Below are 144,179 nucleotides of genomic sequence, written 5' to 3'. Positions count from 1 at the left end.
GTTTGCTTTGGCACCTTTCAACACCCCTCATTATCACATTTATGCACGCAACCACTCACGTACACTACTGATTACTGACTACACACACCATTGTTAATTGTATTTACGTTACTTCAGTTAATAAATATATTTTTGTTATTCCTAATCTCCACTTTGTCTCCCTTTTTGTTACGGACTTCGAGCCAGTTCGTGACAAGGAGATAACCATTGATAAATACCAATTGTTCTCAATCTTAGGGCTCGTGCACGACATTGGCTGTTTGCTTTTCAAAATGCCTCTAATTAACCATACATGGTCAAAATCATCCCTTCAAAGCCCGCAAGTAATATACAACGCCGAACCATAAAATACAAGTCTCAGCCAAAAAAGATATGAAAAATAATGTGTAGTTTCAGAGGTTGAGTACAACCGTAAGTTTTGATTTGGCTCACTCAGTTGTGGCTTGACCAGTAAAAATAAAAAGATGGTTACAAAGAGAGGACCGTTAGTTGCTTTAGCAATGACAAATATTCTTCAAATGAGTAGGCAGCACTCCCCAATAAGCTATCCATCCTCAACAGCTCCCTCCTGTAGGCCAACATTGCTGTTCTGCAGAATGAACGAGTGTGCATTCTACCTGGCCACCTTGCCACCACATTTAGCAGCATCTTTTGCGCGTCACATAACCGATCACCTGCACATAAAGAATGGAAGCCTTTTCCGTTCCCATACTGTAGTTGAACTCGTTTTGGGATGGTACGTTTACGGCGATGTGGGTGCCATCTATTGCTCCGTTCGTATTTCGGAACCCATTGATGGCAAAGGTACCCCTCTTGACTTCAACCTGTTGTGCAATGGTGTATGGAAATTGTATGCAACTGTTCGTTTTGCTGGTGATTGCAACAACAAAAAAATAGTCTCATCGAGGGTGGATACACAAAGACTTTTCTTTAATTTCAACAGTAACCGTGTTTGTTCTCAACCCCTACATTGCCCCATTCTTCTAAGAGCTCACTGAGTTTGAATGAAAACCTCTGGTGAGTTAAGTACACACACACACGACACCAGCTTGACTTGTCCCTTGTCTCCTGTCTTTTTACCCAGCCCTGGTGCTCTATCATTCTATGTCTTTCTTTTTTTATGCTTGTCCAAGAAGTGAGAAGAGCTGGCAAATCAGAACTGGTGAGGATTGTTACGAAGACCCATGAGGAGCACTTTTTGCCGTGTTGACTTCGCTCTCCTGGATGCTCTCCTGCCCAAAATGTCCCGTTGTGTTTCACCGCCTCTGAACCCCCCCGAATAGAGTTGCCCCTGATCATAGATCTAGGATTGTACCCAATCCCAATTTGAACTCTGACTCTCTCTCACCCACACCCCACACACACGGGCAGACAACTTCGTTTTTACATTAGTGTTGTCATAATGCTCTTATTTGGTTACATGTGGAGATGGTCATACCATAGATCATTTAACAATTTGATTTAGAATTTTAGGACCCCTTTAGGCATCCATGTTGTGACTTAGATGAAGATCAGATCAAATTTTATGACCAATTTATGCAGAAATCCAGGTAATTCCAAAGGGTTCACATACTTTTTCTTGCCACTGTAGCTTAACAGTAAGGAAAATAGTACTGTAAAATATAAATTACAGAATTTATGCTGTAAAGGAAAACTACAGTATTAGCCTGGCAACTCTGGTGCCAGTATAAGGCTGTACATTTACAGGGAAAAGTTCAGCGTAGCACTTGGATGTGCGCCGGAATGACATGCGTTTGCCTTTCTAAAGTATGTCTTAAATCCTCGCAAGAATCCTAGAAGATTGGCTCGTCAGATATCGTTTCCCAAAACCAATCTGTACGTTCTACAAAAAGAAACACCTGCCTCTAAAAATGTACTCTCTGCGGAATGCAATGTGTGCCAAATCTTCGAACAGAGCAAAATCAGCCAATGTAGTAGTATTTCAACAATTGTCTCACTTTCACCTCTGCTTCTAATTTAAGAAATGACTGTACTTTTATATGGATTATTATCGTAACATATGCGGTCACATTTATATGATATAGCCTGTCAAGATATGTTGTACGAATTCACAATGGAAATATAATGAGTTCGAAAAAGGATTTATATAAAATGTATCACTCTCACCATTTCACACATTCTACATTGTGCCCATTCACTAGGCTACGCTTGACAATAAATTCCCTTATTCCACCACTTGGCACTGTGCATACTCATTGTCATGGCTGTGCATACATTTACTCACAATCTCAAGCATTTCCACGCATGGTTTATGCACAGATTTATGCCTATGCATGATTGAGAAATGAGGCCCCGGGCCTACCTTGGGTTTATTAAAAGCAATATGCTACGCCTGTATCTATCAATATCTTCAACTATTTTGGCAAAAGCATAGATGTTATTTAGCATTGCTGTTTGGTTTAGTGGTCTAGAACTAGTGCCTGGAAGTACAGTATAAATGGGGTCTGTGTTATGTTGTGTCAATCAAAGACTAAATAAGATCAATCTTCATTTGCATCCCATTTGCATCATATTTTCGGTTCTCCTGATTGCCCATTTTATGTGGTTCCAGATGCTCATATTATAGCCATGCCAGCGTGTCAACTGTCACTGTCCCACGCAGGCTGCATCCCAAATATCACCCTATTTATTTGATAGCGCACTATTTTTGACCAGGGCCAAATCTCCATCACCCATCGATTGGTGGCCGTTGCAAGGGAGGAGGACACTGCCTGGCCATGCGGTGTCCTTCATTAGCACTGGTAACCAGGCCACTGTGGTCTCGACCCGCCATTAGGGTTCTGTTATTTAATTCTCTCCCTCTGTGTGGGTGGGTCTGAAGAAAGCCAGAGCAGGTGCTGCTTTTGTAAGATCAAGGTCAGCATCACACAGGACAGAGCTGGTTTAGTGCTGAGGTGAAACAGAAGCCAGGCCGATGACTGCATCTGCTTCCCAAATGGCACCCTATTACCTATTTTGTGCACTAGTTTTGACCAGAGCCTTATGGACCCTGCTGGTCAAAAGTAGTGCAATTGATAGGGAATAGGGTGCCATTTGGGACACAGCCTGGGACTCTGGGGGATGGGGGTAGGAGGGCCATCCGTCTCCACGATGAGGCTGAATGCTCTCAGTCCCATCCCTGGCCCCACTCCCTTGCCCCTCTCCCTGGGCCATTAGGGCTGGCGGGATCAATGTGACCAGGCAGGGCCAGCCAGGGAGGTATCCATCTATCATGTCAGCCACCACACACCCATGATGTCCCCTCTGGAGCTGGCCCCATGAACCTTCCCTGACCCCACACCACACATGTAATTACACTCAGTCTCTCTCTGACTCATCTCACACTGCATTCGTTAAGGACATTCATATTTTGAAGACAACAGAGGTCATTGTTGTTGTCATCTGGTAAACAAAGGAAACGTAACTGATCTAAAGTGAACTGTCTATTTTATTAGAGGGAATTAGAATCATATGTTTCCCTGTCATACTGTAGTTGTGTTCTGCCACATGCAGCACAGCTCATACTATATCTGTGTTGACTGACTTTGATCCTCTGATAGGTAACATGGAATGGCATACATTTACAATGATTAGAGTGCTTGGTTTCCTCTCAACTCCCTATAGGCCCTTGTGAAAATCAGTGGCGTTCAGGTTTAGAATCATGCCTGACTTCATCAAATCAGGCATACCTGCAGGACTACATCAGATTAGATATCGACCACATTCACCTGCAGAGTACATCGAGATCAGAGGAGTGATATGATTGTGAAACATGATTGGTTGATAAGCCCCCTCCCCCACAACAGCACCTCTACACTCTTAAAAAAATGGTTCCAAAAGGGTTCTTTCTAAGGTAAAGGGTTCTACATAGAACCTTTAACATCCTAAGAACAATTTTTGGAAGAAAGGGTTCTTTTGATTCTTTGGAAGGAAATAAGGATTCCTTGGAAGGTAAGAAGGGTTCTACATAGAACCATATATAATATTTCCCAGCATGCTCTATTGCATGGAGATTTTCTGAATTGTTTTACTGTAATATCTATGTTTTTGCATTGCTTGGTTGATTCATGCTACACAAAGATAAATAACATACCATTTTTAAACTAATCCAATCTGTTTAGTAATTTGATTTATTGTATCCGTTACTGAGATGGTTGTTCTAGTTTAGATGATTGAGGTCGGTAGCCTCAGTATTCAATCTTCCCTACCCTGGCAGTCATTCTAAATGCAGGTTGCAGGTGATTTAACAATTTCACTTGTTGGATATCCTAACTCCGGCTGGATTCCAGTAGGAATTACACATCACTTTACAAACCAGCATATGTGACTTAAAGGCATGATGTGGTCTGTAAACCAGGATATTCCTAACACCACTGTGTTAGGATATAATTAGGCCCTCAAATAAAGGCATTATGGTATATGTAATTTATTGTCATAAATTATTACATTTGAAAAGCTAATAAGGCTGGTAGAACTGTTCATCGAGGGTTCTAGGAGGAACACTCCAAAGATAAAAGGGTTCTCGGTAGAACCCTTTACAGAAGGTTCTGGGAAGAACCTTTTTAGATTATAAAATGGTCCTTAGCACTCTAAAAATTAGGGGTTCAACAAGGGTTCTTCGAAGAACCTTAGGGTTCTTGGCACTGAAGATTGCACTCAAAAGGTTATTTCAAGAACCCCTTAGGAGGTGGGTTCATTGAGGAGCCTCCTTAGTTTAAATAATTGGATTTGAAAGGACAGCAGGTGCATGTACTTAATTGAAAAATGTAAAGATCTCAATTTAAGGTAACTTAAATTGTATGATCTAAATTGACATCGTTTTATCTTTTCATATTTGTGCAAATATTTCTAAAAAACAGAAAATTGATAATGGATATCTTTAATAATGGATATCAAATCAACAGAGGCAAGCATATGTAGGCTCTAAGAATATGTTCAAGGCTAGCTGTATTGGGTGCAGATGACTGAACAGCTCACTTCTGTGTCAGTAGGTACAGTGCCTTGCAAAAGTATTCATCCCCTTGGTGTTTTTCCTATTTAGCTGCATTACAACCTATAATTTAAATTTATTTTTATTTGGATTTCATGTAATGGACATACACAAAATAGTCCAAATTGGTGAAGTGAAATCAAAAAAATTACTTGTTTCAAAAAAATCTAAAACGGAAACGTGGTGCGTGCATAAGTATTCACTCCCTTTGCTATGAAGCCCCTAAATAAGATCTGGTGCAACCAATTACCTTCAGAAGTAACATAATTAGTTAGATTGCACACAGGTGGACCTTATTTAAGTGTCACATGGTCTATCACATGATCTCAGTGTATGTATGTGTGTGTGTGTGTATGTATACATACATACATACATACATACATACATACACACACACACACATGTTCTGAAAGGCGCCAGAGTCTGCAACACCACTAAGCAAGGGGCACCACCAAGCAAGTGGCACCATGAAGACCAAGGAGCTCTCCAAACAGGTCAGGGACAAAGTTTGGGAGAAGAACAGTTCAGGGTTGGGTTATAAAAAAATATCAGAAACTTTGAACATCCCAAGGAGTACCATTTAAATCCATTATTAAAAATGGAAAGAATATGGCACCACAACAAACCTGCCAAGAGAGGGCCGCCCACCTAAACTAATGGATCAGGCAAGCAGGGCATTAATCAGAGGCAACAAAAAGCCCAAAGAAAACCCTGAAGGAGCTGCAAAGCTCCACAGCGGAGATTGGAGTATCTGTCCCTAGGATCACTTTAATTTTGTCAATAGGGGGGCGCTGTTTCACTTTGTAAAAAATCGTGCCCAAATTAAACTGCCTCGTACTCTATTCGAGCTCGTACAATATTATTCGTATTATTATTACTATTGGATAGAAAACACTCTCAAGTTTCTAAAACCGTTTGAATTATATCTGTGAGTAAAACAGAACTCATTTTGCAGCAAACTTCCTGACAGGAAGTGAAAAATCTGAAATCGAGGCTCTGTTCCAGGGCCTTCCTATTAATTTGCCTGAAATCTATGGATATACATGCACTTCATACGCCTTCCAATAGATGTCAACAGGCAGTGGGAGGTGGAATGGGGTGTCTAGCTTGATCTGAGGCCGAACAAGAGCTTTTGGAATGACGTGTCTGGAAATATCATTGTCTTCGAAGGCGCGAGAAGGAACCCCAGATTGCCTTCTGAAAAGCTTTCGGTATACACGTTAGATATCTCCGGCTCTGATTTTATTTGATAGATGTGATAAAAACATCATAAAGTAGTTTTTTTCAACCGAATTGTATCAGTTTATTGAACGTTTATTGCGAGTTTTGGAATTTTATTTTCTTTGCGTCAGGTGAAGTTGGGCACGTTTGCGCCACATGGCTAGCTATGGTTGCTAATTCGACAGGAGAAGAGGACATTCTAAAACCAAACAACGATTATTCTGGACCAAGGACTCCTTGTACAAGATTCTGATGGAAGCTCAGCAAAAGTAGGAACCATTTATGATGTTATTTCGTATTTCTGTGGAAAATGTTTAGTCCTATTTTTCGCCCTTATTGCGGGCGCTGTCTCGCTATAACGTAAGCTGTATGTCGTACTAAAGTTATTTTTAAAAATCTAACACAGCGGTTGCATTAACTCTCTGGGATAGCGGGACGCTTGCGTCCCAACAGCCTGGCAAAATGTAGAGCGCCAGATTCAAAAAAATTATATAAAATCAAACTTTATTAAATCACACATATAAGATACCAAATTAAAGCTACACTCGTTGTGAATCCAACCAACATGTCAGATTTCAAAAAGGCTTTTCGGCGAAAGCATAAGATGCTATTATCTGATGATAGCAAAATGTCAACAAGAGAGTGTAGCCTATTTCAACCATGCCGGGCGCTACTCAAAACGCAGATATAAAATATAAAACATGCATTACCTTTGACGAGATTCTTTTGTTGGCACTCCAATATGTCCCATAAACATCACAAATGGTCCTTTTGTTCGATTAATTCCGTCCATATATATCCCAATTGTCCATTTATTTGGCGCCGTTGTACCAGAAAAAAACAGCGTCCAATTTGCGCAAAGTCACAACAAAATATCTAAAAAATTACCTCTAAACTTTGCCAAAACATTTCAAAGTACTTTTGTAATACAACTTAAGGTATTTGTAAACGTTAATAATCGATCAAATTGAAGACGGGTCAATCTGTTTTCAATACAGGAGATAGACAAACTCACGCTACTTTTCAAGTCTTGCGTAACTATCAAACAAAATCACAAGACGTTACTCTACTTCCTGGTGTTTTTCTTTCTCATTGTTCAAATGAATAACCTCAACCTTTTTCCATACACTGGCGACATCCAGTGGAAGCAGTAGGAACTGCGACTTTAGTGATTAGAATTCTGGCCTGCCCATAATAACTCATTGAACAGACAGTGACTTAAAAAAAAAAAAGGTTAGTCCTCAGGGTTTTGACTGCTATATAAGTTCTGTTATACTTACAGATATGATTCAAACAGTTTTAGAAACTTCAGAGTGTTTTCTATCCAAATCTACTCATAATATGCATATCTTATATTCTGGGGATGAGTAGAACGAAGTTGAAATTGGGCACGCTATTTTTCCCTAAGTGAAAACTCTGCACCCTATCCGAAAGAAAAGAACTAGTGTATCTTTCATTTGCTGTACAACATGTATTTTTTAGTAAAGTTTATGATGAGTTATTTGATTAGATTAGGTGACTGTCCAAAATATCTCCGGAGAATTTTGTGCATTTTGGCTACGTATTCACATTGTAAAACCACGATTTGTACCGCTAAATATGCACATTTTCGAACAAAACATATATGTATTGTGTAACATGATGTTATAGGACTGTCATCTGATGAAGTTTGTCAAGGTTAGTGAATAATTTTATATCTTTTGCTGGTTTTTGCGATCGCTACCTTTTGCTGCTGATAAATGCGTTTGTGTGTTTGGCTATTGTGGTAAGCTAATATAATGCCATATTGTGTTTTCGTTGTAAAACACTTAAAAAAATCGGAAATATTGGCTGGATTCACAAGATGTTTATCTTTCATTTGCTGTACACCATGTATTTTTCATAAATGTTTTATGATGAGTATTTAGGTATTTCACGTTGCTCTCTGTAATTATTCCGGCTGCTTTGGTGATATTTTTTATGGTAGCTGCAATGTAAAACTATGATTTATACCTCAAATATGCACATTTTCGAACAAAACATAGATTTATTGTATAACATGTTATAAGACTGTCATCTGATGAAGTTGTTTCTTGGTTAGTGACTAATTATATCTCTATTTGGTCGGTTTTGTGATAGCTACCTATGCGGTAAAAAAATGGTGAAAATATGCGGTTGAGTCTTTTGCTATTGTGGTTAGCTAATAGAAATACATATTGTGTTTTCGCTGTAAAACATTTAAAAAAATCGGAAATGATGGCTGGATTCACAAGATGTGTATCTTTCATTTGGTGTCTTGGACCTGTGATTTCATGATATTTATATGCTAGTATTTACTTGTGGCGCTATTCTAGGCTATGTTAGTCAGCTTTTTTACTGATGAGGATGCTCCCGGATCCGGGATGAAGTAGAGGTTAAGCCGCAACACTCGAGTGGTTTAAGGGGAAACATTTAAATGTCTTGGAATGGTCTTGTCAAAGCCCAGACCTCAATCCAATTGAGAATATGTGGTATGACTTAAATATTGCTGTACACCAGCGGAACCCATCCAACTTGAAGCAGCTGGAGCAGGTTTGCCTTAAAGAATGGGCAAAAATCTCAGTGGCTAGATGTGCCAAGCTTATAGAAACATACCCCAAGAGAGGTGGATCTACAAAGTATTGACTTTGGAGCGGTTCAAGTTTCCTGTTTTTTTGTCTTATTTCTTGTTTGTTTTACAATAAAAAAAAACATTTTGCATCTTCAAAGTGGTAGGCATGTTGTGTAAATCAAATGATACAAACCCTCCAAAAATCTATTTTAATTCCAGGTTTAAGGCAACACAATAGGAAAAATGCCAAGGGGAGTGAATACTTCCGCAAGCCACTGTATACAGAGGAGGAGGAATACAAAGGTATGTTATGCTAATCACATTTACCATCCTCCTCCCTTGCCTCTTCAATGAATATCCCATAGGCCTCTACATTTTGGACAATGTATGTGTATGAAAACCATTATCAAAACCTTTTTTTTCATTCACATTTACCACAAAAACCAAGGTATGAATACTGTTGTGCGCGTGTTTTGTTAATCATCTGTATAATTACTTTTTTCCCCACAGACTTCACCCTCCCTTCACCTCTGAATATAACAGGAAACCTGTTCGATCACCATGCACTGCACAATCATTCTGGCTGTGCATACGGAGAACATTAACACATTTTAAAGGGTTCTTCGAAGATCTTATAGGGGTTCCCTCAGTTTCAATTTGAAGAACCCCGCCTAAAGGATACTCCAGGAACCTTTTATTTTTAGAGTGTAGAACCCTTCATATAGGGTTCTAGTCAGAACCATATACATGGGGTTCTTTGAAGAACCCTACATAGAAGGTTATAGATAGAAACCTCTGCAAAGAAGGGTTCACCTATGGGGACAAACCGAAGAACACTGTATGGTTGTAGTTAGCATTTTTTTTCTAAGCGTGTAATGTCACCAGCACCTCTGATCTCATCTAGATTGCTACCTGGGATTGGTAAAGATTTTGTGTATCAACGTTGCAAGATGGACATTCATGTCCGAATCCAATTTCAATACGACACAACCTTGACCATTGCAAGCTCATTTTATCAGCAGTGTTCTTTTTTTCAAACATCCCTTTTACCAGGGCAGTAGTAGAATACAACCAAAAAGCAATACTTCCTGTAGACTACCTGCTTATTATTTACAAAACACTTGTCAATTTCTATCATGAAACACTCCTGGAAATACCTAAAGATTTTGCTCCTTCAATTTGGCCGGGACATTAGGGGCTCTGAGAAATAGCCTTCCTGTGCCATTTTTCCTCTCTTTTTTCTTCTTCAGGAAATGCCACCATTTGGATGGTGACAGTGAGAGTCTGATTGTCTCTCCTCCCTGGGCACTTGCCTCAGACGCACGGTGACATTTGCAGATAAGACTTTAAGTGATTGATTGATCTGCCGAAAAATGGGCAGAATGTGATTTCTGAGAATTAATCAGGGAGTTAACTACTTGGAGCAGACAAATAAACCATCTGCCAGACAAGCTTTGGCTCTTGATGCTGAGGAGGTAGCTGTTGATTCCTCCTGGGGGTTACACTGCATCTTTTCAATATGCTAATTCAAAGAGTTTCATTTTCGAACTGGCAGAAATACTTAAAAAATTAGAGGATCAAAATAGTTTATTTTCCAAAGCTAAACCTATTTAAATTCTATGAGCAAGCATCGCAACTCTGGCTTAATTTTAATTCCAATGTTTTATATTCATGTTCTTTTTAAAAGCGAACAATAAACAACAGATTTCGATGACCATCATTTCAATCTTTACACCATGAAAGGGGATTTTCACTTCAATACTGTTTTATTGTCTCTCGCATAGATTTTGTTGTTATGGAGGCTTCATAATGCTGATGCAAGACATGTAAGTCATAGAGCTGAATTAGACTGTATTGAACAGAGTTCCAAATGCCTTCTGTTTCACTCCTCTATACTGTATTTCTGTCACAGTCAATCATAGACCCCTGCAGACATAGGAGAGGAGATGCACACGGAGAGTAACTCCGAGCTTATTTCTATGAATAAGTGCATTACCACCATACACATAGTGCCTTCAGAAAGTATTCATACCTCTTGACTTTTTCCACATAATAATAAATAAATAAATAAATAATTTATTGACATATTCAGAACCTTTGCTATGAGACTCGAAATTGAGCTCAGGTACATCCTGTTTCCACTGATCATTATTGGGATGTTTCTACAACTTCATTGGAGTCCACCTGTGGTAAATTCAATTGATTGGACATGATTTGGAAAGGCACACACCTGTCTATATAAGGTCCCACAGTTGACAGTGCATGTCAGAACAAAAACCAAGCCACGAGGTCGAAGGAATTGTCCGTAGAGCAACAGATCTGGGGGGAAAAAAACATTTCTGCAGCATTGAAGGTCCCCAAGAACACAGTGGCCTCCATCATTCTTAAAATGGAAGAAGTTTATAACCACCAAGACTCTTCCTAAAGCTGGCCGCCCGGCCAAACTGAGCAATCGGGGGAGAAGGGCCTTGGTCAGGTAGGTGACCAAGAACCCGATGGTCACTCTGACAGAGTTCCAGCGTTCCTCTGTGGAGATGGGAGAACCTTCCAGAAGGACAATCATCTCTGCATCACTCCACAAATAACGCCTTTATGGTAGAGTGGCCAGACAGAAGCCACTCCTCAGTAAAAGGCGCATGACAGCCCGCTTGGAGTTTGCAGAAAAGGCACTTAAAGGACTGACCATCAGAAACGAAATTCTCTGGTCTGATGAAACCAAGATTGAACTGGCATGGATCAACAACATCGTAGTTACTCCATAATACTAACATATATGACAGAGTGAAAAGAAGGAAGCCTGTACAGAATAAAAATATTCCATAACATGCATCCTGTTTGCAATAAGGCACTAAAGTAAAACTGTTGCTAAGAAATGTACTTTATGTCCTCAATACAAAGCGTTATGTTTGGGATAAATCCAACACAACACACTACTGAGTACCCCTCTTCATATTTTCAAGCATGGGGGTGGCTGCATTATGTTATGGGTATGCTTGTCATTGACAAGCACTAGGCAGTTTTTTAGGATAAAAGTAATCAGAGTATAGCACAGGCAAAATCATAGAGGAAAACCTGGTTCAGTCTGCTTTCCAACAGACACGGGGAGACAAATTCACCTTCCAGCAGGACCTAAAAATACTGGAGGCCAAATATGCACTGGAGTTGCTTACCAAGACGACATTAAATGTTCATGGTTACAGTTTTAACTTAAATTGGCTTGAAAATCTATGGCAAGACTCGACAATGGCTGTCTAGCAATGATCAACAACCAACTTGAGAGAGCTTGAAGAATTATAAAAAGATAAATGTGCAAATATTGTACAATCCAGGTGTGCAAAGCCCTTACCCAGAAAGACTCACATCTGTTATTGCTGCCGAAGGTTATTCTAACATGTATTGACTCAGGGGTGTGAACACTTATGTAAATGAGATATTTCTGTATTTCATGTTCAATAAATCTGCAAAAAAATCTAAAAACACATTTTTACTTTGCCATTATGGGGTACTGTGTATAGATCGGTGAACTCCGGCTATAACACAACAAAATGTGGAATAAGTCAAGAGGTATTGTAGAAAAGGCTCACATTTGTCTGACACTGAAATTAGATATTTCTGTATTTCATTTTCAATAAATCTGCAAAGATTCACTTTCTCACAGCCAAGTGCAGCAAGTGCACATCCAGCAGGAGCTAAAGAAGGGTGGAAAAATCCAGAGGGGGAAACAGCCCCCAGCCCATTTGAGAGACAATTAGGTTTTCTCCCACATAATCCGATCTCAGAAGAGATGATCCACACAACCACAGCAGCTATCTGTGGCAGCCTACCTGGCTCAATATTCTCCATCCAAGCCCTTTTCCTCAGAGCCTATGGAGGCCCTAACACAAGAAGGCCTGCCATTTCACCAGTCTCTGGACACCTCAAGGAGGATGTACACGAGGGGATCAGAGTGACATTCTGTTGAATCTCTCAGATCCACAAAATCATCTTATTCAATGAGAACAGAGGGCTGCTCTTCATCCCAGAGCCGTGGGAGCTAGGGTTAAGTATTTTACAAATGTCCCATCCCAAGAATAAATCACTTTTCTCCTAGGACACCCGGTGTTTCCCGCCAAAACCGGAAGTGTCATTCAAAAGCATTATAAAGCATAGAAATATGTCTAGATTTGATTAGAGCTTTGATCAGAATGAAAATCCTAACCTGACGCTACCTGAGCCTGATGAGCCGTATATTAAATACATTTTATGAGCCCTACATTAATAACATTTTAATGAGCCCAGCTGCAAAACGCCCAAATGATTGCGCCCTATTCCAATACATATAGACTATACGATATAGGCTACTGCACACTACTGTGAAGGAAAATGTTATGTTTGTGCTTTTCTAATAACCAATTCGACTGGGTTCATGCAAGTGACTGATTGATCGTGCTTGGGAGGAATCTTCAGTATACAGTGGTTTCTCCTTTAAAAGTCGCGAGCTTACGCCGCGGGACTTATAGGTAATTTGTGGTTTAGTACGGTACCCTGCATCACCACTTCATTTCTCCCTCTAAAAACAGAAATAAGTAATTCAATATAACAACCTGGCTTTATTTACAAATTAGCAACTGTCTCAACCCATGTTCAAGAATGGCCTTTTTCTCGCTCATTTTACGTTATTTGAAAATGAAATCATCTCCAAAATATTTAAGGGGCATTGCACTAATAATGGCGCTGACTAGGGAAACGTTCCCGCAGTTCTGTTCTTAGTGCCAGTCTGCACGTTCAAACTAAAACAATGTAACTAATAATGGAATCTTTATGCTTTCATTAATAAAATAATGATACAAATATTCTTTCAAAATGCCTGTTTATTTAGTTATGGATTCATAACGAATTACTATGGGAATAAATATCACTGAATTACAGAAATATTGGAACAAAATTGTCTAATGAAGGCAAACAAATTGTTGCTTACTGGAAAATACTCTTTCAAACACACATGGTCACGTTGTACAGGGTCATTATGGCTATTAGCAGGGCTATATTTTGGCTTTTATTGTCACGCCCTGACCTTAGAGATCCTTTTAATTCTCTATTTGGTTAGGTCAGGGTGTGACTAGGGTGGGCGATCTATGTTTTCTATTTCTTTGTTGGCCTGGTATGGTTCCCAATCAGAGGCAGCTGTCTATCGTTGTCTCTGATTGGGGATCATATTTAGGCAGCCTTTTCCCACCTGTTGTTTGTGGGATCTTGTTTTTGTGTAGCTGCCTGTGAGCAGCCCAGAACGTCACGTTTCGTTTTCTTCTGTATTGTTTTTGGTGAGTTTCATATTTATTAAACATGTGGAACTCTAAGTACGCTGCACCTTGGTCCATTCATTCAGACAAACATGACATTTATAAATATTATTTTGGCCTTTATAAATATTATTTTGGCCTTTATTCAGATTACAAATCGCTCAGTGGTTCTTTAAAAAACGTAATACTCTCCAAAATATTGTTATATAGCCTTCCCGCTGTGGACATCTATTTCAGCACCGTTTTGCGCTGCTCTGAGACAAGCATGCAGAAACAAAAATGTTAAATTATATTCCATGATATTGTTAAGATATGTGTTGACTGAATATAAGCAAGTCATGTCTGCTAAATAATCAAGTTAGCTTTCTCCAGAAATAAATAATTCCAAATAACAAACTGGCTGTATTTACAAATAGGTGAGAATGTCTCACCCCATGTTCAAGAATTGCGTTCTTGAAATGAAAATAAATTGTTACTTTTTAAACAAAGCGATTATTATTAATTAATTTTGAATTATATAAAAGCCCATTAGATATCACAGATCCTAATGGAAAATGCCATTTAGAATCCTCCAATCCTCTAAATGTAATTATTGGCGGAGTCACTTCATTGACATTTTTTTATTTTATATACTGTAGGCCTACCATAGGCGAAATGAGAATTGGATACACTACAATTAGGGTGTGGAAATGTTATGCCCCTTAGATATTATTTTAGAATCCTCCAATCCTCTTATGCTGTAACCTACTTCTGACCGTCATGTTGTACAGTGCAATATTTTCCATTCCATCCTAACGGAAACCCTGAAGGTTTAGTTTTTAGTTTTTCTCAGAATAGAAACACCATAATATTAATCTAATTAATTAAGCCAAATTTCTTAAAATCAATCCCATGTACTATGTTATTACAAAAAAGGTTTTAAATTCTCTAGTAATGCCAATATGGGAGACTATCAAATGCTTCTCAAAGTTGTCCTCTGGTGGTCAAACTAGCACTAACTTGCAATAAATGTAAAAAATGTCTGACAATGAAATATCGTGCCATAGAATGCTGCAGCAGCCCGCAAGGTGTTCTGCAGTATGACGCAACTTTTAAAGGAGGAACCACTGCAAGCAATTTGGCAGTACGCCCAGAACATTGTTATGAGAACCGAAAGGGGTGTCTCAGTTTCAAGGTCTCAGCTTGGAGAGAAGCCTCATGAGGTATTGGTTGGTCACATGCATGAACCAAACGTTAATGAATTAATTATGAGTAATGAATAAGCTAAATCATGCATATATAACTTGTCTGTGTAAGCAGAATATAAGAGAACTAACGGGACTGCCCCGGCGGAGCTCCTGACAGACGCGTACTACTTGGTACATTAAGTTTGTTGGAACCTCTCCAGCTTGCTGATAATAAAGAATGATTCATTTAAGATTGACTTCAGGTGTCCCTGGTGGTAATTTCCACGACATTGCACATGACAGAAAAACAGAAATACCTTTGATAATATTTTCCCTAATGCTATTAGCCTACATCCTCTTTCTCTCTCTAGTGTTGCTTCATTCCTTCCTCACTTTCAACAGTTAAATTAAATAAGTTTTGCTGTCCTTATCTTCATCATTCTAATGACATCCTTGAATAACATAGGACTAGAATTAGATCCAAAAGACTTTCACTTCTCTTCACAAAGATTGAATGGTTATGGGTCTGAATAAATAACTGCTATAGCCTACTGCCATCGCTCATTCGCTCTTCTTTCAAACTACCCGTGAGTTCTGCATTTAATATTCTGTAAAAAAGAGCTTGCGTCCCTCTTTGAATATTCTATTGGTAAAAACTATTCTAAAAACAGAATGTCTAGCAAGCAATTCTAGTCTAGCTTTTCCTGCATGCAAGATCTAAGGAGCTTTTAATACGGCGAGGCCAGCGGGAGAGCATACAGTTGAAGTCGGAAGTTTACATACACCTTAGCCAAATACATTTAAATTCAGTTAACAATTCTTGACATTTAATCCTAGTTAAAATGTCCTGTCTTAGGTCAGTTAGGATCACCACTTTATTTTAAGAATGTGAAATGTCAGAATAATAGTAGAGAGAATGATTTATTTCAGCTTTTATTTCTTTCATCACATTCCCAGTGGGTCATAAGTTCACATACACTCAATTAGTATTTGGTAGCATTGCCTTTAAATTGTTTAACTTGCGTCAAACGTTTCGGGTAGCCTTCCATAAGCTTCCCACAATAAGTTGGGTGAATTTTGGCCCATTCCTCCTGACAGAACTGGTGTAACTGAGTTAGGTTTGTAGGCCTCCTTGCTCGAACACACTTTTTCAGTCCTGTCCACAAATATTTTATGGGATTGAGGTCAGGGCTTTGTGATGGCCACTCCAATACCTTGACTTTGTTGTCCTTAAGCCATTCTGCCACACCTTTGGAAGTATGCTTGGGGTCATTGTCCACTTGGAAGACCCATTTGCGACCAAGCTTTAACTTCCTGACTGATGTCTTGAGATGTTGCTTCAATATATCCACATAATTGTCCTGCCTCATGATGCCATCTATTTTGTGAAGTGCACCAGTCCCTCCTGCAGCAAAGCACCCCCACAACATGATGCTGCCACCCCCGTGTTTCACGGTTGGGATGATGTTCTTCGGCTTGCAAGCCTCCCCCTTTTTCCTCCAAACATGACGATGGTCATTATGGCCAAACAGTTCTTTTTTTGCTTCATCAGACCAGAGGACATTTCTCCAAAAAGTACGATCTTTGTCCCCATGTGCAGTTGCAAACCGTAGTCTGGCTTTTTTATTGCGGTTTTGGAGCAGTGGCATCTTCCTTGCTGAGCGGCCTTTCATGTTATGTCGATATAGAACTAGTTTTACTGTGGATATAGATACTTTTGTACCTGTTTCCTCCAGAATCTTCACAAGGTCCTTTGCTGTTGTTCTGGGATTGATTTGTACTTTTCACACCAAAGTACGTTCATCCCTAGGAGACAGAAAGCGTCTCCTCCTGAGCAGTATGATGGCTGCGTGGTCCCATGGTGTTTAAACTTGCGCACTATTGTTTGTACAGATGAATGTGGTACCTTCAGGCATTTGGAAATTGCTCCCAAGGATGAACCAGACTTGTGGAGGTCTACCATTCTTTTCTGAGGTCTTGGCTGATTTCTTTTGATTTTTCCATGATGTCAAGCAAAGAGGCAGTGAGTTTGAAGGTAGGCCTTGAAATACATCCACAGGTACACCTCCAATTGACTCAAATTATGTAAATTAGCCTATCAGAAGCTTCTAAAGCCATGACATCATTTTCTGGAATTTTCCAAGCTGTTTAAAGGCACAGTCAACTTAGTGTATGTAAACTTCTGACCCACTGGAATTGTGATACAGTGAATTATAAGTGAAATAATCTGTCTATAAACACTTGTTGGAAAAATGACTTGTGTCATGCACAAAGTAGATGTCCTAACTGACTTGCCAAAACTATAGTTTGTTAACAAGAAATGTATGGAGTGGTTGAAAAACGAGTTTTAATGACACCAACCTAAGTGTATGTAAACTTCTGACTTCAACTGTAGGTGCTTGCATATTGCGCAAGAGACAGAGGCTATAAATTAGAAGCTTATTATCCATAACCAATCATTAATTAGCTAAATATAAGGCTAATACTGCATTGAATGTATTACCAGAAAAAGGTAGGCTAGAACATCTAAATATTGGGCTATATATCAATCTAGAACAGGATTATCTATTTTGGATGCAATTTCAATAGAGTTGATGGAGAGAGAGAAAGATTGCGAGAGAGTGCTCGCACGTGTACTGATTTAAAACAATGATATTAGAGTGACAGGCGGTTTTAAAAATCTGCAACTGCAATAACAAAAAAATACATCTTTACAATAAAAAAACAAGGTGACCCCCGAAAGACAGATTATCACGACTTCCGCCGAAGTCGGCTCCTCTCCTTGTTCGGGTGGCATTCGGAGGTCTACGTCACCGGCTTTCTAGCCTTCGCCGCTCCATTATTCATTTATCCATTTGTTTTGTGTTGTTCCCTAATCACACTGCATGTATTTATTCCTCTGTTCCCCCTCATGTCTTTGTGTAGAATTGTTTGTGTTACGTGTCAATTTTGACTCGCCAGACTGGTGTTCGTATTATTCCGTGTTTTGTCACGAGGTATGTTTATTTTGTTTGAACATAATTAGTGACTGTTTGCGCTTTTTGCACTTGTGCCAATTGGCTGGAGGTTTTGACGCAGTGGCGTCCGTCTGTTGGTTTCTCCTGCCTCAAAGTGTGCGCCTGTTCACAACTCTCTGCTCTCCTGCACCTGACTCCGCTACCAGTACGCACACCCTTGACACAGATGGGTAAATTAGACGTGCATTCTGTCTTTATATTACTGTAGCATAGGCTATGCTGCAGCAAATGTAGGCCTACCTATCACAAGAAAAAATGTGATCATAATGAGGTGAAAGGTCTACATGCATTGTGAGATGGGCTGTCTGTCCCCACCCTGAGCATTGATTCATCATGGAGAGGCCATAGAGAAGCAAGATTTAGACATTGCATATAATTGAACAGTTCCATTTCACACCATGCTGTTCATATAAACAATTTATTATAATTTACCGGTTTCTCGCAGTTATTCATCCCGGGAAAAGTGTGGTTTTGGGTGGTAAATCCCGTTAAATCTCAGTAACCGGAATCTCGCCATTTAACCCTAGTGGGAGTGGATGGAGTGGAGGCCCTGAGTGACTCACAAGCTGCTGCTCTCCACGTATGAAGCGCCTTAAACTAGAAGACATCAAACACATAGAGGACACTCAAGCTGACGAGGAGTATAGGCGCTTGGACACCCAAACACGACAAGCCTTAGAAGCATGTGAAACCATCGTCAAACAGCTAGAAAGACAGCGATGTCTACAGCAAGCTGAAAGGGATCTGGAGGAGGCACGGATGATAGCAGCCTTCTTAGAAAGGAACCAACAGTGAAGTGGTGAATCTGACCCAGAGTGGCAACAACAAATGGTTGAGCCTTACACCCACCATGGAGCTCATGGCCCTCTTCAACAGCAGGAGGAGGGGCCTACAGAGCAGGCATAGCACCACAGCCTGTCATGTTGTCACTCTGCTCTGCCAGTGAAGAGTCAGAATGTGGGTCACAGGTTCAAGATCCAGGTCCGGATCAGGAGGAGTTACAGGTTCAAGATTGAGATCAGGATCAGGATGAATTGGAGGTTAAAGATCCAGATGGATCACAGGATCAGTCGTCACCATCACAATCTTCTTCACCATCACCTTATAGGCCTCTTCCTACACCTGGCCCGAAACCACCTCCTCATCCACAGACGAGTGGGGTCAAACCCAAACCCCATCTTCTCCTACGCCACGTCCGGCTCCAAAACCTCCTCAGCCTTCGCAGACCATTGGTGTCCAAACTCAAACCCCACCTTAGCCGGTGCTTCCAAGCAGGGTTCTGGACTACCAGTGGGGTCCAAATTGGTGACCTACCCCAGCCTTCCCTGCTTAGCTGGGTTCAAAACCCACATCAACCTTCTGGGCCACGCCCACCAGAAGAAGGCCAGGGGGCCCAGTCTGGCCCTGGCTCTGATCCACTAGCACAGCTATCCTCCCGGCCTTCCACTCAGCAACTGACAGGGGTGGAGCACCTTGACCCCTTTCTCTCTATATCGCTGCCACAGCCAGACAAGGGGGCCAACATGATGGAGCTCCTTGTTGCCTCTGCTTATGGTATACTAGGACCTACTGTAAGCTGCCTTAATTCGAAAGTGGGAAAGAGAGCGATTTCATCCACTTGAAAATGGTCCTAGACAGCCTCCTAGGTAACCATGGTCACCTCTCAGAGCAGTACAAGGTTCAAGTGCTCCTGGATCGTCTGAAACTGCCAGGTGCACAGAAACTGGCGACATTATACATGTACGACACCAGGCCATACACCTCAGCTCTCAATGCCCTGAATGCCAAGTATGGACAGCCCCATCAGCTCATGCAGAGTGAAATTGGCAACATCCTCAATGTGTTACATGTGAGGGTAGGAGATGACACAGCCGTCCAAGAATTCACTGTCTCCATCCAATCCTTGATAGGCATGCTTTGAACATTGGAAGGTGACCAGGGCAGTGAGCTCAACTGTGGTTCACATGTGGACAGGTTGCTGGGTAAACAGCCACCTGCATACCGTGAGCGGTTCATTGAGAACTGCTTGACTCGTGGTATCTTAGGAGATGGAGTAGGCCAACCCTATAACCTCCAGAACCTGTCTGACTAGTTCCAGGTGAAAGCAAGGGCCAAAAGACTGCAAGGAGTTACACCTCACCGTCCTACATGAGATTATAACGCAGGCACATAAGCACAGGAGCGCCCTTATGGTAAGCACCAACAAAGCCAAGACGGGGGTCATCTACCCTGACCGCCCAAACGGCTCACCATGAGTGACGTTAAAAGTGGTCAGAGTCATACTACATCATGGTGAGGAGGTGATGGAGACATAGGCCATTCTTGATAAGGGTATTCTCCCTGCTGTTGCCTACTGCCTTGGGTTAGAGGGTGAACCAGAAGAACTGAGCTTTCAAAATATACGTCAAGATGTACTGAAAGTAAGTAGAGCTTCTGTGTCATTCACCATATCTCCTGAAGAAGACAGTGGCAACTGGTATCAAGTCCACAATGCTTTCACAACAGATAGTCTCAGCTTAGCCGAGCACATCTCCCCCTCCTGATATGCTTCAAATCAAATCAAATGTTATTTGTCACATGCACCGAATACAACAGGTGTAGACCTTACCGTGAAATGCTTACTTACAAGCCCTTAACCAACAATGCAGTTTTAAGAAAAAAAACTAAAAAGAAAGTAAGAGATAAGAATAACTGAAGAGCAGCAGTAAAATAACAATAGCAGGGCTATATACAGGGGGTATCGGTGCATGTGACGGAGTCAATGTGCGGGGGCACCGGTGTCGAGGTAATTGAGGTAATATGTACATGTAGGTAGAGTTATTGAAGTGACTAAGCATAAATAATAGAGAGTAGCAGCAGCGTAGAGAGGGGGGGGGGGGGGGGGGGGGAAATGCAAATAGTCTGGGTAGCCAATTGATTAGATGTTAAGGAGTCTAATGGCTTGGGAGTAGAAGCTGTTTAGAAGCCTCTTGGATCTAGACTTGGCATTCCGGTACCACTTGCCGTGCTGTAGCAGAGAGAACAATCTATGACTAGGGTGGCTGGAGTCTTTGACAATTTCTAGGGCCTTCCTCTGACACCACCTGTTATAGAGGTCCTGGATGGCAGGAAGCTTGGCCCTGGTGATGTACTGGGCCGTACGCAGTACCCTCTGTAGTGCCTTGCAGTCAGAGGCCGAGCAGTTGCCATACCAGGCAGTGATAGAACCCATCAGGATGCTCTCGATGGTGCAGCTGTAGAACTTTTTGAGGATCTGAGGACTCATGCCAAATCTTTTCAGTCTCCTGAGGGGGAATAGGTTTTGTCGTGCCCTCTACCCACACCTGAAGGACTTGCTGCTGCCACATATCCACAGGGCACGGCCTCTATTGCTCATAGGGTCTGACCATCCACAGCTGCTGGTCCCCATCGAGCCAGTCCCTACTGGCCCTCTGGGAGGCCCTGTCGCTGTTCAAACCTTGCTTGGTTGGGCTGTGCAGGGCCTGGAAAGCTTGATGCCGCACACAGTTGTTCATAAATGCCTATTCACTACCATTGCTTCCCCGGCCACTGAACTCCTGAAGAATGTAGAGAAGCTATGGCAGGTGGATATCAGAACGGAGAGAAATTCACACGTTCCAAACAAGATCAGTGTGCCTTGAACCTCCTGGAGGAAAATACAACAAGAACCTTGGTGGATGGGGTCCAGAGATATGCAACACCTCTACTCCGGCTCCCTAAGAGCCCACAGCTTCATGCTACAAAACAAGCAGTGATGCCTTCCCTTCGTGGCACTAAGGGTCAGCTGCTAAAGAACCCAAGGCTGACCAAAAAATCCACCATCAAGAGACCCAGAAGCTTGTAACCTCAGGCCGTGTCACCAAATTCCCTCCTGTTGCTGAGGAAGGATCCCTGGAATCCTGGATTCTGCTACACCACCTTGTTGAGCAACACAGAGGCAAATGTAGACTAGTGTTCAACTGTTCCTATCAGCACAACGGTCCGATTCTGAATGAATTCCTACTACCAGGACCAACCCTTGGGCCTTCCCTGCTCTGAGTGCTCCTCAGGTTTAGGCAACACACGGTGGCTATAAGCGGCGATATCAAATCACATGTTTCACCATGTGCACCTTCACCCCTCCGACAGGTCACTCCTCAGGTTAATTTGGAGGGATTTCGACCGAGAAGCAGAGCCCAGCACCTATGAATAAAAGATCCTACCCTTCAAAACGATGTATAGTCCCTGCTGTGCCATCTATGCCCTCCAGAGACATGCTCGGGACCACTACGATGGCAACACGGATGTTCAGGAGTTGGTCAAGCACACCTTCTACATTGACAACTGTCTTCAAGGCCTACCCAAGAAGACAGAAGAGAGGACATTGGTGGTTAGGCTGCGCTGGTGCCTCTTAGATGGGTGTTTCGAAGTCAGGCAATGGGCTAGTAACATACCCTCTGTTGTGGAACTCCTTCTTCCAGAAGCGAGGTCAGACAGCAGTGAGCTATGGCTCTACCAGACCACCATTGATCCACAATAACCAACTCTGGGCTTGCGCTGAAGCTGTCAGTCAGACACCCTCGGCTACAAACATGGACCTGTCCGGAGAGAAGAACTGACCCTGAGGGTCATTTACAGAGTGCTGGCCGGCCAGCACAACCCGGGTGAAGGTTCTTTCACAACCCGGGTGAAGGTTCTTGTACAGGACCTCTGGCACAGCCAGAGGGGCTGAGATGACCCCATACTGCCTGACTGCCTGATGGACAGATGGAAGACATGGGAAAGTGAACTCTCAGATCACTCCCAACTTCTTCCTCATGGGGCGGCGTGACAGCTCTCTGCTCCAAGCAATCTATACTGACAGTGATCTTGTTGGTCGAAGGCACTGGTGCCATAGCCAATCATGGCTGACAACTTCTGGGCCAACTTCAAAACTTACCTCAGACCAGGGGACTGTCTGATTCCCTTGCCTGAGGTCAAGGATGACCCAAATTATGTATAGAGAGCACAACATATCAGTCCACAGCGGTGCTGGCCATGTTATACATCTATACATCTCTATGCTCTGAGTGCACCTGCCACCCATTCACTTGTTAAATACCTGAGTTTCTTTTGTCTTTCAGGTCAGTGCCAAACAATCAGGCAGTTGTAAATAACCTCTCTGAAGTGTCCTGTTAGTGCGTTACTTACAAATGTAAGTAACGCACAATATGGTCTACATTGTACTTTCTTTTTCATTTTTTCATTTCTGTGCATTTAGATGCCCTGTTTATTAGTGGTAGAATGTTTTGATGTTGCTGTGTATGGGTAGTAAAGTTGGATATGTCTTAATATATTTTGTAAATGCTTCGGAGAGAATTATGGTTTGGCTACTGGCTCTCTGAGATTGTTTATTTTTTTATTTAACCAGGCAAGTCAGTCTTAACAAATTATTATTTGCCATCTACTCCGGCCAAACCCTATCCCGGACGACGCTGGGCCAATTGTGTGCCGACCTATGGTACTCCCAATCACGGCCGGTTGTGATGCAGCCCGGGATCGAACCAGGGTCTGTAGTGACGCCTCTAGCATTGAGATACAGTGCGTTAGACCGCTGCGCCACTCTGGAGCCCGAAAGGAACACATACACACGTATTGTTTTACTGTGTATGACAAGGAATATTATTATGTTGTAAAATATCCTAATGTATTTGTTTCTGTGTATTTTTAGCACATAAGACAAGGAATATTATTATGTTGTAAAATATCATAATGTATTTGTTTGTTTATTTTTAGCACATAATTCCATTGATTTATGATGAATCATGTTTGACTGGATAAAATAAATGGGAGCTCAAGTCTCTCTCTTCCTATCCTTGTCCTTTAACCGGGACACCTGTATCATCTCCTACCTTCACCCAGTGCATTTAATATAGGCAACCTGCATTAACAGGTATGAATAGAATCTGAAGATACTGTAAATATGTTGGGGGGGGATTACATATCCCATTCTATGGAGCCCACATTTTTACAATATTCTTTCTCCATGCAAGCAAGAGCAATTCATTTGAATAACTCTCCCTAAACCTGTCTCATCCACTTGTTCTCCCTTTGAGGAGCAATCACCCCTTGTCTGCTTGTAATTTATGACTGCAGTCAAATCCACAATGGTTCTACAGGGATGCCTAGGAAGACCTATACTCTGTGTTATTGTGAAGTGTTATGGTAAATGAGGAAAAATATAATTTTTAATGGGAACAGACAGGTAGTTTCCATGCTGGATTTCCATCCCTATGCCTTTTTTTGAGACACTAAAAAGATTGATTGTTGTGCGTTGCTCACTTGTGCATCCTCGATAAATCAGATCCAAAATATGCAAATAGTTTATCAAATCTGAACAGTTTTAAGACTGTGCATATCTACAATTATGTTTTGTCTGGATTTCAGATGACACATTCAGCCTACACTTAACTATGGACAGGCTGTCTTCATTTACAGTATCACTCCTGTACATTAAAGTGCATTGTCTCATCTGCACCTATAACCAAGTGGAAACAAAGTTTTAAAATACTTCTGGGCATATTTCTCCATTAGTAATAAGCCATAACTATTGTATATGCATCAGTGCACCTGTAGTTTTAGAACTGTTGTCTGGAAAGACGAAGGTGAAACGTTGTGTACCATCACAAGGAAGCCTTATGCAAGGTGCCGTATGATGAACACATGAGTGTTGCCCCACAAAGTAGGAGATTTGAAGATAACTTTTCTCCTCTCACAGCCTTGTCCTGTCAGACTAGGATACCCAACACCCTGTACGGAGAATGCCTAATTTTCCAAATTCTCCATGTAGAGAGTTGGACCGAGACTGCATTGGAACCATGACGGTATTAAGGACAGGGACATTGTCTCACGTCAGATGGCGTCACTACTTTGCGATGCTTGTCCCTCAACCGATATAAAGACAGTACCACAGAACAATGATCCAGATATTTCCCCGGTTGTAGAAGTGTGAAGCATCCAGTTGGCGTTTCCACTCACTACCAAATATGGTGATGAGAGGAAGCCCTGTGACCGGCAGTGGGAGGAGATGGCTGTTTGTACACTGAACAAAAATATAAAACGCAATATGTAAAGTGTTGGTCCCATGTCTCATGAGCTGAAATAAAAGATCCCAGAAGAGTTTGATATGCACAGAAAGCTTATCTCAAAGATTGTGGAGAAATTTGTTTACATCCCTGTTAGTGAGCATTTCTCCATTGCCAAGATATTCCATCCACCTGAGAGGTGTGGCAGAAGAAGCTGATTAAACAGCATGATCATTACAGGTGCACCTTGTGCTGGGGACAAAAAAAAGCCACTCTAAAATGTACAGTTGTCACACAACACAATTCCACAGATGTCTCAAGTTTTGAGGGAGCGTGCAATTGGCATGCTGACTGCAGAAATGTCCACTAGAGCTTTTGCCAGAGAATTGAATGTTCATTTTGCGACCATAAGCCACCTCCAACTTTGTTTTAGAGAACTTGGCAGTACGTCCAACCGGCCTCACAACCGCAGACCATGTGAATGGCGTTGTGTGGGCAAGCGGTTTGCTGTTGTCAACGTTGTGAACAGAGTGCCCCATGGTGGCGGTGGGATTATGGTATGGGCATAAGCTACGGATTTGTCGTGCCATTCATCCGCCGCTATCATCTCATAAACTAGATTTTAAAATGTGCATTTAGGAGTGCATGGGCGAATTTAGTTATTGCACATGCCCACTTCAGAGTAGGCGTTCCCTAACGGAAATATGCAAATACATGCTAGAATGCGCCAATAGGATCTCATTAGCTCGTGCTTGGCTCTGCCCACCTCCTTGCTTGTTCTGCCCACTGCTTCTCCAATACAAAACCCAGATCACACTTGTAGGCGATGTCATGGCGACATCGGCTAGCTAAGCTCATGCGTAGAAATACTTCATCGGGTCTAGCAATCTTCTTGCACCGAACTGCGCATGTGCAAATCATAAAATCAAAGGTACTCCTTTGATATAAAGTAGTGAAAACCTGTCAGTTTGTCACTTTCATGAGGTTCAAGTAATAACTTGTTCAACTAAAGACATTCGCTTAAATCCACATTGTGCCTTTAGATTAAGAGAAAATTAACAACTAAGGAATAATTGTTCACTTCTCTCATTGACTCCTCAAACCCCAAACCCTGGACTGGTCTGCTTGGTCTGTTGCGCAAGCGTTGCCTCTGGGTTTAGAAACTCTGTGACCAATCTGTCTTCTTGGATGTGGAACTTGTATTCAAATTTGATATTGAGCATCCACCATTCAAAAATGAAACACAGCTCCCAATTTTTTTATACTACTGCGCTCTCTTATGACTCTTCATGAAATAGGTCGAATAACTATATACAGTTGAAGTCTGAAGTTTACATACACCGTAGCCAAATACATGTAAACTTAGTTTTCACAATTCCTGACATTTAATCCTAGTAAAAATGTCCTGTTTTAGGTCAGTTAGGATCACCACTATATTTTATGAATGTGAAATGTCAGAATAATAGTAGAGAGAATGATTCATTAAAGCTTTTATTTCATTCATCACATTCCCAGTGGGTCAGAAGTTTACATACACTCAATTCGTATTTGGTAGCATTGCCTTTAAATTGTTAAACTTGGGTCAAATGTTTTGTGTAGCCTTCCACAAGCTTCCCACAATAAGTTGGGTGAATGTTGGCCCATTCCTCCTGACAGAGCTGGTGTAACTGAGTCAGGTTTGTAGGCCTCCTTGCTCACACACGCTTTTCAGTTCTGCCCACAACTTTTCTATGAGATTGAGGTCAGGGCTTTGTGATGGCCACTCCAATACCTTGACTTTGTTGACCTTAAGCCATTTTGCCACAACTTTGGAAGTATGCTTGGGTTCATTGTCCATTTGGAAGACCCATTTGCGACCAAGCTTTAACTTCCTGACTGATGTCTTGAGATGTTGCTTCAATATATCCACACAATTTTCTTTCCTCATGATGCCATCTATTTTGTGAAGTGCACCAGACCCTCCTGCAGCAAAGCACCCCCACAACATGATGCTGCCACCCCAGTGCTTCACGATTGGATGGTGTTTTTCAGCTTGTAAGCCTCCCCCTTTTTCCAACAAACATGACAATGGTCATTATGGCCAAACAGTTCTATTCAGTTCTACATCAGACCAGAGGACATTTCTCCAAAAAGTACCATCTTTGTCCCCATGTGCAGTTGCAAACCGTAGTCTGGCTTTTTTATGGCGGTTGTGGAGCAGGGGCTTCTTCCTTGCTGAGCAGCCTTTCAGGTTATGTTGATATAGGACTTGTTTTTCTGTGGATATAGATACTTTTGTACCTGTTTCCTCCAGCATCTTCACAAGGTCCTTTACTGTTGTTCTGGGATTGATTTGTACTTTTCACACCAAAGTACATTCATCTCTAGGAGACAGAACGTGACTCCTTCTTGAGCGGTATGACGGCTGTGTGGTCCCATGGTGTTTATACTTGCGTACTATTGTTTGTACAGATGAACGTGGTACCTTCAGGCGTTTGGAAATTGCTCCCAAGGATGAACCAGACTTGTGGAGGTCTACAATTATTTTTCTGAGGTCTTGGCTGATTTCCCCATGAGGTTAAGCAAAGATGCACTGAGCTTGAAGCTAGGCCTTGAAATACATCCACAGGTACACCTCCAATTGACTCAACTGATGTCAGTTAGCCTATCAGAAACTTCTAAAGCCATGACATCATTTTCTGGAATTTTCCAAGCTGTTTAAAGGTACAGTCAACTTAGTGTATGTAAACTTCTGACCCACTGGAATTGTGATACAGTGAATTATAAGTGAAATAATCTGTAAACAATTGTTGGAAAAATTACTTGTGTCATGCACAAAGTAGATGACCTAACCGACTTGCCAAAACTATAGTTTGTTAACAAGAAATTTGTGGAGTGGTTGAAAAACAAGTTTTAATGACACCAACCTAAGTGTATGTAAACTTCCGACATCAACTGTAGCTAGCTAAATATTACAAACGTTGTGACAGTGATTTTATTGTTTGCAATTGTGAGGAAATAAAAACAAGCCATCTCCTGAACATATTCTGTGCAAGGACGCTGATCACCTGTGTAGCTAACTAGTTAGCTAGCTCTTCCGTCAATGACCTAAAAAGCTTGCTTAGCCTGTTTAAATGACCCTGAGTTGTAGACATGCAGCACTTGGGTTAGCTACTTTCGAGCTATCCCATGACCCTTTGCGAGATACAAGACAGATCAGGGCAGGCAGAATCAATGCGCTATCTGACGTAAGACAATGGGACAGGGACTCTGCTCCCCTACCTCAGGAGCGGGACTGTATTCCAATATGCAACCTTATAACACCTGCTGTAAATATAGGACACTATAACATAGTATTCATTTTAAAAGCCATATGAATTCTTAGTTTCACAAACTGCAATCTATGGAACGGGATTTTCACAAGGAGTGACATCGAGGTCACAGGGGTCACTGTGGCAATGACAGCGTCTGCGTCCCAACAAATAGCAATTTAAACTTCTATAGCACTTTCCATAATAGAAATCTCAAAGCACTTCACAATCACAAACAAACAAGCAATATATCCAATAGAGGCCAGTTCATGGCTTGAGCAGAGGCAGCTTGAAGAGGGCAAGTCTGGGAACCAGCCTGAGTCGTATAGCCACTGGACTTCTCCTCTTCCACTCTGTGCAGCATCCACTTGGGTGATGCCTCAGCAGCTCTGGGCACCAGATAGCTCACCACACAAAGTTCAGAATAGTAGCCAGTGGTCCTCTTTACGAGCCCTCTGCCTCAGCACTGCCGGATTCCTCTGTCTCCCATTCCTTCCACGCTTCAAGCAACTCCTCACATGATGTTTTCAAAAGATCAGGAACTGGCAGACAGGTGAAATACAAAAGCGGGTACTGTTTCCAGATGCATTTTTTAAAATCATTTATTACATTTGTAATGCACTTTTCATTATACAGAATAATCTGAAAGTGCATTATTAGCATTTCATTTATGCATTCTTTCAAACAAAAACATTAGCCAGTTACCTAGCTAACTAACCAAGCCAAGAGTTGACCTATCAGTCAATCTGCAAATCTGTGGCTCAAAACCAGCAGATACACGCAATAAAACGTATTGTTTTTGATAACAATCATAACCAAATGGCACCATATTCCTTATATAGTACACAGTGGTGGAAAAAGCACAACATTTACATACTTGAGTAAAAGTAGAGTCCCCCAGTAAAATATTACTTGAGTAAAATTCTAAAAGTATTTGGTTTTAAATGTACTTAGGTATCAAAAGCAAAAGTATAAACCATTTAAAATTCCATATTACGCACACCAGACTGCAATGTTCTTGTTTTTTTTAATTTACAGAATGCCAGGGGCACACTACAACATTCAGACATAATTTACAAATGAAGCTTTTTTAGTGAGTCCGCCAGATCATAGGCAGTAGGGATGACCAGGGATGTTCTCTTGATAAGTGTGTGAATTAGACAATTTTCCTGTCCTGCTAAGCATTCAAAATGTAACAAGTACATTTGAGTGTCAGGGAAATTGTAAGGAGTAAAAAGTACATAATTTTCCTTAGGAATGTAGTGGAGTAAAAGTAGTCAAATATAATTAGTAAAGTAAAGTAGACCCCAAAAAAACTACTTAAGTAGTACTTTCAAGTATTTTTACTTAAGTAGTTTACACCACATCACTACTCTTGATCAGAGCTTGTACACTATATAGGGAATAAGTTGTCATTTGGAACTCAAAAAGCTTGTTTGAGGCTCTCAGGCAGCCCTCATTTTTATGCAGGGCACATACCGCGGTGACATCATTGATTAACTGAATACACACAAGCTGGGATTTCAGCAGAAACGCTGGGGAAACTATTCAACAGTTAGGACTACCTGAAACATGTTATAATGGAAAGGTATTTAGTATTATGTAATGTCTAGGTTCAGTTATAGCTAGGTCACACACTCACCAGATATGGCATCGTTAAAGCTGGAATCCTTATTGGTGAAACAGACATGTTCGTTTGCGATATTACGACAACAAACATTTTGTTTCCCACTCGGACATCAGTGCACGTGCGATAGTAGAGCACTGTGTACTGCAAAAAATGTTTTACCATGCTGCGCAACGCTCCTCAGATCTGTCCGCAACAAAAACAATAACAACATTGGTATCGCTGTTCCCCCCTACGGCTAATTCCGTGTTTTAGTGCAACAATAACAAAGCATCCGCCCGCCCACCTCTGTTTTAGTAAAAAGCTGAAGAATGGGCCTCGAGAAATGTAACCACTCTCAATTAATAGACAGGGCTATAGATGCAAGGACTGGCCATCCATGTTGAGGCTATACAGTGTTTGTTTCCAAACATTTGGAGTAAAACAAGCTTATATTTTGGGTTATGATGGGGGTACGACAGTTGAACCAAGCTCATGAGGCATTTACAGGTTTTATTGTAATGGGTATATACAACTAATTTAATTCCAAAAATGGATGTAGCAACTAAGGATTCTAGCTTTAAACTGGTTTCATGTCATAGCAAGGCAATGTTATGAACAGTTCTAAGTACAAGGAGAATGTTAGCACCATCATGTGGTAAGAATGGTACATTACACTTTGGAAGAATGAGGTTGAAATGACTTATTGCTTTGTAATATTATAACTTTAAAGAGCGACTGCCTTCAAAAAGTAACGAAGTCCTTTGAAAACGGCCTACGTGGCATTGATACGAGTCATTCTAGTGTCAAAAATTGACGTGTACATAGGATAACTTTGGTCATAACGTCAGTCTTGTATAAAACGGAGTTTGGAACATCCGTGCGTCACAACAGGTAAATGAAGGTTGGGTTTTGATTAGATGATGTACATTTGCCCACTGACATGAGATGAAAAGCTGTGTTGATTGCTCTCTATCCAATAGCATAGTGAGACAGACCTGCCCAGCAGTCCGAGTTTGCGTACGTAAGACAGACAACACATCACACTTGTTTTAACTTGAGAAACACTGCACCAAACACCTTATTTTGATGTAAAATTGCGCAACTAAAAGATCCGTTGCAAAAATGTCAACACTAATTAGACTTTGTGGATAAGGTCGAGAGCCATGCGTCCTCCGAAACACGACCCTGCCAAGCCGCACTATTTCTTGACACACTGAACGCGATGAAACAAGACATCCCGGCAGGCCAAACCCTTCCCTAACCCGGATCTATAGTGACGCCTCTACACCACTGCAGTGCCTTAAACCGCCGTGCCCGTTGAAATCGCGTTTTTCTAATGTGCAACAGAAAAACACGTGCCAATCGGAGTGTGGCACTTTAAAACAATATATTACAAAACAGAATATATCAGCGGATTTAGTGTCCCTTGACCGAAACTGTTGGCAACATGTTATCAAATAATTCAAAATTATAATTAAAATTAGCTATTCAGACCAAGGGATGGCACACAATGTTACTGTATATTCATATGTATACTGAGCAAAAATATAAACACAACATGCAACAATTTCAATGATTTTACTGAGTTACAGTTCATATAAGAAAATCAGTCAACTGAAGTTAATTAGGCCCTAATCTATGGATTTCACATGACTGGGCAGGGGCGCAGCCTTGGCCCACCCACTTGGGAGCCAGGCCCAGCCAATCGGAATTAGTTTCCCCCCACAAAAAGCCTTTAATACAGACAGAAATACTCCTCAATTTCATCTGTCCAGGTGGCAGGTCTCAGGAGATCCCACGGGTAAAGAAGCCGGATGTGGAGGTCCTGGGCTGGCGCGGTTACACGTGGTCTGTGGTTGTGAGGCCGGTTGGACGTACACACAATTTTTTTTAAATGACGGAGGCGGATTATGGTAGAGAAATAAATATTAAATTATCTGGCAACAGCTCTGGTGGACATTATTGAAGTCAGCATGCCAATTGCATGCTTCCTCAAAACTTGTGCAGTGTTGTCACAACACGATGTCTCGTGACAAAACTGCACATTTGAGTGGACTTTTGTCACCAGCACAAGTTGCACCTGTGTAATGATCATGCTGTTTAATCAGCTTCTTAAAATGCCACACCTGTCAGGCAGATGAATTATCTTGGCAAAGGAGAAATGCTCACCAACAGGGATGTAAACAAATTTGTGCATACAATTTGAGAGAAGCTGTGTGTGTATGGAACCTTTCAGGGGTCTTTTATTTCAGCTCATGAAACATGGGACCAACACTTTACACGTTGCATTTATATTTTCTGTTCAGTGTAGATTCTCACCACAGATTAATTAAAACAAATTTATACAAAAAAAAGTATTATTCTTATGTATCAAACATGACATTCAATTCATCTTTCAATAAACACATTAAGGAAATAATCTTATTTTTCTGATCAAGTGTACACTTTCATACAGGTTATGATCTACAAGTACAATCAGACATTTAAAAAACGTACAATATTTTACAAAGTGATTGGTAATTATCAACAAGCACTTGTACAATTCCGGTCTCCAAATAAGTCCAGTGTCAAAACCTTTCAGTCATTGATCCATAAAAGAGGCATGCTACAGAGTGAGAAAGGAGGGGGCACATGCCAACACCTCCCATCCATCATTCAATCAACATAAGGCCACTGCAGTGTGGAGAGCAAGCAGTCTGCCCGGTTATTCAATTCCAGTTCCTATTGCACAATAACAGCATCCCCACTATGACATACATAGACATTAGGTGAATGTACAATCAGATTTACTCTCCAAATCCTTCCCCCAAATCCAATTCTGTCCAGTTGAATCATATCTACTCTTTCTGTGAAAATATTCTATCAACATTACTCAGTCATTCCTATGTATTCATGAGTGTTCAGTGACATAGTGCCCTCTCTCACCATGCTTCAGAGTGGATAAAGCAAAACAAACAAAATACGCCTTATGAATACTTGGCAGCCCAGCAGTGGAAGAATGCGGAGTGAATACAGAACTATTTCGCCAATCTAGATAGCTCCATCAGTCTTACCGGAGAACAGCTGTCGCTATGAAAGCCCAACCGGGCCATGGACAGAGTTTGTGACTTCATCAAAGAGCATCTAGTGAGTTTAGCAGTCTCAGTATCACCCATTTAAAAGTGCATTAAGTTTGGCGAACAAAATCTTAATTAGTGGGAGTGTCACAAACGACAGTTACAATAGAGGATTATCCGTCATAGTCATGTCGGACTTTCTTTAATGACAATACATGAGCAGCCAAATAAAACCTCCACAAACAATATTTTCTGATCAAACATTTTATGGTCCCACGTGTTCGACCGCAAAATATAATCCTAAAAAATAGATATTCAACCATAATGTTATCAGGGAGAGGGCAGTTCAACTATGCTAAATACAATGCTACCTGCATGCTAGATACAAACTGTTGGGAGTATGAAATGCCTTTGATATTTTACTATATTACTTGTGGCACAGTGGACATACCCTACTTTCCTCTGCTGACCCATGAGCAGAACATCAATGATCCCTGTATACAGTACAGTACTAGTAATGGTTGGCGTCATCGTAGGAGGTCACATCCAGGTCAAAGAAGTCCTCTAGCTTCCACTGTAGGGTCTCAAAGGTGGGTCTGTCGTTCTCATTCTCCTTCCAGCAGTCAGACATGATCTCATACATCACCTTGGGACAGCGTGATGGGATCGGCATCCTGTAGCCTGTGGGCAGCTGCTGGACCACCTCGTAGTTGGTCATGGCTGGAACAATAACAGGGGACTATAGTTCTGATCTCACACAGTAACACAATCTAACCTTATGCTGTGCATTTAGTGTGGATAAACTATGAACGCTCCCTTGAAATTGCAAGTGGTGTACAAATAGACAGGGTGTCAGGTGTTTTTTTAAACTGTTGACTGTAGTGCATGCTACTCATACAATATTCCTACCCCGCCCACTTACATTATTGTACACTCAAAAATTCCACGGTAGTAAATAACAGGATTAACACTGACTGATTACACCAGCTTTATTTTCTATAGAGTAATACATTAAACATGCATGTAAAAGTCTTACTTGGATAGGGCATCCCGCCGAAGGTCATGATCTCATATAGCAGAATGCCGAAGGACCACACGTCAGACTTGATGGTGAACTTGCCGCTGTGGATGGCTTCTGGGGCGGTCCATTTCACAGGGAACTTAGTGCCCTCTTTAGCTTCGTAAACGTTGTCACTCTCCATCTAAAACAACAGGAATAAAATCTGAATCCTCAATACTTTAAAAGAGCAGAATAAATAAATACTTTTAGTGGGCCTCCAACAGTTTGATTTCATATCTTAGAAAGAGAAATGGAGACTGGTCTTGAGAAAAGCCTTAGCGTCAAATTTTTGACAAACAGCCCCAACTAATAACAAAATATCCCCTTTTCTTGTTTTTCTTACAGAAAGATAGAGATACCCACCATGAAGACTCTGGCGAGGCCAAAGTCAGCCACCTTGCAAATGTTGTTCTCTCCCACCAGAACGTTGCGGGCCGCCAGGTCTCTGTGGATGTAGTTCTGCAGCTCCAGGTAAGCCATCCCAGCAGCCACCTGGGCCGCCATCTCTAGCTGGTCTGAGATTACCAGCTGCGTACCCTTGTCCTCTGTGGAGGAGGAGAGAAGGTAAGTACCATGGTCAGTGAACTGATATTGCATTCTAATGAGTGCTTAAGTCAAATGTTATAGTACAATTTTCAGAATAACAGTGTGCATGCAAAAGTATGACTATGCAATTCTTTGTAAAAAGTTTCTGAAGTTTAGAGTCCCCCCAAAACAATTGCTAGTAATGGCCGAATGTCTGAATTTGTGCCAGTGTGTAAGGGCATCTAGTAAAATATAGGGGATGTAATGCAGACAGTCTCGGGGCCACCAACATCAATTTCACATGGCGGCTCCAAGAGGTGACTATCACTCTGACAGGCAATGACACTGCATATTTCACGTTATGGCACAGCATCTCACATTGGGAGAAAAACTCAAGGAGTGCTGGCAGTCACCAGGGAGTCCATAACATCAAATCATCTTAAATATACAGTGCATTCGGAAAGTATTCAGACCCCTTGACTTTTTCACATTTTGTTACATTACAGCCTTATTCTAAAATGGATTAAATAGTTATTTCCCCCTCAATCTACACACAATACCCCATAATGACAAAGTGAACAGGTTTTTCGAAAGAAAAATATATATTTTTACATTTACATAAATATTCAGACCCTTCACTCAGCACTTTGTTGAAGCACCTTAGGCAGCAATTACAACCTCGAGTCTTCTTGGGTATGATGCTACAAGCTTGGCACACCTGTACTTGGGGAGTTTCTCCCATTCTTCTCTGCAGATCCACTCAAGCTCTGTCAGGTTGGATGGGGAGTGTCGCGGCACAGCTATTTTCAGGTCTCTCCAGAGATTTTTGATCAGGTTCAAGTCCAGGCTCTGGCTGGGCCACTCAAGGACATTCAGAGACTTGTCCCAAAGCCACTCCTGCAATGTCTTGGCTGTGTGCTTAGGGTCTTTGTCCTGTTGGAAGGTGAACCTTCGCCCCAGTCTGAAGTCCTAAGCAGGTTTTCATCAACTATCTCTGTACTTTGCTCCGTTCATATTTCCCTCTATCCTGACTGGTCTCCCAGTTCCTGCTGCTGAAAAACATCCCCACAGCATGATGCTGCCTCCACCATGCTTCACCGTAGGGATGGTGCCAGGTTTCCTCCAGATGTGACACTTGGCATTCAGGCCAAAGAGTTTAATCTTGGTTTCATTAGACCAGAGAATCTTGTTTCTCATGATCCGAGTCTTTGGGTGCCTTTTGGTAAATGCTAAGCAGGCTGTCATGTGCCTTTAACTAAGGAATGGCTTCAGTCTGGCAACTCTACCATAAAGGCCTGATTGGTGGAGTGATGCAGAGATGGTTGTCCTTCTGGAAAGTTCTCCCATCTCCACAGAGGAACTCTGGAGCTCTGTCAGAGTGACCATTGGGTTCTTGGTCATCTCCCTGACCAAGGCCCTTCTCCCCCGATTGCTCTGTTTGGCTGGGCGACCAGCTCTAGGAAGAGTTGGTGGTTCCACTTGGTGGTTCCAAACTCCTTCCATGTAAGAATGATGGTGGCCACTGTGTTATTGAGGACCTTCAATGCTGCAGAAATGTTTTGGCACCCTTCCCCATGCCTTGACACAATCCTCCCTCGGAGCTCTACGGACAGTTCCTTCAACCTCATGTCTTGGTTTTTGCTCTGACATGCACTGTCAACTGTGGGACCCTATATAGACAGGTATGTGCCTTTCCAAATCATGTACAATCAATTTAATTTATTACAGGTGGACTCCAATCAAGTTGTAGAAACATCTCAAGGATGATCAATGAAAACAGGATGCACCTGAGCTCAATTTCGAGTCTCGTAGCAAAGGGTCTGAATACTTATGTAAATAATATTTTTTATACATTTGCAAAAAAAATACACTCATTATGGGGTATTGTGTGAAGACTGATGAGGACATAAAAAAAATGATATATTTTAGAATAAGGCTGTAACATAACAAATTGAGGAAAAAGGGAAGTGGTCTGAACACTTTCTGAATGCACTGTCTGTAACTTTCAAAATATAGAAGCATGGCCCGTATGATGCATTTAGCATATTCTTTACAGGCAACTGTATCACACAAAGTGAAGAGGGAGCAAAACTGTAGCTTTTTTTGGTTGTTGCCAAATTTACACTTCATCCAAAACGTTCCCTATACACATCACTCAGTTACATAAATTAAAGAAACGTCTGTACTGTATTTCAACTCTTTCCACAGTTGGCACATTGTTGAGGTGGTGTTCTAATCTAAACGTCCAATACCAATCAGGGTCTGGTCCATGGAGGAAAGTGCAGTGGTCTTGTATGTAGGTAGGTTACAATGCAATACACTAGTGTGTTCTTACTTTGGAGATAATCCAGCAGACTGCCATTCTTCATGAGCTCTGTGATGATGTAGATGGGTTCCTCCACAGTACACACAGCGTAGAGCTGGATCAGTTTGGGGTGCCGCAGTGTCTTCATGATATGGGCCTCCTGTAGGAAGTCCTTAGCGTCCATGGTGCCTAGGATAACAAGAACATGTATACATTGTATTGCACTCTAACACTAGCTGGAATTCTATCCAACCTGCACTGTGACGAGAATTTTTTTAAATGTCAAGTGCATTCAAAAACGGGATTTTCCTGTGTTTCATATAATGAACAAAAATATAAACACAATTTCAACGTTTTTACCGAGTTACAGTTCATATAAGGAAATAAGTCAATTTAAATAAATTCATTAGGATTTCACGAGTGAGAATACAGGTATGCATCTGTTGGTCACAGATACCTTTTAAAAAAGGTAGGGGGCCGACCGAGTGGCACAACGGTCTAAGGCACTGCATCGCAGTTCTTGAGGCGTCACTACAGACCTGGGTTTGATCCCAGGCTGTGTCACAACTGGCCATGACACCGCAATATTGGCCCAGCATCGTCCGGGTTAGGGGGGGCTTTACATGGCTCATCGCGCTCTAGCGACTCCTTGTGGCGGGCCGGGTGCCTGCAGGCTGACTTCGGTCGTCAGTTGAACAGTGTTTCCTCCGTCACACATCCGGGTTAAGCGGGCGTGTATTAAGAAGCGCGGTTTGACGGATCATGTTTCGGAGGACGCCTGACTAGACCTTCGCCTCTGCCAAGCCCATTGGGGAGTTGCAGCGATGAAACAAGATCGTATATATATACACATACACACACACAGTTGAAGTCGGAAGTTTACATACACCTTAGCCAAATACATTTAAACTCAGTTTTCACAATTCCTGACATTTAATCTGAGTAAAGATTCCATGTCTTAGGTCAGTTAGGATCACCACTTTATTTTAAGAATGTGAAATGTCAGAATAATAGTAGAGAGAATGATTTATTTCAGCTTTTATTTCTTTCATCACATTCCCAGTGGGTCAGAAGTTCACATACACTCAATTAGTATTTGGTAGCATTGCCTTTAAATTGTTTAACAAGGGTCAAACGTTTCAGGTAGCCTTCCATAAGCTTCCCACAATAAGTTGGGTGAATTTTGGCCCATTCCCCTGACAGAGCTGGTGTATCTGAGTCAGGTTTGTAGGCCTCCTTTCTCGGCAAAAACTCTTTTTTAGTTCTGCCCACAAATGTTCTTTGAGATTGAGGTCAGGGCTTTGTGATGGCCACTCCAATACCTTGACTTTGTTGTCACAACTTTGCCATTTTGCCACAACTTTGGAAGTATGCTTGGGGTCATTGTCCATTTGGAAGTTAAAGCTTGGTTGCAAATGGCCAAGCTTTAACTTCCTGACTGATGTCTTGAGACCTCCTGCAGCAAAGCACCCCCACAACATGATGCTGCCACCCCCGTGCTTCACGGGTGTTCTTCGGCTTGCAAGCATCCCCCTTTCTCCTCCAAACATAACGATGGTCATTATGGAAAAACATTTCTATTTCTATTTCATCAGACCAGAGGACATTTCTCCAAAAAGTATGATCTTCGTCCCCATGTGCAGTTGCAAACCATAGTCTGGCTTTTTTATGGCACTTTTGGAGCAGTGGCTTCTTCCTTGCTGAGCGGCCTTTCAGGTTATGTCGATATAGGACTCGTTTTACTGTGGATATAGATACTTTTCTACCCGTTTCCTCCAGCATCTTCACAAGGTCCTTTGCTGTTGTTCTGGGATTGATAGGCACTTTTCGCACCAAAGTACGTTCATCTCCAGGAGACAGACTGCGTCTCCTTCATGAGTAATATGACGGCTGCGTGGTCCCATAGTGTTTATACTTGTGTACTATTGTTTGTACAGATGAATGTGGTACCTTCAGGCATTTGGAAATTGCTCCCAAGGATGAACCAGACTTGTGGAGGTCTACAATTTGTTTTCTGAGGTCTTGGCTGGTTTCTTTTGATTTTCCCATGATGTCAAGCAAAGTGGCACTGAGTTTGAAGGTAGGCCTTGAAATACATCCAAGTGGTATACCTCCAATTGACTCAAATGTCAATTAGCCTATCAGAAGTTTCTAAAGCCATGACATCATTTTCTGGAATTTTCCAAGCTGTTTAAAGGCACAGTCAACTTAGCGTATGTACACTTCTGACCCACTGGAATTGTGATACAGTGAATTATAAGTGAAATAATCTGTCTGTAAACAATTGTTGGAAAAATTACTTGTGTCATGCACAAAGTAGATGTCCTAACCGACTTGCCAAAACTATAGTTTGTTCACAAGAAATTTGTGGAGTGGTTGAAAAACGAGTTTTAAATGACTCCAACTTAATTGTATGTAAACTTCAACTGTATGTATGTATGAATGTATGTATATAAATAAATAAAATAAAAAATAAGGTAGGGTGTGGATAGGAAAATCAGTCAGTATCTGGTGTGACCACCATTTGCCTCATGCAGTACATCTCCTTCGCAGAGAGTTGATCATGCTGACTGTGGAATGTTGTTCCACTCCTCTGCAATGGCTGTGCGAAGTTGCTGGATATCAACGGGAACATGCTATTGTACACGTCGATCCAAAGCATCCCAAACATGCTCAACGGGTGACATGTCTGGTGAGTATGCAGGCCATGGGAAAACTGGAAAATTGTCAGCTTCCAGGAATTGTGTACAGATCCTTGAGACATGGGGCCGTGCATTATCATGCTGAAACATGAGGTGATGGCAGCGGATGAATGGCACAGCAATGGGCCTCAGGATCTGATCACAGTATCTCTGCATTCAAATTTCCATCGATAAAATGCCTGCCCATTCCACTCTTTTCACAGCGTTGACATCAGCAAACAGTTCCTCCACACAACTCCATACACGTGGGCTGCGGTTGTGAGGACGGTTGGACGTACTGACAAATTCTCTAAAACGACATTGGAGGCGGCTTATGGTCGAGAAATGAACATTTAATTTTCTGGCAACAGTTTAGGTGGACATTCCTGCAGTCAGCGTGCCAATTGCACACTCCTGCAAAACTTGAGACATCTGTGGCATTGTGTTGAGTGACAAAACTGCAAATTTTAGAGTGGTCTTTTATTGTCCCCAGCACAAGGTGCACCTATGTAATGATGATCCTGTTTAATCAGCTTCTTGATATGCCACACTTGTCAGGTGGATGGATTATCTTGGCAAAGGAGAAATGCTCACTAACAGGGATGTAAACTAATTTGTGAAAAAAATTGAGAAATAAGCTTTTTGTGCGTATGGCACATATCTGGGCTTTTTAATTTTAGCTCATGAAACATGGGACCAACACATTACATGTTGCGTATATTTTTTGGTTCAGTGTATATACAGTACTTAATTGTTACCCAGAAATGTTTTTATATTGAGATAAAAACAGCTGCATTGGAACTTTAACGAGATACAAAATTAAGCATTTGAAATAACGTGATTTTATGGGTTTGAGTCCTGTGTTTGTGTTGTACAGGCTATTTACCAGGTTTGAGGGTCTTCACTGCTACTGCAGTGGTGTCATTCCAGAGACCTTCATGAACCTCTCCAAATTGCCCAGCGCCCAGTTTATTCAGCAGTTTGACAGACGTCCGGTCTATCTCCCAGTGGTCGGCGGTGTTGTAGGACAGACCATGGGTCTGAGGCGCCTCCATCTGACACGAGAGAGATACAACAAATCAGCAGAGACAGAGGAACTGTCCCAAAGTAGAACCTGACACCCTGTCCTCTTTACTGTTCAGGACAACCACATGACTGTTGTTCTATTGTCCTTTGTGAACGGTTAGTGGTGCTATACATGGTTGACACGGAACAGCTTCAGGCTATTGTATTAGGCTCAATATTTGAAGAGGGTTTCTGTGATCTGGATATCTTTAGCAAATTTGCCAGGCACATTAGTTCCTTAAAGTGTGTGTACGTCAATTCAGATCAAGAGGGCCACTAAACAAATCCGATTTATCGCAATCACATGATACAGTAGTTAACAAAGAAAGTAAACGGAACACCGTACCTTTTTACATGGTTCAAGCAGCCGTACACAGAGACCATCCTCCTGTTTTGAGTAGTGTTCCACCAACTCCCTCAGAGTTAGGAAGTTCTTGGACGGCGACACGTAGTAGCCTCCAGAGTCCATCTTCCTTACTTTGTAATGCTTCACTTTACACTGGTCCAGTACTGAAAGATGCATACAAAAGCATAAGGGCAGAACACTAACAAGTGTGAATGAAGACAGTAAAATCAACCACGGCCATGAAAATGTGTGCCGAAGAGTAAATAAAGTGGGGAAAGTACCATGTTAAAATCTGTTTATATGGCCATTATGGAATAATGGGCTGCCTACATGAAAACATTATTTTTGGTGATTTGGCTCATTGTACTGAAGACGCTCAGAAATTACAAGTCCACGGTAACAGAAAGATGCCGAGACTCAATGCCAAACCAAAAAATATTGATTGCAAAGTTAAACAAACCATACGACTATGCAGAAGGACTACTTTGAACAATTTCCACTGAAAAGTTAAAAACATATTTACTTGAAGAACAGTGGAAATGTAAAGTTTGGTTTAACAGAATAACAGGAAAATCTCCCTGAGTTTTTTCGGTGACCACGTTTTCCAAAAACTCTTAAATATCTGCTCTGGATTAAGATCCAAAGATGTCTGCAGAAAGAATGGGGTGTCAGTTATGACAGAGTTTGAAAAAAAATAATAATAATAATAAAATAAAATGCAGTTTTATTTTGGGTTATTGAACTACAGTAAGTGAAGTGGGAAGAGAGGGGGCTCGTGGGTAAGTGTCAGTAAGAACAGGCAGAGTTGACTAACTGGAGAGAGAGGGAGAGCGAGAGCGACAGGGAGAGAGAAAGAGCGACATGGAGAAAGAAAGAGAGAAGAGCGACAAAGACAGAAGGAGGTGTTGTCCAGACTGTTTTCACACTTTTGCTTTGACCACCACACCACAGAAAGAGAAAGAAAACAGTGGAAGGGAGGACAGTAGCAGGCGACCCAACTTTGGTTTGACAACTATGAATTCCCGTTGTAGCCAATTCAGTTGCAGACATTCTATTACCGATTTGGTAAAAGAATGATATGTTTTAAGCACTTAAATCAAACCACATTGTTATTAGTAAAAACATCAACTAATTGGTAGGTCTACCCCTTGTTACTTATGTAAACTTTCATTATCCTCCCTCCTCATGAGGGAGAGGATTAGAAAATATCTTAAAGATATGTGGAGTTTTGGTAACAGAATTACAAGACAATGACAAGACTCAATACTTTTTTAAAAAACTTACAGGAGGCAAATTATTTCTACAAAACCAGAGCTCCCGAGTGACACAGCGGTCTAAGGCACTGCATGAGGTGTCACTACAGTCCCTGGTTTGAATCCAGGCTGTATCACATTCGGCCGTGATTGGGAGTCCCATAAGGCGGCGCACAATTGGCCCAGCGTTGTCCGGGTTTGGCTGGGGTAGGCCGTTATTGTAAATAAGAATTTGGTTCTTAACCGACTTGCCTAGTTAAATAAAAGGTTAAATGAATAATATAAATCTTGATATTAGTTGGCAGGGGTCTTTACTTCAACAATGTGTTTTTATGTATTTCTAATACTTTAAAGACTTTTTCTGGAAGATGTTTAAGACCCCTTTTCCATTTGTTTGACCAGAAATCAAAGTCTTTTCTTATTCCTAATTTTTAGGATAGAAAAAGGTTGAAGAAGGTATATATATGCATTAATAACATAAAAATAAACTCTTAGCTTTCATTTGACACCAAATTTCATGTGCTCCAACTACTTTATATATTAGTTAGTGCTCATGGGGTTTTTTACATTCAAACGCAAATGACTTATTATATGACTATTATATGACTATTATTATATTATATGACTATTATTAACATGAACAATGCATAGGCAGATAGCAACACCACTGAACTTTCCTGTAATCAGGTTACTATGAGATTATTGCATTTGTCGTGACTAAGTTTACACACCACTGTAAATGTATAAGCAAGGGACTTTTTCCTTCCGACCGAAAAGGCCAGCCAGACTCATGTGGCCCTAAGTGATGTTATCATAGTCTCTTTTTGAGAATTAGAGGTCTCCCTATTTGTTTAACTTTATGACCTTGAACAATCAAACACTTCAGTGCACTATGGGAGACTGTGATTTACCCAGAGTAAAGTGGGGATTGTTCCGGAATGAAGAAACAACTTGAGTTATTTGTGCATTGAGTTCCCTCTTCATGCCGGGATCACACGGAAATAGACTGATGGAAAAATAAAACCACAAAATACAATCCTGAACAATAGAGCGAAGACACAAAATGTGTCAAACTTCACAAAGTCATTCAAAACGTGTTCCAAGAGCATATTGTGAGAGTACATATTTGGTGGGTGACAGATCTGAGCTTTAGTCTCTTGCAGACGCGACAAGTACAAGACGACGACGCTGAGATTTACCTGAGAGTGAGAGCTCTCCTTTCTGACTCTCACAGTTTCTGATGAGAAAGGCTCCATGCTGGTTCCCCTCAGACAGAAGCAGCTTCTCAGCATCCAGTCTCTTGGTGTCCGCAAAGTACCACCTGTATAGCAGAACAGGAGGAAACAACGGTCAACCCCAGCATCATAGATATTCACTGGCACTGCACAGTGATATTTACTTGGTGGGTAGGTACATTAAGGCGTTCGCCTAGCTTAGGGTTTTTACCAATACATCAAACAGATCTATATGATTGATACTATAGGCATCCACTGATCAAGTTAATCAGTGTATGTACACTACGAGACCGTGATACTTCGGTAAAACAAGTCCTGATTACCAAGACAAAACCCTCTCAAGCTTTCACAGGATGTATCACAACCGGCCGTGATTGGGAGTCCCATCGGGCGGCGCACAATTGGCCCAGCGTCGTCCGGGTTTGGCCGGTGTAGGCAGTCATCGTAAATAATAATGTGTTCTTAACTGACTTGCCAAGTTAAATAAAGGCTCAATTTAAAACAAATAAACATTCCCGCAGACAGTGTGTTGAGAAAGGCAAAAACTAGACTGCAGCTTAACTAAAACCAGTTTCAAGGGGATGATCACCAGGACAATACTTGAGCCACACCCAAGATAAGATTACTGACTTTGTTCAGAAGATGGACCCCTCATTAGTTAAATATATATATATATTTACATATGAAACACTTTACTTTGAATTGTACGTCTCACTGGCATTGATAAATTGAATAAAAGGCGTGGTTAGTTGTTTTTAAATAGGGTATGATAAGATTAATTATTTCCATAATTCTTGAACAGCCCATTTATGAATGGTACCTGTTCCATTATTTCAAAGCATTACCCAAACATTACTTTTGACCAAGATACCCAGGCCTGTTCGGTTTGGTCAAAGTTAAGTTTTACTCTACGCCATGTCATGCCAAGTGCAATTTCCTTGCTTAACCGGTTTCTTTCTATATTTAAACAGTGCACTTGTATGTGTGTTGACCCTACAAACGGTTGTCAAAATGTAAATACAGCTACATGTACATTGAATCTCTTTAGAGTTTAATCACTTTTACGTTTGTATTTTAATCTGATCTGGATAATTATTAACTTATTCATTGTACTTCCTTATCATTGACAATCATTAACTTGTTTGACCAATCACTTAGGTCTAGATACATGGAACAGCACCAATAGTGTGGCATTTGCCTATTGACTTAATCTGTTCGCAATATGGAAAGTTGGCATGCATTAAACCAAACACTAGTGCTTAGTAATTTTCAAAAAAATGACATTACTGTAGCCTGTCAACTGTTTCGTTAGTTGTGTGTCAGGTGTTTGTTTGAGAACAGTCACTCAAATCTGAGGCCTCATCTAGGACTAGGTTATGAGGAAGTGCTGGGAATCCATAAAGCACTTACAGTATTGTGACTCATCATATTCCACAACACCGAGTCAATGTGCAACTCTGAATTTAGCTAATATTTTAATTGGGCTAATAAACATTCAACACCAGATTGCACCAAGGCCATATAGAACATGCTCATTCTCATAAACTGTGAATGTATACAAATATTTGCCAGATCCTCCTTGGTATCCCTACACCACTGGACCATTCCAACAGGTCAGTTATTATGGTTAATCAAATAAGCACAACAAAAGAGTCAGATAGCTAGTGTCCCCTCCTAAAACGATGGTTAGGTGAATAGTGGGATCAGGGGTAAAGCAGCTCTGGAACATGCCTCAAGTGTAATGAGAATCTTTTCTGCTTTACTCTGGCCTCAAGTTGCCCAAGAATAAGTAAAGGTTATAAGGGATGTAGAATGAATTTTAATAGGCTACTCTATTTTCTGTAGCCCATTTTGTTCTTCACCTCTTTGAATGAAGCCACCATTCTTCAAACCTGACCTGGTGCTGTTCTAGTCTAGTCTATACATTAGCATATATCAACTATTTCAATAGAATCATTCATCCAGCGCATCATTTTAAATGTATATTGGTAGGCTACTTACGGCTCCGCATCCAGGCTCTCTACAGGTGCCACATAATTGGCTGGAATGTAACCCTTCTTGGCAGCTGAAATTCCAGTGAGTGCTTTTGCATACCACCAATCACCAGCACCTTTGTCTAGAGCGTCTAACTTGTCCCCAGCATTGAAACTCAAGTCATCCACGGTTCGGGCGGTATAATCATAGAGGGCGATATAAACGTAGCCCGGTCTCCCAATGGGTATTGGTGGCAAAGCCCTGTTGGTGGGATGCTCCGCATTAATGTTTTTGATCACCACCATTTCGCTGTTGTCCTTCCTCGGCTCTGAATCTGACGGCGGTTTATTAAAACACGGGAAAACAGTCTGACAACACCACAAGAGCTTACCTCGAATTTCCATTGTGAATACTCACTGGTTTATCATACTAAACCATGTTGTGATCAAATAAAATGTTAGCCGTCCCTTTCGGCGTTTATATTCCACTTCGGTTAGAACGAATTTCACATCATGGATTGGATCCTAAAAAGTTTCACTCATTCCAGAAACGTCTTGTCAACCCTGGTCTTTGGACTGGAATAGCACAAAAACACCCTGACCAACAGTAAAATAAAGCGATTTATTGCACGAGGCCACCAGTCACCATGTTTCCTGGTTAGCCTACTTTAATTTCTCAGTCTTCTCCTGATGAGACCTGTGTGCACTTTGAGCGCTACCCGCAGGGGTGTTAACTTCAATTGCACCGCCTGCAGTGCAATAATAGCGTACCTGTATCATTCCTACCCCATTCGTAGACGAAAACTACCTTTAAGGTCTATTGACGAAGGTATCATCTTCCCACGAACACGCGCTTGCGTTACAGTTTTGGAAACATAAGTAATGTCACTGTATTAGACTTTAATATCACCGAGAAATACTTTCAAAAAAAATGTAAACTACTACACGCCGTTATAGGGTTAGTGTTCCCACATGTCCATACCTCTGTTACAGTCAGTGCTGTGTACTGAAAAAAATACAATAACATAAAATCCTCTCTCATTTTCCTTCAATTTGCAAGAGGCTGAATGTACATCACAGGAGAACGCATCCGAACGATCGAAATAGCGCCCCTCTGTCTCTCTAACATGCTGACCAGAACCGGACAGGTAGCGTGCGCGAGCGTCGCAAAATAAATTTAGAAATCCATGTTATTCAATTATTGCGAGCGCCAACGAGCGTCTGCGACGCCATGGGCTAAAATAGAAGTCGTTCCTATTTCTGACGCAGATTGCGCTGAAAGTCATCTCCGCATTGGTTTTTAGAAGCAGGTACCCACTGCCATTTCCTCATTGGTTATACCCACATGGGTGATTGAAAGACGAACTTTGTTGCCGGTTGTCGTGGTAATACAATGAACGTTTAGATGTGATCACCATATGAGTTCAAAGATGAAAAAGCCTGGAAGGGGGAGAGATGACTAGAAACGATTCGGTTGGCCGTTATGTGTGGATTAATTGTCGGAGTAGAGGTCCTTGTGCATTTCAGGTAAAATAACAACTCAATGTTTATATCCCAGGACAAATTAGCTAGCAACAGCAAGCTAGCTAAATAGGACAAATTAACGTTAGCTAGCAAGTGCAAGCTAGCTAGCTAGCTAAATTGCCGTACATGTTTAATGCTTTTCGACCTGTCCCCAAATTAATGTCATTGGTTCAGAGTTTGTTTTGATATTTTAACCTGCGTGTCGTGATCGCGTTTGGTGTGGGGGGGGAAAAATACATTTATGCACGATAGCGCACGATGGCAGCCGGTTTGGGTTCTGTGTAACAGTTACGTGTAGGCCATTTATGTGACGCTGTCTGGTCCAAACGAGTATGACATTGTTGCTGCCAGTAGCATTGAACGCAAGGAAAGCCACGTGCATGGCCTCTCTTGACAAAAAAAAAAGTATAATAATTTGCCAATTAGCATTGAGCTAAACTGAGCGAGTTAAACTGTGAATGGTCCTGGCGCACCAGCTTGGATTTGGCATCACTCCTATCAAATCTCATTAAGAGCATAAATCATTGACTGAAAAACTTGAATTATTGCATTTTGATGTGTCGTTTTCCTCCGGTGGCTAATTTAGTTGTCACTGTATTAGACTAAGCATATTTGATTATGTCGAAATGGTGCTGGAATAGAGGAGGCAGCTGATGTTTTCTTTGCGACTTGCGGTAACTATCTGTGGTTCTAAATTAATAGTTGTTTAGTGGTCCGAAAATGTCGTTAACATTAACTTTTTATGGCTGCAGCCCGGCGTCGGTACACTTATGACAACAGCCACTTAAAGTGCAGGGCGCGAAATTCAAAATATATATTTTTTTAAATATTTAACTTTCACACATTAACAAGTCCAATACAGCAAATGAAAGGTACACATCTTGTGAATCCAGCCAACATGTCCGATTTTTAAAATGTTTTACAGCGAAAACAGCACGTATATTTATGTTAGCTCACCACCAAATACAAAAAAGGACAGACATTTTTCACAGCACAGGTAGCATGCACAAAGCCAACCTAACTAACCAAGAACCAACCAAACTAACCAACAAACAACTTCATCAGGTGACAGTCTTATAACATGTTATACAATAAATCTATGTTTTGTTCGAAAAATGTGCATATTTCAGGTATAAATCATAGTTTACATTGCAGCTACAATCAGAAATTGCACCGAAAGCAGCCATAATAATTACAGACACCAACGTCAAATACCTAATTACTCATCATAAAACATTTCTGAAAAATACATAGTGTACAGCAAATGAAAGACAGGCATCTTGTGATTCCAGCCAATATTTCCGATTTATTAAGTGTTTTACAGCGAAAACACAATATAGCGTTATATTAGCTTACCACAATAGCCAAAAATACAAGCCATTTCCCAGTAGCAAAAGTTAGCGATCGTAACAAACAAGCAAAAGATATATAATTTTTGACTAACCTTGATATTCTTCATCAGATGACAGTCCTATAACATCAGGTTATACATACACTTATGTTTTGTTCGAAGATGTGCATATTTAGAGCTGAAATCAGTGGTTATACAATGTGCTAACGTAGCTACTATTTCCCACAACGTTCGGATATTTTTCTGACACTTTTTCTGACACACATATTCTGACCAAATAGCTATTCATAAACATAACTAAAAAATACATGTTGTATAGGAAATGATAGATCCACTAGTTCTTAATGCAATCGCAGTGTTAGAATTCTAAAAAATAACTTCATTACGACATCCAGCTTCGGTATAGCTAGAGTACCCAAAACTTAGGCGCCGACGACTAGTTCACATCTACGACAGATATGAAATAGCATCATAAAATGTTTCTTACTTTTGCTGATCTTCCATCAGAATGTTGGACAAGGGGTCCTTTGTCCAGAACAATCGTTGTTTGGATTTAGAACGTCCATTTTCCCTCTTGAATTAGCAAGCACACTAGCCAAGTGGCACGGATCTCTCCATCGTCAACAAAGTCAGAGAACGGAACACGGCAAAACTCCCGAAAAAATTTCAATAATCTGATTAAACTATATTGAAAAAACATACTTTACGATGATATGGTGACATGTATCAAATAAAATCAAAGCCGGAGATAGTAGTCGCCTATAACGGCAGCTAAACAGAAGGCAAATCCAGGTACCACCTCGCGCTCTCCAGAAAACCGGAAATGGGGGACACGTCAAACAAAGAGCTTGTATTCCACTTCAGACCAAGATAAACACTAAATTTCTTCTCTCACCGCCTCTTGACATCCAGGGGAAGGTGTATGACATGCATGTATACTCATACGTATCATGCCCATTTATAGACAGAGCCTCGATTTCAGACTTTCCACTTCCTGGTCAGGAAGTTTGTGCCAAAAGAGTTCTGTTTGACTCACAGATATAATTCAAACGGTTTTAGAAACTAGAGAGTGTTTTCTATCCAATAGTAATAATAATATGCATATTGTACGAGCAAGAATTGAGTACGAGGCCGTTTGAAATGGGCACCTTTTATCTGGTTACTCAATACTGCCCCTGCAGCCCAAACAGGTTAACTTGCTTGACCATGCTGTAGGTCATGTAACTGTCTGTTATTGTACAAGTAATATGCTTTGTGAATTTCACTGGACAGAGGTTGCCCGGTGATTTTACCCACGCACCGCTACTGGTTAAAAGCACATGTTACCTTGTGATAGCTATCAAGCATACTCCAAACACCTGTGTCGGAACAAGGCCGCCAGAAACGTGTTGTATGGTGAATTCAGAGTAGGACATCATATAAGCTGGGACAGCTTCATCCTGACATGTTTATTTATTGGTCTGAGAAGAGAAAAATCAAAACTATTGTTGTTAAACCACATGATCAAATAAGTAATAACTCGTTTTCTTCTTCGAGATTGGGTTGGCGGACCGAATCCAACTTTTAAGGTGCATACAGCGCCACCTACTGTACTGGAGTGTAAGGCCAGTCATGGCCTACCTCATTAGTTTCTTCATTAGTCCTGTTCCTCTAAGAAAGTGAAATGGAGCCCTAGACACCACGCAAACCCAACCCGTTCAGCCTCTATAACCCTTTCACACAATTTCTACATCATACAGTTCACAAAATATCAACATATGCTCTACCATTTCCTCCCCTAAACACTCATCACACAGACCTGTTTCAAATCAAATCAAATGTTTATTTGTCACATACACATGGTTATTAATGCGGGTGTAGAGAAATGCTTGTGCTTCTAGTTCCAACCATGCAGTAATGTCTAACAAGTAATCTAACCTAACAATTTCACAACAACTACCTTATACACACACAAGTGTAAAGGAATGAATAAGAATATGTACATAAAAATATAAGAATGAGCGATGGCCAACCGGCATAGGCAAGATGCAGTAGATGGTATAGAGTACAGTATATACATATGAGATGAGTAATGTAGGGTATGTAAACATTATATAAAGTGGCATTGTTTAAAGTGGCTAGTGATACATTTATTACATCCATTTTTTCATTATTAAAGTGGCTAGAGATGAGTCAGTATGTTGGCAGCAGCCGCTCAATGTTAGTGATGGCTGTTTAACAGTCTGATGGCCTTGAGATAGAAGCTGTTTTTCAGTCTCTCGGTACCCGCTTTGATGCACCTGTACTGACCTCGCCTTCTGGATGATAGCGGGGTGAATAGGCAGTGGCTCGGGTGGTTGTTGTCCTTGATGATCTTTTTGGCCTTCCTGTGACATCGGGTGGTGTAGGTGTCCTGGAGGGCAGGTAGTTTCCCCCGGTGATGCGTTGTGCAGACCTCACTACCCTCTGGAGAGCCTTACGGTTGTGGGCGGAGCAGTTGCCGTACCAGGCGGTGATACAGCCCAACAGGATGCTCTCGATTGTGCATCTGTAAAAGTTAGTGAATGTGTTTTTGGTGACAAGCCGAATTACTTCAGCATCCTGAGGTTGAAGAGGCACTGCTGCTGTCTGTGGGGGTGGACCATTTCAGTTTGTCCGTGATGTGTACGCCGAGGAACTTAAAACTTTCCACCTTCTCCACTACTGTCCCGTCGATGTGGATAGGGGGCTGCTCCCTCTGCTGTTTCCTGAAGTCCACGATCATCTCCTTTGTTTTGTTGACATTGAGTGTGAGGTTATGTCTGCCTATCATCCACAACGTGACAATCAACATTGGAGCGGCAGGTAGCACTAGGCTAGGTTATAGCGTTGGGCCAGTAACCGAAAGGTTGCTAGATCAAATCCCCAAGCTGACATGGTAAAAATCTGTCATTCTGAACAAGCAGTTAACCCACTGTTCCTAGGCCATCATTGTAAATAAGAATTTTTTCTTAACTCAAATAAAAATTCAAACTCCCCCAAAAAATTCAAACCCTCTATCCTACGTCCTTCCACCAAATCAGCCTTCTCATTACGCTCCAACGCAACAAAACCTTACCTCCTATCATCTCCAATCCAATTAACAGTACCATCATCTCCACAAACAAGTCTCCCCTATCTGACCTGCCCGTCTTCACACTACTCAACACTGCAGCCGAATCAGAACAGATCACCACTCTGAGTGGTTTCACCTCCTCCACCCATTTCGCAATCATTTTATTTTTTATTTCCTATTGAAGAAAGCAGTTGTCATCTAGTGGCTGTTTTTCAGCGCATGAAAGCGGTTGCTGCCGTTGCCATGGCGACATAGGTAAACAAAACGATTTATTCCTGTTTTCAACAGCAACAAATGTATCAAGCTAGAAAGCTTCCTCTAAAAATTGCAACAGTAGCTATCACACCTGTAACCACTTTACACTGTGCCCTAAACATTATTCTTGTTATTTATGAAATTAACGGAGCTGATGTTTATTTAAACCATGTAACTTTATGCAAGATGCTGGTTAGCCAAGTCTGTCTAGCTACTGTCAGTGTCTCTTCTGATTAACGTCGTTAGCTCCATGGAGATTGTATTGTCATCATTTTTAAGTAAAACATTGTTTTCACAGTTCACAAATTTGGCCAGTAATGCCCAGTGGTGTAAAGTACTTAAGTATTACTTATTATATTTACTTAAGTGCTACTTAAATCTAAATCTGAACTTTACTACTTATATTTTTGACAACTTTTACTTATACTCCACTACATTCATAAAGAAAATGTACTTTTTACTCCATACATTTTCCCTGACACCCAAAAGTACTTGTTACATTTTGAATGCTTAGCAGAACAGGAAAATGGTCCAATTCACACACGTATCAAGAAAACATCTCTACTGCCTCTGATCTGGTGGACTCACTAAACACAGATGCTTCGTTTGTAAATGATGTCTAAATGCTGGAGTGTGCCCCTGGCTATCTGTAAATAAAATAAAAACAAGAAAATGGTGCTGTCTAGTTTGCTTAAAATAAGGAATTTTAAATGATTTATACATTTACTTTCAACACTTCAATATATTTTTGCAATTACATTTTACTTATTTTGATAATGAAGTATATTTAAAACCAAATACTTTTAGACTTTTACTCAAGTGACTTTCACTTTTACTTGCGTCACTTTCTATTAAGGTATCTTTATTTTTACTCATTATGACAATTGGTTACGTTTTCCACCTCTGGTAAAAAAGCCATGAAGAAATGCAACTCTTGTGAATTTTATTGGGCTGTTGTTACGCATCCTGTCAAACTGTTAAGAAACACAGTGAGCACAGAACAGACATGATAGAGGGGGGCAGAGCGAGCTTCAAACAGGAAGCTCATCCCGCAAAGCACACGGTAAGATCATTGACATTCAGTGGCTATCTTTCTGTTTTGATATTAAAGTGGAACTGGCAGCATTTTAGCAACATGAAATCTTATTGAAATCTGTTCATATACACCCCCAGGAAGAATATGACACTTTGTTTTTGTTACATTTTCTGACAAGCGAGAACGCTTAGATATGGTCATTTTCATAAATTCATAGAATGTTTGGGAATGATGTATATTAAGGCATTTGTAAAAATTCTATAGCAATATAGAATGGGAAAACGGCTGTGCGTTTTGGACAATTAATAGTCACTGCAGTAAATACAACCTAATAAAATCATCTGTCGTGTTCAGGACCGGTGTTTCAATGCAGACTGGTGCGCCATAGCCAATCAGAGCTACAGTAGGCCGATATGAAAATAAATGATTTGCCATATGGGCCCTGCCATTCACTTCGAACTTGACTGTGTGTTTACAGGCAGTAGCAACAGCGTGACTTTAGATCATTAGAACGCATCACCAAAAGCCACAAAATAGACCAATGGATTTCTGCAAATATGTAAATACCACGGTAACGTTAGTCCTCTTACATTTGGCAACTTCACCGTCCCATTGATCAAACAACCATGAAACGGTAGGCTCTATCCCCGCTGCCTATGCACATCAACAACAAGATCAACTAATGCTAGCCAGTGCGAGTTGAGCTAAAATCTAAACGAGGGAACACTAGATAAACCCTCTCAAACTTTTCCAGCTAGTTTGCAGTCAAAATTGCACTGATAAACGATTGGAATAGTAGCCTGCTAGTCCTTCTGCAGCATGCCTGCCAATGCATGCTTGTCCCCATCCACGTTTTGACAACTGAATGGGAACTTGCCTGACAAATACATTTGATTGACAACTAAGATAAACGACTTATCCACAGTTAGCTAGCTATGCTGAATTTATGCTAACCATGACACCTGCTGCATCTCAAGCTCTAGACACTGAAAAACGATATGAGGGGAAGTCGGTCACTTACTCCTCCAATGACATAACATCCTCACAGCAGCTAGCTAGCTAACGTTAGGCTCCGTGTTTTTAGCCAGAGGTGGGACCAAGTCATTGTTTTACAAGTCACAAGTAAGTCTCAAGTCTTAGCACTCAAGTCCCAAGTCAAGACCGGCAAGTCCGAGTCAAGTCTCAAGAGTTTCGAGTCCTAAACAAGTCATAATGTGCTCTTCACCAAATGTAATACCATTTCATATTTTTAACAAGAGTAATAGTTAGTATATTACTTTTACGCAAATCATGAATGCTTTTAAAAATATCTATATATTTATTACTTTCCAAATAAACGTTACATTTCCATGGAAATACATGGGTAGCCATGAGAAAGACCCTCCCCCCTCTCTCTCTCTGTGTGACAGCGGGAGAGGCGTGGTAGGCTGTGTCGTGTCGTGTGGGGTGGTTGCATAGGAATACATCACCTACAACAGCCTTTGCCGTGTAGAATAGAGAATCGGGTACAGATCTATATCTTGCATTTCTATCTGGGAAAGTATCTGAATGCGGTGCCTCAGATGAATAAACCGCCGTTCTTCATTCATTATCAATGGAGAAAGCTCAAAACTGCGGAGGACAGCAGAGAGGGGGATGGTGGGATTTGTGTGAAGCATAAACACAATCAGAGGTTCAAGCACTCGCCGTAATCAGCAGGTTAGGAAGAGTACACAACCATTCTAGGAGGCACTCTGACACAAATGTGCCCATTTGATCTTTTCCAGCTCCAAACAGCGTGGTGGCGAGTCAATCTGCAAGTCTAATCTAGGCAAGCAGTGAGGAGCGCATATAACAATACAGGCTCCAGACATCACAAGCCAGCAAAAAGAAACTCATGAAACAAGTTACACACTCATAAACACACAACCTCGTGTGATGGATAGCTGTCGGCTATATTAGCCACGATTTACCGTTCTTTGTGCAGCTTCAAATGTCGAACAAAGTTGGGAATTGTTGCGCCTTAGTTTGTAATTTTCTTCCCGCATGTTTTGCAAGTTGCAGTCCGTTTTTTGTTGATACAGCGTCGTCTTTATATCCGAAAATAATAATTTGGGGTATCATCATTCCAAGTGCTCCATCTGAATTCACCGGCCGACGTTCCTCTGCACTGCCACGCACAATTTGATTGGCTGCTGTCCGATTCAAACTGTAATCCGTTAAATGAAGAGTTGATGCGCTGCACACTTTTTTTAATAGCATCATTTTTAATATTTGGGCTTGGGGAGGGTATCAAGTCAGGTCGAGTCATAAGGCTCAAGTTAAGTCACGAGTCATTGGTGTCAAATTCGAGTTACAAGTCATCATATTTGTGACTCGAGTCCACATCTCTGTTTTCAGCATGCTAATTAAATACCTATCTACATAAATGTATACGCTAGCCCGGGGTGTCAAACTCAATCAGCGCACATGCCTTCCTGAAAGAAAAAAAAAAAACGAATTTGCGGACCAGACATAGCCTATTTGTTTTTACACAAAAACGTGCAAGTGAGACCCAAACTGGCCATGCATTGTTTCATTGGAAAAAATATTGCCCTTTATAATGTCAATTTATGTAGGGCTCCTGAATGGCACAGCGGTCTAAAGGCACTGCATCACAGTGCTAGAGGCGTCACTACAGACCATGGTTCGATCCCAGGCTGTATCACAGCCGGCTGTGGTCGGGAGGCCCATAGGGCTGCACACAATTGGCCCAGCATCGTCTGGGTTTGGCCGTCATTGTAAATAAGAATTTGTTCTTAATCTTAACTGACTTGCTTAGTTAACAATAGAAGGCCAGCATCCCGGAGTTGCCTCTTTACTGTTGATGTTGAGATTGGTAATATTTAATGAAGTTGCCAGTTGAGGACTTGTGAGGCATCTGTTTCTCAAACTAAACACTAATATACTTGTGCTCTTGCTCAGTTGTGCACCGGGGCCTCCCACTCCTCTTTCTATTCTGGTTAGAGCTAGTTTGCGCTGTTCTGTGCAGGGAGTAGTACACAGCGTTGTACAAGATCTTCAGTTTCTTGGCAATTTCTCGCATGGAATAGCCTTCATTTCTCAGATCAAGAATAGACTGATGAGTTTCAAAAGAAAGTTCTTTGTTTCTGGCCATTTTGAGCCTGTAATCGAACCCACAAATGCTGATGCTCCAGATACTCAACTAGTCTAAAGAAGGCCAGGTTCATTGCTTCTTTAATCAGCACAACCGTTTTCAGCTGTGCTAACATAATTGCTAAATGTTTTTCTAATGATCATTTAGCCTTTTAAAATGATAAACTTGGATTAGCTAACACAACGTGCCATTGGAACACAGGAGTGATAGTTGCTGATAATGTGCCTCTGTACACCTATGTAGATATTCCATTAAAAGTCATTTACATTAGTCATTTACAACCTTAACAAAGTCTACACTGTATTTCTGATCATTTTGATGTTATTTTAATGGAACAAAAATGGTGCTTTTCTTTCAAAAACAAGGACATTTCAAAGTGACCCGTAACTTTTGAATGGTAGTGTACATTTCTTAAAAACATGTTTTTGCTTTGTCATTATGGGCTATTGTGTGTAGATTGATAAGGAGATTTTATTTTAGAATAATACTGTAACGTGAAAGTCAAGGGGTCTGAACACTTTCCTAATGCACTGTATCCAACACATTATATATTTCGGAAATCCTCAGATGTTTTCTAATCACACATTGAATTGTCATTGGGATAAAATTAGGACTATAATAATCAGGGGTGTAACTTTGGTTTTAGAAGTGGGGGGGACATAATATTATTTATTATCATTTTTTTATCCAGTCTGATAAACACTCAACAGCCTACCCGACCACTTGGAGGTGTCCGCATGGTCGTAAAGCACACTGCTTCCTCGTTCTGTAACACATTCCAATGATAAAAGTGGGGAGGACAAAAATGCAATGGTACTTGTCCCCCCCCCCCCCCCCCCCCGGCCTCAGTGAAAGTTGCACCCCTGATAATAATGGTGTTCCAATTGTTCTAACCTGCTGTTCCAGTCTACCAAATGCGAACTGAAAATATGGTTTTGACCCAGTGTACACAAATGGGTGTGTTATGCCTCCTGTGAATATGATATCAATTTTTGTGTGTGTGTGATTAGGAAAACTCTTGAGGATTTCAGAAATGTATCTTGTGTTGGGCTAATACGCCGCAAGAGGTAACATGAGACGGAAATGCAAAAAGTTTCCCACCCTAACTGAAAAATACTGTCAGCTGCAACTGTGATAAAGCCTGTTAAAACAGTGTACAGTAAGTGTATATTTTGCGTTCGTGAAATTATTTTGCTGTGATATGAAATTATAAGGCTTTATGTTTCTAGAACCGTATCGCAATTGAGAATCAATTCACGTTTAGATGGAGTAGTGTTTGACTGTTTTTGCTGCCAGAGCCAGTCCACCTCTGAAAATAACATATAATGTCCTTATAGGTCCATATAAGGCTCTACTAAAATACCCTCTATACCCTCTACTCCTTAAAGCTAGAATCCTTAATTAAAACAATAACAAAGCGACACCCCGCCTCTGTTTTGGTATAACTCTGATATATGCTAGAAATGTAATCACTCTCAAATTAATTGACAGCGATTTGTATGCAAGAACTGACCATCCATTATATCTAAATTATAGTTTTAACTGTGTTTTGAGTACATACAGTGCTTGTTTACATTATTTACAAACATGGATTTAGCAACTAAGGATTCTAGCTTTAAGAGTAGATTCTTGGGCTAGGCCTATCCATATGGGTGGGCAAAATGTTAGGCTTTTAGTTTAGTTAATTAACTAGCATAAATAATTAAGGCTACGACTTTTTGAGAACTTCAAATTGTCTAGGATATGTGTGGACCCTATCAGAAAAGCCCCGCTCTTCGAATACCTATGCACATTTATTTGATGTACTACGGTACACCCTGACCGGAAGCCTCGGGCACAAACCTTTTGTGCAGGTTCTGCGCACCTCCACCTTATGTCAATATTGCGGTTGATACGGAATGTCAAACAATGAATGAACAATTCCTAGACCTTGATTTACTAAATGTGTACGATAGTGCCTGGTCATTGGAGACATTCTGTGAAGCATCCCCTTGTAACAGCAACCCACGTGTTGCTGTAGAAACAAATATATTGGAGGGTACAGATTCGACATTGACAGACACAGTGTGCAGGCGTGTGTAGCCAACAGTACAATATCCTTGGTTTCGATTGTTTCTAGCACCCTCGTTAAAATGAGCGAATATTTTTCCCTTTCAGATTGTGATGTAATTGGTTTTGATCTGGACCACACTCTCTGTCGGTACCATTTGAAGGAGACCTCTAGGGTGAGTTTATTTATAGTTCACGGGCTGTTCTTGTGATTTCTGACGATATGATGGCTAGCTAGCTACTAAGTATATTAACGCTTGCATTCAACATAAACCATTTTTTCCAACTGGCAGTGTCAAGTTAGTCGTTCATGACTCGCTGCATTTGATCAATAGCTAATACTCACAATGTATGATGGAACGAATGGAATAGAATACATACATCCTAGCTACATGGTGTTAATATGGTAAACATTGCAGTTGCGATGCATGCGCCCCCCCAAAACGACATTGTTATAATGGAAGGTCTAGCTACCTACCTAACAACACTGTATAGTATGTGTTTACAGCATGCATACATTTGATTTATAAGCGATATGCTTGCAACAACAAATTAGCCAGCAGTCCAGCCAGAGTCACAGCTGAGTCTGTGTGACATCTGACTGCCAGCTGTAGAAACCCAACGGCATCCTCTCTGTCAGGAACACATAAATGACATTGAAGCCGTGACTTTATAAATAGGTTTACAGTGCATGCCAGCTCCATCACGGTAGTTGTCAGTACAGCACAGTGTTTATGTATTGTACATACATAAAGGTTCAGTGTCACTGAATGTTCACCCCACCTGTGGATAGAATAGAATGCAAGTGACCCTATATATTTGTGCTTCTTTGCAGCTGATCTATGAGAGCTTTACCAGGTATCTGGTAGAGCATAAAGACTATGACAAGGACCTTCTTATATTGACCCCTGCTTCCTGGGATTTCTGGTGAGTCACAAGCAGCAGCAGCAGAATGACTGAAGAAAATACATTGTTCTATTGGCTGTAATCATTAATGACTGTGGTGTGCCATTGTAAATTCAGACTACCTGCATGCATCATTCCACTACTGTGAATGACTACTCCATTTTCAGGTTAGATAAAGGGCACTTTAAAAAAAAATTAAAGGCATTGGATGAATGCATGGTGCTCTGGGGAATATCGCTTACAGATTCTTATTGTTATTGCTTAGCATAGGACATTGATCAACACACCTGTTCTTTGCCAGTGACCACTATGAAATGTGTTTTCTCTATGTCCAGTTTCAAAGGCTTAGTGGTAGACCTTGAGGATGGAAACTTGGTTAAGTTGGCTGAAGATGGAACTGTTTTACGGTAGGGTAACAGTAAATGATACAGTTAACTACATGCTCTGATATTTGGTTCCTTTTATATTGATAGGAAAAAATGCCTGTTTTTAAGTGTTTGTATCAATGTACAATATTTGGGCATGCCTTTTTGTTACTCCTCTTTCCACCGCAAATAAATTAAAACCCTGTTTTTTTAACCTGTTTTCATCAGAGCAACCCATGGGACCAATAACCTCAGAACAGAAGAGATCATTAAACATTATGGTTCAAAAAGGGAATGGAAGAACTTTAATAGCCTTAATACCTCATTTACGAAATCTAGTAAGTCTGTCATCTTGAATCTCTGTGTCCCATCCAAATTGTGAAAGCAGTTTTTTCTTTATTTTTGTAATGCAGTTACATTTTTATATATGTAAAGACTAAAGAGTTATTATTGATTGGATTGTTTCTTACAATAAATATGTTCTGTTTTATTCTCTGCAGCAAAGTACTATTTTTATGACAACTATTTTGATCTACCTGGAGCTCTTCTCTGTGGAAGGGTTGTGGATATGTTGCGTAAGGTAAAATATAAATGTTTTTAAGTGAATTATGAATATGTTTACACTTTGTTTTCACCAAATTGTATCTACTTTCAAGAACATTATTTTGTTTTTGTCAACAGCGTGGGAATGAGGTGAATTCAGACTTCTGGAAAGACATTGTTGCTGCCATCGACCACAATTACAACACATCTGCATTTAAAGGTATGCTTATTACTTATGTAATAATCAATCACTTTCAGTTGTTGAAACAGTGGGCCATAGCAGAAATCACTATTTCAATTGGCCATATCAGTGGGCTGAAATAGTCCAACTCAAAACAATATTTTCAGTTTCGTACTGTAGACTGACACAAAAAAAAAATACAACGGCATCAGTTTCAGAAATAAGACTTTATTCTTTACTTTGATCAATAAGTTGAACATAGCATAATGCATCCTCAGGCATATAGTTGTTTTTGACATAATACTTTTTTTGTGACTGTTTTTCATCCTGTGTGTTGCAATATCACACTGCTGGTTTGTTAAAGGTGTTGCGATCTGACTTACAACATTGCCTAAAAAACAAGCAGGATTTCCTTTGCATGTATATTACAAGATATTTATTAAAGACTTTGAAAACAACAACAAAAATCTGCTGTAAATGTTACAGGCAGTCAAAGAGCACCATTTTGTGAATTATTCAGACTGGTTTGTATTCCTTGATCATTGTTTGCTGAATACTTGTGCATATACTGGGAAAGGGAGTAGTGATAACAAACATTTTAATTCCTAAATTATATTCTTCTTCTCATTTAATTTAAATGCCTCCATGAACCGAAAGCCCTTCTTAATAGAATACATGAGAGAATTGCTGCTCTTGCCTTTTCAGCCTTTTCAATGACAAATTAACTTGTAGAATATTACATCAATCTTTTATTCTACAATGACAACCCAATCTCAATGGAAGTTACAAACTGAACTATTTCTTTAGGTAGTTTCTTTTAAGCTTTTATTAGTGATTGTATCACGTTGAGGCAATCAGGAACCCAGTGAAAGAGCAGTGAACATTGTCAGCAGCAAAGACACCATTGGTCTCCTCATCAGGGACCTGAATGTAGACTTGGTCATGGGCATTCAGCATAAGTACAGTGCTGCCAGATAACTGATCCAAGAAGCCCTTGTTGTACTCATCGTATGAGAACATGATTGGCTCACCATTTTTGTACAGTGCCACCAATGCATTAGCACCGTTAACATGCATATGGTAGGAGAAGTAGTAGAGACCTGGTACCTGGCAGGAGAAGATGCCAGTCTGGGGGTCATAGTGCTGCTCCCCATTGTAAATAATCTGGTTGAATGGAACGGGTGAACCCGCAGATGGGTAAGCCATCGTCAGAACAGCGCTGAAGGCGGACATAGGGGCCTTCATCATCTCATGAGGCATCATAATCTCATGGGACTTGATGGGCATGCTCTTCTCGTGATGGTAGACCATCTCACCAGGGGGACCAGGTGGGCCAGGAGGTCCCATAGCACCTGGGTTACCATCGTGACCTCTGGAACCAGGAGCTCCAGGTGGACCCATAGGACCAGACATTCCCTTGGCCATCTGGCCAGCTGGGCCGGGTGCACCGGGAAGACCTGCGTGACCCCTAAGACCTGCTTGACCTGCTGGACCTGAAGGCCCCACTGGTCCTCTTGTTCCTTGGATGCCGCTCTCGCCTGGTTTTCCTGGGCCTCCAGGTGTGCCTGGGTGTCCCTTTGCTCCTGCAAGCCCATTTGAACCTGGCTGACCAGGAGAGCCAGCATGGCCCTGAGCTCCCTTGTTACCCTGATGTCCTGTAGCGCCGGTTGCACCAGGTGGGCCTGCTGCCCCGGGGATACCTGCCTTCCCTGCGTAACCCTGATGTCCCTGATCCCCCTTGGTTCCCTTTGCCCCTGGAGCTCCCAGCATGCCGACATCTCCTTTAGATCCCTGCATACCTGGTTCTCCCTGGAATCCTCTAGCACCCTGTGGCCCAGCTGGACCCATAAGGCCAGTAGCACCTGTTGCCCCAGTGTAACCTGTTGGCCCTGGCTCTCCTTTCTGACCGGTGGTTCCTGATGTACCGGGTGATCCTCTGTCACCTGGCATGCCATTAGCTCCTGGTTTACCAACTCCTGGTAAGCCAGGTGCACCTGGTTGTCCGGCATGTCCCTGGGGACCTTTAGGTCCCATATTTCCAGGCATACCTGGACTGCCATTCTCACCTGATTTTCCTGGTGCTCCTACCCCAGGGTTTCCATTGTGGCCCTTTGGCCCTGGCTGACCCATAGCTCCTGGAGCTCCATCCCTACCTGGAGTACCTGACTTCCCAGACTCCCCAGGGTATCCAGGGGCACCAGACTTACCAACTCCGGGTTGCCCTGGCATACCAGAGGGTCCCATTGGGCCCACTTGACCGTTTGCACCTGGTGCCCCAGGAATACCAACTCCCCTCTCTCCCTTTTGTCCTTGCAGACCAGGGATACCTGGATGTCCTTTAAGTCCACTCTCACCCCTTGGCCCCATGCCTCCGGGCAGACCGTGTGGGCCAGGTTTGCCAGCAGAAGAGTATCCAGCAGGTCCTGGGCTTCCAGCGGAACCGGGGGATCCTCTTGGACCCATGGCTCCAGTTGCACCAGTATGACCCTTCTCACCGGGCATTCCATTACTACCTGGTTTCCCAGGACCACCTGGATTGCCAGGCTTGCCAGCTGCGGAGTAGCCAGCGGGTCCGGGGGCCCCGGGTGGGCCCTGTTGTCCAGGATGTCCCACGCCGTTATTGCCGGGAGGCCCAGGGGGGCCCATAGGTCCTGGCTCACCAGGGGATCCGGGAATACCTGGCTCACCTGAAACAGCTGTGGAAATGGATAAGCGTAATTACCTAAGATGCAGGTAACAACTACAGTTAACTGTGGTTTAGATTTTAGGATATCTTTTTTTCATCTCATTAAGTTTGTCAGTTTTTCCAGAGTAGATTATTAGATTTCAGTCAAGGTGAATTTATCCAGTCCGTTATATGTTATCAGAGTATTCATGTAGTCCTGTTTTCATTCGAGGTGCATCTGAAACATTTGTCTATTTCATTTTAATTTGAATGGAAAGATATATTGATGTTTTCTCGGTGATGCCCCAAATGGATCTTAGATGTTTTGAAAAGTTGATGACTCTGATATCTGTGCCCTATTTGTATGGGTGTGGATGAACAACTCTGCCATGCACCAGTTGTTACACTTATTGATCCAGTCATGGTTGTTGTGTCCTATTGAGTCCTGTTGCAAACATATAGCATCGGGGGGTTTCCCTGACCTGACTAAACTACCATCTCTCAGATGTCTAACCTGTGCAAAATAGAATTCATAAAGCAAAGTATGACATTTCTCTTGAATTTCAGTTGGAAGTTTTTGTCATTTTGCCTCTGCCTGTCTTTGCTACATGTTTTTATTGACATTGTTTAGTCACATCCATTTCTCTCTCTCTCTCTCTTAGACAACTCGCTTGTCAATTGGATCCTTGAGTAACCTCTGCTTTGGTATTCCACTCTAAAACACCGCAATGTGATTTAAACAACCGAGGGGGATGTAGGCTCTGTGATTATGGACAGCACCAGTGGTCTGAGAATATGTTCATATAAACACTGGGGTCCTTGTACAGTGCTCAGCATATTGAGACTACATTAGACTACTGTAGCCAGTTATTTTAGTTTCATTTGCCCACGCTATGTTGAACCCTTTAATTTCACAAGTTGTCTGTAGTGCGTGATTATGGTTAGTGGTCCTCCAGTTGACGTATGTGCATCGCCTTGAACTCTGACCTGGGTCGTGAAATTCTGAAGGGATACTTTTATCCCCTGTGTCTTTGAGCGGTCAGCCCACAATACCTCCACGCCTTTGCCTATATCAATAACTTTCCTGAAGCCGTGTTGTTTGTTGCATATTATGCCTAACATTTTGTATAACCATTAATGTGTTCGCTTGAGCTATTTGTGTTAAGTCCGTGGCATTTTACCACTGTTCAGATATCAGAATTCAGTCCATAGTGGTCTGTATTTGCCTTATGCTGTAGCTTGGCTGCATCTCTGAGTTGATGACCCCGTCCCCTTTTGACTGGCGTTGATAAAGGGACAGTGACCTTTGAAACTGAGTTTCCTTTTAGATATAAAACGTCAAGGCACTAGCAGTTATTAACAGTTTTTTATCAATTCATCTATTAATTGTATTATTAAAAGTGATTTTATAATTTACTGGCAAGGCTGTTGCTGCTCAAGTAATGTGTGGTATAGTAGTGCCATGGTGTAAGGTACCGCTACAGAAGTCAGTAGGCAACATTTAGCTACAGTGACTGAAGTGGATTTGACGCATGATTTGTAGAAAAGCGTTTGCCTTTTCCTGTCTTGGAATAGCACGTTGAGAAAAAAATGGCCAGACAGGGCTGTAATTTGAAAGCCACTGAGGAGTAGGTTTGAAACCTGAGGAAAAACAGAAAGTGACAAAACTGGACAGTTTGGCAGCCAAGTCAAACCTCAGAAACTGGAAGGTGATAACACTGTGGCCATATAGCCAGCTGTTCAACCTTGACTTGTCTAGTTAGGCCTAGATCCTATGTCTATTGCTAGCCTCAAACCATATCGTTCTATATATAGGCCATGCCATGGCTCTCACTTTATACATCCTGAGGATGGCACTTTTTAAAATCTTACAGCAGATTTAAGATGATTTGCATTTTTTGTCTACTTTAGGGCATTTGTTTTGAGAAGTGTCTGGGACAATTTAAGCACTACAAAGCGGTTTGTTTGGGTGTGCCCAGTGCAACGTGGTAACATCTGTTTGCATTGTTGACATGTGGGAAAGTTTTGTATTTCTGTCAGAGGACACTGGCCATAAAAAAAAAAAAATGCATCGAAACGTCTTAAACAAAGCTACTGAGTGACGTAGTCTGGTTGAGCTACAACACTCGTCTCCGGACCATATTCTTGACCGAATGGTCCCATCTCTGCCATTTTGTCAAGCCCCACTGTCTTACTCTCTATATTTTCCCCGCTGTCTTCTGAGCTTTCTCCTGAAGAGAGGACAGTAGGATATTTCAATATTTGTCAAGAGTGACATGGAATCTTGAAAGCAGTGTTATGTGGAAGCTAGCAACATTTAACTGGTGCGTTGGTGCTCTTTTTACGAGGCGTACAGAAGTGATAATTGCCCCTGGCTCTCACTTCTACAGAACCTCTGTGATCTGACTGTCAGCATTGTTGCAGGAGAATGGTTATTATCTTAACTACTGTAATCATATTTTTATTATCCACTTTCTGTTGATGAATGACTGTGTCCTCTCTTGGGAGCTGTGGAAGGATGCATGGGCCCACGGTTTCCAATTTGTCACGACATCTATGGGCAGGTGAAAAGCCTCAACAATTTGGACTGAGACATTGCCTCAATGCATCAATAAGTTTCAGTTTAAGATACTTGCTCCCCTGTAAAGGATAATGTACTATGAATCCTGTTTCATAAGATAAGTATGTCGAGATGTAATACTCTACATCTGTGATTGTTTTGGTAGCAATTAACTTCCACAGTAATGAAAAAAAAAAAAAAGTAAAATTATGCTGCATATTCTGCTGTTTTACATTGATTTAACTTTTTTATTTTGATATGTTTATTTGTCCATATCCCGAATAATTATTTTTTTTACCATGCTGTGCTTAATTCTATTTGTTAAAGCTATATGGAATTCAAAACAGCCAAGTATCTTCCAGTTTGACATTTGGGGTTTACTTGCACCCAGTATTTTCCTTTTGGCACTGCCGGCTATTAGGTGGCCAAGAAAAACTCCTGGTCCTAATGACAAACCTCCAGTACAGTCTAGAATTGGCATGAATTATACCTTCCATAAACCTTTCACCAAGAGAATGTACCGTAAAGCTGATACAGAATTATCTTCGGAACATTAACGTGCAAATAGACATGAATACGTTGAGACTTACTTTGGACATGGCTCTTAGTAGGATAATGCTGCTGCTGCTTGGCTACTTTCTGTACATGGTAGTATCTCTCTGGTGTTGCCACGGCCAAGGCCACCAGGAGGAGGAGAACGCTTGTCACTCTGAGGTCCATCCTGTGAAGCTAAACCTGCAAGAAAGAAATGTAGAACAGAATGTTGAAATGTGAACGGTCTTCAACATACAGAGACACTACACTGGCGTCTCCTGTGTTTCTCATACAGTAGCTTTGCTGTTCTATTGTCACTACAGCAGGGCCTGCAACAACAAACTAACATTTCTGTGTCAGAATGACAAGAAACGAGCACAGTAGGGAACGTTGCAGACCCCAAATCTTTAGTCAGACTTCCAGAGCTAAATCAGATTCAGACTCCCATGTATGGGTCATCCCTTCCCTCGCCAAGTGAATCATCTCATCACAATGATAGATTAGACACTTGCTTTGAGGACGACTTGAGGCCAGATGCCACCAGTACCTACTGCCCCAACCTGATCCTCAACCATGCCCCCAACTGCCTCCCCTAAGACCCCAACTGCCTCCCCAATGGCCCAATGCACTCTACACCTCACAGCACCAGGCACAGAGGGCCACACTCACATACACCCAGAGAGCAGAACTAGAGAGAGCGGGCAGAGTACACTTACCAGCAGGCAGGTTCCAAAAGATCAGTGGGGGTCGAGAGGCTACTGTCCTGGCACGGTACTATATAGTCCTTAGTCTGGCTGCTGCTACCCAGGCCACTGGGTACGGGGTATTTATACCAAATCTGTCTCCAGCATCACCCAGAATCTACCTAGTATAAAAGCCCCACCCCGTTGTGATGTCAGCTTTAATGAGGGGTGCCATATCCTCAGAGAGAGAAGGCATGTCACTTCAGGATGATAGTCTCATAGCATTTCAAAACCCCACAGCTCCTCCCTCATCTATCCATCCTCAATGGAGCAGGACTGAACCAGATTTAATTCAGATAAAGATATGTTTTTTAAATCTTTTTGTCTCTGAACTCTTTGGCATTTGTGGGTATATGTGGTTGTATGTTCAAGTCGTAATAATGCACAGAGCTATATGGGTATTCACTTTGATTCTTTGATGTCTTTGACATCTTAATTGCCATGTTTTTTTAGATGAATTAGAAAAACATCATAAGTGTTCCCCTCTTCTACCCAGTTCTGCATATTTTCGACTGCTCAAATACAGGTGCTGGGGAATGGCTTTAGTATATTCATTGTCTCCAAAATAATTTTATTGACAGAGTGAACATTTTGCCCTGGAAAATTAAAGACTGTCTGTACTTGAGCTTTTTCCTCCTGTCACCCCATGGAGTCCCTCTCTGTAACAGTAAATAACACTGTGGATGGCCCAGACCATTGAGTCCTTATGGAGGGAACTTCTAGGCAACAGTGAAGTTTCAGCCTTGTCTGTACGCAAACAAATGTGTTGCTTTCTTAACAGGATTTTAATGTCAGATTGTGGTAGCAAAATCAATACACTATGTCATGTCAGCTTAATGAACTCTGGTAAACATTACTGACATTTATAGACATTTATTTACTGGAGAGCTAAATTGTTTCAACTGTGTGTGGTGTAGAGTGCATATAGCAGTACTGTGCCTCCACTGAGCCACAGTGCAAGATGGGTACACCAGAGGGCAGAGTTTAGTTTCTGTCCTCAGACCTCTGGTGGTCTGGTTTTCTCAAATGTCCATTGTCTCCTCCTTCATATTATTTCGTGAAAGTCTACCCTGCACATTTGTCACTTTTTTCTGCCTTTTAAAATGAAGTCTTAATAGGAATAAAATATATCTACACAACCTGCTCCACATTTTCAAAGTGAAAGAAAAAGTATAGAACATTTTCACAATAACATAAAAGAAAAAATGCAGATGTCTTGTATTTTCAAGTATTGTGGTGGCAACATCATGTTATGGGCATGCATGTCACAGGCAGGGACTGGAGAGTTTGTCAGAATCAAAATAAGTAAATGATCAACACTCAGGTAAAAAGTTAGAGGAGACCCTGTCTCAGTCTTCTGGATACCTAACCCTGAGATAGAGTTTTCTTTTTCAGTGGGACAATTACACAAATGTTAATGCCAAATACACCCCAGAATGGCTTTCCAAGAGGTGTTGATGATTGTTTCTAAGGGGTCTAGTCCCAGTCCTGACTTAAATCTGTTTGTGATATTGCTTGTCCATCAATTATCCCGAACCAAATTTACTGAGCTTGAGCAATTTTGACAAAAACAATGGATATGTGGACAACGCAAGAGTTGTGCAGAGTTATTTAAAATAATTTACAGCTGTAATCACTGCCAAAGGTGCTTCCACCAAGTATTACCTCTGGGGTTTGAAGACATACGCTATCATTACGTTTTTTATTTTTTATTAATTTAGAAAATGTTTTAGACTTTTTCTTTTACTTTGAAAATGTGTAGCAGATTTGTAGGATTTTTAAAAAAATGTGCTCCCTTTTTTAGATGACATTTTAAGGCGACAAAATGTGAGAACTGCGCAAGGGGTGTGTGGACTTTCACTAGGCACCGTATCTACTCTTACGTGCAGTACCTGCCTTTCGGAGTCTAGCAACTGTGTTTTGTGATGTTACCGTGTGCTAGTAGGAAATGCTACTCCACAAATAATGATGTTGTTATCACACACAATGTCAAGATAGCCTTCGATTTTGTATACAGAAGCTGTGCCTCAAATTGCTCCTTTTGTATATTTTGTGTGTCTATCTCCTAATCTGCAGTATTTATCTTTGTTCTTTGAGCTGTTTTGCACCTGTTAATCCTTGCCAGGTCAAGTTTTACTGTAGTAGACTGAAATGGGCTCGAGGATGTTTTAGGTTGAGAAAAACCGAAATAGTGTGTGCTTTTTTTTCTGACATATTTCCAACTCTTAGTTTTACAGCCCTCAGAAGAAAGTCAATCAAGCCACCGGGCATCCTTGGTAACCCCCTTTAGTTAAATGACAGAGTTGCAGGAGGTGGAGTCAACACTTAAAAACTTTGCAGGCTCCAGTCCCTCCATCACACTTTCACCATGAAAGCTATGTAGACCGCACAGTGGCAACGTGTTTTATTTTTTATTTGGGTCCACGATTTTTTTGGCGTGTCAGCATTCATTCCTCCCTATCTAAAAGCATACCGTGTCATTTAACGTAAATGAATGCCTAGACTAGAGGCACATGAATAGACGTGTACTGAAAATACCTTGTGGAGTATGAAAGAAGGAGTACCAGGTCTTACAGGTTGTTTTTGTGCATGAGGATAGAAGTGAAACACCTTCACGATCACTCTATTGCACTTGTCATCAGTTTTGCGTTGTGACCCTGGGGCCTGTAACAAAATGCATAAACATTGGCCTTTTTACAATAGGCATTGATCACATCATATACATTGCCTCGTAGGACACTGTTACTGGTTTACTGCCGAGGTGTGGTGGTCTCTCAGGCGCTTTTAGCTGCCGAAGCATCACCCAGGTGCGTGCTACACTTTCGGTGGTGGATGTTCCAGGCTACCTACCTACTGAGGAGGAGTAGCCGTGAACTTCAGATGAAGCGGTGCCTGATGAAAAGTTCTATGCCTGTCTGACTGATGTTCTCCCGCCCTGGCTTTACCATCAACCCAACCTCCACTCAAGCCAGTTACTCCTTTACTGAACTGCATTGTCATCTAGCTGTGGAAGACCATCTCCCATGAACTGCCAGCTCCCTGAATTAGTTTTTGTTCCTTTTTTTTTTTTTTTTATTGACTGAGATTCTGTATGAAAGCACTATATCAAATAAATGTATTATTATTACAGCACACCTGAACCACTTTATGATGTGGTGGCATTCCGAGTCAATGAAAGGCTCTGGAGAGAGCGCGGCGGTTGAAACTGTAGAAGAATATGCAGCTTCTCTCTTCAGACGTGACTAATTCACTTTCATTCCTTTTAATTACTATGATAATGACTGGAATTCTCACACAACATAGACAATGGGGGCAACCGTTTACCCCGTTATCTTAGTATGGGATACAGGCATACTGTAGATCAAATCTGCACTCTGCTATAATTTGTTTCTGATTAATAAGCACAAGGCCGATGTCTTAAATCTAGGCTAATTGATAGCTGAATCTATTTTTATCTTTTTGAAATGGTCTTTTGCATTTATCGTGTTTTTTTTTATGTCTGGTGTGCAAAATACCTACTGCTTTTCGTAGTTATTTATTCTCATGGGTAAAGTTGGTAGACTGGTGGCTAGGACTACAAATAAAATGAAGGCATTTAAAATCTTCTAATGGGCAGTTCAGAAAAAAAAACAATTATTTATAGCATTTTGTGTTTAGATTTATGAAATGTATGATTTTGCCATATTTTCCCTCCATAATTGTCAAAAAAATCATCATACATTTTCCCTGTGCTTGTCTTTGCTGCCCAAGTTCAGTTTTAGAGTGCTGGGGAAGACACAGTCTAGGTGAGACAGATACGTTTTGTCTCTGTTATGAATCTCTCTCCTCTGTTTGTTCCCGGTGATTTGAGTATGCCACGCTGCCTGAGAGAAAGGAGGAAATAATTGCAGGTTGATGATATGACTAAGCTAGTTAGAAGAATGGAAAGTGGGAGTCTAAAGATGGCATGTTTTAGCTGGGAAGTGGCTGGGATACAGATTTAACATTTTAATAAACCCAATATGCCACTAAGAGGCAGTTGCAGCTTTATGAATGGAAGGGTTGATGTTGGGCCTCCAGGCTTAGTGTGGGTGCAATTACAGAGACCCGAAAGACAAACGTCTCGAAATCACAGTCGGAAGCAGAACCGACCAACCTGAGGAGTCTGAGGTTGTTTCAGAATAGGAACCCAAAATGCATCCCTCCCAACTTTTTTTTGTTGTCATTTCAAGATGAAAGTATTTAATTAGAGAAATTACTGAAAAGCTGGTAAAGAGGGGAATTTAGGCCAATGTTTTATTTTTTCACGCTGAAGCCTGAGAATGTTTAAAATCAGATTTGGTTCCAATTTTAGGCTCTCCTTGAGGACCAGGTAATGGGAGGGGATTGTTAGAAGTCAATTATGTTCATCGAGGCAGGACGCAACACAGAAGCAGAGCCTTAATGACTAGTGCCTTTAAGTCTAACTATGCCTTCCACACCCTCCAGAGCCCTTTAAGTGGAACAAACGGCTCACATGGATGCTTGAGCCAATCCCATGGCTTTTGTCTGGTGTTGAGACACCGTCACTGTCGCTCAATCTTCTTCTAAATATGTTTTAACTCAGACAAAGTAAGATTGAACATGTTGTCCAAAGTGCAACATTCTTGAGTCTGACAGAATTTAGTAATTTCTTTTTTTTGTTGTAATTTTTTTGTTGTAATTTCAGAATATTTTCTACTATGGATCTAAAAGTATGCTGACCAAGAAGTCTGCCTCCTGGATTGAAATCTGCCGACTATATATCTTTGTTTGACTCTGAACTAAGCCAAAAGTTGTATTGTATAAGGTGCATGTAGCTTAGGTTGATGTCTATTGCCAGCTTATCAGAGTTAGCTGTTTTTGTAGGATTATTATAGTCATCTTCTAGTGAGATGTGACATGCCATTAAAAGGAGTAACTGGGGAAAGCTGGTATCCTATTTGGTTGGCTTGAGTTCCTGAAGAGGCCAAGGCTGCCATGTGTGCACTGACTGCATGTCTAATTTACATTACGTTAAACCTTTGATTAATGGTCACAATAAAGCAGGGGGAGCCTGCTTATATGGTTATATGCCTATATGGTTATATGCCTATATGGTTATATTCACCAAAAGCATATAATCTTACAGTCCTTTGAAAGACTATGGGATGTTTCCCATGTTTTTTCCATTATCCCTCACTCTGCTTCCCATGCACTTCTGTGTTGTTAATCAGATAGCTCCTGTCTAGTTTGGCATGTCCAACCCAGCCCCAAAGTTCAGCCCTTGAGCCTGGGGGCTTAGAGGGCTCTGGCCTGGGCTTGGCCAGGCTGGCTTGACTGTCTGGAGGTGGTGTTGGAGATAGGTGTCAGACGCCAAAGCTACCAACATGACCAGCCATGGTACTTTTTTGTTTTTGCTTCACTGGAAGGAGCTCCTGTGTTTTAGCAAATTACGAAGCTCTCAAAATAATCATGGTCGGATGAAAACAAAGAATAAACCATGCAAGCACTATGGAAAATCCAAGCCATTGCATGTTGGTCAACAACCCATAGCCCTAAAATATAGCTATCTTAGTATGCTGCGTTTTCACTTTGGTCTTGAGACCAGGATATGGTTGAAAACCTGAACTGCCGAGTGCCAAACCACCACTGGTATTCAAGTGTGAAAAACCCACACGGATGCAGTAGGTTCACTTTTTAAGTTGCCTACCAACCTTACATGGATATAATGCCAATCCTCATACCTACAGTATGTTTTACACCGTGCCATTACACTGTAATGTCTGCACACACAATTTGTTTATGGTGCTTCTGAAGCTGCGGCCGATCATCCTTGTTGGCCTGCAGCACTAAAACACGTGGATATCCCCTTTCTGGGTTTCTGTCATAGGTCTGTTTTTGTTTTTCTTGGTTAGATCTTTATTTTAGGTGTGTGGGTTGGGAAGAATCCCTGAACACCACTCTCAGTACGGTGGGAAGATTGTTTGGTTGAGTTTAAGAGGTAAGCTTAGCTACTTATTTTTTTCAACAGAAATTCAGTGCCAGTGAATAAGGAAGAACTTCTGAATAACACTTTTCTCTTGAATACCATGGTACCAAGGGATAAGCTCACTTTCCTTTTGTTATTTAAATCAAATTACTCTCATTAGGCTGGCTAAAAAAGGATCCCATATTTGCTCACCCAATTATTCTTGATGGTACTAAATTGTCTGGATAACAGTTTTTCCCTTATATTTTTAGTACTCGTGTTAGAAACATGTAAATGTCTAGATCTTTGTAGTTCACCACCATATGTGTTCCCTCATTTTATACAATTGTTGTTGGCCATGTACACTGAGTATACAAAACATTAAGAACACCTTCCTAATATTGCCCTCAGAACAGCCTCAATTCGTCGGGGCATGGACTCTACTAGAAGTCGAAAGCGTTCCACAGAGATGCTGGCCCATGTTGACTCTAATGCTCTTCAAGTTGACTGGATGTCCTTTGGGTGGTGGACCATTCTTGATACACACAGGAAACTGTTGAGCATGAAACACCCAGCAGCGATGCAGTTCTTGACACACTCAAACTGGTGCGCCTGGCCCCTTTTACCATACCCCAGTCAAAGGCACTTAAATCGTTTGCCTAGCCCATTCACCCTCTGAATGGCACACACATTGTCCATGTCTCAAGGCTTGAAAATCCTTCTTTAACCTGTCTCCTACACTGATTGGAGTGGAGTAAACAAGTGACATCAATAAGGGATCATAGCGTTCACCTGTATTCACCTGGTCAGTCTATGTCATGGAAAGAGCAGGTGTTCACAATGTGTTGCACCCTCAGTGCATAGGCCTAGGTGTTGTATGCGTGTAACTATCATCAGCTTAGCTCTTTCGAGATCCATACATTAAAGCCTGTTGAAACGTGTTGTTGTTTAGGTGTGTTTTGAGAAAAACAGTGGGAGGAGAATTACACATACTTTCTGGCATGGAGCAGAAAGTACAGAACATTTAAAGATAGTGTTGGGTTCTCCTCTCATCTCAAAATGGGTGCTTCATGTGTCCAATTAGGCTTTGTGTGGAATCAAGCTTTTTCCCATTTCCTCCACGTGTTTGGCCTCCTGCAGTCGCAGGAGACGAATTAAATAGGTCTGTACAACACTGAACTTCGATTTCAAAGCACTTTCCTGCCAGGAAAGAAATCATAGCATATAACCTATTTGAAAGGCATTTTGTCTCTGTGATAATTTGGTTTCATATGCAGACCTGCCAACCTGCACGCATTTTGCGTACCATGCACACAATTTGAGGTCAAAGTACGCTGGTACGAAAAACTACCCGAAAATATGCTGCAACAGCCTTCTAGTTGGCACATTGTGGTTTTTGACTGAACCGTCTGAAGTTGAAACTGAGCCAATCAGACGACTGAGCCAATCAGCTCTCCGCTCCGGCCTGCAGTTCATAGTCCGAGTACTATTTTCCTCCCTCAAGCTGGATGGCATCTCTCCACTTTGTCGGTTGATACCACTGATGTGTGAGGAGAAAGTTGAGGGAAAATGGAGAACGAACTGTTTGCCAAATACATTTTCCAAAACTGTATGTGTTAGTCAAGCACGTTACCACTACTATTTTGTAGTTAGCTCCTTGGCTAAGGCATCATTATGACGAAGGTAGTTAGCTACAGCGTTTAGTCAACTAAGCGAGAACACTTTCTTGCCCAGACATGCTTTGACAGCGAAGAAACGTGCGGTGTGCGGTTGTTCAGTGCGTGTTGCTGCGTGGATAGAAACAGACATGGCAGAGAGCTGTTAAACTAATACCGTCCTTCACAGAAAGTGATGTTAGACTGTTAAAGATTAGTAGGACTATGTCAATTAATCAGTACTTGATCTGTCCTCTTGATATAGCTGTATGTCAACAGTAGGCTGCTAAGGATTTGATCATAGTAATTTCACCAATGACAACAAGGTGTGTTAAATGAAAGGTCTCCCTACTAGGCTACCAAACTGGATGGATTAGGTCAGGGATGGAGATCTGAAACAAGCTCATTATAGGCCTATTTTAGTTGTTTTATATTTCAAATAGCCTACAGTAAACTAGAGTACAGTACTACAGTTGAAGTCGGAAGTTTACATACACCTTAGCCAAATACATTTAAACTCAGTTTTTCACAATTCCTGACATTTAATCTGAGTAAAAATTCCCTGTCGTAGGTCAGTTGGGATCACCACTTTATTTTAAGAATGTGAAATGTCAGAATAATAGTAGAGTGATTTATTTCAGATTTTATTTCTTTCATCACATTCCCAGTGGGTCAGAAGTTTACATACACTTAATTAGTATTTGGTAGCATTGCCTTTAAATTGCTTAACTTGGGTCAAACGTTCCGGGTAGCCTTCCACAATAAGTTGGGTGAATTTTGGCCCATTCCTCCTGACAGAGCTCGTTTGTAGGCCTCCTTGCTCGCACATGCTTTTTCAGTTCTGCCCACAAATGTTCTATAGAATTGAGGTCAGGGCTTTGTGATGCCCACTCCAAGACCTTGACTTTGTTGTCCTTAAGCCATTTTGCCACAACTTTGGAAGTATGCTTGAGGTCATTGTCCATTTGAAAGACCCATTTGTGACCAACCTTTAACTTTCTGACTGATGTCTTGAATTTTCCTCCCTCATGATGCCATCTATTTTGTGAAGTGCACCAGTCCCTCCTGCAGCAAAGCACCCCCACAACATGATGCTGCCACCCCCGTGCTTCATGGTTGGGATGGTGTTCTTCGGCTTGCAAGCATCCCCCTTTTTCCTCCAAACATAACAATGGTCTTTATGGTCAAACAGTTTTCTTTTTGTTTCATCAGACCAGAGGACATTTCTCCAAAAAGTATGATCTTTGTCCCCATGTGCAGTTGCAAACCGTAGTCTGTATTTTTTATGGCAGTTTTGGAGCAGTGGCTTCTTCCTTGCTGAGCAGCCTTTCAGGTTATGTCGATATAGGACTCGTTTTATTGTGGATATAGATACTTTTGTACCTGTTTCCTCCAGCATCTTCACAAGGTCCTTTGCTGTTGTTCTGGGATTGATTTGCACTTCTCGCACCAAAGTACGTTAATCTCTAGGAGACAGAACGCTTCTCCTTCCTGAGCGGTATGACGGCTGTGTGGTCCCATGGTGTTTGTACTTGCGTACTATTGTTTGTACAGATGAGCCTGATACCTTCAGGCGTTTGGAAATTACTCCCAAGGATGAACCAGACTTGTGGAGGTCTACAATGTTTTTTTTTTTGAGGTCTTGGCTGATTTCTTTTGATTTTCCCATGATGCCAAGCAAAGAGGCACTGAGTTTGAAGGTAGGCCTTGAGATACATACAATGGTACACCTCCAATTGACTCAATTGATGTCAATTAGCCTATCAGAAGCTTCTAAAGCCATGACATAATTTTCTGGATTTTTCCAAGCTGTTTAAAGGCACAGTCAACTTAGTGTATGTTAATTTCTGACCCACTGGAATTGTGATACAGTGAATTAATTATAAGTGAAATAATCTGTCTGTAAACAATTGTTGGAAAAATGACTTGTGTCATGCACAAAGTAGATGTCCTAACCGACTTGCCAAAACTATAGTTTGTTAACAAGAAACTTGTGGAGTGGATGAAAATCAGAGTTTTAATGACTCCAACATAAGTGTATGTAAACATCAGACTTCAACTGTACGTTACATCCAGTAATGGAATTATTCAGAATTTTCTCCCCAAACAAAATGAAGAAGAACACAGTTTACTTTTTCACTAGACTATTCACATACGGAAAATGTGAAACTGTCATTGAGACCATCTCAATTTAGGATCAAAAACAAGACTTCTGTGTTGGCAACCATTTTTTATATAATTTATGACTCTAGGTTTCAGGAAATGGCAGTTACAGGTAAATTATCCAACTTCCTTAGGCCTACATCAGCACCACCTTATCGGAAAATAAGGCGAGAGCCCTGATTTGTACATTTAAATGTATTTCTAGTTAGCTACTAAAGAGTAGCCAATTTCCAAGTACCCATGAATCTATAGCATACCCTTGTTACTGAGGCAGTCTTCTGCCCATGTCATTATTAGGCTAAATAAGATGCATTTGCCTGTGATTTGAGCAGTGTGGGTGTTGCACGCATGCCTTTGTGGGGTCAGCGGGGCAGTTCCCCAAATGGCATCTAGCACCAGACACTGCTAGTGATGTGGCAGTCTGACAAAAGCAATGACGTGGAGTGCCAGATTGTTTAGATAAGCTACAGTAAGTGGCAGTGTTTAGAAACTTCCACTCAGCTGAGGTGAAGGTCGTGAAGTCAACTTCCCCCACTTGAAAAGGCTCAAGTTGTTCCTCCTCAAATCATAAACCAATCGTTGGTGAGGCGAAGGGAGCATGTGAGATATGAGCCAGGTTTAACTGCATTGGGCTCTATAACTGCACTTTAATGAGCACTGGTGAAGGCTTGTTAAGCATGTCCCCGACTTAATCACTATGAAGACATGAAAGTCAGGTTCGCTCAGTGGAAGTATTTTTGACATAGCAAAGGAAAGCAAAGTGATGAATAGAACCCTCAATTTTCTTGGTGTTTTCAGCAATTAAGTCAGAATTAATCAAATATAGCCAACCATCATCAGCAAAAATGGTTGTACTAAGACTGCTTATTTTGAAGTATTTTGGTGCAAGGAAAAAGTGACTTTTTGCTTTAGGGTTGTGATTTGCTGATTTGGTAAGTACCAGTGAGCTTACATTTGCTTTTCAAGATACTGGTGATGACAATGAAGTGTCACACTAAATGAGAGAATGAAAATGATCACCAAACAACTGCACATGTATGTCATCAAGGACAAGTGTATTAGCCTAGTCCACATGTTGTTAAAAGTGGATTAAAGCTGGAAAGATGTGTGTTACTGGCAAAAAATAAACATAACCACTGGAATAAGTATACTTATATTTTACTGCACATTGGGGACACCAGCACATGCAGCCTACTCCACCACTTTGCCTGAGTTTTACAGAGTGACTGGGAGGAGCACACATGAGAATATACGTTTTTAATTGTGCCAGTAAACTGGGGTATGGCAACACTGAAATGTGCTCGGTTGCCCTGGCAATCCTGCAGATCTAAATAAGAACGAGTTTGTTAGCTAATGCTTGTCACGGGTAGCATTTAAAGGCAGAAAATATCAAACTAGCCACGTCCTTGACCACTCATTGCCCTCCGTGTGTTCCATATATAGATTTGCCAAACTTGTTTTTCTACCCTTAGTTTGACCATTCTTTGCTGTTCCTATTTCTTGGGTCAGTTTCCTTGGGTCAGTTTCCGCAGGCGCAGATTAAGCCTACAGAAGGACTAAAAAGCATTCTCAATAGAGATTATCCATATTGTTTTAGTCCTGGTTTAGGCTTAATCTGTGTCTGGGAAACCGCCCCTATACTCTGTTCCTTTACAACAACAAAAATGTATCGCACCCTTCAAATGTAATAAACACCAGAGCAGAACTGTTCCAAAGTATTTCTGAGCTGTGAGCCATCTAAAGCCTTAGATGTTTTCTTTATATACTTATTCAACCAAACTAATGTTATAAGTCACAAGAACAGTCTTTAGCCATGGTCCGTAGGTGCAATCTTGTCAAGATTCAAACTGCTCTGGCCAACGGGGTAGAAAAAAATGTAGTTTATGGCTTGGCATATACTAAAGCTGAAGAACTTATGCACATCCAGGTACTTTTTTTTTGCAGATGCTGGAGACCTAGGTCAATTCCTGGAAAATAAAAAGGGAAACAGCGCACACTGCTGTTCATGTTCCCAGGTGATTTTCTTCCAACGTTTCGACCCTTAGGTCTTCACGGATGCCTGGTGAAGACTTAAGGGTCGACACGTTGTAACAGTAAAATCCCCTGGGAACATGAACAGCAGTGTGCAGTTTTCCTTTTTATTTTTCACAGACATGGCATATGCCTTCAAATTCTATCTAATTAAAGTTTCCCTCACTACAGTACACCGCAGCCGTGATGAGTGAGCCACACCGTTTACCAACCTTTACCTCCTGAAATGGTATTTATTTTCTGAGTAACTACCTGGTCTAACATAAGGGCCCCAACTGAGTGGAAGGACACTTGCTACAAAAGGGTATATTTTTCTCACCTCGGCTTATCTAAAGCCATCTGTGTGGCGTTAAGTCATCACTGTCTACTTGGGTTCCTCAAGTGGATTTGCTTGGTGGTCATCCATATTACATCCGTCTGTATCCATTCAGACTCTGGGCTAAAAGTAGTAATTGATCTGGTTGGGACTGCTCTTGTTCAGGACGGTCACCAGACTTTGGTGTACTGTCAAATGAAACTTTGGTGTACTGTCAAATGAAACTTTGGTGTACTGTCAAATGAAACTTTGGTGTACTGTCAAATTAAACGTTGGTGTACTTGTGAAATTTGAATGAGCAAAATCATTTTTCTTCTGTGACCTTTTGGTTGTAATCTTTTTAAGCACGCATGTGCAATGGTTTAATCTTGCAACCTACTTGTCATGAATTGAGCGTGTACATGCAGCCCGTGTTGACATAGCAACGGTATCCATGTTTTTACAGCTTTGTAAAGCTACATGTTAAACTTGGTACCATGAAGTCATCCATGTCGTCACACACTGTACGTTCCAAACGATACGACAGTGGAAAACTGGGCAGAAAGGTCATTTGGCTGTCTATGTTTACATTTTACAGTGCACCCATAACAACTGTGAAATGAGTTGGCCAATGCTTATTTGCGGAAACATGAAAGGAGGGAATCATTGAGGCATTGTACTATAGTAGAAGATCCCAGGCTCTCTGGTCTTTATTTCTGGCAGTCATTGTGGCCAGACTGCTACAGTACACTCTGATTGCTCCGTGTTGTATCCACTATCCATAACTCTTGGTTCTTTTCAGTGGCATGGCCATAGTTATCACAATGTTCTGCTTTTATGTGTTTAAGGTTGTCTTTGAAATGAGGTAGAAGCTTTTTTCAGGGTTGTGTCCATATACAGGAAGGGCACAATTTTACATCTGCGTGTCTCTGAGGAGTGTGTATCTCCAGTTGTGTCAACAGCATTTTCCATTTTCATTAGGGAGACACAGCTTCTTATTTGACCAATTAACATAAACACTCCATATTGTTAAAACTTTCAGGTTTTGGTTCTTGAATCTTTTAATCTATTGTATGGTTTAGTTCATATTTTTGTTTGATAGTGGCAGGGTAGGGTGCAAGTATGGTGACCAGTGTTGCGTAATAAATATACGTCTGTTTTCATACGACTTCTGGTAAGGCATCAGTCTTCAAAGGGTGGGAATGTACACTGTTATGTCTGACACTCCAAATTATGTCCCCGTTTTGTTTGTTCTTTGATCTGTGTTAGATTAGTGAGATTAGACAAGCTTCTGTTTTGCATGCAACAATAACAGCAGAAGTACAGGTGTAGGATCTTAATTTGACCCATATTGTCACATTTGAACGTTTAGTCCGTAATGTTGCTTGATCGGTGGTTAGGCTTAGTGTTTTATTAGGAGCCCCATTAGCTGCTGCCAAGGCAGCAGCTACTCTCCCTGGGCTGGCCAAAAGTAAGCTACATGAAAAGTGCAATACTGTTAATGTAACGGTGTGTTAGTGTTGGTTTTCAGTGAATGTATGTCAATCACGAAGCTCATCTGCATGTGCAGGAAATCTCTCGGCAACAAAATATGGATGAAATTAAGATCCTACATCTGTACATACTGTGCAAAACCAAATAGACCAGAAAGTCATTTTAGACTTAGGCAGCCATACTTCTAAAATCTAGGCATATTTGTTTCTTGAGGGTGGGAGGGTGGCAAGTTTATTTGATCAGAAACATTAGTTCAGCATGTTTATATTCATCAAGAGTCAACGTTTCACTGAGATGCAACCATTATGTGGCCTCAGTTGTCAAAAGTCAGTTGTCATTCAGCACTATTTTCAGTATGCATTTTAGCAATTCGGGTTTAACTGTGTTGCACTGTACGGTAGCACCTTGATGTTGCCATAAATCATACTGTATGATGAATCCCAAGAATAGGGCTTGCACAATTAATGTATAACCGCGTAACCAACGGTTATGGATAAAGACCGTCACGAACAGCTCAATGAATGACCACAATGCAGCAGCAGCAGCACACATAGAAATAAAATGAATAGAACAGGCTTGGAACTTCTAACCCTGGCAGTTTGACTGGTAAACTCATGGGTACACTCACAATGGCTGCCTGGTACTGTTATGCAATCATTTCCATGGTAATGTAGAATGTTAATTCAAATCATCCGATAGATGCGGCAAAGGGATCGATGGAACACAGACCTTTCCATTGACCAGATTGCCGCACATTCAGCAAATCTGATCTACCAAAGTGGATATTAGTCAAATCCGTCACGGTTGATGTATTGTAACAGGTCACCAATGTGGTTACTTAAGTCCGATGAGGATATATTTGGCTGTTTTCGCTGCATAACGTTTAGAAGTTGTCCCTTTTCAGGTTTAGAAGAAGTGACTTCTAAATGCTAACTCCCATTCGTATAAGCTGGCAGCATAGCTAGCATACAGAAATCGGTGGTGGTAGTCTGTCTTTAATGCAGTTGATTGGTGACGATGACATGAACATGTGTTGACAACCATACAAGCATTATACTCCAATTTTCACCTCAACAGTGTGAAATACACATATAAACAATAGCCTAAATGTAGCCTAATTTTGCTGGGGGGGGGGGATAAAGGGGGATCTTTCCCCCATGGGCTTTTCCGCCACACGTTTCCATGGCAATTGTTTTGGTCGAGTTCGATTGACCTCTTCACAGCATCTATGCACTGTATTTTTTTGTAATGTCAGTTGAATCAACAGATCACAGCAAATATTTGAGCATATATTGTACTTCCTGCTTTGCTCCTATAGGTACACTTGCAATGGCTGCCAGTCCACCCGTTATGCCACCATTGACTTGAATGGAGACACCCATTCTCTTTCTATGGCAGCACATGCAGTAAGGAACGGAGGAGAGGAGAAGATGGGCAGGGTTTTTTTTGCTACAGTGGTTACTTGCCAATTACCTTCATCCTAAATTCAATGAACGTCATAGCCCTACCCATGAATCCCACTTACGGTGTCTCTACCACTACCTATAAATAACTGTCTCTTTTGGGGCTAGGGACATGCCCAGTGGCAGATCTGAAAGCATTGTTTATGGAGATTGTACCTTTAGACAGGGGGGGGATCGTTCATCTCCATAAGTGCCATAAGCCTCTGTCATTAAAACAGAACCTGGCTGGGCTTGCTGCTTGTTGGGACTTTTCACTTTCTGTTTCAGTCCTTTTTGCCTCCTTTTTTCCCCTTCCTGAATCAGCAGTTTTGTGACCAGTGGCTTCCACCTGGGAGGAGCATCATACCGTTTGTATTTCTGTATTTTGAAAGTTATATATCTTGAAAACTTGATTGCTAACATGCAAAACATTTTAGGACTATATCCGGGGCCTAAAATGAACACCCGCCAATGTCCACATGTGGGTAGATTTAGATCTAATTTACTTGAAAGGAAATCTACTGAACTGAGATTTGTCCTTCTGTTTCTTGGCTTTAAAAAAAAAAAAAAAAAATTCACAAGCTAGGTTGTTTTTCAATGTTTGAGTTGTAACTTTTAGGGAAGAGACGAGAGCACGGATACTAGTCAGACTCAATCTCACAGGCACAAACATGACTTGAGTTGCCTTACCATGGTCACCTCTCACCCTTAACAGGGCAGGTGAACATTTTTGTCTCATCTGTGATATTTTGGTAATTTTTTTATTAAACAATATATACCACATTACTTCTTACTAGTAATAAAAAAAAAATGTTGAAACATTACCAAGCATATTCAGACATTTTTTGTGTTTTGTTGGTGTAATTTTAGCACCAAAAAAAAGTATATTTTGGCTGGTAAAAATACTGAGTGGCTGGTAGCATTTTAGATATACCTGCCACATTAACAGGTGGACCAAAAAGTACATTTTAGATATACCTGCCACATTAACAGGTGGACCAAAAAGTACATTTTAGATATACCTGCCACATTAACAGGTGGACCAAAAAGTACATTTTAGGTTCTGACTATATCAACAATGGACTAATAATATATTTATTTATTTGTATAGTTTTTGTGTAGATTTTTCCTTTACAATACCATATGTCAACTGAAAAATTATGTCCACAACTTACCCATGATGTTCCACCGTTTTAAGTCAATAAGTCATCGTTTTAGTCAAAGTATGATATATTTGGGCTTGAAGTGGGAAATCTGAAGTGGGACATTTGTGGAAATTTCCTTTATGAGATGACATACAAATATTTTCAAACTACTTTTCGATTTCAGAGCTGGTGTTTCATTTGAATGTTGTCACCCACCAGCATGGCGTTGTTTATTAATTAGAAACAGCTGCAAAGTTCTTCCTCTTCGCGACTTGTGTCCACTTGGCCGACCTGAGCCATGTGTCCACTTGGCCGACCTGAGCCATGGAGCAAATTTAAAATAGGGGAAGCAAACTTATGTTGGATAATTAGTACATTTTCATAGATTTTTAGCTAGTCCGTATAAAAAATGGAATATATACATAATATAAATGGTATAAATGGGTATAATATTCCCATATGACTGCATTTTGCAACCCTGCTCCCTCTGTTGCCCCAAGATGACCACTAAAGTTTTGCTCTACTACACGTTCCACTGCTTTGATTGGTGCAGCTAAAATTGTCTGTGCTATAATGAAAGGCACCTGTGAAAGAAAATTCAAGGAACTTGTTTATCTATTTTGTTGTGCCTTTGTTACATTTGTATTGGTGTTTTGTGTCCGATGCGCTCAGGGTGTTGTTACTGTAATTTGCGGCGTGCATCACGAGCGTATCATTGTAGCCTATCATTTTACTTCCCCTCTGAGAACCATGAGCACGGGCTGACTTGGCTTTGCTGTACCGTAGTCGAAGCCTGCTAGCTGCCTACCTAGCAAAGGTTGCATGCACCGTGTCTATTACAATGTAGAAAAATGCATGTCTCTAAACCTTTCAATAGTTATCCATATTTCCGGAGCTTCATCTTTGGCGATAACAAAAGATGGCAAGGTCAAAAATACTGGTTTCTATCTGTGGTGAAGTTTTCACCTAAATGCTTATGACAAATCCATCTCCACAACCTAGCCAGCTGGCTAATCTTTTGAATACAGTGTAGTAAAAAAACAAAAACAGCAGCAACAGAAAACATTAGCTACTGTAGCTAGATAAGGTTAGCATGCTAGCTAGATACACTTTCAGCTGTCAGTGCCCTATTTGTGGATGTTTCTTCACTCCATGTGGAAATGACCTCACCATTCCATCCCACCCCCAATTTGTGAATATGTATAAGTAGAATATGTATAAGAATATGTATAAGAGTCATTCTTTGGAGATGGCACCTAAACGAGCATTTTCGCTCTAGAACAGGAATTACATTGAAATTGCCCATTGCCCTCTGAGGTCCTTTAATGTAACAGACACATGCATCTCATGGGCATGGACATCTTGTAATCGGAGTATTCCCACTAGATAATATTAGAGGGCTAGTGTTATGTATGGGCATTAGGGTTGTCTTTTGCAATACTAGGCCATGCCATGATATTTGCAGCAAATAATCCATGTTTTTCACCCTGATGTGTATGGGGAGTATAAAATGAGATGAGGCTTCACTTCCCTGAAGATCAGATCCTAAATGCAGCTCTACCCAACTCTTCTTTTTCTTAGATGTCCATGCTAAATATAGTCTAGGTTTTATATAATAACAGATTGCAATGTCCACACTTTTGCCTTTTGGGGGAGAATGACTATGTAACTGGCATCAGTTTCCCCAAGCTATAGTAACTGCACATTGGTGTCCCAAAACCACTATCCATTCATCTGAATTGCCATCTGTTGTTCTTCGTGTATCGCTTTTCTGTTTCTTCTTTTTTTTTTTTTTTTTACTCTGAACAAAAAATATTTTACTGAGTTACAGTTCATATAAGGAAATTTACATTTACATTTAAGTCATTTAGCAGACGCTCTTATCCAGAGCGACTTACAAATTGGAAAGTTCATACATATTCATCCATATTCATCCTGGTCCCCCTGTGGGGAATGAACCCACAACCCTGGCGTTGCAAGCGCCATGCTCTACCAACTGAGCCACACGGGACCGGGGAAATCAGTCAATTGAAATAAATTCCTTAGGCCCTGATCTATAGGAATACACATATGCATCTGTTTGTCACAGATACCTTAAAAAAAAGTAGGGGCGTGGATCAGAAAACCAGTCAGTATCTGGTGTGACCACCGTTTGCCTCATGCAGTGTGACACATCTCTTTTGCATATAGTTGATCAGGCTGTTGATTGTGGCCTGTGGAATGTTGTCTCACTTCTCTTCAATGGCTGTGTGAAGTTTCTGGATATTGGTGAGAACTGGAACATGCTGTTGTACACGTCGGTCCAGAGCATCCCAAACGTGCTCATTGGGTGACATATTGGGACATTTTCAGTTTCCAGGAATTGTGTACAGATCCTTGCAACATGGGGCCGTGAATTATCATGCTGAAACATGAGGTGATGGAGGCAGATGAATGGCACGACAATGAGCCTCAGGATCTCTTCATGGTATCTCTGTGCATTCAAATTTCCATCAGCAAAATCCCAAATTGTGTTTGTTGTCTGTAGCTTATACCAGCCCAAACCATACAGCCACAATGGGGCACTCTGTTCACAACGTTGACATCAGCAAACCGCTCACCCACACGACGCCATACACACTGTTTGCCATCTGTACGGTACAGTTGGAACCAGGATTCGGCAGTGAAGAGCACACTTCTTCAGCGTGCAAGTGGCCATCGAAGTTGAGCATTTGCCCACTGAAGTCTGTTACGACACCGAACTGCAGTCAGGTCAAGACCCTGGTGAGGACAACGAGCACGCAGATGGGCTTCCCTGAGACGGTTTCTAACAATTTGTGCAGAAATTCTTCAGCCTTGTATTGCCCCCAGCACAAGGTGCACCTGTGTAATGATCATCAGCTTCTTGATATGCCACACCTGTCAGGTGAATGGATTATCTTGGCAAAGGAGACATGCTCACCTAACAGGGATGTAAACAAATTTGTGCACAACATTTTAGAAAAAAAATCTTTTTTTTCTGGGATGTTTTATTTCAGCTCATGAAACATGGGACCAACACTTTACATGTTGCATTTTATATATTTTTTTCAGTATATCTCAATATATCATCACAACAGACTTGGTGAGCTGGTGTCCTTTTGAAAGGTGCTTATCTCTATGGAAGGACTGGCCTTCGTAATGTCTGTGGTATCAGGTGCCAGGGTGGCAGACATCAGCCCCAGTCCTTCAGTTTTCGCATGCTCTCTCGTGGTCTTAATCACATGCAAATCCCCACCTAGTATCATCTTTTTAAACTCAGACATCTGATGACAGATGGCACCCAATCCCGAAGACGCAGATATGTGTTGAACCATCTTACAAAATGTTTGTGTCCATTCGCCACGGTAGACGCAGAAGGAAAAACAGATAAAATAAGAGTCTGTGTCTTTGGCTTTCTTGAACCATGCTATTATTGTTACCATGTGTCACAAATTAAGATTATCCTTGTCTTTTTGCTGGCCTCAAAGAGATAGAGAAATGCGTCATGGGACATGATGCAGCAATTTGTGGTCAGTCTTCTAAAAATGGCCAATGCTCGGCCGCTGGTGGCAGTTGCCACATTTTCCCCAGGGCACAAGCAGGTGGAGCAAAAAATATCCCCATCTTACCCTAGATTACAGCTTTCCTCTAAATGATTTATACATGGTCATGTAGTTGTTATCTATTAACTTCAATTAGGACTACATAAATGCACGGTGTATCTTCCTTTTGATAACCTATATCTTCCCTGTTGATTCTGTAGATGATAAGGAAAATGCTTGTGTGAATCGAGCTCTTTCCCCTTCACTTGTGGTGCAGCTGTTTGTGCGTTGCTGAGCACTGCCCTAATTTGCACTGTAACTGTTGATTTGTTCATCCTGTCGTCGGTCTTTGATGTCTGTGAGAGAGAGAGAGCTGGTCTGTTGGACGTGGTGCTGGCCTCAGATGCTGGGCAGTGCTCCAATCAGGCCTCCCCCTCTGACTGTTACTGTGCCCAGCCCCAGGCTTCAGATGGAAGGGAGCATTCCCCACATATTCACTTTTAAAGCCACGTAAACACACACACACACACACACACACACACACACACACAGGTTGATAGATGGATAGATCAAAGGGTCCTCTTCTCTGTGCGCCACCATACCACTATGCCCCTAAAATAATTTTTGGGCTGACTGTTTGAAGAGCCCTGATGCATCAAGCTAGACAAATGAATAAGGATATGACCTCTCCTTTACAATTTCAACCAGAGAGGAAGGGAGGAAGCCTATTCAAGTTGAGTGTTTTGAAGGCATCAGTGTATCCGTATCTGAGTTTTAAACGGGAGATGCATTGGATACAGTAGGTACAGTGTATAGCCGACATGGCCTGAGTGTTTAACGCTCTGTCCCAAGTGGCGCCCTATATAACGCACTACTTTTGACTGGAGACTTATGGGCCCTGACCAGAGTCATATGGGCCCTGGTCAAAAGTAGTGCACTACATGGGGAATAGTGTTTTTTTTGGGACTTAACCCGGGTGTCTTAACTGTAGCAGGGTGACATTCCAGAGGGAGAGTAGGGTCCTGCAGGGTCCACCCAGCAGAGGTTGTCAGGCGGGCCAGGCAGACACTTTGTACGCTGGCCAGGGCGGCCTGTTCTGTTTATTTGGAGATGAAATGGAGTGTGAGGAAAAACACTGGAGGGAACGACAGGGCTGGAGATCACAGCCAGATGTTTGTGAAATGATCCCAGCACCATTTTTTCATAATTTCATAAAACTACTGGAATTTAACAAGGAGGAAATCACATGAATCCGTTTGGCCCAGTGTTTATCAGTTGTGTAATCTTTCATAGGACACATTTTAATGTGAATCTGAAGAGTTGGTTGTGAGACTGATTTGTGCTGTTCTGTATGTGTTTGTTTTTTGGTCCAATGCTGCCCTCTGCTGTTAAAGTTAGCTTTACAAAACTTTTAACATGATAAATAAAGCTTCCACAAAAAATCTGTTGTATATTTGTTTTCCTTTTGGCCTTACTAAATATAAATATGCTTTTCTGTGCAATGCATGCTTTGTTATTTTGGAAACATTCGGAGTGTCTGATCTCGGGTATCATTCTCCTATGTCGGAAGACTTGTACGTCATTAGGGTTGGTCTTGTTCTTGGTTAATGCAATGTTTCTGTTGTACCACATGATGGCAGCATGCGCTAATTTTTCACAGACTGGAAGTCCTGTTTGTTTTGTGGAAGCGGAGGGTCATTTTCAGTACAGAGTGGAGCTTGACAAAATGTTTATTTTCTTTACACCATGTGGGAGCTGTAACAGATGCCCTTTAGTCTTTCACCTGTATATGCATGTTGCATATGGAAACACAACTCCTTCATAGTACACGGGTGTGAGACTGTTTGTATTTGGCATTTCACCTCCGACGCGTTGACATATGACTAGGTAGAGATTTTTTTATTTAACCCTTATTTAACTAGGCATGTCAGTTAAGATCAAATTCTTATTTACAATGGCGGCCTACCCCGGCCAAACCCGGACGACGATGGGCCAATTGTGTGCCACCCAATGGGACTCTCAATCACGTCCGGTTGTGATTCAGCCTGGAATCGAACCAGGGTCTGTAGTGACGCCTCTAGCATTGAGATGCAGTGCTTTCGACCGCTACGCCACTTGGGAGATCTAGAATCAGCTTCCCCTCCCATCATCCTAACCTTAACCATAGTGGGGAAGATGCAAAACTGACCCAAGATCAGCGTCTAGGGGCAACTTCACCCTACTCCCACGCTATGCAGCTAGCTATTTATCCATGAGCCTCTGCTGTTTGTACCCTATGATGACCTCTGGTGAGGTGAGGCCTGTGTTGCCTTGAGAGAGGGAGGGAGGGAGTGGAGGAGAGGGTGAGTGGGTGTGAGTGTGCTCTCCTGTCCCTGCTGGCTGTAGTTTGGGCACTGTGACGCTTCCTCCCTAAGTGCTCCTCCCATCTCCTCTCTTTGCCAGGATAAACTCCTGGCCTGATGAATACACGCCCTCATCTGCACCCGGGATGTTTCCCTAAGCCTTCTTTTCTCCTACTCGCGAAAAAAAGCAGCGCCACTTCTCACGTATTGGCCCGCATTTTACCGCTCCACAGCAAATTCAACTATGTCCGGTTTCAATAAGCTTGCATATGTGTCAATGTTAATTTTCAATTTGGCCTTAGACTTGTCGTATTCACAGGAGACAATCAAATGCATTCCTGTTCGGGTACTTCTATGCGACATGCTCCGTGGATTCCTCTTCTCAGACAAAGTAGTAGAGAAGCGTGTGTTGCCGTATCAAATGACTCCCTCACATTATAATGTATTTAGTGCTTTCGATGCTGCATTAATCAAGCTTTTTTCAGTACGGCAGGTCAAGTGGGATGGTTTGACTGAGATCAGAGCATGGTACCATATTTAGCTCTGGCCTAATATCTTGGGCGCAGCAGGGGATCTTTGAAGAGCCGGCTGCCCGTACCGCTGTCTCTCTGTGGGGGTGGGAGATGACCCACACATTCCCCTAACCGCCTGCTGCTTCCTGTGACATGGCTCAGGGAGTGGGTGTCCCAGACAGTCCTAGTGCCGTGGCACTAATCGGTTTCCCCCGTCCACTCTGTGTTTCATTCTACATGAGCTAGTCCTTTCCTTCATTCCAATCAGACCAGTCAGCGTCAGTGTCTCAGGACAGTGTCTCATTATCCTGGGAAGACTTAGGCTGCATCACACATGGTCCCCTATTCCCTTTATAGTGCACTACTTTTGACTTTTTGATCAGGGCCCGTAGGGCTCCGGTAAAAAGAAGTGCCCTATATAAGGAACAGGGTGGCATTTGGGATGCATACGAAGTGTGGCTGGTGCTTATTATTCTCTAATGAAAACCATAGACTGGCTGAGAGCCTTCGTACTTCAAACAGACAATCCACTGGGTTAGAAAGGGAGTTGTGTCTGTCTTCTGACCTGGCTTGCCAGGATGTCACACAGCCGTGTTGAATATTATTCATTCACTTGGTCAGGGCTGTCTGCCAAATGACTTTTGTAATACTCCAACCTTTACGTGGAAAATTGAACGAGCGGAAGATCATCACTTAAACGTTACTCACAAGTTGTTGTTTATGAGAAAAATAGATGCTCTGTGTCTCTATGATTGTTTCACAAAGTCTTAGAGCAGGGGTGTCAAACTCATTCCACGGAGGGCCGAGTGTCTGCAGGTTTTTGGTTTTTCCTTTCAATAAAGCCCTAGACAACCAGGTGTGGGGAGTTCCTAACTAATTAGTGATGTTAATTCATCAATCAAGTACAAGGGAGGAGCGAAAACCCGCAGACACTCGGCCCTCCGTGGAATGAGTTTGACACCTGTGTCTTAGAGGAAGACCGCTTTTTAAAAAGAGAGAGCGGTTTGCTAATGTTCAACACTCATCGTTGAATTGTTGTCATGAAATTGCTTTGTTCTCCGTCCAGGCATGCTTACCGTGTGTGTGTGTGTGTGTGTGTGTGTGTGTGTGTGTGTGTGTGTGTGTGTGTGTGTGTGTGTGTGTGTGTGTGTGTGTGTGTGTGTGTGTGTGTGTGTGTGTGTGTGTGAGTGTGTGTGAGTGTGTATATATATATATATATATACATACATACAAATCATTAAAATCCAGACGGAAAATATTTACACAAGAAGCAACCTAATATTACACAGTCAAACTCTCAGTCATTTAGACCAACGTGGTCATTCTGCTTAGCTCAGCAAACCTGAGCTAAGCAGAATTTCTGTTCCTCAAATGAACAATTAAGTATCTATTCTCAAGTACTAGCTACTACAGTGCATTCTGAAAATATTCAGACTCCTTGACTTTTTCCACATTTTGTTATGTTACAGCCTTATTCTAAAATGTATTAAATCGTTTTTATTCCTTCTCATCAATCTACACACAATACCCCATAATGACTAAGCAAAAACAGTTTTTTCTTTTGACATTTTATTTAGAAAAATAAAAAACGGAAATATCACATTTACATAAGTATTCAGACCCTTTGCTATGAGACTCGAAATTGAGCTCAGGTGCATCCTGTTTCCATTGATCATCCTTGAGATGATTGGAGTCCACCTGTGGTAAATTCAATTGATTGGACATGATTTGAGAAGGCACACACCTGTCTATATAAGGTCCCACAGTTGATAGTGCATGTCAGAGCAAAATCCAAGCCATGAGTTCAAAGGAATTGTCCGTAGAGCTCAGAGAGAGGATTGTGTCGAGGCACAGATCTGGGGAAGGGTACCAAACAATTTCTGCAGCATTGAAGGGCCCCAAGAACACAGTGGCCTCCATCATTCTTAATTGAAAGAAGTTTGGAACTGCCAAGACTCTTCCTAGAGCTGGCTTCACAGCCAAACTGAGCAATCAGGGGAGAAGGGCATTGGTCAGTGAGGTCACTCTGACAGAGCTCCAGAGTTTTTCTGTAGAGATAGGAGAACCTTCCAGAAGGACAACAATCTCTGCAGCACGCCACCAATCAGGACTATTGAAGAGTGGCCAGACGGAAGCCACTCCTCAGAAAAAGGCACATGACAGCCCGCTTTGAGTTTGTAAAAAGGCACCTAAAGGACTATCAGACCATGAGAAACAACATTCTCTGGTCTGATGAAACCAAGATGGAACTCTTTGGCCTGAATGCCAAGCATCACGTCTGGAGGAAACTTGGCACCATACCTACGGTGAAGCATGGTGATGGCAGCATCATGCTGTGGGGATGTTTTTCAGTGGCAGGGACTGGGAGACTAGTCAGGATCGAGGGAAAGATGAACAAAGCAAAGTACAGCGAGACTCTTGATGAAAACCTGCTCCAGAACGCACAGAAACTCAGACTGGGGCGAAGGTTCACCTTTCAACATGACAACGACCCTAAGCACACAGGCAAGACGACGCAGGAGTGGCTTCGGGACAAGTCTCTGAATGTCCGGAGAAGTCTCTGAATGCCAGGCAATTTATAAAGTTGATCTCCACTATAAAAAGCATCTAGACATTATCTCACATTTCTTTGAGACTAACATGTAGTTTTCAACAGCGGAGATTTGTATACACCTTGCTGTCTGTCTCTCCGACATTTGCAACATTGATTAAATATTAAAATTCGATCTCCAGCTGTCCCATAGTAATGAACATCTCAGGACGGGAGACAGACAGGCAGCGTTTCTCAGCCAGTTGAAATCATGAATCAGCTGGCATCATTTTTATGGATATATATACAAAGAAATGTCAATTGAAAAAAGGAAAAATGAAACGAAGTGCAGCTAGTTTGCAGTCTTTACAGCTTCAGTTTGAAGTGATTGTGTTAGCGGTGTTGTTGGCTAGCTCCTCTGAACAACAGTATCCTGACGAGAGAGCACATTTTCTATGCCAGGCGAAATCGCGCCTCATTAGCTCATTGTTATGGATTTATCCAAATAAATGTCACTAGAAAACAGCTTATGCAAAGGCAGCTACTTTGTTGTTATTCTGGCTGCGCTGTTTGACGTGACTAAATTAGTCGTAGTTGGCTAACTGGCAAACAAGTGATAACATTTAGATCGAACGACTTAGTCTCTGGCAACCGAACCGATAAAACGAACGACCAGCCGGCTTGGGTAGCAACCCTAGATTTGTGTCGGGACTATATCTTGTGGAAGGACGCAATAGTATGAATAAATTCATCAAAACAACGTTTTTAATGAAAATGTCAATCATTATTATTATTATTATTATTATTTGAATATGTTAGTAACCCTTTGTATAAAAGTGATAATGCCCTCGAAGCCGGTGTTTGGAGGATATGTTGGCACGGTTTGCCGGCCCTCAACCCGTGCCATATATCTTCCAAACACCGGCTTCAAGGGCATTATCACTTAAATAATGCCCGCTCTAGAATGCCCTTCAAGCCAATCAGAAAGGAGTATTCAACAATGCCATGGTATAAGTGAAGTTATTGCATGTGCATGTTCAGCGTGGTTAGATATGTTTATTTTGTTTGCCTGTCCCTCAGAGGATGCAGGATGGTACTTCCCCAGTGTAAAGAGGGACCCTGGCCGTTACCTGCAGCCCTGCTCAGAGTCCGTCAAGACCTGGCTGAGGAGCATGAAGAGTGCTGGGAAGGTTCTCCTGCTGATCACCAGCTCCCACAGTGACTATTGCAGGCTCATCTGTGACCACATCCTGGGGTGAGTTAGTAGAGGGAATCGGTCTGGAGACCAGACCCAGAGACCACACACTGCACTGACTGCACCCAGCCAGGTCCTAGGGCCCAGGCCAAGACCCAGCCTGCCTGTCTTTACCACCGTGTACCAACACTGCTTTTGACCAAATGACACACTAGTCCCTATATAATGCACTACTTTGGTCAAAAGTAGTGTACTATTTAGGGTATAGGGTGCCATTTGGGAAACACAGCATAAAACACACCTCACTGGGGCCAGGCACTAACCAAACTGGTTGAGCCCCAATATGGGAGAGAATACCAGTCGGGGCTAAAGTCCAGACTTTTTTAATGGTTTTATGATGAGCCCCGACTGGTTTCAGCCCTACTGGCTCTTCTCCCGCAACCCACATTGCGTACAGCTCCCACATGCCTCTATCCCTCATTCCTTCAGTCAACCCCGGTTTTATATGGCTGTCTTGGGTTACAATCACCATCACACACCACTCGCACCCTGGTCAGCTAGCCTTCTGACCAGCACTCCTTCTCACCACTGTGCACTGTCAGCTCTCATTCCCACTCAGCCCAGCAGAGATACAACAGCACATTAAACTAGTAAGTCTTCCTATAACTTCGCCTGACCATATGCAATGGTGATGTTATATGCAATGGTGATGTTTGTCCTAGCCGGCTCTCCATAGACTCATTATTACTAGCCAGCTGTGGGCTGACCTAGACCAGAGGACTGGACTGTGTCAGTATCACTGGTGCCTCCCTCTCTCTCTGCAGTGTACACTATGTGGTCTAGGGTTATTATTCTAGCCTAAACCCTCTTACACACTCGGTCAGGAGGCAAGAGGACGACTCGCGGAAAGCAGACTGGTGCTGTGGCTGAATAGAATGCCTTAGTGAAGTGTCTCTGCCCATTATCTAAACAGACACACTCACACGTCACCAGGATTACTTCACAGTGGAGAACTTGATCATGAGTATTAATCCATCCAAGGCCATAGCCCAGCTAAAGTAAGATTTGATGCCCATCTGGTAAGAAACCAACCACACAGATGATCTATTCTTCTGCTCCACTCTGCTAGTATAGCTGACCGTTATGGAGAGTTAGACTCAGGGGAGAGAGGGGCGGTGGGGGCTGAAAGTCAACCGTTTGTTCTGAATGTCTACTAGGTCTCCGGGGACCTATATGGCCCAGACTTTCCCCCACAGCCATTTCCTGTCAAACAGCCTGGCCTTGCTCGGCCCAGTCTCTGTTGTTCCTCTCCCCCAACCCCCCCCCGGTCTCTCCTCCACTGTTTCACTGGCCGCCCCCTTTCCTTCTCGCGACCTTTAACCCTCCGACATATGTCACCTCCCAAGGAGCCGCCACGTCAGGTGGGAGCCCGACTGTGTGTGTGCAATATAGTGTGTTCAGAGAATCAGTTTACAAGGCCTGAGGACGCCTGATTTATGCTGCGATAACAGAGGCGAGGAAATCGCGCAGGCTGCGTCTTGTCCGTGTGGTTGCTCTGGGATAAGCTTTGCTTTGTTCTGCTGTACGGGCTGACCTGCATGCTAATCCTCCTGTGTGTTGTGTTGTTGTCTACAGTAGCTGTTGTGGTAGGACAATGTCTGGCTTCACAGTCAACAGACTCAGACGTGTTACTCTTTCTCCTGCAGCCCCAGGCTGGAGTCAATGAACTATATGCATTTCAACACCTCTATAATGCATAGGCACTCCCCAGGGAAGAATGCCCTCTCTCCTGATCTGACTTCTGTTTTCTGTCAGGAAGAACAACTCGTTTCTCCTGCCCTCTTAAAAGCCCACGCTTCTCTCAGTAGAGCAGTCTGGCAACTGTAGCCCTGCGGGCTGTGGGCCAGGGACAGAGAACAGTCAGAAGTGTCACAACAAGACCAGGGCTGCCAGTCAGGCCTCTACCAACCAGGACCCATGGTCTGCTCCAGGAGTATCTAGGTGACTCCTTGGCGTGGCCAGCCGTGGGACACAGCAAGATGAAACCATAAGTCTACAACAGATATTTTTATACTTCCCTGCTATGCTTTTTGCTGGCTAGAATAGGATGTAGCGATAATGTTATGCTATGTCAAGAATATGTTTGACCAGCTCCTAAGGCTGTAACACTTGGATATGTAACTCTGAGACTGATGAGGTCCTGCATGTCTAAGGCCTCGCTTTAGAACGGTGAGGTTTATATCAGAAGGCAGTGCTCTGAATGATCCTGGGCTTTGCCTCAGCTCAAGGTCGCCATCTGTCCACGTAGGGCTGCAGTGAGAGGTCTCTCTCAAAGTGTAACCCCAGTCAGCCCTAGCCAGGCCAGGGAACAGCAAACACCAGTCCACCCAGCCGCATGGCTCTGATCTGGAGAAGAGCTCCAGATAAAGGAGACCGGATGCAACCCTGGTCTGTATGTCTGCTAGCTAGTGCTTGGAGCTGGACGCTGATGCTAACCTAGTGTTAATAATCACTATGAGTGTATGTGTTTGTCTTCTTTGGTCGGTTTTGAGTTTATTTCTCTTGGGGAAATGTTGATATTGTTCCCTAACATTTCCCTCCATACCCTTTCCATAAATGCACGGTTTATGATTGACTGTTTTTCATCAGCTCCCTAATGTTTAGTTCAAGCAATGTATTTTTTATTTTCTTGTGCTAAACAAATCCAGTTGGATGGCGTCCAAACTTTGACCTTACACTAAGCCTGTATTTGTTTGTAATAATCAGATGGATCGTTTCTCATTGGCTATTGCAGGAAGGACTGGGAGGAGCTGTTTGACATCATCATCACCAATGCCTTGAAGCCTGGGTTCTTCTCCTTGGTGCCCCAACAGAGGCCCTTCAGGACTCTAGGTGAGTTCCTGCCAGCCTGCCTATCTGAATGTCTGCCTTTTCACACAAGATACCCGATGTACAGTACACTTTACACCAACACTAAGCACTGTGGAACAGCCCTTTGCCTTCATCAAAAAGAGCATTGCAGGGCTGTAGATTTTACACCCCAGTGGGATCTCATGATGGTGATTACTGAAACTTATCGTGGGGGGCAGGTCTCAGGTTGGACTCATTGGCAGTCAGGATTGTTAGTCTCCATTGAGTGATGTTAACACACCAGGTTCCCATTATCCAACAGTCAGGAGATAAAGCTGTGTTCAGAGATAAAATACTAGTTCTTCCAACTAGCATGAGTCTTCAGACGTTTAAGGATTTTAAAAATATTTATTTTTATTTAACCTTTATTTAACTAGGCAAGTCAGTGAAGAACAAATTCTTATTTATAATGACAGCCTAACTCGGCCAGACCCTCCCCTAACCCGGACGACGCTGGGCCAGTTGTGCGCCGCCCTATGGGACTCCCGATCACGGCAGGTTGTGATACAGCCCGGGATCGAACCAGGGTCTGCAGTGACGCCTCTAGCACTGAGATGAAGTGCCTTAGACCGCTGCGCCACTCGGGATAATTAGGAGTACAAAACTAGGGTATTTGGTGCAGTTTCCTGTTGCAGGATCACTTTTCTGATTCTGATAAAATCAAAATACTTGTGGAGTTGGAATCCAGAAAAAAAATCCATGCATCTAATAATCTCTCAAAACCCAAGCGTCAAATCACTACTGAAACCAGTAGGATGAACTAGCATCAAGACAGGTGGTGAACATCAAACTACAGATGTAGGATCTTAATTTGAGCCAGTCTGCTACAGCAGGAAAATAATCCTGCAGCAACAGAAAAAGTGAATTATTTTGTGATTTATAATTTATGGACATTTTTGTAGGGGAAAACCAAGTATGAAATTTCAATATGGGAATTACAAACTTCAGAACCCTTTTTAAACCTCAAAATACACTACAAGTTTAAATGTACTGCATTGCAGAAAAGTGATCCTGCAACAGGGTGATCAAATTAAGATCCGACATCTTTTTGTTCATATTAGCTGTCAGTATTTCTAATATGATCTGTGATCCACACATGGTCCCAGTTTTCCTGCTCAGGCAGCTTATATTTAATCCCGATCGGTTCCTGAAGGTGTGCACCGGCTCTGGAATGCTCCCCCATCTGGACTGCGTTCCTGCCAGGAATAACACTGGAGGGAAGCGTTATGTGTGAAACACAATGACCCAGCCGCTCAAATATTCACTCCTCCTCCAGCCCTCGCCACGTTGGCAGATATAGCCTCAGTCAGTGGCTGGTTCTATTCCATACTGGAGAGATATTTGATTAGATTTTCTTATTTCATCCATACAGAGATATTGGCCTCTGGGATATAACAGCACTGTTGTGCACTACTTATGTGCCTCTATTGTAATGTTCTACGTGTTGCTATAGTGATCCTGTTAAGTTGATCAGATAAAGCTAAGTTGACAAGGTCAGTCTAAGTTCAGGAGGAAAAGGCTAGTTTACTATCAGAAGGTCGGAATCTTGTCAACATATACCGTGGGGACCGAAATGATTGACACCCTTGATAAAGATGAGAAAAAAGGACTGTAAAAGAAATAATTAAAATACTGAGCTATATTGTATGCTCCAAAGAAATGAGGAAACTATATTATTTTATACTAATACAATTGACCAGAGAAAGATATTTTGTTTAACAGGTAATATTTTTTTCTCTCAAAAAGGTAGGGGTCAAAATGATTGACACCCCTGTTTTCAATATCTTTTGATACAGTACTTTACCTTGCAAAGATAACGGCACTGAGACTTTTTCTAAAATGTTTTATGAGATGGAGAACACATTGGGAGGGAACTTAGACCATTCCTTCATCTGCTCATATGGACTCCCCTCTTCAATTCAAACCACAGGTTTTCAATGGGTTCGGAGACTGAGATGTCCATTGCAAAATGTTGATTTTGTGGCCAATTAACCATTTCTTTGTGGATTTTGATGTGTGCTAGGAGTTATTGTCTTGCTGGAAGATCCACTTGCGGCCAAGTCTCAGTCCCGTTATCCTCGCAAGGTGAGGTATTGAAAACGGGTGAAAAAAATATATATATACTTTTGAGAAAAACTTGTATTTATCGTTAAACAAAATCTCTTTCTCTGAGCAATTGTATTAGTATAAAATAATATAATTTCCCCCAAAACTTTACCATACAATATAGCTCAGTATTTTAATTCCTTATTTTATAGTTTTTTGCTGATCTTTATCAAGGGTGTCAATCATTTCGAACCCCACTGTATGTATATATAGTCCAGTTTAATTTGTTGACATTTGGGCACCTGCTCATTCCATGACATAGTAGACTGACCAGGTGAATCCAGGTGAAAGCTATGAACCCTTATTGATGTCACTTGTTTAATCTACGTCAATCAGTGTAGATGAAAGGGAGGAGACGGGTTAAAGAAGGATTTTTAAGCCTTGAGACAATTGAGACATGGATTGTGCATGTGTGCCATTCAGAGGGTGAACGGGCAAAACAACAAGAACTGCAACGCTGCTGAGTTTTTAACGCTCAACATTTTCCTGTTTGTATCAAGAATGGTCCACCGCCCAAAGGACATCCAGCCAACTTGACACAGCTGTGGGAAGCATTGGAGTCAACAAAGCCAGCATCCCTGTGGAACGCTTTCGACACCTTGTAGAGTCCATGCCCTGACGAATTAAGGCTGTTCTGAGGGCAAAAGGGGGTGCAACTCAATATTAGGAAGGTGTTCCTAATGTTTTGTCATCTCAATTTAGATATTTTTTCCCAACATCAGCCTCATTTGATGGAGTGGCTCAAATACTGTATGTGTGTCATTGAATGGGTTCCTACACAGGACAGGAGTAGCTACATTATATAATTCATAAGGGCCCAGTTCCTGCCAGGTACTGTATTAGACTGAGAGGTTTTATAAATCAATCCTTTACTTTGGCTGCTAGCATCAGACTCCTCCCGGCCTCTTATTAAGCGTGGACTGTGTCCCGCACGGCACCCTATTCTCTATATAGTGCACTACTTTTGAACAGAACCCTATGGACCCTGTTCAAAAGTAGTGCAATATATAGGCAGTAGGGTGCCATTTGAGACGTGGCCATGGCCTTCAGCAGCCATTTGTCCAGAGGATGCCAGATCTCTCTAAATATTTGCCTGGTTACAGTGAAAATGCCACAGGATTTCACATCCTAATAGGTGACCGGTATTCTTTGTGCGCGCGTGTGTGTTTCTGGGGTTCCAGAGACCACATACTTCTCATTCCACTTCCTCTTAAGGTCCCTGCATCCTCACAGCTGTTACTGTGTGTGTGTGTGTGTGTGTGTGTGTGTGTGTGTGTGTGTGTGTGTGTGCGTGTGCGTGACTGAATCGCACAAACTAAAGTCTGTGCTTTGTCTCTCTCTTCTGCCACAATATTTATAGCATATTTAACCTTAGCGTGAACCTGGTGCAGCCCACTCTGTCAAGGACTGTCTTTTTCTAAAAAAGAAGGTAGAGGTTCTCTTGCTGCTGGTCTTAAGCGCCCATCAGTCTCCTAAAGACTGTTTTCTTCTCCTGTCCAGAAGTGCAGTCACCCACTTCAAAGTGCAGGGTTCCTAAAAGCTGGGCAGCAAAGGGTATACTTAAGCAATAAGGTCCGAGGAGGTGTGGTATATGGTCAGTATACCACAGCTAAGGGCTGTCCCCCGGCACGACGCAACGGGGAGTGCCTGGACACAGCCCTTAGCCGTGGTATATTGATCATATATCACAAACCCCCGAGGTGCCTTATTAGTATTATAAACTGGTTACCCACGTAATTAGAGCAGTAAAAATACATGTCTTGTCATACACGTGGAATACGGTCTGATATACCATGGCTGTCAGCCAATCAGCATTCAGCGCTCGACCCACCCAGTTTATAATGTACTAAACTCAACAAAAAAAGAAATGTCCTCTCACTGTCAACTGCGTTTATTTTCGGCAACTTAACATGTGTAAATATTTGTATAAACATAACAAGATTCAACAACTGAGACATAAACTGAACAAGTTCCACAGACATGTGACTAACAGAAATGGAATAATGTGTCACTGAACAAAGGGGGGTTCAAAATCAAAAGTAACAGTCAGTATCTGGTGTGGCCACCAGCTGCATTAAGTACTGCAGTGCATCTCCTCCTCATGGACTGCACCAGATTTGCCCGTTCTTGCTGTGAGATGTTACCCCACTCTTCCACCAAGGCACCTGCAAGTTCCTGGACATGTCTGGGGGGAATGGCCCTAGCCCTCACCCTCCGATCCAACAGGTCCCCGATGTGCTCAATGGGATTGAGATCCGGGCTCTTCTCTGGCCATGGCAGAACACTGACATTCCTGTCTTGCAGGAAATCACGCACAAAACGAGCAGTATGGCTGGTGGCATTGTCATGCTGGAGGGTCATGTCAGGATGAGCCTGCAGGAAGGGTACCACATGAGGGAGGAGGATGTCTTCCCTGTAATGCACAGCGTTGAGATTGCCTGCAATGACAACAAGCTCAGTCTGATGATGCTGTGACACACTGCCCCAGACCATGAAGGACCCTCCAGCTCCAAATCGATCCCGCTCCAGAGTACAGGCCTCGGTGTAACGCTCATTCCTTCGACGATGAACGCGAATCCGACCGTCACCCCTGGTGAGACAAAACCGTGACTCGTCAGTGAAGAGCACATTTTGCCAGTCCTGTCTGGTCCAGCGATGGTGGGTTTGTGCCCATAGGAAACGTTGTTGCCGGTGATGTCTGGTGAGGACCTGCCTTACAACAAGCCCTTAGTCCAGCCTCTCTCAGCCTATTGCGGACAGTCTGAGCACTGATGGAGGGATTGTGCGTTCCTGGTGTATCTCGGGCAGTTGTTGTTGCCATCCTGTACCTGTTCCGCAGGTGTGATGTCCGGATGTACCGATCCTATGCAGGTGTTGTTACACGTGGTCTGCCACTGCGAGGACGATCAGCTGTCCGTCCTGTCTCCCTGTAGCGGTGTCTTAGGCGTCTCACAGTACGGACATTGCAATTTATTGCCCTGGCCACATCTGCAGTCCTCATGCCTCCTTGCAGCATGCCTAAGGCACGTTCACGCAGATGAGCAGGGATCCTGGGCATTTTTCTTTTGCTGTTTTTCAGAGTCAGTAGAAAGGCCTCTTTAGTGTCCTAAGTTTTCATAACTGTGACCTTAATTTCCTACCGTCTGTAAGCTGTTAGTGTCTTAACGATCGTTCCACAGGTGCATGTTCATTAATTGTTTATGGTTGATTGTTTAACAGTGTTTATCTTTGAAAGACGGGGTCCTGAAAAAGGGCCGTTTCTTTTTTTGCTGAGTTAATTTACTCAATGGAGATTCCAGCTGGCCTAAACCCTAGCTGTTTAACTGAGTTCTGTTTTCAGCTAAACATTAGATTTGTTTTCGAGGAACTTTCTGTGGCCTCCTGCCTTGCAGTTTCTAGAGTGTGTGTGTAATGCTCTAGAAGTTGTGTGGTGGTTCACATTACACCCTCTCTCTATCTTGTTTTGGCTGTATCCAATGCCCCCTTGCTCAAACTGAAGCAGACTGGGGTTATTGCTAAGCAGCAGTCCAACAGCCAAAACCAAAACCCCTCCAATCAACTAGGAATGACTAAGTGAAAAGTCTTTGGCTGTTGTTGAGCGTTAAGACATAAACCATGTACCTGAAATACTTCCATGAGGTCATTCACACACTTTCTTGTACTGTATGATGTGTGACTTCTGTGACTGAGTGCCTGAAAAATAGTTTTTGGGGGGGGGGGGGGGGGGGGGGGGGCGTTCCTCTTCTCTGAGAAGCTGACACATTGCCTGGTGGCTGAGGGTGTTTCCTAAATGACACCCTATTCCCTATATAGTGCACTATGTTGAACAGAGCCCTTATCAAAAATGGTGCACTACATAGGGAATAAGGTGCCATTTTGGGACGCACTTTGAGACGCGGCTACACCGGGCCAGACTGAGCCACTGCACCCACAGAGGTATTCGAGGAGGAAGCAGGCTAGCCTTCTTGGGCGTGTCCCAAAGGGCACAATATTCTGTATATAGTGCACTACTTTTGACCAGGGCCACCTTAATTACTTCATTAGTGTGCTAATACAGTGCCATTTGGGACGCAGCCCATGACTCTGTTTTGACTCCGAGAACTGTTTTTCCCTTGCTGTGCTGATGTAATGGCCGCTGTACTCTGTGTACCAGCAGCAGCAAAGCTAAGAGCAGAACTTAGAAGGAAATAGATATCCAGCCTTAGACCACATGCTGAGACCTAAATATGAACTGTTTAGGAAAAATACTCATGGAAGTAGCTCCAAATAGGCTCATTTCCCCTGTGAAAAAATCGCCCTTTTCAATTATGTATTTTTATCCCTAACATAAGTACTGTATATTGAACTATGGAAATATCCACATGGTTAGAATCCATTTTGCCCTGTCATATTTGTTTGTTGGCCCATCCAATGTTGAGTAATGTGGCGGTGAGGTTTTGAGGTGTGGTTGTGTGTTGAGAGGTGTGGTCGTGTATGTTCGTGTCATTGAGCCGTGTGGTCGAGCCGTGTGGTGACCCTGTGGTAAGGTTGCTCACTTTGTCTTGCAGTGAATGATGTGGAGGAGAGTGAAGGGCTGCCGTCCCTGGACAAGCCTGGCTGGTACTCTCAAGGAAACTGGCCCCACCTCCACCAGCTGCTCAAAACCATGACTGGGAAACCTGAGCCCAAGGTTAGATTTGTTGATTCATTGATTGTTTGTTTGATGGGTTAGTTGATTACTTTCTTGTCCTTACGGAGGAAGTTATGCTCAGCTGTTGAAGTAACTAGCAAACGTTTTATGTGTATCCAAATAACCATCACTTCCATACTATCCTGGGATCTGTGTCTCAATGTTTATCCACAGGACAGTGTGCTTCCGTTCCTGGCAAACGCACAGAGATCGGACGTCCTATATAAATCAGCTCCGGGAGATTTGCACCGGTGTGACGGAGAGGGAAACATGGCCGCGTACACAGCCTATACGATCTCTGGCAGGCAGCTAGCTCGTCTGACTCTGAGACTCTGTTTGTGCTCTGTCTCAGCTCTTGAGGAAAGGCCCTGGCAAGAGCTGTGTCAAGCCCCTTCGAGTGCACCCAGGCATGCTCATCATCCACGTCCTCAGCCTCTCCTTCCTTTCCCGCCTCCAAACATCCACCCCTCTGACCCGGCCAGGGGCGCTCAATGCCCCCCTCTGTTATCGGGCCACGTGGAGAAAGCGCTCGCGGAATGCAGTGTCAACCTGCACTTGTGGCAGCTTTAAGGCAGCCACTCTGGGGTGACCTGAGGCGGTCGACATTTTGGGTTCTCTTCACTTTTACCTGATAGGACTTAATGTAGGCCAGTAGGCCGGCTGAATGGGAGGCCTTCAGAGCAGATTACAGTCCCATGTAGGTCCCCTGTGGCAGTGAGTACAGGCCTGGCTGCTATGTGTAGGATCACAATTTATACACTGAGCTGCCCATCTCATACAGACTCAGTGAGTCAATGATTGAAACGGCGCTAGTTTTTTACTCAATTAAAGGAGCAGTATAATCCTGCAACAACCGTTTGCTGTGGTCATAAGGCGTTCACTATACATTGGCAATTTCACATATTCACATTGATTGAAAGATGACATCATTTTTGTAATCCAAAAAAGACAGCATCAGGATATTGCAGTTCAGTTGTGTCCTTACCATTTCATTAGTTGCATATCAGCAGTGTTGCTAAGTAACATGGATTATAGTCCTTATCTCCCTGGCCCTCTCATGTCAGATATGTGATCTCCCCCTCCCTCTTGTCTGTTTGCGTCCCAAATAGCACCCTATTCCCTAAATAGTGCACTACTTCTGACCAGGGCCCTGCTAGTAGTGCACTATGTAGGGAATAGGGTGCCATTTGGGACGCGGCCTCTGTCTGTCCCAGTCAGGCCGCACACAGTGGAGCACAATGGGCTCATTAAGCTGGGCTTTCTGGGCTGCTGTGGCTTTTCAGACCTGTTTATCCAGGGGTGGCTTTACCTCTAATCGCTGCTCTGAGTGATGCATTGATAAGTGTAGGGGGCAGTGAACTGGGCTGGGAGTCTCTTGACTGGGTCTAGGGGAAGGGAGGGAGCCACAGGTTGTAGCTACAGTTGAAGTCGGAAGTTTACATACACCTTAACCTGAGTTTAAATGTAATTGGCTTTCACAATTCCTGACATTTAATCCTAGTAAAAATTCCCTGTCTTAGGTCAGTTAGGATCACCACTTTATTTTAAGAATGTGAAATGTCAGAATAATAGTCGAGAGAATGATTCATATCAGCTTTTATTTCTTTCATCACATTCCCAGTGGGTCAGAAGTTTACATACACTCAATTAGTATTTGGTAGCATTGCCTTTAAATTGTTTAACTTGGGTCAAACGTTTCGGGTAGCCTTCCATAAGCTTCCCACAATAAGTTTGGTGAATTTTGGCCCATTCCTCCTGACAGAGCTGGTGTAACTGAGTTAGGTTTGTAGGCCTCCTTGCTCGAACACGCTTTTTCAGTTCTGCCCACAAATTTTCTATGGGATTGAGGTCAGGGCTTTGTGATGGCCACTCCAATACCTTGACTTTGTTGTCCTTAAGCCATTTTGCCACAACTTTGGAAGTATGCTTGGGGTCATTGTCCATTTGGAAGACCCATTTGCGATCAAGCTTTAACTTCCTGACTGATGTCTTGAGATGTTGCTTCAATATATCCACATAATTGTCCTCCATGATGCCATCTATTTTGTGAAGTACACCAGTCCCCCCTGCAGCAAAGCACCGCCACAACATAATGCTGCCACCCCCATGCTTCACGGTTGGGATGGTGTTCTTCGGCTTGCAAGCCTCCCCTTTTCTCCTCCAAACATGACGATGGTCATTATGGCCAAACAGTTCTATTTTTGTTTCATCAGACCAGAGGACATTTCTCCAAAAAGTACGATCTTTGTCCCCATGTGCAGTTGCAAAGCGTAGTCTGGCTTTTTTATGGCGGTTTTAGAGCAGTGGCTTCTTCCTTGCTGAGCGGCCTTTCAGGTTATGTTGATATAGGACTTGTTTTTCTGTGGATATAGATACTTTTGTAACTGTTTCCTCCAGCATCTTCACAAGGTCCTTTGCTGTTGTTCTGGGATTGATTTGCACTTCTCGCACCAAAGTACGTTCATCTCTAGGAGACAGAACGCATCTCCTTCCTGAGCAGTATGACGGCTGCGTGGTCCCATGGTGTTTATACTCGCGAACTATTGTTTGTACTGATGAATGTGGTACCTTCAGGCGTTTGGAAATTGCTCCCAAGGATGAACCAGACTTGTGGAGGTCTACAATTTCTTTTCTGAGGTCTTGGCTGATTTCTTTTGATTTTCCCATGATGTCAAGCAAAAGAGGCACTGAGTTTGAAGGTAGGCCTTGAAATACATCCACAGGTACACATCCAATTGACTCAAACTATGTCAATTAGCCTATCAGAAGCTTCTAAAGCCATGACATCATTTTATGGAATTTTCCAAGCTGTTTAAAGGCACAGTCAACTTAGTGTATGTAAACTTCTGACCCACTGGAATTGTGATACAGTGAATTATAAGTGAAATAATCTGTCTGTAAACAATTGTTGAAAAAACTACTTGTGTCATGCACAAAGTACATGTCCTAACTGACTTGCCAAAACTATAGTTTGTTAACAAGACATTTGTGGAGTGGTTGAAAAAAGAATTTTAATGACTCCAACCTAAGTGTATGTAAACTTCCGACTTCAACTGTAGTTACAAATTATGGAGAAAGTCGGAGTTAACCTGAATTCTGTTGCATTATCTGTCCCAGCCTTATGAAACGGTTTAGCATGAAAGCCTCTCTATAATGTTTTGCCACTGTGTTGGAATTCCTGGCCCTGTAAATATTTATCAGACTGATCCGATGCCTCTGGCAGCAGTGGGGAGCTTAAAAACGATCAGTGCACTCCCCGCAGCAGTGCTCTCTCTCCAGCTCTGTGGCCAGTTTCTGGGAAAGCCTGGAAACCTGATGCCTGAGCCCGCCCCAGCCACAGAGCTCCACAGGCCGAGCTCACAGCTCCACAGCCTGGGCCCCAGGCTGGCCGACTGTCCTGTTTATTTATGCGTGGGACTGTGAGGTCTGGTCAGAGACGCTGTAAAGGGCCTGAGAAAAGGAGGGGGTTTCCGGAGCGAGGCTTGCGGCCCACATGAATTCATTAGAGACCCTCCACTCCTCCCTCACCCCCCTCCTCTTTATGGATGTCTGCCTCATCTATACCCCCCACCCCCTCCCAAACACACACACCCCACTCTGCATTCCACACAGAGAGCTATGTGAAGGACTCTTTAAGTGTGTGTCTTTAGTACCAAGATTTTCTCATTATCCTTATAGAACACTGACCCCAGTGGCCTGGGGTCATAACCTTTCTTCTCTCCTTAAATGGACCCCTTGAGAAGTCAGAGTTGTGTGATGTGCTGAAACTCAAGGAGCTATTTCCTCTAAAGAGCTGTTTCCATTATGGGAGCATTCTTGTTTTGTTCTTCCTCTAGTTGTTCCCTAATCTGACACTCTTCTTAACCCATCGTTTCCACTGGGTTTGCAAGGAATTCAACTATTTACATTTCAATAGTTTCAAAAGTAAGGAAATGGGTTGCCAGTCAGTTTTGGTATGCTGTTCAGCTAAGCCTGTCTTAACGTGTTTTTCTTGAGTACAAAACAGAAATGATGGTCAAAGAAGACGTGATGGGTTTTGCAGCCCCATCGTGTCTGGTCTAGTTCGGCCTAAGGGGCAGTAAGACACATGTCGGATTTATTGAATTTGACTACTGCTGAGCTCTCCCTTGAAACGAATCCAGAAAAAAATGCTATTTTATTACAGCACTTTACTAATCAGATGAGGAGGTAGTTACTATAACATAGAAAAGTCAACTTAATTTACTGAGCAGCTGCGAATGTGGCCTCATTCATTGTCTATCCTGTCTCCTACCCTATACAGGTGGTGTACTTTGGGGATAGCATGCGGTCGGACATGTTCCCTGCTAGCACGTTCGGGAAGTGGGAGACGGTGATGATCGTGGAGGAAATGGAGGGAGAGGGCGTCCCGAGGTGCGACGCAGCGAAGACCAACGAGGCCCAAGCGGAGCCTCAGGACAAGAAGGGAAAGTTTGAGGTTAGTTCACACAAGCAGCTGTTTCCGTTTAAAGCGCTCTCCCACCTTTTTACCTTGCTCCCTCTGAAAGACATATCCTCCCAACCCCCAGCCCCTTTGCTCTGCTCAATGCCACAATATACCCACCGTAGCGTGTGTTGTGTCTGAGTGGATACGTGGGCTTGTTCATTTTGTAAGCGTTATCAAAAGACTTACAGTGTTGTAAGTGTTCTGTAGCAGTTTTGTATTATTACAGTTCCACAGCTATTGGCGAAATCTGTAAAAGCAGTCATGTTGAAACAAGTTTATATGAGTTTGTATTAGTTTCCTGTACTGCCTAGTGTCAGTACAGGAAAGTCAGCAGAGAAAATGTTCACGGCAGTTGACGTACTGCTAGGAAGGAAACTATAAACACATTCTTACAACTATTATGTAATATTGTCAGTGCTGCCCTCTCCTTCACTGACCAGGCCATAGTCTATCCATATCCAGAGGGGTCAGTGCTTCCTGAGAGGGAATTAGGTGAGTCAGCATATGTTGCCAGGAACGATGAGAGGAACCACCTGGTTTGGATAGGACACCACTATGGGTGTGTCTGTAAATTTACTCTGGATTGCCAGAGTGCGCTCAGAATGTGCTCTGAGCATTGCCAGATTGTCCGTTTTGTAAATTCAGATCGTTTTGGGTTCAGAGAGCACCCTGGACACTGCCCGAGGAGTAGGGTTGATCTGAGCGTTCTGTCCTCACAACGGCAGTCAAGCACCCAAGCTAACTGGCTAAAGTTGTCTAGCTTACTAGCTAATTCCAGACACAAATGAGAGAACGCCTCACTCTGATGATTTTACTCACCCTAGCAGAGCTGGTTTAGCTGATTTCACGTTATCCAGAGTGTTGGTGACTAACTGTGCTGCTGGCAACAATTTAATTATCTATATTTTTTGGCCAATGTTTACTGACACCGGTCATATTCAACGGGTGATGCGCGTTCGTAAATTCGTCAGTTATTCTGTGCTCTGGCACACTCAGACGAGAATGCTCTGAAATAAGAGTTGATAGCCAGAGTGTATTGACGAACGCACTCTGAAGACAGATTGGAGCACAGAGCCTTGTAGATGGACAAATCGTCTCGGCCTAGACTCACTACCTCTACCTCTCTTTCTCATGCTCTTTTCTCTTTCTCTCTCTCCACTTCCTCTTTTCACTTCACCTTTCCTTACTAAAACTTATTTCCCCATTTGCCTCGTTTATGAGAAATTCATTATCTCCTGACTCCTGGAAGCTCCAGTAGGTCTCTCTCTCTCTCCACTGTGGTGTATCAGCTCTGAGCTGTAGCTCCGCTGCAGCCAAAGTGTATGTAACACATTAGACAGTCTCAGAAAGCTGCCTGGAACAACATGTTTCTCATCAGTTTCCCCCAGATTCCTTTTGGTTACATTTTGGCTCTCAATATCTGGTGGAAATTTCCACATGAATAGGCAATGTAATGTTGTACATCAATTTGCCAGTTATTAATGATGAATTATGAGGTTCTGTGTAGTGTAGAGAAGCTCCAAACTAGGGAAGAATGATAAGTAGTTAGCACAGTAGTTTGAGACAGAATATTTCCATGCCTTGGATTCATTGAATCTTATGACTTTAAACATAAACCGTTTTTCTCAGCGAGCAACTCCACCTCTAAGTCTGGTTGGGAGTCAAAAAGCTTCACCATTCAGAATAACGTCTTCATCACACTTTCCACCAAGAGAGGGAAAAAGTAGCAACATTTTTAATTTGAAGCATTGACCTTTCTCCCAGATGAACTGAATTCCATTTCAAGGAAGTGTCTGGACCAGTTGACTAATTTAGATGTATACATTTCTTCTGCTACCTCTGTTTTGATTTGTTATCAGTCCATGCTTGTTAACCACATCCTGTTATTAACATCTTAGACAAATGGCACTGATAAGTATGAGTAAGAAGAGTAGGGGTTCTCTCTTGGCAAAGTGACTAACACCACACTGCGTCTTATGTTGAAATTCCTGTTAAAAAGTGGATCCATTATTACCCACAAGTTTCCTCCCTAGTAGGAGGACTTACATTTACAATTTTTGTCATTTAGCAGATGCTCTTACCCAGAGCAACTTACAGGAAAAATGAGGGTTAAGTGCCTTGCTCACGGGCACATCGGCAGATTTGTTCACCTAATCGAGTCGGGGATTCGAACCAGCAACCTTTCTGTTACTGGCCCAACGCTCTTAAACGCTAGGCTATCTGCCGCCCTGTACCTCTTTCTGGTCAGAGAATCACTCCCTCTTTAACCCATGTGATGTGTTTTCAGGACCAGGGCATGAAGGCGCCCTCTGCTCCATCAGAACAGTGGGGATCCTACTTTGTGGATGCACACAAGAGTGGTGAAGGGGATGAGGAGAGCCAGAAACTCACCTGGTGCTGCCATAGCATCCACAAATACAGCACCATGGCCATCCCCAGTGTGGAGTCTATTGCAGGTACAGGGAGGAGAGGGCTACGGGGGCCCACTGACTCTGTGTTGCGTAATGACCTACCAAATTGCTGTATTTATTTATTTAACCTTTATTTAACTAGGCAAGTCAGTTAAGAACATATTCTTATTTACAATGACGGCCTACACCAGCCAAACCTGGACGACGCTGGGCCAATTGTGCGCCGCCCTATGGGACTCCTAATCACGGCCGGTTGTGATACAGCCTGGATTCAAACCAGGGTGTCTGTAGTGACGCCTCTAGCACTGAGATGCAGTGCCTTAAGACCGCAGCGCCTCTTGTCTTGAGAGAGGCGTGCTCTGCTAGTTTAAAGAGTAATTTGACCCCAGATATCCTCTACTACCTGTTCCTTATTCTTGCTAAGAAGTGCTGGTCACACTTTATTTGGATAGTCCAGATAGTATGACCATCTGTAGAATAGACTGTTGATAAGCAACTGCTTACTAAGGTTACGGTTATTGTTAAGGTTAGGTTTAGAATAATGGTTAGGTTAAGGGGTTATGTTTAGGGTTAGGATACGGGTTAAGGTTAGGGTTAGTAGATAGATAGTTTAAATGTTACTGAGCATCTACAGATGGACTATCCAAATAAAGTGTTTGCCAAAGTGCTTTCTAAAACAGTTTGTTCCTTTTTGTGAAGGTTTGGTTTGGCAGAGCTTTGCGCAATTTCCAGAAATCAGAGAAGAAATAAATGTGTCATGGACCACTCCTAGCTATTGTTGATGATGTGTGCAGAATGGAAACTTTGAGGGTTACATGTCCTAGCTAAACAGGCAAAACTGGTTGATATGACATAATTCTCACTAGTTTATCTCTCGTCCTCCTCCATAGATCTCCCTCTGGACTACAAGTTCCCTAGATTCTGTCCCAACAAACCCTGCACCACCGGCTACTACCCCAGACCCCCAGATTCCCTGCTGAAAAAGTTCCAGAGTCAGTCGTCTTAAAGAGTCCTCCTCCCAGAGTCGCCCCTCACCCTCCTCAGCCTAAAGGGGAGGAATGTGCCTCCATCTCGCCTGTAGTTCCACACCTGAACCATGTCATCTATCCCTCTAGCACAGGAAATCACGCTCACATTGATAGAAACCATGGGAATGTAAAAGCACAGTATCTCTCTGCAAGTAACCTGGCTACATTTGAACGTTGTTCTGTACGTGGATTATTGTACATGTGTGTGAAAAACGTGACTTGCCAATTGTATGTGCGTGGGTGTGTCAGCCAGCAGTGCTGATTTTAAAGCATATTATTCATATTGTTTAATGTGAAGACCACTTTTGTAATGTAGTTAGATAGGTAATTGATGTTCCAGTTAAACCCCCTAAAAGTACATCATTCAATGTAAGCTAATAACTCTTCAGAGTACAAAAAAAACTTTAAGCCCTGTAAATACTGTCCTACATTTAGTTTTTTGGTGTTTCCTTACCTCAAAAACCTGATTTGAGCTGGAGTGCAACATTGCAGTCACAGCGGTGTTGTCTGTTGTCTCCAGAGAGAAATTCCTAATAATTCATTATGTCCAGTATCCTTGGTATGATGTGTGTGTGTGTGTGTATAATACATAATAACCAGCCATTTTGGTTTTCTGTTTCACTGTATGCATTTCAGTGACAGTAACTTAAAATGTCCTTTAAGATAAAGCATTTCCCCTGTGTTTGTCACAGATTCCCCCGGTACTGCTGCTCATTCCTTGCACCAGTTCCGGAGTTCTACATCACCGGCCTTCTAGGCTTCACTGAACTGTCTAATTACGCACTCCTGGTTCCCATTTCTCCTTATTAGTAATTGTATATACTCTGTTCACCATTGTCACCATGTCCGTTGGTCCTGTGAGTACCTGTGTTTCGGCTTTCGTGCTGAGTGTTTTGTACAGTTGTTATTACGGGTCTTACCTCGTTTTTTTGTTTGGGTTGCATCCCAGTGTGTTTTGTATATGTATTTGTTTTGAGCATCGTCCCCGTGCCTTTCATGGCATGTTGTTTCATTTGGGTGGAGTATTAAAACCCCCTATTACGTATTCCTGCGCCTGTCGCCAATAATTTATACAACGTGACAGTATTGATTTTGTGGAAGGTGTTTAAGAGAATTGTTCTTGAAGAAATGGCACAATCTGTCCTTTAGTGTTACTTTTTTTTGTTGAATGAATAGAAAATAGTAAAACGGTAATGTTGGATGCTTAAAGATTATGCTCTGTGTACTCTGTTATTTTTTGGTGCAACAGTAAAGTATAGTGCTGTTGGAGTGACTACTGTGTAAAACTGTGTTATACTTATGCTTCATATGCAGTACCAATTTGAAGATATGCTTCAACTGAATTCTGAATGGTTACATGTGTTGGTTAGCTGCATATAGACTAGTTGTATTATAATGATAAGAAGCAAGTCTTAATATGCTTGTAGAAGTGTTTTTACAGGAAGTGCTTTAGAGAGGACAGCAGACCTTAATTGGTCATTGGATTATTTCTGTTCTAAATGTGTGTGTTGGTGTTAAATGCAATGCAGCTTTGGTGATTGTATTCCATTTCCTTTTTGATTTAGAAACTTTTATATGCTCATTTGCCTTATGTTCAATTCCTTAGTGGTATTTTAGTGTTCTAGAGAAGATGCAGGGATAGTGTTCAATGTACTGTCTGTGAAATAAATAAAGTTATACAATTTTGTTACACACTGCTTTTTCCTGATGATTTGAGTTTTCTTGAAAGTTCAAATAAAACATCTGAAAATGTGTCGACGTCAGATCATTACAAAATGGGATTAGACTGTTTCAAATGTATTTTTAGACTGTTTGGCTACTTTCAATTCTACAAATATGTTCTCTCTACCTGGATGTTTGTGTCTACAATCAGTCATTTCTGTCTCCCTCCGACTTCTTTAGTCACTTTCCTCCACTGCCCCTCCTCATTCCGCAGAATTGATGACGTTCTTCTCTCCAAAACCTTGCGCAAAGAGGGTATACTTTTTTTCACTACTTGAAGATTCAATGTATCGATGCATGTCGCGGGGATTACATTTATAACACAGAAATGACTTGTAGGGGGAGTGTCAAATCTGGACTACAATTGTACAACAACGGGTTTTGACAGGTAGGCTAATCTTGATCAGGGTAACGTTACTGTTCTTTCCTTACAACAAGCCACCGATCGAAAAAGACTTCCGATCCAGTGTGCTATCTGCGCATATTTATATGTTAATACCGTGTGTTAAACGTTTTTCGATGTTGGAATAATAGTTCACTAATTACATTTAAGAAAAGTACTATTTATGTAAGTAGATGTACATATGTACACGAAATAATGAACTAAATATTTTTGTCAGTGTGACATTCGGGAACGGATGACAAAAGTCACATACAAGGACATTAGATACGATATGTACAAGTGTAGGTTATTATCAGAGTTGTGTATAGGTATTCAAATATGACAATTATATTTCCTATGACCTGAGGAAAACTAGCCTACTAATATGAAAAAAAACGGACACTTTTTATATGAATAAACATTTGTTAGGACGCTGGCGACCTGAAGTAGGCTATCCAAGGTAAGGAGATGTGTGAGCAGCCAGGTTGGAAAGATAATCTGCGGAGCTACTTTACTGTAAATTGGTAGTTGCCACTGTAAACCCTTGAGTTTAGGGTTTGTATTAGGCCTACTTTCGAGTGATGGAGTAGTATAGAATAGTTTTCATAATACACATTCTACAGTCATTTGTTTTTCAACATGTGGTCATTTGAAATAGTCTTATCAAGTTTCAAGGGCACAGGTCTTTTAAAAACTAAACGTCTATTTGAGAATGAATTGCCCAGTTTGTGCCATCAGTTTGTCATTTTTGTGTAAATTGAAAGAAACCAAAGCAGTCAAAGGTTAATCCAGCCCAGGAAAGGGACAGCTGGTTTCCTTTATTCCCCTAAACCAATCAGTGCTCAATCTCCATGTCCCTAAACACATAGCAGGAAAAGGTTTCACTTCCACATCCAGGGTTCATGGGCTTTATGGCAGTAATGGTAGACTATCTGATTATGTCTTTAAATGGACAATATGCAGTTGTTACATCCATTTTTAGACATTTAAATTAAATATACCCATTGTTTCTTGAAGGATAGAATTTATAGATCCCCTCATGAGCTTAGTACAACTGTTATAACCCCAAATATTAAGTTGTTTTATGCCTTTGTAAACAATGTAAATGTAAACAAGTACTGTTAGCCTCAAAATGGTTAAAACAAATAGTTTGTATGTCATGGATGGTCAGTCATTGTATCTATATCTCTGTCCATGAGTTTGAGAATGGTTGTATTTCTCCAGCCCCATCCCTCAGCTGTTACAAAGTTTACCCCTTTGTTATTGTTCAAACTATAGATGCCCCTTTAAACTGGAATGTGCCCGTTTATGAGGTCAGGTGTCATATCTAGCTAGTTGGTCAAGTGAAGCAACATCTGCAAAATAATGGACATTTAGCTCCCTTGTCCCCATTGGTGTCATTTTTAGTAGGTAATACTAAATTGTGTATTAAAATACACTAAAGAGAAAACTCACGCTAATAGGACTGACCAGAGTCTAGTCTCTCTAGACTACCTTCAAATCACCAACAATAGATTTTGCCCTAGGCAAGTGCCAAGAGTAAGGCAATGAAATGGACGTCCACGTTCCTGAGAAGAGATGACTTGCACTACCATCGTGTTAAATGTACCATGTGATGTTAGTCATTGGCTAAGGCAAACCACTATGACTGACGAATAGAATACACACAGAGACCTTTATGACCTTTCGAGTGTTGAGGACCGTCTTTCTGACTATGTGGATGTACATGGCTGGACTCACCTGAGACACTGCCAAACAAATGTAAGGATTAACTACCCTGATGAACACACCTCTCGCCAATAGCTGGATTACAGTATCAATCTGCGGTATGATAGCACACTACACACATTACAGCTACCTCTTCTCAAGATACACATGGGGGAGGAGGAAGGAAGCGGGGGGGTTGGGGTCTATTTTGATTATTCATATAGATAAGTTGCATTTTTACAACAGAGAGCTGAACTTCCCTTTCAGTTGTCACAGTCTACAGTCTACTTGTAGCGTTTTAAAACTTGTCAGAGCAGTAGGGGGAAGCCAGAACGATCAGGAATACAGCTGTATCCAATTATTCAAGGAATGTAGCCCTCATATGAAAAAGCTGGGGAGAGTTGAGAGAATATGGCTGGCTGGCTTTCTTAAAGTCTTTTCTTCTCCCTTTCCTTTCCTTCTCAGCTGAGCTCTGTTGGAAATGCCACTGCGCCCTCTCTGATGTGAGGATGAGGACCTACACCCGAGGGGCCCCCACAGTGTTCTTCATAAGTCTACTGTGGCCCCTGGTGGCCCCGGTGGTGGGGGTGGCGGAGGAGACGATAGACCCCAGTGGAGGGATACCCTTCATGGGAGGGAACTACGATGGACACCCCATGCTGTACTTCGGCCAAGGCGAGGTGGAGGAGCTGCAGTCGGCGGCGGCTGGGACACACCGGGAGATGGCCGCGAGGATCCGCGAGGCGGGGGAGGCCATGCTGGAGCACCCTGAGGAGTACCTGCCCCCCTGGAGCCCGGCCGAGTTCAGCGCCCGCTGGAACGAGGTGTATGGAAACAACCTTGGAGTGCTGTCTATGTTCTGTCTGCTCTACCCACACAGGGCCGGGGCCCTCGACCTGGCCAAGGATTACATGGAGAGGATGGCAGCTCAGCCTAGTTGGTATATTTTTTATCTTTGTTTTTCCCTTATTTTTGTGTGAATTTTCAGTTGCAATCAATTGTCTGTGAATAGCATCCCTAACCTATAGGGACACGAAATAAGAGATACAATCAGATATGCCCCTGTGGAAACAGTTACTGTGTAGTTTCTCAAATTCAACCCATAAGTGAATTGCTTGCTTCTCAATTGCAGAAAATCGCTAGCCTACCCTTAGCGTTAAGAAAAACTCCCACATGTTTTTCTCATTACGTGAACAATATTGGTCTATTTGGAGAAGGTGCAGATGCTGCCTGCTATCTGTATTTCTCCTTCCTATCATCATGTGACCACTGGGGATAAATACCAAATCCTCCTCCTCTCCGGAGGACCTTTGACTGACTCAATCCCCCTCCATAGTATCACTTGTTCAGTTTTCACTGTGGCCGGCCAGACCTGAGGAAGAGATGCCCTGTGGTCCAGGAAATGTGTTTAGCAGCTGTATGAATTTATTGCTTAACATGCCCCCGTTCAAAGGAAATTAAATGTTCAGATGTTGAGCTGAATGGCCTGGTGCAGTGGGATGGGAGGACTAGGGTTCAGGTGGTGGTGAGAGGCTAAGAAACCAATTTTACCTGGGTTCTCAGAGGGGTTACATGGGAAGTCTCATCTGCATCTCACATTGTTCAGCCCCAACCTAAGGGATGGGCTAATGAGTCTCCCAGTCTATAGACTCAGAGGGGAATAGCTTAGGGAGCTTTGGATGATGTTATATTTCATTTTCATTGTACAGTACTAGGCTGTACTATCTTGCAGACTTCTTCACTTTCTGTTGCATAAGAATAATACGCTAACAAGAGGCCAGCAATGAGACTGCATGTTGTTGCTGTATATTTAGCCAACCCTTACAGTACTGTACTTCAGAAGACCCCTGTCCGCCTGTGAGGGTTGTGAAACTTCAGTGGTTTCATTTTTTCCCCTTGCAGTGCAGTTAGGAAAGTGCATTATAGCAAGCTTTCTCTGCACGTCCCAAGCCAAGGAATTCAGTGTCAAGGAGGGGTCTCTGATATGTCGGGCAAGGCGTTTCACTGTCGCAGCCAATTTAGTCATGTCGCCTGCGTTCTCAGGACGTCTGGTCTCTGCTATCAGCCTCGTGGTCAGAGGGCTTCCCTTTTCAAGTTTCACCTTCTTTCTTTCATTACTTTTCAGAAATAAGCATTACCTCAGCTCCATTGTTTTAATCCTCTATTTAGCCATCAGCTGCTGTGTCTAGCCAACCTAGTTCAGAGAAAAAGGTTTTCTTTAGGGCCAGTGTTAATGGGTACATGTACAGTTAATCATTAGTTCAAATTTGTGAAACTTCTCACAAAATGGAAGTCTGTGTCACAATTTGAGAAATTAAAACCCACAAGGACGTTTTTCACATTTTAACTACACACAATGTGAGTTCTCTCCTCAGCCGCACATTTACTAGGGCTGGAGTCTCTCAGGGATCCTTAAAAGTGGCTCCAGGAATCAGTCAACTGTGGTATCTGTGACCTTCAATTATGTCTCCAACAACTTGTTGAGGAGAACCATATTCCATATTCCAACTCCAGCTTGTGGCGCACTGGTTCCCTGGTTCGGTTTTTAAGGCAGTTCATGTGTAAACACACAGAAGAGACGTCTTGTGTGCTTTGGCGTAATGTAATATACAGTACAGTAGTGACATATAATCACTCTTCACTCATTCTAACTACTTATACAGGGCATTAAACTTGGTTGGTGAACCAAAGACTGTAATAAAACATTATTTAAACTCCTTTTTTGATGAATAAAGTTGAAATCAAGGGCCCCTTTTTATTCAATTTAATTTAAACCCATATAGAATGAACATTTACTTCCAATGAACTTCCTCAGGTCGTTGACAGATGGAAATAATGTATTAGCTAAATCAAATGGAAGAAATGCTGCCAGAGGGTGGCGGAATATCTTTGGTATTTATGAATATTAGAGTCATATTTAAAAGATAAGCAGGCAGCTGTTTTGATATTTGGCACTGAGTAACGTTTATGGGTCCATGTGATGAGTGGAATGGATTTCAACCTATGTCTTTTAGATGTTCTGAGAGGAACGATTGTCAAGATGGAGCTGAAAATGTAATTACATGGCACGCACTTTAATAGTAACTGCTCAAAATACAGGTTGCTTTTTGGATTTATATTTTATTGCCACATCTGAAGTCAATTTGACTATAATTACACAGAAAGAGCTTTTAAAGAACACCTCTTAGCAGGTGGTATATGAGATTAATGCATAGGCACGGACTATTTTGCTAATTTAACAATTAGTAACTCTTAGAAATAGAAGTCAGTCAGCATTCTGAGGTGCCAGCTACTTTACAAATAGCACACAGTGCACTTTAAACAGCACTTTAAAAGGCAGGATATGTTGGAGTTGGACTTTAAAGCATGTGTGAAAATGCTGTTTTGCATGTTCTTTTGTAAAGAGAACAAAAAGCTATTTAGTAGCTGATTACAAGCTTGGACAAATTATGCAAATCGCCTGAGAAGGATTAGTTTAACTCTACACTTTTGATGATATTTCACTTTCCAGAATATATACTACCCTTTCTGTTTTTGCAGCCTTGCTTGGGCTAGTGTGAAAAGGGAACTTCAATCAATTCAAGACTATTTGTAAAGATACTACATCGTGATATTACTGTTTTCTTGTGTATTAACCCTGTGAGACCCAGGCATAGATCCAAATGAGGAAAAACATGTATTTACCATTCAGAAATACTTCTAATCGGACTCTGATTATGAAAGTAGTTAGTTTTATTTCAAGTTTGTAGAACAATTTTATGGAAAAGTTGCAAAGATACACTATTGAGCTTCAATGGTAGGAACATTTTGTTGTAAGAACATTTTGAAATTCTATAAAAATCACATAAATATTTATCAAAAGCATTGATGGGATGGAAAATATTGTCTTATGGTATATAAACTATATATACAAAAGTAACTGGACACCCCTTCAAATGAGTGGATTTGGCTATTTCAGCCACACCAGTTGCTGACAGGTGTATAAAATTGAGCACGTAGCCATGCAATCTCCATAGACAAACATTGGCAGTAGAATGGCTTTACTGAAGAGCTCAGTGATTTTCAACATGACATCGTCATAGGATGCCACCTTTCCAACAAGTCAGTTCGTCAAATGTATGCCCTGTTAGAGCTGCCCTGGTCAACTGGCCCTGGTCAACTGTAAGTGCTGTAATTGTGAAGTAGAAACGTCTAGGAGCAACAACGGCTAAACCGCGAAGTGGCAGACCACACAAGCTCACAGAGCGGGACGGTTGAGTGCTGAAGCGTGTAGCGCATAGAAATCGTCTGTCCTCGGTTGCAAAATTCCCTACCGAGTTCCAAACTACCTCTGGAAGCAACATCATCACAAGAACTGTTCGTCGGGAGCTTCATGAAATGGGTTTCCATGGCCGAGCAGCCTCACACAAGCCTAAGTGGAGTGATGAATCACGCTTCACCATCTGGCAGTTCAACGGACAAATCTGGGTTTGGCAGATGCTAGGAGAACGCTACCTGCCTGAATGCATAGTCCCAACTGTAAAGTTTGGTGGTGGAGGAATAATGGTCTGGGACTGTTTTTCATGTTTCGGGCTAGGCCCCTTAGTTCCAGTGAAGGGAAATCTTAACGCAACAGCTTACAATTACATTCTAGACGATTCTGTGCTTCCAACTTCGAGGCAACAGTTTGGGGAAGGCCCTTTCCTGTTTCAGCATGACAATGCCCCCGTGCACAAAGTGAGGTCCATACAGAAATGTTCAACCTCTCCCTGACCTAGTCTGTAATACTTACATGTTTCAATTAGATCACCATAGTCCCTGTGCCCAAGGAAGCGAAGGTAACCTGCCTAAATGATTACCGACCCGTGGCACTCACATCGGTACCCATGAAGTGCTTTGAAAGGCTGGTCATGGCTCACATCAACAGCATCCCTAGACCCACTCCAATTCGCATAGCGCCCCAACAGATCCACAGATGACGCAATCTCAATCGCACTCCACACCGCCCTTTCTCACCTGGACAAAAGGAACACCTAATTGAGAATGCTGTTCATCGACTACAGCTCAGCGTTAAACAACATAGTGCCCACGAAGCTCATCACTAAGCTAGGGACTCTGGGACTAAACACCTTCCTCTGCAACTGGATCCTGGACTTCCTGACGGGCCACCCCCAGGTGGTAAGAGTAGGCAACAACATGTCTGACACGCTGATCCTTAACACTGGAGCCCCTCAGGGGTGTGTACTTAGTCCCCTCCTGTATTCCCTGTTCACCCACGATTGCGTGGCCAAACACGACTCCAACACCATCATTAAGTTTGCTGACGACACAACAGTGGTAGGCCTGATCACCGACAACAATGAGACGGCCTATAGGGAGGAAGTCAGAGAACTGGCAGAGTGGTTTCAGGAACACAACCTCTCCCTCAATGTGAGCAAGACAAAGGAAGCTGATAGTCTACTACAGGAAAAGGCGGGCCGAACAGGCCCCCATTAACATCAACGGGGCTGTAGTGGAGCGGTTTGAGAGTTTCAAGTTCCTTGGTGTCCACATCACCAACGAACTATCATGGTCCAAATATGCCAAGACAGTCGTGAAGAGGGCACGACAAAACCTTTTCCCCCTCAGGAGACTAAAAAGATATGGCATGGGCCCCCAGATCCTCAAAAGGTTCTCCAGCTGCACCATCGAGAGCATCCTGACTGGTTGCATCACCGCCTGGTATGGCAACTGCTAGGCACCTGACCGTAAGGCGCTACAGAGGGTAGCTTCCTGCCATCCAGGACCTATGTAATAGGCGGTGTAAGAGGAAAGCCCATAAAATTGTCAGAGACTCCAGTCACCCAAGTTATAGACTGTTTTCTCTGCTACCGCACGGCAAGCGGTACCGGAGCGCCAAGTCTAGTACCAAAAGGCTCCTCAACAGCTTCTACCCCAAGCCATTAGACTGCTGAACAATTCATAAAAATCGCCACCGGACAATTTACATTGACACCCCCCTGTTGTACACTGCTGCTACTCGCTGTTTGTTTGTTACCTATGCATAGTCACTTCGCCCCCACCTACATGTACAGATTACCTCAACTAGCCTGTACCCCTGCACACTGACTCAGTACCGGTGCCCCTGTATATAGCCTTGTTATTGTTATTCTTATTGTGTTACTTTTTATTATTACTTTTTATTTTAGCCTACTTGGTAAATATTTTCTTCTTCTTGAACTGCACTGTTGGTTAAGGGCTTGTAAGTAAGTATTTCACGGTAAAGTCTACACTTATTGTATTCGGTGCATGTGGCAAATAAAGTTTGATTTGATTTGACATACACTACCGTTAAAAAGTTTGGGGTCACTTAGAAATGTCATTGTTTTTGAAAGAAAAGCAAACAAATTTGTCCATTAAAATAACACCATATTGATCAGAAATATCAGTGTAGAAAGTGTAGACATTGTTAATGTTGTAAATGACTATTCTAGCTGAAAACAGATGCCTCACATGTCCTCAACTGGCAGCTTTATTAAATAGCACCCGCAAAACACCAGTCTCAAAGAGGCGACTCCGGGATGCTGGGCTTCTAGGCAGAGTTCCTCTGTCCAGTGTCTGTGTTCTTTTGCCCATCTTAATCTTTTCTTTTTATTGGCCAGTCTGAGATATGGCTTTTCTTTGCAACTCTGTCTTTCTTTGCAAGGCCAGCATCCCTGAGTCACCTCTTCACTGTTGACTTTGAGACTGGTGTTTTGCGGGTACTATTTAATGAAGCTGCCAAGTTGAGGACTTGTGAGGCAAATGTTCTTCAAATTAGACACTCTAATGTACTTGTCCTCTTGTTCAGTTGTGCACCGGGGCCTCACACTCCTCTTTCTGTTCTGGTTAGAGCCAGTTTGCGCTGTTCTGTGAAGGGAGTAGTACACAGAGTTGTACGAGATCTTCAGTTTCTTGGCAATTTCTCGCATGGATTAGCCTTCATTTCTAAGAACAAGAATAGACTGATGAGTTTCAGAAGAAAGTGCTTTGTTTCTGGTCATTTTGACCCTGTTATCAAACCCACAAATGCTGATGCTCCAGATACTCAACTAGTCTAAAGAAGGCCAGTTTTATTGCTTCTTTAATCAGAACAACAGTTTTCAGCTGTGCTAACATAATTGCAAAATGGTTTTCTAATGATCAATTAGCCTTTTAAAATGATAAACTTGGATTAGCTAACACAACGTGCCATTGGAACACAGGAGTGATGGTTGCTGATAATGCGCCTCTGTACGCCTATGTAGATATTCCATAAAAAATCAGCCGTTTCCAGCTACAATAGTTATTTACAATATTAACAATGTCTACACTGATATTTCTTATCAATTTAATGTTATTTTAATGGACAAATTTTTTTGCTATTCTTTCAAAAACAAGGACATTTCTAAGTGACCCCAAACTTTTGAACGGTGGTGTATATGTGCTCGCCAGAGGTAGCCTGACTGCCATTAGGTACCGAGATGAGATCCTCAGACCCCTTGTGAGACCGTATGCTGACACATGCACATTTGTGGCCTGCTGGAGGTCATTTTGCAGGGCTCTGGCAGTGCACCTCCTTGCACAAAGGCGGAGGTAGCGGTCCTGCTGCTGGGTTGTTGCCCTCCTACGGCCTCCTCCACGTCTCCTGATGTACTGGCCTGTCTCCTGGTAGCGCCTCCATGCTCTGGACACTACGCTGACAGACACAGCAAACCTTTTTGCCACAGCTCGCATTGATGTGCCATCCTGGATGAACTGCACTACCTGAGCCACTTGTGTGGGTTGTAGACTCCGTCTCATGCTACCACTAGAGTGAAAGCACCGCCAGCATTCAAAAGTGACCCAAACATCAGCCAGGAAGCATAGGAACTGAGAAGTGGTCTGTGGTCACCACCTGCAGAACCATTCCTTTATTGGGGGTGTCTTGCTAATTGCCTATAATTTCCACCTTTTGTCTATTCCATTATCACAACAGCATGTGAAATTTATTGTCAATCAGTGTTGCTTCCTAAGTGGACAGTTTGATTTCACAGAAGTGTGATTGACTTGGAGTTACATTGTGTTGTTTAAGTGTTCCCTTTATTTTTTTGAGCAGTGTATTTGAAAGGATCAACTATTTTGTGGGTTTTCTATGTATGCAGACCATATAACTTACTTTTAGCAATATGTAGTTGTCCTTTCTGGATTAATTACTTCTCTACGTTAAAATTAATGGTTGTAAATGGCAGTATTCTGACCTCATAAACCACACATAAACCACACATACAGTACCAGTCAAAGGTTTGGACACACCTACTCATTCAAGGGTTTTTCTTTATTATGTTCTACATTGTAGAATAATAGTGAAGACATCAAAACTATGAAATAACACATATGGAATCAAGTAGTAAGCAAAAAAGTGTTAAGAAATGTAAATAGATTTTAGATTCTTCAAAGTAGCCACCCTTTGCCTTGATGACAGCTCTGCACACTCTTGGCATTCTCTCAACCAGCTTCATAAACGGTTTAGATAGCTGGCTAGACTAACAAACCTAGAAATCAATAAAATGTTAGCTGACATGGGCTAATCGAGTGACTGTCAGTGACTGACATAACAAGAGGAAAACTGCTGATGCACAATATCTATTTTTTGGGGGGGGCCCCAGCGGCCGCTAATGTCACTTATGCCTAGAAATAGCACTGAACAGGCAGCGTTGCAGTTTTACAACCGTGTGTCTCACAGGGTTAAGTCTTGAACATGTATTTCTTACAGATGACTATACTTATCTTTTCTCTGTGTCTTGCAGGTTGGTAAAGGATGCTCCCTGGGATGAGGTTCCTCTAGCCCACTCTCTGGTTGGCTTTGCCACAGCGTATGACTTCCTGTATGAGTACCTGAGCAAGGTGCAGCAGGAGCGCTTCCTGCAGGTGATCGGCAACGCTACGCGCTACATGTATGAGAAGTCCTACATCCGCGGCTGGGGCTTCCAGTACCTGCACAACCACCAGCCCACCAACTGTGTGGCTCTCCTCACCGGCAGCCTGGTTTACATGGCCCAGGGTGAGTATCACTGATTTGTGTGTGTGTGTGTGTGTGTGTGTGTTTGTGTTTGTGTGTGCGTTTTGTGTGTGCGTGCGTGCGTGCGTGCGCGCAGAGAAACACAGAGAAACACAGAGAAACACCATGATTACTGCATTATCAGATTTCAGACGGTTCCTTTAGTATTTACTTTGTAGCCTAGATATACATTTGAAGTCGGAAGTTTACATACACTTAGGTTGGAGTTTTTTTTAAATTCGTTTTTCAACCACTCCACAAATTTCTTTTTAACAAACTATTGTTTTGGCAAGTCGGTTAGGACATCTACTTTGTGCATGACCCAAGTCATTTTTCCAACAATTGTTTACAGACAGATTATTTCACTTATAATTCACTGTATCACAATTCCAGTGGGTCAGAAGTTTACATACACTAAGTTGCCTGTGCCTTTAAACAGTTTGGAAAAATCCAGAAAATGATGTCATGGCTTTAGAAACTTCTGATAGGCTAATTGACATCATTTGAGTCAATTGGAGGTGTACCTGTGGATGTATTTCAAGGCCTACCTTCAAACTCAGTGCCTCTTTGCTCGACATCATGGGAAAATCAACATCAGCCAAGACCTCAGAAAACAAATTGTAGCCCTCCACAAGTCTGGTTCGTCCTTGGGAGCAATTTCCAAACGCCTGAAGGTACCACATTCATCTGTACAAACAATAGTGCGCCAGTATAAACACCATGGGACCACACAGCCGTCATAACGCTCAGGAAGGAGACACGTTCTGTCTCAAGAGATGAACGTACTTTGGTGCGAGAAGTGCAAATCAATCCCAGAACAACAGCAAAGGACCTTGTGAAGATGCTGTAGGAAACAGGTACAAAAGTATCTATATCCACAGAAAAACAAGTCCTATATTGACATAACATGAAAGGCCGCTCAGCAAGGAAGAAGCCACTGCTCCAAAACCACCATAAAAAAGCCAGACTACGCTTTGCAACTGCTAATGGGGACAAAGATCGTACTTTTTGGAGAAATGTCCTCTGGTCTGATGAAACAAAAATAGAACTGTTTGGCCATAATGACCATCGTTATGTTTGGAGGAGAAAGGGGGATGCTTGCAAGCTGAAGAACACCATCCCAACCGTGAAGCACGGGGGTGGCAGCATCATGTTGTGGGGGTGCTTTGCTGCAGGAGGGACTGGTGCACTTCACAAAATAGATGGCATCATGAGGGAGGAAAATTATGTGGATATATTGAAGCAACATCTCAAGACATCAGTCAGGAAGTTAAAGCTTGGTCGCAAATGGGTCTTCCAAATGGACAATGACCCCAAGCATACTTCCAAAGTTGTGGCAAAATGGCTTAAGGACAACAAAGTCAAGGTATTGAAGTGGCCATCACAAAGCCCTGACCTCAATCCTATAGATTATTTGTGGGCAGAACTGAAAAAGCGTGTGCAAGCAAGGAGGCCTACAAACCTGACTCAGTTACACCAGCTCTGTCAGGAGGAATGGGTCAAAATTCACCCAACTTATTGTGGAAAGCTTGTGGAAGGTTACCTGAAACGTTTGACCCAAGTTAAACAATTTGAAGGCAATGCTCCCAAATACTAATTGAGTGTATGTAAACTTCTGACCCACTGGGAATGTGGTGAAGAAATAAAAGCTGAAATAAATCATTCTCTCTACTATTATTCTGACATTTCACATTCTTAAAATAAAGTGGTAATCCTAACTGACCTAAGACAGGGAATTTTTTATGTAAACTTCCGACTTCAATTGTATATAGATCCAGTAGATCGGTAGATTGGTCGTTTTCTGCTCAGCCTATTCATTTTCCTCTTTAGAATACTGTGGCCTCTTCTTGGCAACTTCATTCCTCCTCAGTTACATCCTTCCTGTGTCACATTCGCCTTAAATGGATGGCTGCAGTCCAGTTCCATATGACTTCTGTGAGATTGGTTCCTCCAGGGGAGGCTTGCCAGGCAGTCCCCTTTGCCCCTGAGGAGAGAAGCATTCTGGGCTGGAATTTCAGTTCAGTCAGCCCTGGGTTATTCTCCATAGCTGCACTTTCCTGGTTGTTCTTTAAAAGTAATTTCCTCACCATGTTAAATAAGCATGCCCCTTTCAAAAAATGTATAACTAAGAACAGATATAGCCCTTGGTTCACTCCAGACCTGACTGCCCTCGACCAGCACAAAAACATCATGTGGCGTACTGCACTAGCATCGAATTGTCCCCGCGATATGCAACTTTTCAGGGAAGTCAGGAACCAGTACACACAGTCAGTTAGGAAAGCAAAGGCTAGCTTTTTCAAACAGAAATTTGCACCCTGTAGCTCCAAAAAGTTTTGGGACACTGTAAAGTCAATGGAGAATAAGAGCACCTCCTCCCAGCTGCCCACTGAACTGAGGCTAGGAAACACTGTCACTACAGATAAATCCACGATAATCAAGAATTTCAATAAGCATTTCTCTACGGCTGGCCATGCTTTCCTCCTGTCTACACCAACCCCGGCCAACAGCTCCGCACCCCCCGCAGCTTCTTGCCCAAACCTCCCCAGCTTCTCCTTCATCCAAATCAAGATAGCAGATGTTCTGAAAGAGTTGCAAAACCTGGACCCGTACAAATCAGCTGGGCTAGACAATCCGGACCCTCGCTTTCTAAAATTATCCGCCGCAATTGTTGCAACCCCTATTACTAGCCTGTTCAACCTCTCTTTCGTATCGTCCGAGGTTCCTAAAGAGTGGAAAGCTGCCGCGGTCATCCCCCTCTTCAAATGGGGTGACACTCTAGACCCAAACTATTACAGACCTATATCTATCCTAACCTGCCTTTCTAAGGTCTTCGAAAGCCAAGTTAACAAACAGATCACTGACCATTTCGAATCCCACCGTACCTTCTCCGCTGTGTAATCCGGTTTCCGAGCTGGTCACAAGTGCACCTCAGCCACGCTCAAGGTACTAAACAAAATCATAACCGCCATTGATAAAAGACAGTACTGTGCAGCCGTCTTCATTGACCTGGCCAAGGCTTTCGAATCTGTCAATCACCTTATTCTTATCGGCAGATTCAACAGCCTTGGTTTCTCAAATGACTGCCTCGCCTGGTTCACCACTACTTCTCAGACAGAGATCAGTTTGTCAAATCGGAGGGCCTGTTGTCCGGACCTCTGGCAGTCTCTATGGGGGTACCACAGGGTTCAATTCTTGGGCCGACTATTTTCTCTGTATATATCAACGATGTCGCTCTTGCTGCGGGTGATTCCTTTATCCACCTCTATGCAGACGACACCATTCTGTATACATCTGGCCCTTCTTTGGACACTGTGTTAACAAACCTGCAAACAAGCTTCAATGCCATACAACACTCCTTCCGTGGCCTCCAACTGCTCTTAAACACTAGTAAAACTAAATGCATGCTTTTCAACCGATCACTGTGCGCACCCGCCCGCCTGACTAGCATCACTACTCTGGACGGTTCTGACTTAGAATATGTGGACAACTACAAATACCTAGGTGTCTGGCTAGACTGTAAACTCTCCTTCCAGACTCATATTAAGCATCTCCAATCCAATATTAAATCTAGAATCGGCGTCCTATTTTGCAACAAAGCCTCATTCACTCACGCTGCCAAACATACCCTCGTAAGACTGACTATTCTATCGATCCTCGACTTCGGCGATATCATTTACAAAATAGCCTCCAACACTCTAATCAGCAAACTGGATGCAATCTGTCACGGTGCCATCCGTTTTGTCACCAAAGCCCCATATACCACCCACCACTGCGACCCTTATACTCTCGTCGGCTGACCCTCACTACATATTCGTCGCAAGACCCACTGGCTCCAGGTCATCTATAAGTCTTTGCTAGGTAAACCTCCACCTTATCTCAGCTCACTGGTGACCATAACAACACCCACCTGTAGCACGCGCTCCAGCAGGTATATCTCACTGGTCATCCCCAAGCCAACACACCCTTTAGCCGCCTTTTCTTCCAGTTCTCTGCTGCCAATGACTGGAATGAATTGCAAAAATCGCTGAAGTTGGAGACTTATATTTCCCTCACTAACTTTAAGCATCAGCTATCTGAGCAGCTTACCGATCGCTGCAGCTGTACACAGCCCATCTGTAAATAGACCATCCAACTACCTACCTCATCCCCATATTTCTTTTATTTACTTTTTTTGCTCTTTTGCACACCAGTATTTCTACTTGCACATCATCATCTGCACATATGGCCTATTTAATGCCTTACCTCCTTACGCCATTTGCACACACTGTATATATATTTTTCTATTGTGTTATTGACTGTACTTTTGTTTATCCCACGTGTAACTCTGTGTTGTTGTTTTTTGTCGCACTGCTTTGCTTTATCTTGGCCAGGTCGCAGTTGTAAATGAGAACTTGTTCTCAACTGGCCTACCTGGTTAAATAAAAGTGATTTTCTTTTTTTTCTTTTTCTTTTTTAAATACAACGGAAACATTCCACACAATTCTATAACGTTCTGGATGGACCTTTTCCCAATGTTTTTCTTAGTAGATTCAGTGTGAAAGGGAGGAACGCATGACTAGAAAAGAGCCTTGTTATTTCCTGCACATTTCAAAACTGTTCCCTCTATTGTTTTGGTTTAAATGTCCTGGTTGTATATTCTTGGATGTCTAAGTCAGAGGCAGAGAGGCCAGAGGAAGGTGAAGTAGTTCTTGTTGTCCCCAGCACTGCTGTACAGCCTAGTTTGTTTACAAGGGAAATGTTTCTGGTAGAAAAAGAATGAGAGTCGATGTAAACTAAATGACAACAGGCTTATGGAGATGACTGTGGTCACCGTGGTTTTTCTTTGAAGCTGGTTTATGATAGTGAGTGGGGGGGGGGGGGGGGGGGGGGGGGGGGAGGAGGAGAGGCAGGGGGCAGGAGGTGCAGACTCTGGAGAATTGGTTGTTAACTCTTCTGTTACCTTGGAAGAAAATGTAATTTGGTCATGGCCTGGTGTCTTTGTGCTGACTGTATAAATGTTTAAAGCTGACTTTGCACTTCAACGTCTTAATTTGGCTGCAAATTGTTAAAAGGTATCTAATTAGAAGGTGGCTTAACTGACGTGCAGTATTTGCTTTGAGTACGACAGATTGACGAAACGTGCAAACTGTTCGCTTTCTCATTCTTGGACCAGTTCATTTAAGGGCCTAACTCCCGCATAATTACTTGACTGTGTGCTATGCAGATGATCCTATTCACTTCCTGCATTCCTTTGTCACGGATGTATCATTCATATCCTGTGCAAAAGTATGACATTACGTGCAAATATTATTCCATGAAGATCTCAGTGAATAAATGGAACTTTGCCTGTAAGGTACTGCCAGAAGAAATCAAGAGCAAACATTGGTCTCATGACACATTTCTTTCAGAGCTATTGTATTGCACAGGTCTATATTACTCAGATTTATGGAATAACACAGCACCTCTCTTCCTGTGTATTATTTTATAGGCGAAGCCAAAAAGCCATTTTGAAGCATTTATTCACAACGAAGGGATAGGCTCCATCTGTTGAAAATAAAGGAAGACATAGAGTATCTGTCCAAAGCATAAAACCTCTTAAGACCTGTATGGGAATGTTAAGCACAGCATGTAGGTACTGTATGTCTACTGTGTTCTTATCATTTCATGTCTTGATTGTGAGTCAGAAGGGATATTGTATGGGCTCTGTCCAAAAGGAGAGACACCGGGAGAGATGACTAGATCACAGGACAGCAGCTGATAGGGGATCAGTGCATTCCTGATGCAGGTGTCTGCATGTTGGTGCTTTGCGGCTGCCTAGCTCCGCTCCTAATTGGACAGTCATATGTGGCATAGTTTACCCTGAGTTCATCTATAGTTAAGCATCAGTAGTTAAACCTAAGACCTCAATCACTCACTTCTCTGCTACGGCCACCCAGGTGCTTGAGTTGTATTATCTGGTGTAGAATGCTGGGACTCTGGGAACCATTCAAAGTCATAGCCACAGTCACATTACATTGTGTTGCTTCCTTGAAAGCTGTTATACATGAACACTTGATTAATTTGTGGGAAAGTGTCTATTTTACACCAAATGGGTTGAGTCAACGTAGTTCCCTCGTTATTTCAATGTAATTGACCTTATATTCAACCACAAACATGGTTTCCAGGTTTGGTTTAAGATTGTTGACAACTTAATCAAATGTCAAGCAAAATTGAATGTTTATCTAGTGTCTTTGCCCGTTGGGTACAGTGTGGAAAATTATATTGCCCTTTCTCTCTAGTGGATGTAGGTTTAAGAAATTGTCTAGACTTGTTCATTCTCCCAATGCATGATTGTCATGTCAATAAATTAAGCATAAACTCTTGGTAGACAACTATCATTTAAATTTGTATTTTATTTATTTAACCTTTATTTAACTACGCAAGTCAGTTAAGAACAAATTCTTATTTACAATTACGGCCTACCCCTGCCAAACCCTAACCCGGACGACGCTGGGCCAATTGTGCACCGCCCTATGGGACTCTAAGTCACGTCCGGTTGTTTTACAGCCTGGAATCAAACCAGGGTCTGTAGTGACGCCTCTAGCACTAAGATGCAGTGCCTTAGACCGCTGCGTCACTCGGGAGCGTAACTCATTGATCCTACATAACATTTGAAGTTATTCCATTCTTGGGAAATCATTCTTTGTCCATTCCTGAACATGAACTAAGAGGAACCAGAAATGTCTCAATGTCTCATCTAATCATAATTAGCGAAAAACCTCAAAGGAGTAGAAGTCAAGTCAAATGGCACCATCCCTTGACCTCCCACATTCCTACAGATCTCATTGTGATGGTGCTGGGGAGTTAATAGACCAGACCTTCCCCAAACAGCGGCTCTCAACGTGTGGATGACTAATGTGTACTGATGGGAGCTCCAGAGATCTAGAGCCAGTAACATCACTAACAGCATGGCTGAAGAAAAGCCCCTAATAACAGCAACGAAGGCACATCATTAAATCTTAGAGGGGCAGAGGAGGACATTGCTAAAGCACAGTGTGACTGTATGGGATGTGATTGAGCCATGGGTGGGAGAAGACGTTTATAGCTTTTGACTTCGTAGGGTTAATTTGATTTTTTGAGTTTATGAATTCCTGTATACATGATGCCTATGTCTAATAATGGAAAATGCAGAACAGTCCAAACACTGTGTGGAGCCGGGGTGTGAGCGTAGTGAGATGCCGTTTGTGTAAATGTGGTCTTTGTGTGCCAGCAGTTCCTGTTTGATGGTAAATGCCTGCTCTGTGTAGGCCACTGGTCTCCCAGCCCAAACCAAACACTGGGGTGGACGCCGGCTCCTGGGCTGGGCTGTGGGCTGTGGGTTGTGGTGTCCGGGTGGATCCAGTCCACCGGGTAGCTGCCAGGCACCCATGATGGACTGGGATTCTCAATGAACTGCGGCTGGCGTGTTTATATGGTCACTTCTTCTCATAGAGAGAGAGACTATACATTAGTCTGGTATGGTACTTTCATACTTTCCATGCATAACGGGAGGTTCCAGTATGATGTTGCTGGAAAGAAAATGGGAATGTGACTGACTGACTGAGTAGCTTACAGTAACTACATTTATGATCAACCTCACTTGAGACCACACTTTACACCGAGCTTAATTGGGGTATGTCTCAAGAAAACAAACACTTTAGCTGGGTGACAGCAGTACAGTACAAATGTCTGGGAGCCACTGCTCCAGAGACATTGACGGACATGACCTTCCTTCGAAACCCAATAAGCTGACCCTGGTTTCTCCTCTGTTCGGTTCCAGGTTACCTGCAGGAGGCCTACCTGTGGACCAAGCAGGTCCTGGCCATCATGGAGAAGTCTATGGTGCTGCTGCAGGACGTGACGGACGGCTCGCTGTATGAGGGCGTGGCCTACGGGACGTACACCACCCGCTCTCTTTTCCAGTACATGTTCCTGGTGCAGAGACACTTCTCCATCAGCCACTTCGACCACCCCTGGCTCCACAAACACTTTGCCTTCATGTACAGGACCATCCTGCCAGGTAATACAGCTGTTATAGATGTGTGTGTGCTCTGCCATTCAATTCAATATAACTTCATTTCTCCTCTTAATGGTGTTTTTTCTCCTCTTAATGTTTACCTTTGAAGAAGTTGCTTGGTTCGATCGACTTTTTTATCTCTAACAGTGCATTTAGTCTAGATGTCACGTGATAGATGCAAAGGTGATACAGATACGATATAGGCAGCAAGACAGGCTATTTTGAAGTTAAATACAGTGCAAGTTAGCAATGAGTAAATACAGTTGAAGTCGGAAGTTTACAAACACTTAGGTTGGAGTCATTAAAACTCGTTTTTAAACCACTCCACAAATTTCTTGTTAACAAACTATAGTTTTGGCAGGTCGGTTAGGATATCTACTTTGTGCATGACACAAGTAATTTTTCCAACAATTGTTTACAGACAGATTATTTCACTTATAATTCACTGTATCAAAATTCCAGCGGGTCAGAAGTTTACATACACTAAGTTGACTGTGCCTTTAAACAGCTTGGAACAGTCCATAAAATTATGTCATGGCTTTAGAATCTTCTGATAGGGTAATTGACATCATTTGAGTCAATTGGAGGTGTACCTGTGGATGTATTTCAAGGCCTACCTTCAAACTCAATGCCTATTTGCTTGACATCATGGGGAAATCAAAAGAAATCAGCCAAAAAATTGTAGACCTCCACAAGTCTGGTTCATCTTTGGGAGCAATTTCCAAACGCTTGAAGGTACCATGTTCATCTGTACAAACAATAGTGCGCAAGTATAAACACCATGGGACCACGCAGCCGTCATTCCGCTCAGGAAGTAGACGCGTTCTGTCTCAAGAGATGAACGTACTTTGGTGCGAAAAGTGCAAATCAATCCCAGAACAACAGTGAAGGACCTTGTGAAGATGCTGGAGGAAACAGGTACAAAAGTATCTATATCCACAGTAAGACGAGTCCTAAATCGACATAACCTGAAAGGCCGCTCAGCAAGGAAGGAGCCACTGCTCCAAAACTGCCATAAAAATGCCAGACTACGGTTTGCAACTGAGTGGCCATCACAAAGCCCTGACCTCAATCCCATAGAAAATTTGTGGGTAGAACTCAAATATCGCGTGCGAGCAAGGAGGCCTACAAACCTGACTCAGTTACACCAGCTCTGTCAGGAGGAATGGCCCAAAATTCACCCAATTTATTGTGGGAAGCTTATGGAAGGCTACTCGAAACGTTTGACCCAAATTAAACCATTTAAAGGCAATGCTACCAAATACCAATTGAGTGTATGTAAACTTCTGACCCACTGGGAATGTGATGAAAGAAATAAAAGCTGAAATAAATAATTCTCTCTACTATTATTCTGACATTTCACATTCTTAAAATAAAGTGGTGATCCTAACTGACCTAAGACAGGGAATTTTTACTAGGATTAAATGTCAGGATTTGTGAAACATTTAAACTCAGTTTATTTGGCTAAGGTGTGTGTAAACTTCCGACATCAACTGTAAGTGTTCCTAAATGCCTTAGCAAACCTCTGTGGCACTTCTTGGCAACATTGTCCAAGTTATAAGTAGATTAGGCATGAAAACTCCCTGGGTGCATTACCCCCATGTTAGAGAGTGTGACTGCTCGTTTGTCTTGATATGGGTTATGCATGCGTTACCTTCCTGGGGGGCTGTCAGAGCTGTGCTGATCCATCTCTCCCCCCTTCCCTCGTCTCCTCTGCTCTCCTCTTCTCTCCTCTCCTGGTTTATGGTCAGGGGAGGGTAGCGCTGGAGGAGGGGCTCTCAGGTCTGGACATTTTATAGCCGCCTGCCAACACTCTCTGTATTGTGACTGGGGCTGGGCGCCACTGCTGCATTCAGAGAGCAGCCCTTAATTGCAGCAGCCAGGAGAACGCTGGACTCACTACCCACAATGCCAGCTTTCTCTCTCCCAGATTATCCTGCCTAACTGCCTTCTGCTTGAGCGGACTATGTGACTGCACTGCACTCACTGACCCTGTACAGTCAGGTCCATAATTATTGGCACCCTTGATAAAGATGAGTGAAAAAGACTATAAAGTAAAGGATACAAATGCTGAGCTATATTGTATGCCAAAGAGCTCTATTTTCATGTCATCTCATGGTCAGATGACATGGAAATAGAGCTCTTTGGCCATGCACACCAGTGGTTGGATTTGAGTCGAAAAATGGGAGGCAAATGCAGAAAAGTACTTCATACCTACAGTAAAATATGGTGGTGGATCTTTGATGTTATGGGGCTATTTTGCTCCCACTGGTACTGTGGTCCTTGTTAAGGTCAACGGCACTATGAACTTGATCAAGTAGCAGGACATTTTTGCTAAAAACCTGGTTGCCTCTGCCAGGAGGCTAACAATACAGTCTTTTTTGCTGATCTTTATCAAGGGATCCAATAATTCCGTAACCCACTGTATGTCTCTGTGTTGAAATGATGGGGTTTGTTGAGGCTCCAACAGGTTAGACCGTAAACAGGAGTCGTGTTTTAAATGGATCTTGTGTTGGACTTACAAAGATAGACCTTGAATAAACAAATATCACCCGAGTGTTCCTGCACACAGACCCCCACATCATTTGAATTGGGCATTTGTTTATCCAAGGTCTAGTTTTGCATCACAGCAGGAATGTTGTAAACAGACACTTTTTACAAAGGGGAAACACGCGTATTGTCGTACCGCTTGTGCACTGATTTTGGTTATTGCTGTTATTGTTTTTGGCTTACATGTGATTTATTGTGGTTAAAGATTTACTACCGGTTGCTAGGTTTTAAGATCTCTTTTGGCACCAGACTGCCATTCTTTGTGTTGGGGAAATGGCTTCATCGATAAAGCTAGGGAGCTACGATCTCAACAGGGCCTGTAGTTTGGCTCATTTCCTTATGTTAAGGACATGGCATGCATGGATTTAAAAGCTTTTGTTACCTATTCAGTAAAAAAAGGAAAGAAATGAATCATGATTTTGTAGCCTATGTATTACTATGCATTCAATCAAATAGAGAGCTATGTGGTTTGTACAACTGAACTGGACCTTGGACAATATGTAGCTGTCACTTCATATTTGTCAGAGTTTTATGATAATAACATTCAATAATCCTCTAACAAACCAGTATGAAATGCCACTATTTTGAAGTTGCCTTCTCCTATATTTTAACTGTAAAATAATCCATATTGATCTTTTGCCCTTGCCTGTTCCATCTCACCAGGGTTCCAGAGGACTGTAGCCATAGCAGATTCCAACTACAACTGGTTTTATGGGCCCGAGAGCCAGCTGGTGTTCCTGGATCGCTATGTGATGAGGAACGGCAGTGGAAACTGGCTGGCTGAGCTGATCCATCAGAACCGGGTGTTGGAGGGGCCGGGACAGGCCGGGAAGGGACAGAGATGGTGCACACTGCACACAGAGTTCATCTGGTGAGAATCTCTCTCTCTCATTCTGTCTCTTTCTCTCTCGCTCTTTCTCTCTCTATTGGTTTAAGTGTACTGTCATACACTGAGTGTACAAAACATTAGGAACACCTTCTCTTTCCATGATATAAACTGACCAGGTGATGTCACTTGTTGAATCCACTTCAATCTGTGTAGATGAAGGGAAGAAACATGTCAAAGAAGGATGTTTAAGCCTTGAGACAATTGAGGCATGGATTGTGTATGTGTGCCATTCAGAGGGTGAATGGGCAAGACAAAATATTGAAGTACCTTTGAACAGGATATGGTGGTAGGTGTCAGGTGCATTGGTTTGGGTGTGTCAAGAACTGAAACGCTGCTAGGTTTTTCATGCTGAAAAGTTTCCTGTGTATATCAAGAATGGTCCACCACCCAAAGGACATCCAGCCAACTTGACACAACCGTGGGAAGCATTGGAGTCAATATGGGCCAGCATCCCTGTGGAACGCTTTCAACACCTTGTAGAGTCCATGCTCCGACGAATTGAGGCTGTTCTGAGGGCAAAAAGGATGCAACTCAATATTAGGAAGGTGTTCTTAATGTTTTGTACACTCAGTGTATACGCTGATTTACTCAATTATTAATGAAATATTTGCTTTTAGAGCAACTGAATTCAAATGTATGAAATGTATTTCTTGTTGTTTTATTTCCATTCTGCAGGTATGATCCCAGCCTGACTCCCAGGGCTCCTGCAGACTTTGGTACATCCCAACTCCACTACTTTGAGGACTGGGGGGTCGTCACTTATGGAAGTTCTTTACCCGCAGACACCAACCACACCTTCCTCTCCTTTAAGTCGGGGAAGCTGGGTGGAAGGGCCATATTTGACATCGTTCACAGGAACAAGTACAAAGACTGGATCAAAGGGTGGCGGAACTTTAATGCTGGCCACGAGCACCCTGACCAGAATAGCTTTACGTTCGCCCCTAACGGTGTTCCTTTTATCACAGAGGCTCTGTACGGGCCCAAGTATACCTTCCTCAACAACGCAGTGCTGTTCTCCCCGGCTACCTCAGGAAGCTGCTTCAAGCCATGGGACGGCCAAGTCACCGAGGCCTGTGACTCCAAGTGGCTGAAGTACAAGGTGGGGCTGCCGGCGGACGCCCAGGGCAGGGTGGAGGCAGCTCTGGAAAGGCAGGGCATGGTGTTCATCCGTGGGGAGGGCCAGTCGGCCTACAACCCTGACCTGAAGATCAGGAGCTTCCAGAGGAACCTGCTGCTCCTGCACCCCCAGTTGCTGGTCCTAGTTGATCATATCCATCTAGAGACAGACAGCCCAACCAGGGCCATGAGTGCTTTCTTCCACAACACGGACCTGCCCTTTAAGGACACCAAAATAGACGGTGTGCACGGAGCCTTTGTCAGACATGGGGAAGACCAATATAAAATGTTTTGGATGGATGACACAGGCTTCAGTGAGAAAGGGGTCTTGGGGTACTGGAACTATCCCCGTGGTTACCCCTATAACGGCTCTAACTATGTGAATGTGACAATGCCTCTGAGGTATCCCCATACCAGGGTGGCCTACATCTTCTTTGGGCCAGGGGTGGACGTGCAGAGCTTTAGTCTGCGTGGCGATGCTAACAGGGTGGACATTTACCTGGCCACCAACGAGCACACCTACACCATCTACCTGCTGACCGGGGAGGTGACCACCAAGCCTCTGTTCGCCATGGTGCTGGTGGACCAGAAGAAAATAGTATTTGAGAAAGCAGCAGGAGTGAAGAACGGCACGCCGGAGGAGGTAGAGGAGTATGTCAACGTAGTAGAGGACAACCTCCAGCACGTCAAGCCTGTTTTCCAGCAGCTGGAGAGACACATCCTGGGCCGGGTGCTCAACACGGCCAGCTTCCGCAAGACGGCCGAGCGCCTCCTCCAGTTCTCCGACAAGAAGAAGACGGAGGAGGCCATTGAGAAAATGTTTTCTCTGACTAAGAAACAGGGCAAGGGCAAGGGGGGCAGTAAAGCCTTGGGGAACCTTGGGGACAAGCTCTCAGAGAGCCTGCCGGACATCTTTGGACAGATCGAGGTAAGGGAGAAGAAGGAGAGATCGAAGACAACAAAGAGGATTATTGAGGAGAGCCCCGAGGAAGACGGAGACTCCAGGGCCTTTTTGGATTATGGAGACTCCAAAAAAGGCAGGAAGGGAGGCTTCGTGAAGGGTCGCAAGTTCAAGGAGGTCCACATGTTGGCGACGGCCAACAGTGACAGTCTGTCGAACTCATCCTCTTATATCAGACTATTCCTCATATTAAACATAGCCACCTTCTTCCTGCTACTGTCTGTGTTATTGACACGCTTCCAGAGAGGCAGAAGTCTGCACACCCAGAGGTGTTTCTATGGCGTCCTGCTCATCGACAGCTTCATCTTACTCTGCCTCTACTCCTCCTGCTCTCATGCACAGTGTTGACATGATCACTGTGCGACGAGGGGGATGTCCATGTGCAGACCGATTGAACTGTTTGCCATGGGTGAATAAAATGCACCATACGCCTCAGTCTGAGCCAAGTCTACCTGATGAGTGTCCAGGAAAGAATTAATTCCAAATAGGAATTGATAGATTTAATAACGGAATTAAGCCAGACCACCTTTGAGATCCTAAGCTTCTGTGGAGCTTTAGAATGGAGTCTGTGTGAACTTTTTAATGTAGTATTTAGAGTGGAACATGTTGCTTTATATCAAAGATTGCTAGCCACTAAAATGCAGATATATCTGCCTCTCTCTGTGGACATTCTAGAAAGAATGTACATATGTTCAAACAAGATATATTTTTGTGGTATTATTTCTACTCTTGGTAATGAGAAAAGAACAATATGCATAGGTGTGCACAATATGCATAGGTGTGCAAATGTGATTTTCATTGTGTATTTGCTTTTGCCTGATGAATGTGGGGACTTTGCAGATAAAAAGCTTTAGAAATATGTTACCTCAGTCGGTGGTCCTCTCTGTGTCCATAACTGCAGTATAATACCATTGCATTTAACCAAATTGGCTTACCCGCATAACCGATCACATTGTCACCCCCACCACCCCAATTTAAGTCTTGTGATATTGTTCTAAAGCTGTCAGGGTCCATGTAATTCCATTTAGAGTAATACACTTGGGAAAGTTAATTTTACTCTCCAACTGTAACAGATTTGCTTTCATGCTCTCGTCTGTATGACTACTTGCAGTATGTTGGTGAAGCCCATTCACTTATGCTAGCATAGATTCATGTTATTGTCCATCACCAAACCCACCTAATATAATTACACAACCTGCTCCTCCTCTCGATGTTATGATGTGGAATCGTTGGGAACCCATGTTTCTTGTTGTTACCGACTCTTAACTAATGGGTCTACAGGCGGCACTACAGGGATGAGGACCTTTGACCTTTTGTGTTACTTTGGTTGGGAGGAAACAACTACTCTGCTAGTCATGGATACGTGAGGAAAGGGAGAACTCAAATGCTAGGAGAGGGGTCGATTTTTGGTGGGCATTGGTGGAGGAGATTTGGGGGGGAAATACTGTATGTAAATAGCCTTGTACCTGTATAGACATATCTGTCGTCAAATGAGTGTATGATAAAGTTATCCTCCGATCAGGAGGTTGGTTGTATCAATATGTACTCACTCCTGCTCAGTCACACAGATAATAAGGAGAGATATCCAAACAAGTCTTCACTTCCTCTGGTGTGATTTGGACATGTGAGGGTGGGCACTGTCTCTCTTTCTGTAAATTCCCAGGTGTGTCTACTGAAAATGTGCACGCCAACATTACAATTTAGATTCTAGACACATGACTCCTCTGCCTGCATGTGGGAGGAGCTACAACACAACACATCGCTAGTTGAATTTAATTTGATTAGGTGGGTGGGGTGCTCAATCCACTATACCACTACAGCCTAATCCTGCTGTATCTTGCCAATGAATTTACCTAAACTATGAGTGGAAGCCCTAGTCTCTTGTGACAGCGCAGAGATTTAGTTCTGGGTGCCGAGATTATGAAAGCCCCCGTGACAATCAGTGACAATCAGGTAGCATCTTTTGGTCAGGGCTGGCTAGCAACAATCAGAATTCATTGTTTAGTCATCTCATTAAAAAACGAATTTTCACTGCCTTTTATCATTGTCATGTCATTCAATAAAGAGTTTTATGCAAAATCAAATGTGATTGAAAGGGTACCAGTATCATGTCTCAAATGTTGTGGTGATGTACAGTACCTGTACTACAGTACCTGTCACACCTACTCATTCAAGGGTTTTTCTTAATTTTTTACTATTTTCTACATTGTAGAATAATAGTGAAGAAATCAAAACTATGAAATAACACATATGGAATCATGTAGTAACCAAAAAAGTGTTAAACAAATCTAAATATATTTTAGATTCTTCAAAGTAGCCACCTTTTGCCTTGATGGCTACTTTGCACACTATTTTCTACAATGTAGAAAATAGCAAAAATAAAGAAAACCCCTTAAATGAGTAGGTGTGTCCAAACTTTTGACTGGTACTGTAGTGCGATGAGTTCATCATTAATCTCAATGGCCGTGGCTGTGTTTAGGATTGATCCGACTGTCAGAAACATGACCCAGGTAATGAGATAGCCTGGTAATATCAAATGTACGTAGTCCATGACCTTTGACACGTTTTCATCATTGCTCAAATGCCACTTAAGCTGTCAATTCCTATGAACATGAGTAGTGGCACACGAGTCAATGATATACAGTGCCTTCAGAAAGTATTCACACCCCAGGCCTTTTTCCACATTTTGTTGTGTTACAGCCTGATTTTAAAATGGATTAAGTTGAGGTTTTTTGGGGTCACTGGCCTACACACAATACCCCATAATGTCAAAGTAGAATTATGTTTTTAGAAATGTTTACAAATTAATTAAAAATTAAAAGCTGAAATTTCTTGGGTCAATAAGTATTCAACCCCATTGTTATGGCAAAACTAAGAAAGTTCAGGAGCAAAAATGTGCTTAACAAGTCACATAATAAGTGACATGGACTCACTCTGTTTGGAAATCTATGGCAAGAACTGAAAAAGGTTGTCCTGCAATGGTGAACAACAAATTTGACAGAGCTTGAAGAATTTTGAAAATAATAATTTGCAAATGTTGCCCAATCCAGGTGTGGAACGCTCTTAAAGATTTAACAGCTGTAATTGCTGCCAATGGTGATTCTAACATGTATTGACTCAGGGGGTTGAATACTTTTCTAATCAATATATATTACTGCTTTATTTTTCATAATTGTTTTTACAGATGTAAAAAAAATAAAAAATAAAAATACTTTGACATTACAGAGTATTTTGTGTAGATCGTTGACAAAAACATGACAATTAAATCCATTTTAATCCCACTTTAACACAACAATATGTGGAACAAGTCAAAAGGTGTGAATACTTTCTGAAGGCACTGTATAGGCAAAATGTCTGTCTCTCTCTAATACTGTAGGCTACAGTATTTTGATATTTGTCCTTGGCAGTAGATCATTGCCAGATGTGCTCTATAGGGTTCACTTATGTAAAAGTGATTTGGCTGGCCAAACTACTCAAGAGAGAGAAAACACAATCCAGGCTCCTATATAATCCACCCACAACCAAGTCAGACTCACTCAAACTCAAACTATAGATGCACTAACAAATACAGATGTTATATTCACTGCATTTATGAATGTAAAACCTCCAGGATAATGTTTTCCTATTTAAACAAAAAAAAAGACTGAAAACCTGTAAGACTCTAGTGTTTACCTACCTACGATAACCAGTTCATCTTCGGTTTTAGCGTCAGATTAGAGGTGTCACTCACACTCACTCATAGAACAAACTGTACATTACACCAAAGAGGCTTCATATAGGTGTTCCATCCTTTCTGCCTACCTACACTGTACTGTACTCGTACTGAATAGGCTCCAAGGCTCTGCTGCCACCTGTCGGTAATTGTGTGCCTAGCGACATTATGGACGCGGAACAAGATGCTTGATGTCCTCTGCGCCAGACGGGGTCGCTGTATAATTTCCAGCTACCATGATAGAACCGTCTCGCTCTCCGTCGAAAATGTTGGAACCCGTTCTCCCGAGAGAGGGCTTAGACCGTTCGAGCATGGATTGTGCATTGAGAGTTCTTGGAGGTGATCGTGTCAAAAATGGGGGCGCGAGTTGCACGGTTGTTTAGGAATTTTAATTTAGAAAACCGAGTACATCGTGAGATTGGGAAGGCAAAACCTGAAGTGGCACCCCGACATCTGACCCATATTGATCCTGTTCAGAGTACAGAGGGTGAGTACATAGGGATTTTTGTTATTGCATTGAAGAACTTGTGTAAGTCGGGAGGGTCAACTCAGCCGGTAGCTACGCCAGCCAGGCTGTTAGCAAGTATAACATAGCTTGCTGTCCTGGCCAGTGTTTCTTAACGTTACAGCTTTGTAGCTATTTGAAACCAAGGTTTTAGTGTTGAGTACGTATTTGTGGTTTTCCAATTCTGTAACAAGCACAAGCTAAGATACCTAAGTAGCTAGCAGCAAAGATGGCAAATGACCCATTCAACACTAGGGTTCACCCTCTGCTTCTAACGTCATGATCGGCTGCCAGTACATACCAGTCTGTATCACAGTCACACATCTTTAATATGTTGTCCTTTGTTCCCTGAGGCCTAAACGATTTTGTTTCCTTCAGTTACTGAGATCAATGATGCCATCCACAAGAGAAACGACCCCCTCCTGGTGTTGCTGAAGTCTGTGTATGTGGAATCAAAGGATCCTACCGAGGTGAGAGCCTAAAATAATGACTATTCAATTGACATTTCAAATGAGGGCTATTTGCTTGATTGGCACCCTACTCTGTTTCAATACAAACAGGCTCCAAAGGAGATGACTGAGGAGAACGTGGAGGAGCGCAGACCACTGAAGTTCAGCCTGCCGGGGGACCCCTATGGGATTGTAGAGATCACTGATGTCCCCAAAGGCAAACTGTCTATTGTTGAGGCACTAAAAGCTCTGAACAATCACAAGAATGCTCCCCAAACATGGACATTGGACAAGGTTGCCCAGGAGTACTCTCTTGACTCGAGAGACACTAAAGCACTTCTAGAGCATTTCATCCCCTTCGAGGTGAAGATCATTCCTCCCAAGACGAAGGACGACGCAAAGCAGATCAAAGATACCTAGGACAAATATGCAGTATACCTGGCCTTTTAAAGACCTCTATCAGCCAAGTGAATTATTTATGTATGTTAATGTACTATAAGGTTGTCTGCCTTGCTTCAAGGTTCAGGATAGGAATAGAGAACGTGTGGAATTATTTGTTTTTCTGTTACGAAACGAGGGAGACGCATGATTTTAAACCCAGTACACTACTGTTAACGCTACTCCAAGGAAAGCTAGCTTCATTGTGGGAATGTGTTATTTTTTTTATTTTTTTTTATTTAACCTTTATTTAACCAGGTAGGCAAATTGAGAACACGTTCTCATTTACAATTGCGACCTGGCAATTGCGACCTGTTAATCAGTGTTGTAAACGGCAAGGTCGTAACGCTACTCCATATGATTGGTGTCAATCGTCAGCAAATCTCAATACACATTTTAATAATGACTAAATCAACCAATTATATAATTGTATGAATGACGTGATATTGGCCTGCAAATCCATTCATGCTACTTCGCTAATTACTTTCCTAACAAGGCTTTCATCCCTGTGTCACAACTGACAGTAAATTGACTGTCACTTGCTAATTTGGCATCTTTCTACAAATCGCAATGTACTCTCTTCAATTTTTCATTTATATGAGCCAATGTTATGTATTTTTGTAATTCCTATTAAGAGTGGAAAACATTTTGATGTTGGATTTTTTTGTCTTCCGTGGGTATCCAAGCAAGCACTTGTGTTTTAAATACTGTATCATGATTATATACACTACATGACCAAAAGTATGTGGACATCTGCTCGTCGAACATCTCATTCCAAAATCATTGGCATTAATATGGAGTTGGTTCCCTCATTGTTGCTAAAACGGCCTCCACTCTTCTGGGAAGGCTTTCCACTAGATGTTGGAACATTGCTGCGGGGACTTGCTTTCATTCAGCCAAATGCCATAGTGAGGTCGGGCACTGATGTTGGGCGATTAGGTCTGGCTCGCAGTTCGCATTCCAATTCATCCCAAAAGTGTTCGATGGGGTTGAGGTCAGGGCTCTGTGCAGGCCAGTCAAGTTCTTCCAAACCTATCTCAACAAACCATTTCTATATGGAATTCGCTTTGTGCACGGGGGCATTGTCATGCTGAAACAGGAAAGGGCCTTCCCCAAACTGTTGCCACAAAGTTGGAAGCACAGAATTGTCTAGAATGTCATTGTATGCTATAGCGTTAAGATTTCCCTTCTGGAGCTAAGGGGCCTAGCCCGAAACATGAAAAACTGCCCCAGACCATTATTCCTCCTCCACCAAACTTTACAGTTGGCACTATGCATTCGGGCCGGTAGCGTTCTCCTAGCATCCGCCAAACCCTGATTTGTCTGTCGGACTGCCAGATGGTGAATTGTGAATCATCACTCCAGAGAGTGTTTCTACTGCTCCAGAGTCCAATGGTGGCGAGCTTTACACCACTCCAGCTGAAGCTTGGCGTTACGCATAGTAACCGTAGGCTTGTGTGCGGCTGCTTGGCCATGGAAACCCATTTCATGAAGCTCCGGACGAAAAGTTATTGTGCTGACGTTGCTTCCAGAGGCAGTTTGGAAGTCGGAGGTGAGTGTTGCAACTCAGGACAGATGATTTTTACAAAAGGAAATGTAAATGATAAACTATTGATCAGTAACATAATGACTGCTTTCAAGTGAGTACTACAGTATAGTAGTGTTCATCGTCGGTCACTAGACCTTTGCTATAATTTGAAAACTTCCAAACACCTTTTGGATAAGATCACTGTTTGTGGGAATATCCTTCCTAAATTGTGTCATACACTGAGTGTACAAAACATTCGGAACATATATAGACTGACCAGGTGAAAGCTATGATCCCTTACTGGTGTCACTTGTTAAATCCACTTCAACCAGTGTAGATGAAAGGGAGGAAACAGGTTAAAGAAGGATTTTTAAGCCTTGAGACATGGATGGTGTGTGTGTGCCATTCAGAAGGTGAATGGGCAAAATAAATTATTTAAGTGACTTTGAATGGGGTATGGTAGTAGGTGTCAGGCGCACTGGTTTGTGTATCAAGAACTGCAACGCTGCTGGGTTTTTCACACTCAACAGTTGCTTGTGTGTATCAAGAATGGTCCACCACCCAAAGGACATCTAGCCAACTTGACACAACTGTGGGAAACATTGGAGTCTACATGGGCTAGCATCCCTGTGGAACGGTTTCGACACCTTGTATAGTCCATTGAGGCTTTTCTGAGGGCAAAAGGGGGTTCAACTCAATATTAG

The 144,179-nt window shown here is 42.3% G+C and overlaps 5 protein-coding genes across 5 annotated transcripts; 3 read left to right on the top strand and 2 right to left on the bottom strand.

The window, feature by feature from the left end:
• Positions 1-32,429: 32,429 nt before the first annotated feature.
• Positions 32,430-46,333, bottom strand: LOC120019433 (tyrosine-protein kinase SRK2-like). The gene is made up of 8 exons (XM_038962721.1): positions 45,712-46,333; positions 43,675-43,796; positions 41,223-41,386; positions 40,698-40,866; positions 37,161-37,319; positions 34,664-34,845; positions 34,277-34,442; positions 32,430-33,960 (listed from the first exon to the last, which is right to left on the bottom strand). The coding sequence occupies exons 1-8, from the start codon at positions 46,086-46,088 to the stop codon at positions 33,752-33,754; spliced, it is 1,548 nt and encodes a 515-aa protein (XP_038818649.1). The 5' UTR covers positions 46,089-46,333; the 3' UTR covers positions 32,430-33,751.
• Positions 46,334-52,892: 6,559 nt separating this feature from the next.
• On the top strand, positions 52,893-110,464 carry LOC120019267 (5'-nucleotidase domain-containing protein 1-like). The gene is made up of 12 exons (XM_038962580.1): positions 52,893-52,949; positions 58,943-59,034; positions 59,349-59,420; positions 59,607-59,716; positions 59,879-59,958; positions 60,060-60,141; positions 92,783-92,957; positions 95,692-95,789; positions 102,461-102,582; positions 106,865-107,038; positions 109,335-109,503; positions 110,349-110,464. Exons 1-12 carry the CDS (start codon positions 52,893-52,895, stop codon positions 110,462-110,464), a joined length of 1,347 nt encoding a protein of 448 aa, XP_038818508.1.
• On the bottom strand, positions 60,943-66,047 carry LOC120019512 (collagen alpha-1(X) chain-like). Its single transcript, XM_038962808.1, has 2 exons — positions 65,918-66,047; positions 60,943-62,798 (listed from the first exon to the last, which is right to left on the bottom strand). Exons 1-2 carry the CDS (start codon positions 66,045-66,047, stop codon positions 60,943-60,945), a joined length of 1,986 nt encoding a protein of 661 aa, XP_038818736.1.
• A 2,009-nt stretch (positions 110,465-112,473) lies between the features above and the next one.
• LOC120019662 (dermatan-sulfate epimerase-like) lies at positions 112,474-138,916 on the top strand. Its single transcript, XM_038963035.1, has 6 exons — positions 112,474-112,596; positions 114,763-115,237; positions 123,063-123,316; positions 131,091-131,330; positions 134,541-134,748; positions 135,442-138,916. The coding sequence occupies exons 2-6, from the start codon at positions 114,807-114,809 to the stop codon at positions 137,189-137,191; spliced, it is 2,883 nt and encodes a 960-aa protein (XP_038818963.1). The 5' UTR covers positions 112,474-112,596; positions 114,763-114,806; the 3' UTR covers positions 137,192-138,916.
• Positions 138,917-140,809: 1,893 nt separating this feature from the next.
• Positions 140,810-142,691, top strand: LOC120019432 (NADH dehydrogenase [ubiquinone] 1 alpha subcomplex assembly factor 4-like). Its single transcript, XM_038962720.1, has 3 exons — positions 140,810-141,042; positions 141,439-141,530; positions 141,621-142,691. The coding sequence occupies exons 1-3, from the start codon at positions 140,910-140,912 to the stop codon at positions 141,927-141,929; spliced, it is 534 nt and encodes a 177-aa protein (XP_038818648.1). The 5' UTR covers positions 140,810-140,909; the 3' UTR covers positions 141,930-142,691.
• Positions 142,692-144,179: the final 1,488 nt, after the last annotated feature.

Source organism: Salvelinus namaycush, chromosome 24 (genome assembly GCF_016432855.1).
Source record: "Salvelinus namaycush isolate Seneca chromosome 24, SaNama_1.0, whole genome shotgun sequence".
NCBI classification, from domain to species: Eukaryota; Metazoa; Chordata; class Actinopteri; order Salmoniformes; family Salmonidae; genus Salvelinus; species Salvelinus namaycush.
This window is presented reverse-complemented; position numbering and strand designations above follow the sequence as displayed.

Bases quoted from the DNA above. Each gene is read 5' to 3' on its own strand.
- LOC120019433 (XM_038962721.1), bottom strand. From the start codon at position 46,088: ATGGAAATTCGAGGTAAGCTCTTGTGGTGTTGTCAGACTGTTTTCCCG. The intron at 43,797-45,711 runs GTAAGTAGCCTA...TCTGCTATACAG, and splicing joins GAGAGCCTGGATGCGGAGCC to GTGGTACTTTGCGGACACCA. The intron at 34,846-37,160 runs GTAAGAACACAC...CCTCCTCCACAG, and splicing joins TCTGCTGGATTATCTCCAAA to AGGACAAGGGTACGCAGCTG.
- LOC120019267 (XM_038962580.1), top strand. From the start codon at position 52,893: ATGATAGAGGGGGGCAGAGCGAGCTTCAAACAGGAAGCTCATCCCGCA. The intron at 59,959-60,059 runs GTAAAATATAAA...TTTTGTCAACAG, and splicing joins TTGTGGATATGTTGCGTAAG to CGTGGGAATGAGGTGAATTC. The intron at 102,583-106,864 runs GTTAGATTTGTT...TACCCTATACAG, and splicing joins CTGGGAAACCTGAGCCCAAG to GTGGTGTACTTTGGGGATAG.
- LOC120019512 (XM_038962808.1), bottom strand. From the start codon at position 66,047: ATGGACCTCAGAGTGACAAGCGTTCTCCTCCTCCTGGTGGCCTTGGCC. The intron at 62,799-65,917 runs GTAAGTCTCAAC...CCATTTCCACAG, and splicing joins TACTAAGAGCCATGTCCAAA to CTGTTTCAGGTGAGCCAGGT.
- LOC120019662 (XM_038963035.1), top strand. From the start codon at position 114,807: ATGAGGACCTACACCCGAGGGGCCCCCACAGTGTTCTTCATAAGTCTA. The intron at 115,238-123,062 runs GTATATTTTTTA...TGTGTCTTGCAG, and splicing joins ATGGCAGCTCAGCCTAGTTG to GTTGGTAAAGGATGCTCCCT. The intron at 134,749-135,441 runs GTGAGAATCTCT...TCCATTCTGCAG, and splicing joins CTGCACACAGAGTTCATCTG to GTATGATCCCAGCCTGACTC.
- LOC120019432 (XM_038962720.1), top strand. From the start codon at position 140,910: ATGGGGGCGCGAGTTGCACGGTTGTTTAGGAATTTTAATTTAGAAAAC. The intron at 141,043-141,438 runs GTGAGTACATAG...TGTTTCCTTCAG, and splicing joins TCCTGTTCAGAGTACAGAGG to TTACTGAGATCAATGATGCC. The intron at 141,531-141,620 runs GTGAGAGCCTAA...CAATACAAACAG, and splicing joins AATCAAAGGATCCTACCGAG to GCTCCAAAGGAGATGACTGA.